Raw genomic sequence first — 144,179 nt, 5'->3', positions numbered from 1 at the left:
CATGCTAATTAATGCTAGAATCATGCTAGTAACATGCTATTTCATGCTAGAATCAGGCCAATAACATGCTAACTGATGCTAGAATCATGCTAGTAACATGTTAATTCATGCTAGAATCATACTAGTAACATGCTAAATCATGCTAGTAACATGCTAATTCATGCTAATAACATGCTAATTCATGCTTGAAACATGTTAATTCAAGCTAGAATCATGCTAATAACATGCTAATCTATCTATCTATCTATCTATCTATCTATCTATCTATCTATCTATCTATCCATCCATCCATCCATCCATCCATCCATCCATCCATCCATCCATCCATCCATCCATCCATCCATCCATCCATCCATCCATCCATCCATCCATCCATCCATCCATCCATCCATCTATCATGCTAATAACATGCTAATTCATGCTAGTGACATACTAATTAATGCAATAATCATGCTAGTTACATGCTAATTTATAATAGAATCATGCTAATAACATGCTAATTAATGCTAGAATCATGCTAGTAACATGCTATTTCATGCTAGAATCAGGCTAATAACATGCTAACTGATGCTAGAATCATGCTAGTAACATGTTAATTCATGCTAGAATCATACTAGTAACATGCTAAATCATGCTAGTAACATGCTAATTCATGCTAATAACATGCTAATTCATGCTTGAAACATGTTAATTCAAGCTAGAATCATGCTAATAACATGCTAATCTATCTATCTATCTATCTATCTATCTATCTATCTATCTATCTATCTATCTATCTATCTATCTATCTATCTAGCCATCCATCCATCCATCCATCCATCCATCCATCCATCCATCCATCCATCTATCTTTTCATACTTTTTAAAACTATTTAAACTAAATAAACTATTAGCATTAGGCTTTCTTAAAAGTTTGTCTCAACGAACTTTAATAATCTAGTTTATAAATGAACTTCTCTAAAAGAGCATGGCATATTTGGAAATGTAACATTTTGTAGTACACTATGGCACAAAGGTCATATAGAAGGAGTGGATTGCAGAATGACTGAAACGCACCCAGCAGTAGAAATTCTTCAACTGCTTTTATCTTTACAACAATGTAAAAGTTGAACCGATCAGCCCATGATGCCTTTTGTCTCCGGAAATAAAGTACAACTTGCAGCCTGCCAATGGAGGTTTTGTACAAGATGGAGGAGGCTATGAGGGAAAATCAGGCCTCGTTTAATGAGTTTAAAGGGTAATTGGTTTTAGATAATGGGACAAGTTCAAGTCAGCAATAAAACTTGGGTGTAGCACTAAAGTAAAACAACATGTATATTGGTAAAGCACACTCATGAAATGTTATACTGTATTTATTTTGCGCAATACACATTTGTGACAATTAATAATTGGCGTCATAATGGTCTTTAATATTTGTTTTCTCCGGCTGATTCTGGATCTACTGTTTCAGTGCTATCATTTCATTTAAGTATGCAAGGCTTTGCTTCATGGTGTCTGAACATATTCATATTTGACCATTTCATCAGCTAATTATCTAAGTTTCAGAGTATTCTAAGCATTTTCCCTTTGCACAGGAATCGAAGGGAAGCGGTTAATGTATAACAGTATGATAGTCCTCTTGCCGTTCAACCTCATTAGACTTCATACATATCTTGAAAATTGTTTCTTGACCAATAAGCTGGCCTTGAGCCACTCCCTGCACTCGATATAAGAGTTTGAAGGAACGTGTGTCGTCCCACCACTTTTGAGTTTCCATCCCCTCAACTCCTGGTCCTCTGACAGCTGTTTTGTCCAGAGATGCAGAGCTCGAAGAAAACTGTTAAGACTTTTAGCAGTCACTCCTCTGTTGGAGTGAGCAGCAACAGACGGACACCCCTGTCCCGTTCAGGGATGGTTTCGAGAGAAGGTTGGGGCTCCAGTCCAGTCCTTTACCCTTCGATTACAGCTGTAAAGGTCAACGAAAGTCTTCTGGCACCCCTAAACCTGGACATCGACCCGAGCATCCAGGCCATCAAGACTCAAGAGAAGGAACAGATCAAGACACTTAACAACCGCTTTGCTTCATTCATTGACAAAGTAAGTTACCTCATGTTTATATTAAAAGTTTGTGTGGTACCTTGATTTGAATGTGTGTGTGGTTTTATAAGGAAGTGATGGAATTGTGGTAACATTAATAATAGCAGGCCCAATCCTATCAGTGCCATATTTTATCAGGACCACCATTTGTCTCATGTACATGATGGAGCAATGTCCACACTGTCATAAACACACCTTTGTCATGTTTTGGGGCAATATTAGTTTACTATCAGACCGCTCCCTTGTACATGCCTTTATAGAAACACACACCTATCAGAACACACATAACTATCTTTGAACTTACATAATCTGTTTAATAAAGATATGTGCATGCTATGCTGTTTTTAAAAATCCACAACTGGACAATTGAAGTGTACTGGAAAAAAATAAATGCTGAATAATTACACACAACCTCCAAAATAAAATCATGAAATGTTCAGAATAACAACCTCTATCATTTATGGAACCTTTACATTTTTTGTGGAATATAAAGTTACATGGATATTAAGGGTTTTATATAGAACCATTGATGCCAGTAAATATAACTTTGTAGGGATCTGTGGCATCGCTGTGAAAACCTTTTGGAAACTTTAATTTCTGAAAATGATCTTTGAAGAATCCTTCATTGCAAGGTTCTTAGTGGAACCCCAAATACTCCTTCTCTGTTGCATATCAGTTAAGTATTGACCTTATTCTTCAATGTGGAAGTGCACTCGTTTTTGCAATTGTTTTAGAACCTCATGATCAGTGGCCTATGGTAAAAATAACAAGGAATAACGTCAGAAAATGGTCAAACTACTTGCTCTACAAACAAATGTTTAATATAATTTGAAAATATAAGTTTACAACATCAAGCAGCATAACAAGCGATGTTTAATGTCTAAAAATGAATGGAAGTGAATGAGACCTGAAGTCTCGACCCAAAAAGATTCAAATTGCACCCACTCGTACACAAAGAATAAGGTGAATAAAAAACAGTTAAGAATACAAGAGGTTTTTTGCAGTGAGCCAAAGCAAATATTTTGGGTACCCCAAACAATCATTCAGTCAATGTTTGATCCATTTAAACTGACCTTTTATTTATTTATTTATTTATTTTATTTCGCCAAATATATTGATTAACATTTTATGCAGATGCAATATCCTATACATACAAAATAAGTAATACACTTATCACAAAACTGTGCAGAGCTGTGGCCTTGCAGGAATTAAGTTTGAGACCTATGTTCTATGGAATCACTCTCGAAACACCCATTTGGTTCCTATATTTCTATGAGTACCCTATGTTAAATGTTATAATTAAGTTTGACACCTGCACAGGTGTCAAATCCAGTTCCTTGAGGGTCGCAGCACTGCACAGTTTAGTTCCAAGTTTAGACTTTTCTCCCCATAGACTTCCATTCATACTCATGCAAATGCGTCAGACCAGAAACACAAGCTTGTGCGACAAGTTTTGCAGTTCGCTGCGTTGGAAAGTTCAAGCATCACTTGACTGCGTGACACCAACCGAGGATCAAAAAATGACTTCTGTGGATAGAAATTTAAAATATAGACCAGTCGCTCATTTTTAAAATGTCTAATCATTTTGCTTAATCCTGCTCCTTTTCACAGCGCCGTACTACAGAATTTCACAAGCTCAAACTTTTGTGTGACCGCAGCTTCACCTCTAGGTTTCAAACAAGCCTGATGGACTTAATTAGTTTGATCAGCTGTGTTTAATTAGGGTTACATCTAAACTGTGCAGAGCTGTGGCTCTTCAGGAACTTGATTTGACACCTGTGTTCTATGGGATCACTCTCAAAACTCCCGTTTGGTCTCTTTGTTTCTAATCTTTTATTTAAGAAATGGTCTAGTTTTCCACTATTTTCTTGCCCTTTCCCAGGTACGCTATCTAGAACAACAGAACAAGATGCTGGAAACTAAGTGGAGTGTCCTGCAGGAACAGACCAGTCGACAGTCCAACATTGATATGATGTTTGAGGGCTACATTGCTGGTCTGCGTAGACAGTTGGACAGTTTAGGTAATGAGAAGCAGCGCCTGGAGTCTGGCCTGCGAGACATGAACACACTCGTTGAAGACTTTAAGAGCAAGTGAGGGCATTACACACATCTGCACACTGTCTTCATTCTGACAAATTTAAAAAACACAGTATTTTCTAAAAAAAAAAATGTACCTTTCTTCGTAGGTATGAAGATGAAATTAATAAACGAAGCGATTCTGACAACGAATTTGTGCTTCTTAAAAAGGTCTGCACTCCCTGTAAATGTGCACATACATTGTAGATGAAGTACTTTTAAAAGGTAATTATAATTATATTATTATGAACATTTTTGTACTGTGTTTGTCTCTGTTAGAATGCTGATGATTCATACCTGAGTAAAGTGGAGCTGGATTGTAAATTGGATGCCCTTTCAGAGGAGATCAACTTCCTTTGGCAGATTTACGAGGCGGTACTTTTCACCTCTTTCACATTTCAAATAAATCTATTCCCACAGTCATATTGCATACTTTCATTTATTGAGCTGATAGTAAAACAGAACAGCTTAAAACTCTTACTGTGTGCAAGAAAAGTAAATGTTCAAAAACAGTAGCAGATGAAAGTATGTCTCGAGTAATGCTTGTTCCATGTGCAGGAACTCCATGAGCTCCAGACTCAGATCAAGGACACTTCAGTTGTTGTAGAAATGGACAACAGCAGGAATCTGGACATGGAATCTATCGTGGCTGAAGTTCGTGCTCAGTATGAGGAAATCGCCAGCCGCAGCCGTGCAGAAGCAGAGAGCTGGTACCAACAAAAGGTGAATCTCTTGTTATTTCTGCTAACTGTGCTACAGTATAATAAAGGAGTTTTCCTGTGTTTTTGCATTTGTATCTGTACTTGAATCTTCATGCTTGCTACACTATGATAGTATGAAGAAATGCAGTTGACCGCAACCAAACATGGAGATGACCTGAAAAACTCCAAGGCAGAAATCTCAGAGTACAACCGAAGAATTGCACGTATTCATTCTGAGATGGAGCTCATTAAGGGACAGGTATGAACTCTATTCAGAGTCAAATGATGAAAAACAATGCAAGATATAATAACAGCTTGATTCATTTTGGTGACATTTGACCATAACAAAGCCAGGATTATTTCAGTAAATCCATATAATTATATTTGAGATCATCTCAATTAATCCCAGTTAATTTCAATTATAGGTCAGAGTGTGGGAAGGACGTAATCTTTTGTATCCTCTCATTTTAGTTCTCAAACCATGAAGCACAGATCAAAGAGGCAGAAGAACGTGGTGAACTGGCCGTGAAAGATGCCAGGCTGCGTCTGCAGGAGCTGGAAGCTGCTCTTCTGAGGGCTAAACAGGACATGGCCCGACAGGTGCGCGAGTACCAGTCACTGATGAACATCAAACTGGCTCTGGACATTGAGATCGCCACCTATAGGAAACTCCTGGAAGGGGAAGAAAGCAGGTGAGGGTTTGTTAACAACTGACAAACCTACTTTATAGGGGTCCCGTTATGTTTTTTTTTTTTTTACACATTAGCAATCTTTAGTGCATAATGTTTCTATTTAAGCTTGAAAATATGTACTAAGCACAAAACACAAGAAATATTTATTATCAGCAAGCACTGCTTCTAAATCCCTCAGTTCTTTTGCAGTACACATGAAACCAATCACATTCTTATTCGAAATCCAATTATGCTTAATATATCATCGATTATTGTGATCATGTAAGCAAAGTAAAGGGATAGTTTACTAAAAAAAAAAAAAATTACGCTGGCCCCAATAGCCTAATGATTAAGTGTACTGACATTTAGCACCATGGTGCTCATGGTGACCCAAGTTCGAGTCCCAGCTTGAGGTCCTTTGCCTCTCTCTGCTCCCAATACTTACCTGTCTGAAACCTTCACTGTTCTATCCAAATTAAAGGTGAAAAAACCCTAAAAAACAAAACATAAATCTAAATTTACTCATTATAAACTAACTGTAACTGTTGTGTAACAACTGTAACCACTGACATGCATAGTAGGAAAAACAAATACCATGGAACACATTCGTTCTGTTCCTAGTGTTGGGTTGCAGCTGGAAGGGCATCTGCTGTGTATAACATATGATGGATAAGTTGGTGGTCCATTCCACTGTGGTGACCCCTGATTAATAAAAAACTAAGTAATAAATAAAGGACTAAGTCTAAAAAAAATGAATGAATGAATGAATGAATGAATGAATCTGTTCTGCAGATTTAAAGAGAAATTTCACCCCAAAAGTAAAATTTCCTCACCGTTTACGCAAGACCCAAGTGACTCTAAGACCCAATCACATCTATATTTTATACTACTTTGCCTCCCCCTACTCCTTTCTCTTAGCCAATAAAATAGATTTTGAAGAGATAGAAATGGAAATATAACAAATGATTTCCTGGGACACCACCACTACGGTCACTAGCGTATACACTGTGGTAGTCATTTAAGAAGGCGTAAACACGCTCAACAGATTACTTGCTCGCAAGTTGTTTTGTGCTATATTTAGATAAACACTATTTGTTATTAGCTGTTCTTAAAGGTCTTAAGGGACTATTGTTAGTGAAATTGAGTAATTTTTAAAAACATTTCTATGAATATAATGATCGTAACACATTAACGCTGTTATGAATGTGATAAATCAGATGCTGAGTTATGCTTGCTCACTTTTGCAGCCATGTTAATGCTATTGCTGGTGCATTCATAGATACACTTCCCTCTACCTCTACGCCTTCAAGCAAAAAAAGAATTACGACAATTAAGTGGAAGGGCTAAAGGTGTAGAATTGGGGTTGGGCCCAGTTTTTATGATTATGTTATTTTTCTGTTGAAGACAAAACTATATTCTGAAGAATGCTGGGAAAAACGCAACAAAGGTTCTTTGGAAATTCATGCTTCAGCCTACCTTTTTGCACAACCACAAAAAGTACTTAAACATAAGTTTGACTGCAGGGTTATATGAACACCGAGTACTATGACGCCAACAAGTGTTGTTCCTTTTCACACCAATGATTTTAGTGCATAGTGGTCAGGTTTGAATCCAGTTAAGCATGCTTCCACAAAAGCGATGAAAGCAATGCACCTGTATGAATCAAGGTATAACTACGTGGCTGCATTGCACTTTTTTTCTTATGTTTGCTTTTAAAATTGTCAACTATTGGTGACATGTTGGCTCAGTGGTTCACAGAAAGAAGGTCACTGGTTTGAGTCCCGACTGGATCAGTTGGCATTTGGAGATTGCATGTTTTTCCCGTTTTCATGTGGATTTCCTCCAGGTGCTCCGGTTTCCCCCACAGTCCAAAGTAATAAGGTTTAGGTGAATTGAATAAACTTTGTTGGCTGTAGTCTATTGTATGTATGTGAATGAGTGTGTATGAATATTTCCCAGTATAGGGTTACAGCTGGAAGGGCATCTACTGTGTAAAACATATGCTGGATGAGTTGAAGCTCCATTCCGCAGTGGCCACCCCTGATGAATAAAGGAAATTAAAAAAAGAATGTAAACTATTGGTTGGTTTTAGAGAAGGGTTTACATCAGTGCTTTACTGGGTTATCTCTATGACAAGCACTGCCTTCTCATGGACGGGTACAAGAAAGATGTTTATCTGAAATGTACAACAAAAAATACCTTACGTTATGTTTTTCAGATTTGCAAAAAAACGTGTAGACCTCGCCCTCTAGTGGATTTGTCATCAGAAACATGAAACAAAACCTATTGGCCTGAAGCAGCCATTGACATCCATAATAGGAACAAACCATACTCCAAAAGTGAATGGTGGCTTTTTCCAACATTAATCAGTATTTCTTCTTTTGTTCAACAAAAAAGTCAACTGAAATAATTTTGGAACAAGTGAAGAATGAGTAAATGATGGCAGAATTTTTTGGAGTACATCCAGACAAAACAAGCGCAGTGAAGGAGAAAAAAAATATTATACTGTAATCTCAAATGCTTTTTTTGACCCAAATAATTATAAAAACATGTTCTAACCTTTTGTAGCAGATGTTTAAGTGATACAATTCAAATGCTGCTAATATATGAGCTGCACATTTCCTGCTTTTTTCTCAGTTTATGACGATCCATTTAACATTACAATCAACATAACAAATGAAAAGCTCTAGGATGTACTTTTTTAATGATTTTGCATGTATTTTACTTTAAGAGCACACAATCACAATACATTCCTTTGAATTTCTTCTGTTTTCCTCCACAGACTGTATACATCATACCAGACACACTACATCACTAAACCAGGCCGTGAGTTTATTTATGCACATCTTTATTCATATACACACATTTAAAAGTGTTTGAGATCACCACTCTCAAAAATAAAGCTACAAAAATTATCACTGTGGTGGTGCCTTTTGAAAAACATCTAAATTTGTTCCTAAAGGGTCCATATATAATTATAAAGGTATTCCAATGATAGCTTTTGCACCTTTATTAATTAATGTGCTTATATTTAAGATGCTGTACTTAAAAAGCATTTGTAACAGTTTAATTTTACTTTCTTTTAGCACTCAACTACGATCTTGAAAGCAGCTTTGTAGGAGTATCATCCCAAAATGCCACAAAGGATATTCATAACACAGGCCTGGTTAAGCAGGAGGTGGTGGTTAATAAGGGTGGCAGCTCTAGCAGCCTTACCACCGTCACCAAAAGCACAAAGACCACTGTCGTCACCAGTGAGATGGGGAAGACTCTTGTGTCCACAGGGGGAAGTGTGCAGGTGATGGATAAATCTGCAGTCAAAGAACTGGAGGATGTTTTTAACTGATGGGAGGAAAGATTAAAGTGTATTGCACAGGATCCAGGATTAGATTTTTTATAGGTTGCCTTTCTCCCACTCAACAGTGAGCATGTCCAGTTTGTTGTTAAGGTTTGACATATAAAACTGATAACAAGACATACTAAAGATGTAGTATATTTTTAAAGAATATCTGATGTTTGCTTGTTTCCTTTGATTAAATGGTTACTAAATATCTGTTAATGAGAACAGTTAAACAAAAAGGGGGACACCGTTTGAGCACTTTTCTGACTATTAAGGACTGTATTCAAATAAAGTGCGTACCACAAATCAAATTTTGATGTTTATTATTTTATATTCTATAAAAGGCATCATGCAATTGGCGAAAAAATTGAGGATGTAATATGTCACTACAAGGTTATGCATTTAAAAAAAAAATGATACAATGTAACAAAGCATCTTTTTTTTAGAGCTTTTGCATGTATTTTACTTTGAAGTTGACTGTTTAAATGGAAACTTTAAAGGGGTGGTACACTATATCATATTTTAAACTTTAATTGATATGTAATGTAGTTGTGTGAACATAAACAACATCTCTGAATGTAAGACACTTAAAGTTCAATGCAAAGGGAGACATTGGCTTTAACAGAGTCAGCTTAGCAAATCCTACAGCGAACAAAGTTTGGGGACTACAAAAAAGTACATCCAAGTTAGTGAGATCACAAACCCTTCAGGTTACACGCATTCACCACACTCATTCACCTGCTCAGGAAAGGGGCGTGGCCAGAGGTGCAGTAATGTTATAGCAAAGAAAGCTAAAATGCCATCCAAACGCTGCTATTTCCACAGAACTTGTTCTGTTTCTGTATTTGGACCTCCAAAGGACACCCTACAAAGCGAGAAGTGTTTACCAGTTTAATTTTAATTATATATAGCTAGCAATTGACAAAGGACAGTTTCCAGAATGTTTCCCAGTTCAGTGCTGGATTCGGTTAAAACTCCTCAAAGGAGCAGCTCCAACCATGATAGATAAAGCTGTGGATTGTGAGTCACACCTGTAAATATTTTTACTTGTTAAAATTGGTCTATTACATGCATAGTGTCAAGCGTTAATGGTGTGTTGAAATTCATATTTATCCGTCAAACCGATGTAAACTATCTTCAGCAGTGCTGCAGTATCTCTATGCGGCCTCTTTTAGTGCTTCTACATCTCAAATGATGAACTCAAATAAATAACTTGCAAAAGTTATGTAAATGTTTTATATTATTTACACATGCTTATAACCACAAAAATATATGAAAGGCACTTGACAAATTTTATTTTAGAGAGAAGGTGTGAGGTATAGCTGTGTCCTTTTAATTTTCTGTCTTATTCACGCTCAAACTGCTGTGGCTACTCTTCCTGACAATATTTACACAACAGAGGCACAGTGCATGATAGTAGAGTAGAGGCGAGACGCTTTTCCTGATGACATTTAGCCAATCCACGAATCACAGCACATTATGTTTGCTGACCAATCAGAACCGCTTGAGGGTCGTTTTCATGTTTGCCGAGTAGCAGTATATAATCACAGTAAGAAAATTGACAAAATCGCATAATTATTTTACAAATGAAACATGAGCACACAATGCTTTGCATCTTATAAACACAAGCAAGCCTTAATATTACACTCTCGACCACCCCTTTAAACAGTCATAATTCAGGGTAGCTTTAAAGAGATGAAAGTAATTAGAAATATGTTGATTTACTCACCCTCATGTCATCCAGGATAAGTGACTTTTTTCTTTAATATCAATGTTGAAAATGTGGGCCTTAATGAATCATTAAATGCATGTAAGTGACATTTTAAGCAGCAGTTTGCAAAAAGAATGAAAAAACAAGCAACAAATATTTACTTCATAGCTTTTGACTTTGTCAGATTCTTGAACAGTTGACTTCAAAATATTTAATTGAGTTGTCAGGAGCCACTGGTATTCACTTTATTTTGCCTGCATTGTTTTCCACTTTAAAAGTATGGGTTGTTTTAAAATATGCATTTGCACCTATTATTAAGACCAACTATCTCAAAGTAAATACATGCAACTCTAAGACCATTTCCATATATGAATACTCCAAAGTAAACAAAAAATAAACCAATACATGTTGCACAATATTAAGGTATAATCTTTGCAAATGAAGGCCAGAAATATAATATATCTGCATTTATGACAGCATCTCCTCCCCCTACAACAAACACTGCCCTATAAGGACTGCAGTAGTAAGGGAATTTAGACTCCACACCTTAGAACTGGTGTAAAACTGCTCGGACCGGATTAGGTAAGCTAATCCTTCGCAATCACTACAGCACTATGGAAATGTTTTAGAAATAACACTTCCACAAATCTTCATTCATTTTATGCATATAGTCACCTATTTAATTCATCCTTGTGCTGATAGATGATTGGGATGTAATTTAATAAACTGGTGCACTGGAATTTCTTAAGTCTTGTCACAACCTGCACAGAGCTATTATTATTGTTGACTGTCAATGACTCCAGCTGTGTAGTTATCACTACGGCAAGATGAAAAGTAGTTACGGCAGTTATTGTTTTCTGCGGTTTCTACAACAGGTAGTATGAGCTGAAAGGTGAGGTAAGAAAAAAAAAAAGTAGTAACGCTTTGTAAAGAATACCACACATAGCAAGCTTTAGTGGATGTGTGATTTTGGTGACAAATGTTGACACATGTTGGCCCCAGGTGTTTAACCCTGTTCTCCTGTACTACCACACCCTATACACACCCAGTTAACCAGTCCCCTAAGATTCATATCTTCTCTCCCCTCTTGCAACACGTACATCTTCATTCGCTCTGCGATCCACGACTGCATTCTGTTCTAGTTTCTCCTCATTTGACCTTCCACTCCTCCCTGCAATTGATTTATTGTAGTCATTTTTTGTATAATCTCCTGTCAGGGAGTTTTAAAAATCTTCTCTCTTTCATTCACTCTCTCCGTGTCACACTGTCTTTCTGCACAGGCCTCAACAGGTCCTCAGTTTATTGTGGATACTAACAGAAACTCGAGGGATTACAGGCTGGTCAAGCCTTTCCATAAGCTTTACCTCTCCATTCATTCTCAGACAAATCTTGCTCCTGAGTATGTTTTATATGGAGAATTTAATGAGCATATTACAAGATTTTAAGGTGTTGAGTTACATATATTATACAAACATTGACTGTCTATTAAGTAAATATGCTTTGCAAATGATATGTGTATATACATATGAAGAGTAAACTGCTTATTTGCAATAGCTGCAGCATACTTACCATACTATAAATGTGCCTGTATATACATTTTAGCATAAAGAACCTTAAACCAAGGGTTTTGCACATGTAGTAAAGGCAAATAAGTAATTTTTAAGTAAAGAAGATTGAAGTGAAACTTATATAATACAGAGGTAATTTTTATGGTAATTTTCAGATCTAAAAAAAAGGTTTTAACATCATATTTAGTATAGTGGTTTTGTATTGTTTGCCAGTTCAAATGTCCAAAGGTTCTCAAAAAGAGATTCTTGAGATAAGAGGTCTTGTTTTCTGTGAAACTGATCAAAATTAGTTGCGTTAATGATTAAAACAAGAACAATGGGCTGTGAATAATAAAGAATATGTTATCCAGAAGACCAGAATCGAATATATTTGCACAACTTAACACTTATTTTTTATTTTTCATCTCAAGTATAGATATTAGTTCTGCAATGCAAAAATAATGAAGAAATATACAGTACAAAATATTTTTATTTATGCCAATTCAAGAATTGAAGTCCAGTTTAAGGTCTTACATTGTTAAAGCATGTATGATATATTTTTAAAGTCAGTAATATTACACAATAGTATTTTTTGCATTCAAAACACATTCACCAAAGTGCTTGAGTTATATGCTAATATTTTCATCACATTACCAAATGAGCCTTTTCAGAGATAGCAAAAGTTAGTTCAATTTTTTTCTATGGCACTAAAGTTGCAACAGAGAACTCTGGAAAGCTAAAATTCTCAGGAGAAATGAGTCATAATTACTTGTAGACTTGTAAATGCAAACTAAATGGCATGACTGCTTCAGCAAGTGGTTTTTTTCCTTCACAATTGCTTTTGATAATTCTATCAGTTTAGTGGGACCTTATTTTCAATGGTAACTTCTGACCTGCCACAACACAACGGTTGCTAGAGTAATGTTTATTTCAACATCATTTAACACAATTCAGCAAACACATCACATTGAAAGTGCTGCAAGATGTGCAAGAAGCAACCTAATCAGTATTTCCTTGGGATATGCATGTTCACTTCTAAACCAATCACATTGCAGAATATTTCTGACTGCATATTTCCCCATTCCTTTGTCAACCCTTGAGGTCTCCCTCCCTCTCCACAACTGCAGCTTCACCTTTAATTTATAGTGTACTTATGGCTAGTTTTCCATCCTTTCAAAACACATTTTTATAGAATTAAGTCTATAATTAATTTATTCTAGATTTAATTCTAACATTTCGATAAGTACATGTGCAATTACTCTACCCGCAGTTCCATTTCTCAGTCTGAGTGCACACTACACAACATCTGACTTTATAATTGAAGACTTCAATACATGTTGCACATCACTTGTGTCTTAAAGAGCATGTACACAATGCCAAGACCAACTACAGAATAAATAACATGTATTTTGTACAAAGCAAGGCAATTATTTTATTATCCTGTTGCTTAAACTGTTGGGTCATTTTTCTTTTCTCTGCAACGAGTAATCCAAACCTGCATTCTTACTCAATACATCACTTTGGTGCATCTGTGAAACATACTACCACAAACTATAGGTCATGTATGGAAAAATAAAGCTGGGAAAACCCACTCATAGCCTTCTTTTGAAAATGATTCTCTTTTCTGTTGTTACATAATGCTATTCACTCTGTGCTGTAAGTGCTTAACAGTGTAAACGCGTGTGTGTGTGATTGTGAACTATGCTATGTTTCCAGAGCTTTCTATAGAAAGTAGTGTGTGTGTTCGAGACAGATCAAGGAGGTGTGTTTAGCAACAGGGGCCCTCGTCAGTTTTGACAGAACCTGTTGTTCAGTGTTCACAAATATCTGCCCCTTGTTGAAAGACAAAACATGCTTTTTCTTTACATAATGAATTAGCATAATGCTTACTGGCTAATTCGGGAAGTTAATTCCTTTGTTCTTGCAAATTACAAAGATTAAACAGAATTTCATACAACATTTTTCTTAGTAAAATGCTAACACTTTAGTTTAAATATTCTTACTATCAACTACTGGATTATTACCGACCCATTACTAAGATGTTAATCAAGTGGCTATTTATTATAAGTTATATGATCTTATTTTAGGGCGACACGGTGGCTTAGTGGCTAGCACTCCACAGCAAGAAGGTCACTAGTTCGAATCTGGTTTCCCCCGAAATCCAAAGACATGCGGTAGGTGAATTAAACTAAATTGCCCATATTGTATGTGTGTGAATAAGTGTGTATGGATATTTCCCAGTGGTGGGTTGCAGCTGGAAGTGCATCCGCTGTGTAAAACACTCTGGATAAGTTGGTGGTTCATTCCGCTGTGGTGATCCCTGATGGATAAAAGGACTAAGCCGAAGAAAAAATAATGAATATACTAATGATCTTATTCTACAACCCTGATCCCAACAGTAAATTAGTACTGTATAGAGCTGAAAAGTCTCAGTTGGTGGTTTGTTATTTAGTGAGAAGTGTACCTTATAAAGTGTGACCAGTAAATATTGTATATGCATTTATGGAGACCGGTGATTTTTTAAAATATGTTTCTGTGCCTTAAGTCTTAAGTCCTAAATTCTTATATCGAGAAATTATTAAATTATATCGAGAAATTATTTTAAAAGTATTTTATCTGCAAAAAAAAAAAGCTTTTAAAAACACACAAATTTGGGTTTTAAAAATCCCATTGTAAAATCTTTTTTTTTTTGTTTTTGTTTTTAATCTCCCAGCAGAGAAACTCAACATGTATGAATCAATAGGATTCTCCACACAGCCTTTGTCATGTTAAAGGGTCATGAATAACAGGTTTGCTATGCATGCATTCTTGCAGGTCCACATCAAGTACACCTTCTTACTCTCTGTCTTTTTATTTGCATAGCTGTTGGATATTTCTGACAGGTGTGTCTCATTCTTAAACTGTGAAAGTAGCTATTTCAGCTATTCTGCTTCACTTCTCACAATCAATTGCTCTTTAGGTGTAAATGTCTTCTCGATACTAGGATGAAACTCGAGAAACCAGCAAACCCAGAGCTTAAAGGCCTGGTGCAAAGACTTGGATGTAAAACAATTGCACTTCAATTTAAATTTCAATTGTTTTACGTTTGATTTTTGTTTAATTATTTGCATCAAAAATATGTATTCAGCATAAGGGGCACTTGTCAAAGTTTTGACAGAACCTGTTGTTCTGTTTTCACATAAATCTGCCAAACACCTTCTTGAAGGCAAAGCACACATTTTCTTTACGTAATGAATTTGCATAATGCTTACTGACAGCCTGGGGTCTTATTCACTTGTCCATACAAGTGACAGTTTAATAAAATGTAAATGCATTTATTTCTTAAATTTTTTTTTCAGTTGCATTTTGTCTTTTTAATGTTCATATTAATTTCTTTAATAATGCACTGAATTTATTATTTATTGCTGTACTGCAAGTCATAATGCAAAAAATGTATCTTGTCTCTACACCCATATAAATCCTAAAACAGAACTATTTTTATTCCTTTAACTGCCTGCTCTACCAAATGGTTGACCATATTTTTACTGTTATAATGGTTTACATACACAGCATTGCTGGTTTACAAAACAATAAAACAAACACAATCCTTCTCTATTGCACTACTACACTTGATTTTGGTTTTATTGTAAAAACAAAAAAACGTATATATATATATATATATATATATATATATATATATATATATATATATATATATATATATATATATATATATATATATATATTATTTATTTATTTTATTATTTTTTTTATTGGCCTTACACTTAATATTTTCAGATTTCTCAGTATATTTATTCAGATACTTTTACCGTAAACTGTTTTATCAAGCATTTGGTAGAGGTTGAAATTTTTTAAATTATGGGATGTGTTGAACTGTAGCAACATTAAGAGTCCAGAAACGCAATCCAAAATATTTTTCTTGGTGGGATAGTTAAAGGGTTATGTTCATTTAAACATAAAGCTGTTCTCAGTAATACTATTAAATGCAGTTAACCATACAATATTTAAACAAGTAATCCCAACTTCTAAGCACATTAAGTTGTTTAACTAAATAGATTCATGTAATCTTGATGTACAATAATAGATTATAATATAATGATAATAATTATAACCTTTGAGTTGTCATGTGTCAAAAGCATGTTACTGATAGAGAATGGTGATGAGGGAACAGAAGAAACAGGTGGAAGAATTAAAACTTAAGCATAATCAGACATAAGCTTAATAAATCTGAGAACTTTTTGTTCAAAATGTTTAAACATATTAATATATTATAATATATACATATTATCATTATTATTATTGGGCAGCACGGTGGTGCAGCGGATAGCACAATTGCCTCACAGCAAGAAAGTTGCTGGTTTTCAGTTGGTGTTTCTGTGAGTTTGCATGCTCTCCCTGTGTTTGCTTGAGTTTCCCCCAGGTGCTCCGGTTTCCCAAACAATCCAAAGACATGCACTATAGGAAAATTGAATAAACTAAATTGGCCGTAGTGTATGTAAGTGCAAGAGTGTGTGAGTATTTCTCAGTATTGGGTTGCAGCTGGAAGGGCTTCCGCAGCTGGATAAGTTGGTTGTTCATTCCGCTTTGGCGATTCCTGATTAATAAAAGGACTAAGCTGAAAAGAAAATGAATGAATGAACTATTATTAGTACTACATTAAATCTTGTTTGAAAATGACTTGTTATACAGTGTTGTATTGTGTGTGTGTGTGTGTGTGTGCGTGCGTGCGTGCGTGCGTGCGTGCGTGTGTGTGTGTGTGTGTTTTTAGGTATTGGTTTTTAGGGTGGCATGGTGCACAATGGGTAGCACTGTGGCCTCACAGCAAGAAGGTCGCTGGTTCTAGTCTCAGCTGGGTCAGTTGGAATTTCTGTGTGAAGTTTGCTTGTTCTCCCAGTGTTGGCGTGGATTTCCTCCGGATACTCCTGTGTCCCCCACAGTTCAAAGACATGAGCTATAGGTTAATTGAATAAACTAAATTGTCTGTAGAGTATGTGCGTGTATGTCCTGGTCCTCCAGGTAGGGGGTTGAGGGTTGGGCTAACAATCCATCTCGTAAAAGTTAGATGTTACAAAACACCAACATGGTGCGGCTTCCATATACAGTAAATGGCCCTGTGAGTGAGTAGGTATTGGGTTTTGTCTTTACTTAAATGTTTTAGACCAGCTTACTTGGTAATTTTAAAGCAATCGGTTTCCTGATATTTTTTTAGTAATGTAAACACTAATAAAAAGTTACCACAACTAATTATTTTGTGTCAACGGTACTGAAGTTTACTTTATTCAGAAGTTGTATAACTGTTATTATTAAGTTAATACTGTTGGTATTAAGCTATGCTCACTTAAAATTTATATACAACTTTACTTAAAAATTGTAAACTGGCACTCAATTTCCTCTTTTTTTTTTTTTTTAGTTAGGTCAACAACACATCTTCCAGTAAAAACTGAAGCCATGCTGAAACAAATCTGTGCTGATCTGCATTGTTTCTGGGCTACTAATCAAATGCAGGCAAATTGATGACTCCATGTTAGGCCGATTGTACTTTTTTAAATACCTATGATCTTTTCCATTCTTAAATCACGTAGGAAAGTTTAAGTTTAAAAGATAGCAATTTTAAATAAAAATTAAGGTAAGCATGTAGGCCCGCATCTGTCAAAGTGATATGAAAACATGAGAATGAGCTGAAATTACCCACTAATTCACCCACACATAAAATTCTAGTTAGTAATAGACATTCTGGTCAACACAGTTATACAGCATCATATTTAACAAACATGAATATGCCTGGAGGTGTGTAAGGTAAACCAAACATTCCTTTGAACCTACATATGTTTATGAGGTCAGTGTGTTTTCAGCAAAAGACTGCTGCTGCAAGCCTGCCAGAGCTGTGTGTGTGTTTGTGTATGTATATGTGTACATAGAGGTGTGTGTTGGCACCTGTGCAGTCTGAGTGTTCGGTAGATCAAGGTGCACAGACACTCCCAACCTAATCAATATTACTGTCATATGACTTTATTGCATTTTTGTTCCCATGGGAGAGTGTGAATGATCTTGTAAAGGATTGGTATTTGACTTGTTGATTTGCTGTATTTCCAGAAGACATTTATTCTTTTAATTTACAGCCTGTATGACCTGACATGACAATATTTTTTTCTTCTTCTTCTCCACTTCAGCCTTAAAATAACACTGTCACATTTTAAGATATTAACAATCTTGTTACAGCTTTTTTATCCAGTATTTGCAGCGGTGCATGTGATAGTGTACTTAAATTCACTGTTTTGTCAAAGCTAAAATGTGTAGGAGCTTATGTTGTTACATTTCCCTCTGTCAAATGCGGTAAATCCTACTCAAACTTGTCTATCTTTGGCACAGTGGGTCTTTGTTCTTGGCCTGTCATCTAGTCAAACTTGTGAGTTTAAAAAGGCAAGTGTAACCTGTATGGGCGTAGATGTGTGAGGAGGGAGTGTCCACTTGTCCAAACACATACCCTCTTCTTAGGAGTGATGATCTCCTTTTTTGGGAGTTAAATCTTTGATTATGTTACAGCAGTGGCATATATTTCAGTTATTGTTTATTTTGATATTTTATTCATGATATTGACGTGATATTGTTTATTTTTTTGGAAATAGACTCATATTTGTAAGTCCTCTAAACTAGTTAAACAGTTGAGTTTTACCATTTTTGAATCCATTCAGCCTATCTCCGGGAGCACTTTTAAGCTTAGCTTAGCATAGATCATTGAATTGGATTAGACCATTAGCATAAAATAATTTGTTCATTTACTCAAAAAACTATTTTTGTTGCTTTTTCAAAATACTTATTTAAAATGAGCTGAAACAACACAATTCTTGAGATTTTGTTGAGACAACTTAATTTTTTATGTTCAATCCATTCAAATTTGTGAAAACTATTAAGTTAACTTAATTAGTTTATGTTGTCCCAACATAAAACGATTGTGTAGAACCCAGCCTTTTTTTTACAGTGTCCTTCAGTTCAACACAAAAGAAGATATTTTAAAGAATGCTGCTTGCTGCCACCCATCAACTTCCATAGTAAGAAAGGAAAAAACAGCACATTTCAGCATTCTTCAAAATATCATCTTTTGAGTTGAACAGAACAATTAAACTAAAAAATCTGTAAATGATGGCAGAATTTTCATTTGAGGTGATATATCCTTTTAAATTTGTGTGAAAAAAAAAAAAAAAACAGGCATAGGATATCGTGATGTATTGAAAAAAAAACTGGACCCTGTCTACATTTATGCTTTGGATGACTAGACACATAAAAAGATAAGTTTGAGAAACGCCTAAGTTGATTTACACACCCAAGGCCTTGGATTGAACATTCACTAACCTGTCATTCTAGGTAAAAACTGTATGTCAATGTGTCATGCAGATTGGGAAAGCTGTATAAACACATGTAGAGTTAACCCACTCAAACACTTCAAATATTATTCAGTGGAGCTAAATATAAGAATTTTAAGAGAACAATGACTGCAAATGTGAACAACCTGAGATTTATATTCAAATACAAATTTTGGGTTTGACTTAGTTGACCTACTTGATGTAATTGTGTGGATAAGAAAACAATTATTTCATTTGGACTATGGATTACTGATTAATTTAAGTACTGTTTCTCTGCCAATCAGCTGTACTAGAGGGTTATCAGAATACAACATTAAAGGGATGTTAGTTCATATATAATCTAGTTGAATATACTGTTTCGTTCATCGTAAATATTAATTATATAATGCTTCTTATTACGTTTTTGAAATGTCACAAATTTATTTGCATAATATCTAGGGCTCTAAGAACCTTTTAATTATACTGGCAAAAGGTATTCCAAATATGAATTAGTAGAGATTTATATAAAAGATTTATATAAAGGTCAAGTTTTTCCAGTATTGGCCAGCCCAGTGCCCAGACATAAACATTATGGATGAGACATTACAGATGAATCCAAAGAATCTTGATGAACTCTGGGACTCCTTCAGGAATGCTTTCTTTGTCATTCCAGATGTATTAATAAGTTATTTGAGTCATTGCAGAGATGTATGGATGCAGTCCTCCAAGCTCATGGGAGTCATACACAATATTAATTGTTTTTCCACTGCACTATGACTTTATATTCAATACTCTACTTGATTTCTGTTCAGTGACAAGACTTTTGTCTAAGCAAAGTCAGACCTTACTGTCCTAATTAAATTAATGAAAACAAGGCATGATCATATTTTATTTTCACTGTTTATTAAGAAGTGCTGTCCTTTCTACATCCTTAATCCTATCTAAAGCCAACTCCTCCCTACTATTAATTAGCAGTAAATTAGTAGTTTGTTGAGCTATCAACTTAGTTAATGTTTGTAGCTTAATAAAGTGTGACCAGACGACGTCCAAAGACATGCGCTGTAGATGAACTGAATAAAGTTAATTGGCAGTAGTTTCTGTGTGTTTTCCAGTACTGGGTTGCGGCTGGAAGGACATCCGCTGTGCAAAATATATGCTAGAATAGTTGGTGGTTGACTAGACTAAAGGAAAATGAATGAATGAATGATTAAAGTGTGACCATAATATGCCTCCTTTAATGTTTTTTTCATCCGTTATTCATTTTAATATGAAATTATTCTACTACGCATAACAGTCTTCATTAGTTCAGAGTAATAAGTAAAAAGAATTTTAAAAATTCACAGTTTCTCACATTTGACAAAGGATTATTGGCAATCATATTTAGAATTCCTCTGTTAATTTTGACTGACAGATGCATTATGAACCAATTACAACCTTCAACACATCAGTTATGAATAAACTGTGTAACTAAAGACTAAAATAATGAATGGAGGGCATTGGGTACTAAAAGGAAAATGTGAATGCACAAATACAACTGCAACAGATAACAAACTGCAGATGGTTCAGTGGGACTGGCCAAGAAAAGCTAGAGTTTGTGTGTTCTGCTGTGAGGTTGCTATGGTTACAGCTGGCATGTGTACCAGGGCAGAGTGTGTGTGAATTATGACTGAATGTTGCCATAGAAATGAGAGATGACTGTATTCAGTGATTTGACATAATCCCACATAAATCCTACTAACTTTTGTGTCTCCAGAATGTCTGTAAAGTTTCAGCTTCCATCAGATTATTTATTATATCTTTGGAATTTTCTGCTCTGAACACAGCTGTTTTTGATGCCTGTGCCTTTGCTAGTTCTCCCCGCCCACCATTCCCATGTACCTGTCAGAGTGTGCCTCAATCTCGCCTGCGTCAGATGAATAAGCACAGTGACAGACATGAAGGAAGCAGATCTCATGTACAGTTTGTGAGAAATACTACAGTAAGGACTTCCCCAATGATTATCTGATGTATTTGTTATGGAGTTAAATCAAGCCTTTCTGCAACGATGAGTCACACACAATGTCGTTACAAAGTTAACACACATTCACAGTAGACACAGACACACACAGCACGCATTTAACTTTGCACTGTTTTTACATGGCAAATGTGACAGGATGGATGTTAATATCCACTGCTGTATGGATCTGTTATTTAAATGTACGAAATAAACCTGATTTAACGTCCACAAATCGGAGCTTAAGCGTCTTCTTTTATAACTGTAATAACATAAGAATGTGGTGATGAATTACACCAATTTTACCATCCTTACCTTTATTATAAACATGCACTGTTCTCTTATGAGCACCATGAAAAGTCCAAACTGAATCTTAAAACTGGCAGGTCTTTAAAACAAGTGTTTTTGCCTGTAATCACTTTTAAAATTCACTTTTAGAGCCTTGATTTCTGAGAAGTTCAACAGGAATCCCACCTCCTTAACAAAAAAGATGGTAATAGAAAAACCCACTGGCTGAAGTTACATAACAATACTGCTCTGCTACCTAATTGTTTCCATATGCTGAAAAACAACTATTCAAACAGGCTACATTCAAAATATTGCTCTGTACATAAAAAAACAGAGTATATACAGTAGTAATGTCTCTAAAGTAAACTGGATCCACAGCAGTAGATTCGCTGCAGTTTTCAGTGTTATGACCGGAGTATGTATGACGTAAATCTATGCTCATTGTGTGCTGTGAACGGGAAGTGCTTGTCATAAACGCGGTGGTTGCTAAGCACCGAAAACAATAACTGCAGCTATAGTAAATGCTACAGGAATACCCTTCCGGACTGCTGAGACAAGTCTGACTGAAGATATTTGAGCCTTTGTAAACAAATGGGCTCTGACAGCTTAATGTTAACAACCGAAAATACGTATCCAAAACCTATTTTAGAATTGAGGAGTTTTTCCATGGGAAGAACATTCTGTGGTTGTGTCACTGTTAGCTGCTAGATTATATGGGCATTAGGCTACCAGAGACTGGGAAAATCTGACTGTGCTGATCATCATACAGTTGGTTGTCCACCACACAATCAAGTCCTTAAATTAAATTTTAAGATTTATATTTGTGAATAGTTTCTTAAATAGTAAACAGATTAGTTCTTGTGTTGTCATATAAGTCATAGATTTTCTATTAAGTTTAAATAGGTTTAATAAAAGAAATGTTTAATAGTAGATACATTTCTCAAATGTAACTGTGGTTTCAAATAACATGTTTACACATAAAAATAACACAAACACAGTGCATATTTTAAAATCTTTATTATTAAATGTTAATATGTTTGAAGCATATTAAAAGCAAGTTCATACAATTTCAAAAATATTAAATAGTTTGAACCCTTTAGTAGCCTACTGTTGAGGATGTTTTCATCCACTCGAGTGATATTGAGTCTTAATTTGGCCATGACATTTTCTGCATTTCAGCTAGCAGAATATTTTTTGGTAACAATCTTAATTTGACATATTTTGAGAAAATGCTTTGAATTCATATATATATATAAAAGGATACACTCTGCAAATTTACGATCCTTTTGTCAGTGATGAAAACATCCACTGAATTAACTACGGTAAAAATGCATCCGATAAATATTTTTTTCAATTTTTTTCTATATATTTGTTAATCGACCTCAGTCTTGATCAAAACTACTAAATTGCTTGGGAAATTACAGGATATTTGACATTTATATTTGATGTTTTTTTTAAACCTTTTATCAAAGTCTTGGACATGTGAAACAACTTTGGCTTTGATGCATTGTTTTTGATAAATTACATTTTTTCTCTCCCTAATTTACTGTTGGTGGCTGTTTGTGCCCCATTGACTTTCATTATAACCACATTTTTTTATTGCAAAAACAAGACACCATATAATCATGAATGTTTTGTTTGTTAAATGTGTTATAAAATAAAGTGAAAGTGGTAAAATGATAGCATTTCTTTCTATTGATCATCAGTTGGCACCATTAACCTATTAGATAAGCCTGTGCAAAAAAGGCTTGGTTTGTGGATTTTAAATGGGGTATAACAGCAAATTAAAATGTGTGTATATGTGTCAGTGAGTGTGTGAGAGTGTGAAAGTGACCTTTACACACTTACCCTAATGTGTCTGAGAAAATCAAAATATGCATCTCAGCTCTCAGAACTACATGGAGTAAACAAAAACAAAGACTGTGTAAACATGCACCATCAAGTGTGGTTATAATGAAAGTCAATGGGGCAAAAACAGCCACCAACAGTAAATTAAGGGGAAAAAAATTTTAATCTAACAAAGCATCAAAGCCAGTGTTGTTACTAATCATTTACGTGTCCAAGACTACAATAAAAGGAAAAAAAATCCTGTCCACAATTACTTTTTATATTGAAAATAAGTCATCTTGTGTGTGCTTTTTTTCACTAAATAAGTGACATCATTTGTGAACTTGGCAATTAAAGAGTTAAAATCCTGTAATTCCCTAAACAGTTTAGTAGTTTTTAGTTTGGTTGATTATCAGATTTATTTAATTTTTTACATTTTACATTTATTGATTTTTTTTTATCTGATGCAGTTTTACAGCAGTTTAACTTTAACATAACAAAAGGGTAGTAAAATTGAACGGTGCACAAGGGTTAAAAACGTGAATATGTGTAAAAAAAATTACATATTTTAGAAGGACATTTACAAGATTTTATAGGCTTAAAAATATACATTCTACATTATTTACAAAATTTGTGAAATTCCTATTTTTTAAAAATGTTGTTTGCTTAAAATCTCAGGGGTTTTCAATAGAAACATGAGAATCCATAGAGAAAAAAATACTCAACTTCGGCCATCTAAAATGAGCTGTTTATCTCTGCTTCCAGCAGTCAACCACACCTGCTGTCAAATTTGCTTTAAGTGTTTTTAAGTGTTTATATTATTATGTTATATTACTTAATTTGAACTGTGCCTGTGTATGCTAACACTTGTCTCGTCTACCCATCATAATACGAACAAATCAGAACTTGTTTTATTGAAAGAAATAAGACCTGACTTTATGAATGAGTAATTGCTCATCATAATGTTGAACAAGTAGGTAATTGCTGTCTGTAGTAATGATATCCAAGAGTGTAGTAAATGGCCATGAGCTACTGGCAATGAACTGCTGTGTCTGCCGCATTAAAGTAAATCCTTTCATTCATAAAGTCATAATGTCCTGCCTGGAGCTGTGGTATATTCAAACACCCATAAATCTACATCCCGCTCTTCTTGCTCCTGTTCTACCGAGCGTCTATCTTGTGCATTTTTATAGGGTGAATCACATATTGGGAAAAAGTGGGTCTTGTAACATCTTTTAGTCACATTTCATTGCCTCACCATTCCAGATGTTTTAAATTCAGCGTCTTTTGAAATAGTGTATAAATGTCAGAAATGTTCACAAAAGATGGGAGAATATTCTGAAATTTTGAAGGGTATATTTCTGTTGGTTTCTAGGCTGCACCATAAAATCATAAGATGTAAAAATTTTCATATTTATTCACCATAACTAAGACAAAAACAATGCAATTGACGTCAAAATTGCATAACAACATGTATTTAATATGTTTTATAGATGAATTTTAGCAGGAAAAACATGAAGATTCCAAAATGCCAAATCATTTTTAATAAAATAAATTATAGTAAATAAATTGCATAAATTAGCAAAACCAACCTGTTTGCTATTTCTATTCTCAATCTAAGTTTGACAGCAAAATTTTTGAGATAACACATGTGCCTGAAACACATACATACTTTCTTAACTAGCAGACATTAAAGTGTTATGTTTATGGCTGTTTATATGAGCACCAGTGTTGTTAGCAGGTATTCTCTGTCGGTTCTCAACATTTCTAAAAGTTAGTTACTCTCTGACAGTGAGTAATCAGACACCCCAGATTAAGTTTTCCAAGCCAACACCCATACACTCTAAGAAGGCATGCTCAAGTGATGAGGGAGGAGAGGGAGGAGAAACGAGGCAAGTAGAGACAGAACCGCTTATCCACTTCTTCCACTCCTCGGCCTTTGAAACAAAAACACTAATCTAGGAAGGAAAAAGTAAATACTGAGTAAATGCAAAGGTGTCTTGCTCAGTACTGAACATATAATCATAATGAATTAAGTCATTAGTGTAGTTAATTTAATAACATGATTTGATTAAATGGGTTGGCAGACCCCTCATATAGACCCACCTATTTGTAAAAAATATCCTAAAACTACTAGAGCCATGTTATATATTTTGCTGACTTATGTTCTTACATTATACCAAATGTTCTGAAGAACAGGAATAGGGTAATTACATTACAAGTAACGCAAGTTACATAATATTATTACTTTTCTAAGTAACGAGTGCAGTAACACATTACTTTTTAAAAAATAAGCAATAATATGGGAGTCACTTTTTTGAAAATGTAATGTAAGCTACTTTTTAGTTTAATTAATTAGCTTTTATAAAATAAATCATGGCGACGCAGTGGCGCAGTAGGTAGTGCTGTAGCCTCACAGCAAGAAGATCGCTTGTTTGAGCCTCGGCTGGGTCAGTTGGCATTTCTGTGTGAAGTTTGCATGTTCTCCCTGCGTTCGTGTGGGTTTCCTCCAGGTGCTCTGGTTTTCCTCACAGTCCAAAGACATGTGGTACAGGTGAATTAGGTAAGCTAAATTGTCCAAAGTGTACGAGTGTGTATGGATGTTTCCCAGAGATGGGTTGCAGCTGGAAGGGCATCCGCTGTGTAAAACATGTGCTGGATAAGTTTGCGGTTTATTCCGCTGTGGTGACCCCGGATTAATAAAGGGACTTAGCGAAAAGAAAATGAATGAATGAATGAAAATAAATTGCTGAAGTAAAATGAAAGTTGTCACAATGAATCACACAGTCAATCAGAATGTGTTCATTATTTAAAATGCGTCAAAGAAAAGGAAAAGGGCATTACAGTCTCAATGGACAATGTTAACTGCAGAGCTTCTCCATTTAAAAGAGAAAGAAAAAAAAAGTTCTAACAGCGACAAAGCCTCAGCCAGTTAATAAAAAGTAACGCAAAAGTAACTCAAAAGTAACATAATGCATTACTTATGTACCATAACAAGTAAGATATATAACTAAGTTACATAACTAGTTACTTTTTTGGGGGGAGTAACTCAATATTGTAATGAATTACTTTCAAAAGTAACTTTCGCCAACACTGTTGAAGAATGTTCAAAATGAAAGAAGAAACCATTATTAATTAGTGACATGGACCATGATAATTTTTAGAACATTTTAGCTAATCTTTGAACATAATTTCTGCACGAGTCTCATAGAATGTAATAAAGATGACAACTCCCATGATTGCACACTCAGTCACAGTATCAGCAAAGCTGCAGCTTTGTTTGTTGTGAATTCACTCCCTCTAGTGGCAAACATGTGACATATAAACTGGCATACTGTAGGTGTCCCAAGTTCAAGTCCCATACTTGAATATGCACATTTAATCTCTATAATTGAGACAATATATATATATACATATATATATATATATATATATATGTTTGTAGCTGATGTTAAAATACTTTGAATACATGTATTTAATATGCTTTATAGGCTAACAATTCTCTAAAACTAGCATCTCTACAACTTTGCTTCCTGCCTGTGTACTGTCCATTCACAATGAAGGCAAAAATGATCAAAAATTCATTTTTGTAAAAAAAAAGATGCTTTGGCTTTATGTAAAATTGGGATACTCTTGTTATTAGTGGGGCATCCCCGACAAGGCCAAAAGGCATGCGGGTATAGGTGAATTAAATAAGCTAAATTGGCCATAGTGTGTGAATGGGAGAATGTATGGGTGTTTCCCAGTGTTGGGTAGCATCCCCTGCGTAAAACATATGCTGGATAATTTGGCAGTTCATTCCGCTGTGGCGACCCCTGAATAATAAAGAGACTAAGCCAAAAAGAAAATGAATGAATGAATGAATGAATGAAAGAATGAATGAATGAATGAACTGTTATACGTGACACCGGTGGCCATTAAGTGAACTGCAGTCAGAAACTTATTTCTCATGCTTGCACTTCTGAGCATGTAACATCCAAGAGACTGAATGTGATTCAGTGCCCCAGTATACTTACTTTGATTAAAAGTAAAAAAAAAAGTTACATAAAGTTATATATATATATATATATATATATATATATATATATATATATATATATATATATATATATATATATATATATATATATATATATATATATATATATATATATATATATATATGAATACTGATAGTGAACATCCAGATGCCAGATTTATGTCAAAATGTAAATATGTGCTGTTTGCTTTCCTCTTCATAATAAAATAATGCATTAAAAACCAAAACAGTAGGTAAGGCACCACTAAGTCCTTCAGAACAAAATTAGCATACGGGCTATACAAACTTTAAAAACTGTAAAAAGTGCTGTGTTCCACCCAATCGATTTGTGTTGGGACAACAAGAAGGAGTTAAGTTAACATTAGTTTTTACTAATTTAAGTGGGTGGAACATAAAACAATAAAGTTTTCTAAAAACACATCAGGAATTGTTGTTTCAGCTTCAATTAGTTTAAACAAGCAGCAATTTTTTGAGTGTAGGAAGTCTTGAAAAGTCTATAAAATTGTATGTGTTTTTTTCAATTCAAGCTGTACACACTTTGACTTAAAAAGTTCATTATACATGACAATTCTTACATACAGCACATTTTAATTCAAGCAACCTCAAACAGAAAATGTCCATCTAATTTTTATGTTGCATGAAAACTTTTAGGGTGTTTCTGGATCCACCTATTAGACTGATGGTTGTGATGAGTGTTGGAAATAAAAGGCTTGCCTGTGCACATGCATTTATAGTGCACTTTTGCAGAGGTGTTGCTCGCATTTATTTTTTTAGGTCTCATTTTCTTTAGCGTTACAGTTTGTGCATTAAATATTTGGAACAGAACATCATTGTAACCTTCAAAAGAAAAGGTATGACAATAGCAGGAATGTCTGTAGGGTTTTTTTTATTCATTGCTTCCTAAGAAGGCCAATCGTGCTGAACTGAGACGGGTGCAGTAGCTCATCACAGGAGTGGGCTTCAGTCCATCTTGCGTAATCTGGAAATCCAGACCAGACTAGTTTCGTTCATTTGAAATCTTAGAATAGAAATCAAGACATACGCTCTAAAAGATTTGAATATTGGCTTCACAGTAAAAACCTGCTGATTCTGGCCCGGTAGCTCTAAAGGTGCTTAAAAGCACACACATACCACAGCAAAGTCCCTCAGGCAATTTTCTAAAAGACACGTAAATCCTGGTGTGCAACATTTAGCAGTAGATTGTCTTAATGGTAAATTCTTGAGATTGGTTTCAAAGATTTTAAAAACCTTACTGCATTGTTTTGAATTACTTCTTGATGTCGCTACAACCTAAAAATGCTTGACGTGAAAACTAAAATAATAAGTTCTTTTCAAAGTGTTTTGAAATGGAAATATTGAATGCATCGTCTATGAATACGACAATGGAAAACAATAACAAACAAACACCCCATCCCCCATACATTATTAAAAATTAAAGTTAATGAATGTGCTGCTCAGCAGTTTTTGTTTAGTTGACTTTTGTTTTGAATGCTTTTAAAAAGCACACAGATGTTTTGTATGTTTATCTTATTAATCACCTTTAGAGATACTAGTGTGTCTGGAGTTAAATGGAGTTAGATTTAAAACAAGAATATGGCTGCTCTTTTATCAGATCAAGACCATTGGGAGCCATTAAAAACATGTCAGACGATGTCCTGTTCTTTACTGCTAATGTTTGATCTGCAAATACGATGCTCATCTGAAAATGATTCCACCCTCGTGACTGACAGGTGGCCTGTCCACATACCTCAGTCTGTTTGTGATGAATGTGAATTTTTAGATCTGAACTACTCATGTTGAAATAAAACTGCAGTGCGGGAAAGGTATTTAAGTGTGGATCCAATAGTGATCCAGAAGTTTGTAGATTTCCAAATGATAATTTTAGAGGTTTATTGTAGTTTAATCAGTTTATGATCCTAATAAAGGGTGTGTCCATTGCTGTCACCAGTTCAACTAGGAATGTCTCAGATGCTCCAGATCTTTATCTCTCTTCATCCAACATGTCACTTAATGCATAGATCAATGCTATTTTATGTGCATATCCATACATGCTTTTATGTTTTGTTAATTATAATTTTATGGAGCCAGATCGGTCTCAAAAATAATACAGTTACAACATAAATATTCAAACATGCACAGCATAACTCATTGACAAAATCCAATTGTAAACTCAAATCACAATCTATAAATACAACAAACAACTCATAAGAAAATATTAGAAATATTTTAATTAAATTAAGTGAATTTGTGTATTTTTGAATTGTGATTTCAATTAAGGATTGCAGCTGGAAGAGCATCCGCTGTGTAAAACATATGGCGGATAAGTTGGCGGTCCATTTCGCTGTGGCGACCTCTGATTAATAAAGTGTTTTGAATTTACGAATTGGATTTGTCTTTTTTTTTTTTGCATCGTGTTTCAATTTTCTAATTGGAATTGTGCGTTTTTAAAATCATTTTTTTAAATTTATGAATTGGATTTGTGTAATTTTGAATTGTGTTTTGAATTTTGAAATTGGATTTGTGTATTTTTGCATCATGTTTTCAATTTTCGAATGGGATTTGTGCATTTTTTATTATATTTTTTAGAATTTACAATTTAGATTTGTGTATTTATGAATTGTGTTTTGAATTTACAAATTGCATTTGTTTATATATGAATTGTGTTTCGAATTAATGAATTGCATTTGTGTATTTTTGAATTGCGTTTGAATTAACATATTGGATTTGTGCATTTATGAATCGTTTTTATGGAATTTACAAATTGGATTTGTGTAGTTTTAAATCGTGTTTTTATTTTTTTATTTTTTATTTTGGATTTGGTTATTTTTAATAATTTTTGGAATTTACTAACTGAAATTGGATATTTTTGAATTGTGTTTTATTAATATGAATTGTGTTGTGGATGTATGAATTATATGTTGTAAATGTAGGAATTTTGAGGGAAAAAACGCTCCATTAAGTAACATCTGCAGGTTTTAACCTAGAAATTCACATATTCGTTTCATAACATACAATTGCAATGCAAATGTGGGTGTTCAATGCATTACAGGAATGCCAAGCTGCCAAACCCTGTAATGTTACCTGGAGCAAATAGCACATTAGCACATACACATTGGAAAATTTGCATAACATACCTTAACTTCAAATCAGGTAAACTTTAAGTACATAAAACATGCATTTACTGCATAATAACAAATAAATAATGCCCCAAAACTCTTGTGCACCTTCCTTCTGACTGGCCAAACCCCTGGCCAAGCCCTGTCTGATTAGTGTAATAGTTTGCTACAGTAAAGCTTCTCCACAATGTCCCGGAGATCCAGCCCGGACATGCATTTTCTTGCCTTTCCTTCCCTTCAACTTCTGACGTCCTTTTAAGAGCTTGTGCATGAAAGCAAATTTAGAGCTTATTACTCATCTCAAACACCCATACAAAGTGATGATTGCTGTACCATAATCTCACACCTTTCACACCTGGTTTATACTATGATAGTTGTAGACGATTGCGTAATGCTATTAAATGCCCATCAGTGCTGGCTGTGACACCCAACTGCTGCCATTTCGTGTTGACTTGCACGAGAAATGAGAAATTGTCTGACTATGCAGGGTGTACTATGCGTGGGAACTTATCAGTGGTCATTAAATACTATGGTTTAAAGTTAGAGCAACTTTTACTTTCCCTTGAGTACATTTTTAGTGCAGTATTTGTACTTTTATTTCACTACTTTCCTTCAACCTGCAGTCACTACTTTATTTTTTCTTGTCTATGTGGATTAGACAAATCAGTCCTGTGATTCCTGTCCAATCAAATCGCACATAGAAGGTAAATCACATCATAATGAACTTCCTCAAGACATGGGCCATTTATAATTGCAGCAAACTGTTTGCCAGAATTAAAAGAAGATGTCAAAAATCTTTACCCGCATTAACCCAGAGACTGCTTAGATGCATGTCACTGATGAGAAGATGACGGATGTTTTCTGTATGATGACCGAAATAACCTTAAACGCACACAAGACGGCACAAGACGTCAACATGGCTATAGGTTTACGTTGTACCCCATTGCAATGGGGACGTTGTATTTTGTTTAGAAATGAAAATTAGGTTGACGTCAGAGCTCAACGTCAGGTCGATGTCAAGGTTCAACATCCAATCTAAAATCATATATCAATGTCTAATGATGTACAGCTTGATGTTGTGTGGATGTTACCCCTATGATGTCTATCAGAAGTTGGATTATGGTTGCCATACCTAATGAATAAATGTCATTATTTTACACTTGTTTAAGATGTTGGTTCGACATTGGACTTATGTCGCTTTCCAACACAACCTAAATCCACCAAATATTAACTTCCTATGACATCGTTATTGGACATCAAAATAACAATATCCTTAGATGCTGGCTAGACTTTGAATTTAGGTCACCACAACCTATATTTAACCTAATATTAACATCTTATGATGTTGTGTGCCTGCTGGGCAATAACTAAATGCACTACAGAATGTTACGTTTACACACATGTAAATTACATGTAAATGCATTAGCTTTTTAAGGCATAATACTCACTACTTACTACTCTTGAGTACTTTTAAAAAAGCTACTTTTTACTCATACTTTGAGTAACAGTTACAACAGATACTTTTACTCGCACTGGATTTTTAGGCATGTAATGGTATTTTTACTATGATTTTTCAGTACTCTTTCCACTACTGCAGCCCTCCCCATACATAATCATATGTTTACACATATGGTGGAGTTTAGAGCCATAAACTACATTAGCTTTGTTAGCCGCTAGCATTACTGTGCAGAATTGTGTGTGTGCACATTTTCCAATATCAATACAGAAGGAAACTCTGTTCCCTGTTCCCTTGTAAATCTCAACAATGCAACTGTTCAGCTCAGGGGGAAAAATGCCCTGCCAGATCCAAACGCTGGCAAAAGTGGATGGAAAAAAGCCTTTCATTAATGTAAGAGTTGCTGCGCGCCCCACCCAGATAAAAAGAGCAGAGGTTAACATGCTCTCTACGGCTGTCCAGCCAACCAGATACTGAGGCAGAAACACACCCGCTTGCAGATGGTGAGAGCTACACTGTCTTTTTCAGAGTTTCTACTGGAATGCCTGTCCTCAAGTCTCAAGCCTCTCCTTGCATTTTCTCATTCCACCTGGGGCAAAGCCCCAGGCTGGGTGTGACACCATTTATCTTACCACTTTCTCTCTGTACCTGTCTAACAGGTAGGGTGTGTGTGAGAGTGCGTATGTGTGCAAGTGTGTGTGTGAGAGCAGTCAGCTCCACCCCCTCAAGAGTGTGTATAAAATTGGTCAGCCAGCTGCTGAGAGACACGCAGAGGGACTTTGACTCTCCTTTGTGAGCAACCTCCTCCACTCACTCCTCTCTCAGAGAGCACTCTCGTACCTCCTTCTCAGCAACTCAAAGACACAGGCATCATGTCAACCAGGTCTATCACCTACTCCAGCGGTGGCTCCATCAGGAAGGGCTACACCAGCCAGTCAGCCTATGCAGTACCTGCCGGCTCTACCAGGATGAGCTCAGTGACCAGTGTCAGGAGATCTGGTGTGGGTGCCAGCCCAGGCTTCGGTGCCGGTGGCAGCTACAGCTTCAGCAGCAGCAGCATGGGTGGAGGCTATGGAAGTGGTCTTGGTGGAGGTCTTGGTGGAGGCATGGGCTTCGTTGCGGCTCCTATCACAGCTGTAACTGTCAACCAGAGCCTGTTGGCCCCCCTCAACCTGGAAATTGACCCCACAATTCAGGCTGTCCGCACTCAGGAGAAAGAGCAAATTAAGACCCTCAACAACCGCTTCGCTTCCTTCATCGACAAAGTAAGTATTCATGCATTTTGTGTCTCTTTTTTATTTTTAATTTTATGCAAATTTCTGGAATGATATTGTGGAGCACAGTGAGTGTAGAACATTCGAATGCAGAACTCATTTTATTACTAAGTGTGACCTTTGAACAAGTAACTCTTAACTCTGGATGCCTTAAGTATTACAACACACCATAATAGCTTGCAGCTGTAAAAAATGAGTGTAAGAGTGATTACCTTTTTATAACAGCATTCTGTAAGCACATCTACAAGCTGGGCTTTTTCTTAGGCCAAATTTAGTTTCATGTCAACGTAATACTAGTATATCAACAGTGAATAGCTAATCAGCTGACGTAAATTCAACAGATGTTAAACCATTTGCACTGGACCTCCCTTTCATGGCTTTAGCCTTGGAAAAAAAGTCCTCAAAAACCCATGACAAGTTATCCAAATATGGGTGGAGTTTAGGTAATAACCTAGCAACCATGTTAGTCATAGATACACAAGTACATTAGAGAGTGCTACAAGAAACTATTGTGTGTGCATAGTCCAAAGTCAAGACTTTATTACCCCACTAACATTTGTACAGGTTATGAGATTTAAATAGTCTCTCTGATGCGATTAAGGAAAAAAAAAAGCTTGTCTTTGATACACCTATATTTGGCTGCAAACAAACACTTCACAACTTTCTGAGCAAATGTGGACAGAAGACACACCCTGAAGGGCATGCAGTCTGCATACACACACACCTTTATTTTTTAGAGCCTGTAGAAGAATTTGCAGTAAGCTGTGTGTGACCAGGATGAGTCATCTGGACCATAGACGTTACCAACTTTTACTCTGCTTTATAACTTTGCTAGCAAGTTGCTGGTCAAAGACTATGCCAATAAAAATGCTGAGGCTGAATATAAGATGGAAATGGATATCTTTGTTACTTTAAGGGGTACACTCTTGCTGCAGATTTCAAGAGAAAAGGTACAACTGCCTCCAATTAAGTAGATCACTAGATAGACAGGTGCCAAGTATGGATGATTTCCAAGGTCCACACACAAAACCTGCCTTAGGGTGTGGCAGGTATGTCTAAATTCTCTGATGTTGCTCCACTGTTTTATCTGTAAAGTAATGCAGGTTTCGGGTGAGGCCATTAGTGGACATTTTTCCCAGTCTTGTAGCTTGTGTGCAGCACTGCCACACCCAGTCAGTCCACTTTCACCTTCCCCTCCCCTGTCCCTCACTCCACCCTGCAGAAAAATGCCTCCTGAAATGACTCATAGCCATTTGTATTGCTCTAAACAATGCTTCCCGAGAGCATATACAAAGAGACTAAAAGAGTCAGGGATACAAATGAGTCATACAAGCCAAACAAAGCCATCTTTATTAATTCATATTTTTTTTAAGAATGCTTCACACTTTAATCCCTAAGGTGCTTAAAAAACAAAAACCACAAATGTAATTGATTTTCCTCCCCTCAGGTGCGCTTCCTGGAACAGCAGAACAAGATGCTGGAGACCAAATGGAGTCTTCTCCAAGAACAGACAACCACACGTTCCAACATCGATGCCATGTTTGAGGCATACATCTCTAACCTGCGCAGACAGCTCGATGGACTGGGAAATGAGAAGATGAAGCTGGAGGGAGAGCTGAAGAACATGCAAGGCCTGGTTGAGGACTTCAAGAACAAGTGAGTGAAGCTGTATTCATGTAGTTGAATAATTTGACCAATAAACAACATTGACTCACTTGCTTTGTCTTATCTCTTAACAGGTACGAGGATGAGATCAACAAGCGTGCTTCCGTAGAGAATGAGTTTGTCCTTCTCAAGAAGGTAATGATTGCTTGCCTGTTTCTGTTCTGGTATCCTTTTTTGCACTTCATTTTATTAGCAATAAGGTATTAATGTCCTCTCGTTTTTTTCAGGATGTTGATGCAGCCTACATGAACAAGGTTGAGCTTGAAGCCAAGGTTGATGCTCTTCAGGATGAGATCAACTTCCTCAGGGCAGTCTATGAGGCTGTAAGTTAAACTCTGTTGTATTTTGGCACACGAAGAGTTCTGCTTCTTTGTAAGGGAGGATAATTAATTGGCTTTCATTTGCAGGAACTCCGGGAGCTCCAGTCTCAGATCAAGGACACATCAGTTGTTGTAGAAATGGACAACAGCAGAAACCTGGATATGGACTCCATCGTGGCTGAAGTTCGTGCTCAGTATGAAGACATCGCCAACCGCAGCCGTGCCGAGGCAGAGAGCTGGTACAAACAGAAGGTGGGTCAAACTCTAAAAGCTTCAACTCTTTGATCCCACCTCATCTGTCCATGCAAGTGCTTATTTGTGGCATTATTTCCAGTTTGAGGAGATGCAGAGCACCGCTGGTCAGTATGGTGATGACCTCCGCTCAACAAAGGCTGAGATTGCTGAACTCAACCGCATGATCGCCCGCCTGCAGAACGAGATCGATGCTGTCAAGGCACAGGTAGAGTGGAGCAAGTGTAAATACACAAATAGTTTGCACTATTCATGAAAGACCCTGACTTCAATCAATATTGCTGTTTAGCGTGCCAACTTGGAGGCTCAGATTGCTGAGGCTGAGGAGCGTGGAGAGCTGGCAGTGAAGGATGCCAAGCTCCGCATCAGGGAGCTGGAGGAAGCTCTCCAGAGGGCCAAGCAAGACATGGCCCGCCAGGTCCGCGAGTACCAGGAGCTCATGAACGTCAAATTGGCTCTGGACATTGAGATCGCCACCTACAGGAAACTGTTGGAAGGAGAGGAGAGCAGGTAGGAAGTCTTGAACACTTCACTTACTGTCATAAAAAACATGGTGCTGAAAACCATGACTAAGCAAATCTATTGTCTACTTTATTCAGACTGTCCAGCGGTGGAGCTCAAGCTACCATTCATGTTCAGCAGACCTCCGGAGGTGTTTCCTCTGGTAAATATTCAGATAAATCAATCTCTGTCTCGAAATCTCGTAATCTCAGCTCGTGTTAGATAAGTGTCTGATTTGTTATTATTTCTTGTTGCAGGTTATGGTGGTAGCGGCTCTGGTTTCGGCTACAGCGGTGGCTTCAGCAGTGGTGGGTCAGGATACGGTAGTGGATCAGGATTCGGTTCTGGATCAGGGTATGGTGGAGGCTCCATCAGCAAAACCAGTGTCACCACCGTCAGCAGTAAACGCTATTAAGGAGAAGCCCGTCCAAACCCCCAGCCGACACAGTTTCCAACCTTCCTTACCTGCAACTAGATCCCTTCTGAACCTTCTTACGACTCAAACCATCTATGGTGCTATATTTTAGCCAGACAGCTGTCCCCTGTTAATGAGGAGATGTGGACGATGATTTTTTAAACACGAAATAAGTTTTAGATTGTTCTGTGTGTTGATGGTAGTTACCCGTATCATGCATCTCCTGTCTGGTGGTGTCACTGCCATTTTAAATCATCAACCCAACTACACTAAAACGATACCAGGAAGAATCGTGCTCCAAGCCACTGAATAGTCTTATTTCTGCACTGATATATACAGGGAAAGTGAGACACATAGAAACCACTGTAACCTACGTAGTACTATGGTTTCACTGGATCAGGGGTGTGCTATACAAGTTCCCGAATGTCTTGTTTGAATGTTTTGTGCTGTTACAAGCTCCCTGCTGTAGTTTTGCTGACTAATCTGACTTTTGTCATTTTGCTATGGCTGTCAGAGTTGGTTTACCTATTTTCTATAAAATGTATATGGCAGTCAGCCAATAACTGATGACAATTGCTTGTGGGCTACTAATGTCCAGTTACCTCACATTCAAGGGAGATCTGTTACAGCAAAAAACAGGCACAATGGGATTTATGTGGACCATCCCTCCTTAACCTTGTGTACTTTCCGTGTTGGAAGTGGTGACTGTACTGCCTTACACATTCCCCTGTATTCAACTGGCTTCCAGAGCATATTTTACATCCCCGGTTATAAATGGAAAATGCAAGAAAACTGAAACAATGTTGAACCAGATTTATTTGGTATTGATTGACGAGACACCAACTTGAAATTTGAATACAATAAATCTGAGACCACAAGTTTTGCCTTGCTTTGTCTTTCATTGCTTTAACTTGAAATGTATTTACAAAAAAATGGTCAGCATAAAAAAATACACATGACTCTAAAATTTTAAAAGTCTAGATAGACAAAAATATTTTAATACAATTTTACAAAAAACAATTATAACACTTAAAAAGTAAATCAAATTAGATGAACTTTATGTTCACCATATATTGATACTTGGCTGTGTCATCCCTCTCATTTATAGAAATCTTTCCAACCATGTTGAACAACTTGTAAAGCACAATTTGCCTTTTTTCAAATTCTCTTACTACACTTATTTTTGAATATATTTCTCACACAATTTTACAGTGAAGCCAAAGTACCTTTTAGTAAAAGAAAAAAAGTATTTTAATAATCTGTAAACTGAACATCTGATGAAAATACATTTGAGGAATGAACTTTAAGAGTAATTAAAAATTGTATTAACTTAAAATCTTCCTCATGAGACAACTGAGGCCATACTGTAAAAAATCCTTCTTTTCACAAGGTTACTGTAATTATTTTTACAGTAAATTACATTAGTATCACTGTACAAGATTTAACTGTAAAAATTCACCGTAACGTGGTGTCTTCAGAACTTTATTGTAAAATTAATCAAATTAGCATGATTACAAATTAGCAAATTACTGTTAAAAGGGCTATATCTTTTGCATGTTAATTATAGAAGTTCATACTCTTTTTATTTCATTATACATAGACATTAATACAAATGTACTTTTATGCTAGTATTGGCACTTCTTTGATATTTAGAAATAACAGTAATTGCAGACCCAAAAACTATTTGGTTTCATTTTCAAAAATAATTTAATACACTGAAAAAAAAGATCTCTGCAAAATTTTTGCAAATAATTTATTTGTGTTGAATTTAAACCAACAAATTATATTTAATAATGTTCAACTTAATTGTTTTTTGTTTAAATTCAGCCCAAATCAATTGTTTACAACCATTTAACTTAAAATGTAGTAAATCCGAGGAATCATCTTTGACAAATTTTCTCAGTGAAGAAAATCATACATGAATGTCATTGTAAATTTTCACTTTTGGGTGCACTGCATCTTTATTTAATTTTATATGGTTGACATGGAAATATAAAATAGTTTTTAATGAATATAACTTTGTGCTTAACCAAAAATGTAATAGACTGCAACAAAAGTAACTGATTCATAAAACCAAACAATGTTACAGTGTTTTAAAACCAAACAAGGTTACAATGTTTTACTGATTTACAGTAAAATATAGTTAATTCTACAAGATAATAATGGGAAATCACAGTAATGGATTTTACTATCTACTTTAAAGTTTTACTATCTGGCTGTAATTTACTGAAACAAAATCACAATAAATTACTGTGAACTATGTCAGTGAAAGTAATGCAATTATTATACAGTAATTTACTGTGAATTTAAGGTAAATTTTTAAAAATAATAATTAGTCACACTTTATCTGTCAATAATCTGTCATTAGTTGAAGTTTTTACCAACACTAACTAGCAATAAACAGCATTTGTACAGCATATATTATTTAATTAATTGTTTCACAATTATTAATGCATTATTAAAATTCAAAGTTGTGTTTGGTAATGCAGTGTGAGTTAACAAAAACTAACAATGAACAATTATATTTCCATTAACTTTTAACACAGTAATACAATCATATACAATACTGTTATACTGGACCTGGTCCAAAATGCACTGTCCATTGCTTGTCCACGTTAAACGCTAGTATTAGATAACGTTAACTGATACAACCTTAGTGTAAAGTGTTACCATTTTACAAAAAAAAAAAAAATCTGTTCATATAATTGTAGTTTGGTCTTCCTGGTTTGTTTGAACCATGCAGGGAAAAAAATAAAAAAATTCAGTTCCTGGTTTGCTTCACTCTGCCATTTAATAGCAACACTAAAAATGCAAAACAGAAAACACTAAACTTTTAAAAATCGGTTATTTTTTTTTTATCTTGCCTTTCCCAAGCTTGCATACCTCATTTATATTTTACTTTACTTTTAAATCAAACCATGATCCTTTTCAGTGGTTGAAAAACACTAGCAGAGCAATCACTACATAGTTAGAATTATCTGAACTGAACATATCAAGTGTGTCCACACCCACATAATTATTATCTTCAAATGAATCTTTCCAGGTAAACTTTAGCAAAATACAAATCTCTTAACATTATTTTACCATTATTCAAGTATCATATTTCATGGTCAAGAGAGTAAACATATTTTTATCATAATTAATTTGTTTTGTCCTACATTTGCTGTGGTAAGTAGTCTGCATTGTTTTGTGAATTTTCAGTACTGATCTGTGCTGTCTCTGGGTCCTGGGGATGTGCTGGTACCTCTTCTTTTGCAGTTCTGCATACACAAATGTACACCAGAATTGCTGTCCCGATTAAAGTTGTGAGAACACCAGCAACAATCGGCATTGTAGCCGGTGGATTGTATACTGCAAAAGACAAATAGCGTGAACTTCAGCAATGCATTGTAATAAAATAATATATGATAAGATGCTATATACAGTATATATTAAAAATGGCCAGGATGAAATTATGGTGCACATTTAAAGTTAAATTATTAAACCGAAGAAGCTTTCAGTCTCCAGAAGCTACTGTCTATTGATTTACAAGGGTAAATGGAATGAAATTGTCTAGTCATGTGATCAGACCTTAATATATAGCCTACTACCTGATACATATAAAGTAAAACAGATACTAATATGACTTAGGTATTTACTCAAAGTACTATTCATCATTTGAGACAAATTGTGCACTAATGTGTGCTAGCTTCATTTACAAGGCTTAAAAGCAACTAAGCACTGCCCTCTGGTGTTTGACATCTTCTAGTGTTCAAAATTCTGAATTAGACACTGAAAAAAAGAGGCAACGACTTCCCAGCTAAAAGTAAATGTTCTCAGAACATTCCTTAACGTTCATTACAAGGTGAGTAAATGTAAACACGTAACGTTATAATATTTTTTGAGCATTAGTAACGTTGATAGAAAAACGGTCTTTGACATTTACTTTTGGCCTATCTGCTGTGGAAAGCAGTTGGCTTTGTTTTAAATGAATCATGTTATTGTTCTAACGTTCTAAATATCAATACAATGAGGATGGTATGTTTGAATAATCATTTAAATAACGTTCCAAGCACATAAATACAACAGAAACTGAAACAATATGAAAACATTCATTCGTTCATTTTCCTTCGGCTTAATCCTTTATCCATCAGAGGTCGCCACAGTAGAATCCAACTTATCCAGCAGATATTATACACAGCGGACACTTTTCCAGCTGCAACCCAGTGCGGGGAAACATCCATACACACACTCAAACACAACAGCCAATTTTGTTTATTCAATTCACCTATACCGCATGTCTTTGAACTGTGGGGGAAACTGGGGAGAACATGCAAACTCCACACAGAAATGCCAACAGACCCATATGGGACTTGAACCAGCGACCTTCTTGTTGTGAGGCGACAGTGCTTACCACTGAGCCAAATTATTTTGCCTTTTAAAAATACAATAAATACAGAATCAGTAGGCCTATATAGACACAAAAAAATAATTACATGATTGAAAAACAAGTTATTTTAAAAAAAAAATCTGGAAAAGAAAAGCATTGCCCAGTAACATTAGATATCTTTCCCTTAAAACTCCAAATATCCTTAAAACCGTCAACATTGTGCATAAATACTAATAGATGCTAATTTAATTTCAGGTGTATTCTAGCTCCTTTTATGCATTTAAAAAAAAACAATAGATTAACAATCATAGGTCTCAAACTCAACTCCTGGAGGGCCGCAGCTCTGCACAGTTTTGCTCCAGCCCTGATCAAACATAGCTGATCCAACTAATAACGGTGTTTGTGATTCTTTGGAACTTCTTGATTATTTGGATCAGCTGTGTTTGATAAGGTTGGAGCAAAACTGTGCAGTGCTGCGGCCCTCCAGGAATTGAGTTTGAGACTTACGATCTAGAAAATACTTAAAGTTTAGAACTTTCTAAGAACATTCAAAATTAATGTTGTATAACTTAATGGGAATGATAAATGATCATTTTTACAACCAAAAATTGTAAGAAGATGTTAAAATGTGCTGAAACAGTGATTAGAGTAATGTGTAATGCATAACAATTTATCTATTTGTAGGCACTCACTGTAAATGAAGACATTATTGCTGGGTTGAGACACTTGTTTGATTTTTGACGAATCAAGCTGGAATGCACATTCATACTCTCCTTCTACTGGGGCAGAAAGTGTGACAGACTTCAAGTATTGAGGTTGGGTGTAGATTTCCCTAAAGACTTGACCATTCTTTCTAAATATGTAGTACCCCTAAACAGGAAGGAAAGGCTGTTATTATTTTAATGTAATTACAGAACAATTAGTTTTAATGGTTTTAGGTGACTTACATAGTCTTGTGTTTTTAAAAGAGTAGAGTTGATAAAGCAGACGAGTTCCACATCTTGTTTATCTGTGACATACAGTTTGGAGACAGGACCATGCAAAAACACAGACAGTTTTGGACGGGGCATTGCATCTGGCAGAAAAGTGGACAATTCAGAGAAGACAATTATTTAAAGATAAAAATCATGAAGAAAGACTTCAGACTATTAAGACCATATTATTATTATTATTATTTGGCTTTAATATCTCAAATTCATTTTCAGAAAAAATTATTGTAAATACAAGTGAAAAATTTGCCATTAATGGCTTCTTGAGTTGAATTTTTGACTTTAAATATTTGTGAATTCTATTTGTCGCTATAGTAATATATTGTTCCATACACTACCTGACAAAAGTCTTGTCGCCTATCTGAGTTTTAGGAACAACAAATAACAACCTGACTTCTAGTTGATCATTTGGTATAAGAAGTGGCTTATATGAAAGGCAAAGTCCTCTAGATTACTCTTATTTTGCCAAAATAAAATATGATCATGCATCATTATGAATTAAGTATTTAATTAGGACAGTAAGGTCTGACTTCGCTTAGATAAAAGTCTTGTCACCTAACAGAAATAATGTACAGTATATGATATAAAGTCATAGTGCAGTGAAAAAAGATTTAATATTGTGTATGACTCTCATGAGCTTGGAGGACTGCATCCATACATCTCTGCAATGACTCAAATAACTTATTAATAAAGTCATCTGGAATGGCAAAGAAAGCGTTCTTGCAGGACTCCCTGAGTTCATCAAGATTCTTTGGATTCATTTTCAATGCCTCCTCCAGCACAAAAGTCTTGATACCTCAGGCTGATGATGTTGCCATCCATTCTGCAGTTCCCCTTCGGGGGGAACTTCAGCACTATAAGTGGATTTGATTGTAAAATCCACGCATTGGGAGGTTCGGTTCAGAAGCTACTCGTCTGAAAGAGTATTGAACGGGCCAATTAAGAATGAATTGGCAGCGCAAGCCTGCGCAGGTGAGCGGCATAAGCAATCAACTGAGTATATAAGCTCACCTGGCGCCAGCAGACGCTATCCTTTTCGCTTCAGAGACTTTCTGATCGAGTCGATGAGGGTTCCTCCTGCTGTGACCAGCGATTCTGAGCGAACGAGAGCATTCTCCCGGTCCAGAGTGTGTACACGCAGTGGCAGACGGTCGAGCTGGGTTTCTCCCTTGCCTGGCGTTCTTTGGGTCCGGTCCTCCAGAGCGGTGCGTATAAAATTGCAAACTTCACAGAAAGAGCAACACAGTCGTGCAGCACGTCCTTATCAGGACGGCGCTCCGACTGTGCGTTTCTGGATGCGGTGGTTTCCTGTCCTCGGATGATGGGCGCGGGCACTGTGTTACATGTCTGGGGGTCCAGCATGTTAATGCGCTGCTCGCGGGCAGTTCATGTCGTCATTGCGATGCCATGACTGTTGCGCAAGATCGCGGTTAGCCTTTGCAAAAGGGCGAACCACCCCAATTGTCCCCTGCTCTGCAGCGGGCACTCGGGCAGATCTGAGGGTTTCAGCGAGAGATAATCCGTCGCCCACGGGCCCGCGGACCTCCCGCTCCTCTAAGCGCTCCATCCAAGCTTCGGGCGGGGGAAGCGATCCGTCTAACAGATGGTAGCCCTTACGCCCGATGACACCGGAGACCAGATGTCCACCGCGGCATCGGAGGGTGGGCTTTCATTGTCCGATGATCCAGACCCGCTCGCCCCCTTCGGGCTGGTGAGCGCTGTCACTACGGATCCTGAAACGGACATGTTAGCCGTGCTTTCCCGGGCTGCTTCGGCCGTGGGTTGGAGATGGTTTATCCCCCAGCTCCGCGGCCGGACCGACTAGAGGGGCGTTCCCTTCTTCCCGGAGGTGCACAGTAGGCTCACGCGGTCTTGTAAAGCACTTTTTTCTGCTCGTGCTGCGTGTTCCTCCACCCTAACCACTCTTGACGGTGAAACAGCCAGGGGGTATGTGGCGATTCCTCAGGTTGAGTGCGCGATGGCGGTAAATCCGCGCGGCGCCTCTTCTTGGCGGGTTCGCCTCATCTCCCATCCAAAGCCTGTAAGTTATCTACCTCCCTCGGAGCTAGAGCTTACATAGCTGCGGGCCAGGCTGCTTCCGCCTTGCATGCGATAGCCACCTACCAGCGCTACCAAGCGCAGGCGCTGGCCGAGCTGCACGAGGGTGGGTCCAACCCAGACTTACGAGCTTCGCACCGCCGCCGACTTAGCTCTTCGGACTACTGAGTCCGCTGCATGTGCGTTGGGGAGGACGATGTCCACATTAGTGGTCCAGGAGCGCCACCCCTGGCTGATATGCGCAAAGTCGACAAAGTCCGCTTTCTTGACTTCCCCATATCCCCAGCCAGGTTCGGCGACACTGTCTGTGAATTCACCCAGGAATTCAAGGCGGTGAGAGAGCAGTTGGTGGGTGATGTCTTATCGGCGGTCCGTAGCCCGCTCCGCCCGCCGTGCCATTCATACCTGCTCCTCGCCGAAGGCGCCCGCCTACGAGAGCTGCTCCGCCCCCGCACACGCCTCAGGCGAAGCGAGCGCGTCGGGCACCTCGGAAGCAGGCAGCCCCCCTGCCCAGAACGCCGCTAAGTCCGGCAATGGACCGCGAAGCGCCCCTGGGACAGGCCATCTGGAGAAGAGGGAACTTGCTCTTTCCCCGCTGGAGGGCGGGGCCCCATTTCCAACGGCACTTTTTACTGCCATGAAAACATTATGAAAGGGCACTTTTCACTTCCCCAGATGTGACAGCCCGAAATCTGCCAGTCTGGGACGCTATGCTTTCTAGCTTGCAGATTCGGTGCGTTTCGCCAGTGGCTCACGAGCGCTGGGAGGACGGTCTCCTTTCTCCCACCCCTCGAGCCTCCCCTCCGGAGCTCGGGTTTGGAGTGAGAGCAAATATCTCACCTCCAGCTTTTCCGTGGGACCCGCGAGCTTCCCGGATCAGCACACCCACTCCGCGCTGCCCCACTGCTGGTACGTCAGCAATTGTAGCGATGAGTCCATTAGCGAGAGCTCTGCCTGCCTGGTTAGCGCGGGCCAGCTCTTCGCGGTGGCTCATACGCACAATCAGACTCGGCTATGCGATTCAGTTCGCGAAACGGCCCCCCAAGTCACGGGTGTGTATTCACCAGGGTCAACCCCCTGTCCGCCCCTGTCTTGCGAGAGGAGATTGCTGTCCTCCTGGCGAAGGATGCAATCGAGCCGCTCCCTCCAGCCGAGATGGAGAGCGGGTTTTACAGCCCACGCTTCATCGTGCCCAAAAAGAGCGGTGGGTCACGGCCAATCCTAGATCTGCGCGTTTTAAACCGCTGCCTGCACAAGCTGCCGTTCAGAATGCTCACGCAGAAGCGCATTCTCCAATGCGTTCGTCCTCTGGGTTGGTCTGCAGCATTAGACCTGATGGACGCGTATTTCCATGTCTCCACTCTTCCTCGCCACCGACAGTTTCTGCGGTTTGCGTTTGAAGGTCGAGCTTGGCAATACAAAGCCCTCCCCTTCGGGCTCTCTCTGTCTCCGCGGGTCCTCACCAAGCCCGCGGAGGGTGCCTCAGCGCCCCTTCGGCTCGCGGGCATCTGCATACTCAATTTCTTTACGACTGGCTGAATTGCCCTCTCTTTTTAATTATGCACAGAGTTGATTATGCACAGAGACAAAGTGCTCTGGCACTTCCACCTGTGGGGGTTTCAGGTCAACCGAGAAAAGAGCAAACTCGCCCCCGTGCAGAGGATCTCTTCTCTCGGGCTGGAGCTGGACTCGGTCATTATGGCAGCGCGCCTCTCCGGAGAGCGCGCTCAGCTGATGCTGTACTGTCTGAGAGAGCTCGACAGTAAAATAGTGGTCCCACTGAAACTATTTCAGAGGCTCCTGGGGCATATGGCATCCGCAGCCGCTTCATGCCGCTCGGATTATTCTATATGAGACCACTTCAGCACTGGCTTCACGATCGAGTCCCCAGACGCGCATGGCACGCGCGCGCACACCGAGTCTCTGTTACTGCGCTGTGTCGCCGCGCCCTCAGCCCTTGGAGCGACCCCTCGTTCCTACAGGCCTGGGTGTCTCTAGAACAGGCGTCCAGTCTTGTTGTCGTTTCAGCAGACGCTTCCAACACGGGCTGGGGGGCTGTGCGTTGCGAGCATGCGGCTGCGGACCTGTGGAAAGGTAACCAGTTGCATTGGCATATCGCCTGGAGCTGTTGGCTGTGTTCCTCGCTCTCCACCGTTTTTTTCCGGTGTTGGAGCGGCAACACGTGCTGGTCAGGACGGACAGTACGGCGGCGGTGGCGTATATCAGCCGTATAGGGGGTATGCGCTCTCGCCGCATGTCTCAGCTCGCCCGCCGTCTGCTCCTCTGGAGTCATCCGCGGCTGAAATCGCTGCACGCCATTCATATTCAGGCAAGCTCAACCGTGCAGCCGATGCGCTCTCACGGCAGCCTTGCGTCCTGGAGAATGGAGACTCCACCCCGAGTCTGTTCAGCTGATATGGGCGCGATTCGGGGAAGCCCAGATCGATCTGTTGCTTCCCCCGAGATCGCTCATTGCCAGTTGTTCTTTCCCTGACCGAGTGCTCTCGGCACGGATGCACTGGCTTACAGCTGGCCTCGGGGCACGCGCAATACGCGTTTCCCCCAGTGAGCCTGCTCGCGCAGTTACTGTGCATGGTCAGGGAGGACGAGGAACAGGTTGCTGGCTGCGCCCCTCTGGCTCAACCGGACCTGGATGTCAGAGCTCTCCCTCGCGATAGCCCTCCCCTGGCAGTCCCTTCGAGAGAGCACCTACTCTCTCAGGGACAGGGCACCACCTGGCACCCTCGCCGATCTTTGGAGATTTTTAGACGCGAGGAAGACTTAGGTAACCTCCGATTGCGGTGGCTAATACCGTCACTCGGGCTAGAGCCCCCTCTCCGAGCGCGCCTATGCCCTGACGTGAAGTCTATTCACTGAATGGTGTGTCTCTCGCTGAGAAGACCCCCGTAATTTGCCAGATCAGCGTTGTGCTTTCTTTACGCCGAGAGAAGTTGGAGAGCAGGCTGTCGCCCTCCACACTCAAGGTTACGTGGCTGCCATCTCCGCTCTCATAACGCGGTGGCTGGCAGCACCGTGGGAACGCATAACCTCATCATCCGGTTCCTCAGGGGCGTTAAGCGAATTAATCCACCCCGCCCCCTCTCATGCAGTATATTTCTGTCCCTGAAGACAGCTCTGCTGGTCGCGTTGATATCGATTAGAGGGTCGGGGACCCGGAGGCATTTTTCGGTCAGTGACTCATGCCTGTAATTGGGCTGGCTTCTCTCACGTCCTGAGACCCCGCCCGCGATATGTGCCCAAGGTTCCTACCACTCCGTTTTAATACGAGGTAGTGAGCCTGCAAGCGCTGCCCTCGGAGGAGGCAGACCCAGCCCTTATTTATTGTCCAGTTCGCGTTTTGCGTATTATCTGGACCGCACTCAGAGTTTAGATCATCTGAGCAGCTCTTCGTCTGTTATAGCGGTCGGCAGCAGGGAAGTGCCGTACCGAAATAAGTTCCCACTAGATTGTGGATGCCTTTCTTTCACTATCAGAGCCGAGATGAGCCGCGTCCCCCGAGAGCGCGTGCGCACTCCACTCGGAGCATCCTCTCGAGCGCGCGCACGCGGCGCCCCTCTAACAGACATCTGTAGAGCTGCGGGCTGGGTGACACCCAACACATTTGCAAGGTTTTACAATCTGCGAGTGGAGCCGGTTTCCTCAAGGGTATTAGGTAACCCTTGGTGATTGAGGAAACAATTCGGTAGGGTGTTGAAACACGCTTGCTGCGCCATTTTCCCTAACACGGAGATACGTGCGCCTTTTTATCTGTCAGTAAAGTTCCCCGTCAGGTGAGCCCTGCAGATTCCTCCGTGGCCCCCAGCACTGACTCAGCGGAGGAGTCACTTGCTGGCCCACTACGTTGTAGGTCTGCCCGCTGGTCAGCCCGCGTTTTGGGTAAAGGTGCCTGCTATGTGTGGTCCCCACTAGGCGATCCCATATGCTTATTCAGCCACGGTTAAGTCCCCCCCCCTGGGCGGACCCGTGTCTTCCCTCCCCGCTAACCACTCTTTTGCTATGCGTACTCCCCCTTTTTAGGGCTAGTCCATATGTAAATTCTGCCATCTATCCCCCCTTGGGTAACGGATGGCCTCCGCAGCGTCCTCCCTATCGGGATTGCACGCTTCCCAACGTACTGTCGTATTTTCCTAGAATTATCTAGATGCTCACGACTTCCCAAAAAATATATATAAATCCGTAAAACTTCTGTTGAAGTAGGATAAATTAGGGCCAGGGACACGTTGGAGGACCGCGCCCCCCATGATGTGGGTGCGTCACGCTTGCTTGACTATCTCCTCATCGGGGGTGTTGGTAAGGTGCAGTCATTATGGCGCTTTCAATGGGCTCCCAATGCGTGGATTTTACAATCAAATCCACTTATAGTGCTGAAGTTCCCCCCGAAGGGGAACGTTCGAGGTTACTAAAGTAACCCTTCGTTCCCCGAGGAGGGGAACGGAAGCACTATACTCCGTCGCCATAATGACTGTCCCTTAGCTGTTGAAAGTCTCTTCAGCTTAAAAAGGATAGCGTCTGCTGGCGCCAGGTGAGCTTATATACTCAGTTGATTGCTTATGCCGCTCACCTGCGCAGGCTTGCGCTGCCAATTCATTCTTAATTGGCCCGTTCAATACTCTTTCAGACGAGTAGCTTCTGAACCGAACCTCCCAATGCGTGGATTTTACAATCAAATCCACTTATAGTGCTTCCGTTCCCCTCCTCGGGGAACGAAGGGTTACTTTAGTAACCTCGAACGTTCTCTTGCACACCCCCATACTGAATGTAACCCCAAACCATGATTTTCCTTCATTAAACCTGATTTCTATGAGAATCTTCGCTCTACGTGGGTTTCAATAGGTCTTCTGCAGTATTTATGATGATCGGGACGCAGTTCAACAGATAATTCATCAGAAAAATCTGCCACTTTTCCAAATGACCAACTAGAAGTTATTATTTGTTCCTCTTACAACTAGGATTAATGACAAGACTTTTGTCAGGTTGTGTATATTAGCCAAATAGAACAAATGTGCACTTTAAATCATCTTTTTGCATATTTACATTTTCAACACTATAACTTTATATTATAATTTTGAAGACTTAATCTCAGTCTGTCTCACCTGAGCAAACGATAAAGAGAGTCCCTTGCTCTTTGCATGATTCTGTAACATTTAATGAACAATCTTTTATCTTATTTTCTTTCCCGCTGCATTTGATGTCCCCAATTGTGTTCGTGAACAGCCTTGTGCTATCTGAAAGCCTTTGCCAATTCAGCATATGCCCACATCCTAGATCCCTGCACACCACTGAAGCTGTGGTGGCAGCAGCCTGAGAAACAGCTTCAGTGTCCAATGGCTTCTGACAAACAGGCCTCCACTGGAACTTCAGATTTATATTCAGATATCCCATACAGCTCTCTCCACGCCTTTGTTCCCACAGCTGAACCGGAAGACTTTCTAATGCATCACACAAAAAATAAATCAACAAATCAATAATTGGCAAATCAATAAACAATGTCAAATTATACTCAGATTTGTCAAGATATTAAACTCTATTTACATTCAAATCAGTTGAACGGTGTAGAAATTACAACAGTTTTCATAGGTGTCTCCCAATTGTTAAGGGACCAAAAGTAATTAGACAGAATAACAATCAAACTTTCACTTTTTAGTACTTAGTTGCAAATCGGTTGCAGTCAATTATAACCTGAAGTCTGAAACGCTTAGACGTCACCAGACGCTGAGTTTCATCTCTGGTGGTGCTCTGCCAGGCCTCTACAGAAACAGTCTTCAGTTTCTGCTTGTTCCGGGGGCATTTTCTCTTTTGTTTTGTCTTCAACAAGTGAAATGCATGCTTAATCGGATTCAGGTCAGATGATTGACTTGGCCATTGCAAAACATTCCACTTCTTTTCCTTCAAAAACCCTGGTTGCTTTTACAGTATGACAACCAGTTCCATTGACAGCCATACATGCCCACGCCATGTCACTACTACTACCATGCCTCAGTGCCTAGGATCATGAGCAGTTCCTTTCCTTCTCCATACTTTTGTCTTCCTATCACTCTGGGACCAGCACTGTGAAGGCTTTTTTAGAACTCTTATCTGGCCTTCCTGTTTTTGAGGCTCACCAATGGTTTACGTCTTGTGGTGAACCCTCTATATTCAATCTGGTGAAGTCTTCTCTTGATTGTTCACCTTGACACACATACACCTACCTCCTGGAGAGTGTTCTTGATCTGGCCAACTGTTGTGAAGGGTGCTTTCTTCACCAGTGTAATAATTCTTTGGTTGTCCACCACAGTTGTTTCTGTGGTCTTCTGGGTTTTTTGGTGTTGCTGAGCTCACCAGTGTGCTTTTTCTTTTTAAGAAAGTTCAAATCAGTTGTTTTGGTCATGCCTAATGTTTTTGCTATCTCTCTGACAGGTTTGTTTTGTTTTTTCAGCCTAATGGTGGCTTGCTTGACTGATAGTGACAACTCTTTGGATCTCATCTTGAGAGTTGACAGTAACAGATTTCAAATGCAAATAGCACACTTGAAATGAACTCTGGACCTCTTATCTGCTCATTGTAATTGAGATAATGAGGGAATAACACACATCTGGTCATGGGACAGCTTAGAAGCCAATTGTCCAATTACTTTTAGACCCTGAACAAGTAGGAGGCACATATGTGCGCTTGAAATTCTGCGCTTGAAAACTGTTGAAATTCTTATAGCGTTCACCTGATTTGAATGTAAATACCCTCAAATTAAAGCTGACTGTTTGCAATTAAAGCACATCTTGTTTGTTGCATTTCAAATTGATTGTGTTGGTGTATAGAGCCAAAATGTTAGAATGGTTTCGATGTCTGTTTTCAATAAAATTATCATTTATTTTATTGTCTAAACTTTTGATAAATATTTATCAATAAAGTTTTAAATAAAATATTATCATTTACAAATATAAAGATATGAAAAAAAAATAATACAACCCTTGAAAATGCTCTGCCTCTTTGGATACACACAATGTAAATTAAGAGAAATTGCAAGTTTTAAATATTTATTCATCTTGATTTTTGCATAGCTGCATATATGTGTGTAAAATAAATAATATATTTACCTGGGATAGCTTGTTTAGTAGCCAGGGGTGAGTGTAGGACTTTTCCATTGTACACCATCTCCGTAGAGCAGGCGAACTCCACTGGGACAAACATATTCTTCTGACTTGAATAAGTACTACTGATGTCTGTGAGAAATGAAGAGCCAAGCAATGTCCAGTTGTTTGCAGGGGTGAAGGGGAGATAGCGGTAAAACTGGCTCATTGTGTAGTTTGTCAATGTGTTTGGGGTTATATTACAGGACACAGTGTAATTGCCACCCTCAAGAAAGAAATCGGGGTTCACAGTGATGTTAGGAGGAGAGAGTGCAGCTGGTGAAAGAAAGAGAAACACCCTCATAGAAATGTGATATATGGCAATATATCCAAATTACATATATGACATACAAGTAAAATTTTGGATTTCACATTTAGGAATAAAATGTCAACTATGCAACATATATTTTGAAATTTCATTTAATTTCATTTCTTTTACAACTATTGCAAATACAAATAAGTACATGAGTTCAAATATATTAGCTTTAATTTTAGGGTGTACTCAGACTAGGCACAGTTGCATTGAACTGTGCTGGGGCGCGATTGTCCATCATGCTGCATGTATTAGGAGGTTCACTGAAGGTGCAGCTGTCATGCAGTGAGGGGTTTGTGTCTGTAATAAACTATGACAGTTTGTGTGTATTGAAAAGTAAGAAGAGTAATAAATCCATATGAAACAGACACTTAAAAGTGATGTTATGTCTTCATTTTCGGGCTCAGGTGCGCTTTACATTTACGCTACAAGTGTACCACAACAAAGCCCAACCGAACTGCAGTCTGGAACACCTCTTCAACAATTTCGCAATTCGGAGCACTCACACTTGTCATACGAACCAGGAAATGTGCCCGGGAACAGTTTGGATAGCCTAGTATGAGTAAACCCTTAATGGCCATATATGAACATATTTGTAATTCAACGGTTGGCTTTTCTATTGTAGTTTGCTTTTGAAAACTCGAGAGGGAGTCAGTCGATATCAAGCTGATATTTTATGCATGATGACTAGCAAACTGGCTGCACTCATGAACGTATGTAATGCTGCGTTCACACCAGATGTGGAAAAAGCGTCAAGAGCGAGTGATTTATATATTAAGTCAAGGCAAAGACTTGAATAGACATCTTGCGGCAAATCGTTCAAGTTGGACAAGCTGAATTTCAGCAGACATTTGCGCCATGTTAACCAATCAGGACCTTTCTCTAGTAAGGCCATGATTAAGATGTAGCGCCAGTCGTTGATGTCCTGAGGGAAAAATTTCCTGCCGACACCAAGCAACAGTTATCAAACTGGGCTCAGCTTAGTCTGAAGCACTGGTTCCATCATCCAGGTATAGTTTCTGGAGGAGTTTATGAGCTCACAGAGCTGGGTGCACCTCAGAATGGATCTAATGGCTTCTGGCAAGGCTCCAAACAAATTGACACTGTTTTTCAGTCTTCCTAAAGCATATAAACACAGCTATTCTCTCAATAAAATCCATGTTAGACATTTAGCAACAAAGCTAAACACCTGGTAGACAGAAGCCCCGCCCATTAGGCGAATTCGCATCTGTTGTGAAGCAGATTTGACTGCTCAAAATGTTCCTGCTCAAAATGTTCACACGTCTATTTACACGTGAATATCGTGATTTATCCCCGCATATCGTGTCTGGTGTGAACTTAGTAAGACATTGAGGCTTCCAGAAATATCCAATAGTATCTGCATGCAGCCTTTATGATGCAAGCTGAGATTGCATTACTCAGCGATGCAATGTCAGACACAATGCACTCAATGGAATGAGTGACGTCACTGTGACGGGTAGGGTTAGGGGTGGGGTTAGGTGAGGGCATTAAAAAGCATTGGATGCAGCTCACATTAAACTGCACCAGGTCTGCATCCAGACCCCTCTCGAAATGTCCACAGCTGCCCCTTTTGGATTTACGAGAAATGGCAGGGATGAGAAACTATGCCCCAGTAACATGTTTGAGATTAATTGAGTATTTGAGTCAAAAATGTACGAGGCGCCTTCTAGTGGAACCACTTGAGTGAAAACAAAAGCTGCAAGAAGACAATTCTCAAAAAATGTAGCCCTGGGCACATATTTATAATGAGCCTGGGTTGCAAAATAAAATTACAATAAAAAATATATATATTTGTTGTATATATGACAGATTTATGTAAAATTCAATTACTTGTATGCCATAAAAAAACAAATTTCCTGAAGTAATATGTTGAGAATATGCAACATCAAACTTACATACGATGAAGTCAACAGGGTTGCTGAATTCAGAATATGGCTTCTTCAGTGAAGTCTTGGTGGATTTGTACCAGCACACTAATTTGCCTTCATATTGACTGACTGCAGGAATTGTGAAGTACATACTTCCTGAATGTATGACCTCCGACGTCAACCAGGATACTGTGCTCTCTGGCGTCTGTGAGGAGTTTTCCAGTTTGCCAATAGACACAGTCATGGGATACGGAGAATATCTGGGAATGTTACAACTAAACTGTACTGGAGTGTTTAAAGCAACCTTATTTGGATTCACACTGTATGGAAAATTCAGTGTAGGAGCTGGAACAGAAAAAATGCAGATGCTTATTTATGTCAGTAATGAAATTTACAATCAATATTCAGCAATGCCTAAGCAAAACAAAAAACATTAAGTAAAATATATCTGCTTTTTATATGATTCTCTAAGGGGAACCCATACGGTTAAGGCTAAAAAAAATTGTAAAATACTGCATAAACTACATATATCTTAATATTTGTATATTATGTAAAATTAAATTTCATTTCAACCTTACAAATTTTTTTCATATACATGTTAAAGAAAATAAGTAGGTACTGTAAATATACTTTTAAATGCTTTTGATATTTTTAAAAAGTATTTTCCCAAAAATAATGTATATAAATGGCCAAATTAAGTATCTGTATAAATATATATTTATGTAAATATATATTTTAATCGATATTATGCATTGTCTGGCTATTACTGTGTGTTACAGGGATATGCATTAGACTGACCAGAATATTTGGCTTCACAATGTTGCAAAAGAACATTTTTAGGTAATAATTTCTGGCTCAAAACATACTGTTCAAAATTTTGTGGTAAGATCATTAAAACAATTAAATGAATATTTTCATTTAACAAGTGACATTACAAACATTCATAATGTTTACAAATTAAATGTTATTTTTTTTACTTTCTTTTCATAATTGAAAAAATCTTCCAAAAAATGTTTAAAACAATCAACTGCAAAACATTCTTAAAGTGAATGACAATAAAAAGGATTCTTAATCATGATATTAGAAAGACTTTGACAGATTATGCACACTGAATATGCACTAAACATTCAGCTTCATCATTATAGAAAATAAATTACACTTTAAAATATATAAATACAAGTTAGTGAGAAAGATAGTACATAATATATGCTGACTTTAAAACATTTGCTTGTGGGTATGTACAGAAGTAAGGTATTCTTACCCTGAGACACAGTGCTTCTCACACACATTATCCAGCACACCACAGTTAACGCTACGGAGAAAGAGTAATTGCAATATACTGTGAAAAACAGCATTTCCTAAATAAAAGTACATGAAAATGAAACTGTCATTATGGAAAAAACTACATGCAGGCCATTATTTAATTCCAGGTTCTTTATAGTGGAAAAAAAATCTTTATAGTTTATTAAAATGCATATTTTTAAGAACTTTTCTCTAAAAGTCTTGAGAACCCAAAAATGGTGCTTCAGTGATCTTAAAATACTGTATGGCCCTTTTAATACAATTTGTTGCAGTTTATTTCAAATGTAATTGACTAAAATAACAATGGTTCATTGTAAATCAAAGCAAAATGAAATATATATATTTAATAAAATGTTCCTCCGTTAGACAATGTATTTCAATGAGCTAAGATTTAACTTTCAAAACATCAGGAAAACAAAATAAACCCTTACCTCTTATGTTGTTGAGAATCATCCTGACAAGACACAATAAATGAAACTGTAGCACAGTAAGAAAGTTTTACTGGTGAAATCTACAACAAGAAGAGCTGAAATACCCAACTGATGAAACACTTAAAGGGTCACGAAACACCAAAACACATTTTTTGAGCTGTTGACAGTCGTATATGTGTCCCACACTGCTAAAAACAGGAAGCTTACTGACTTAAAAAGGGGATGTATTTTTTATTATTACTCTACATTAAAAACACATTATTCCACCTTATTGTAAATAACTGCTACATTTTAAAGTATTTCAAATATTTTTTATGTTTAAATTACGGTATACTCATCATGTTTTGATTTCCTTATAATCAATGTTGAATATTTTTGCATTATACTTGTTTTATTTTTGTATTATGCCGCAGTCACACTTGTGTATTTTTAAGCTTGCAGAATTTGGCAAGCTTATACTCTAGTAACTAGAGTATAAGCTTGCCAAATTCTGTCAAATGGCATTCCGAAAAGGGGCGGGATTAAACAAGATGATTAGAGATTTTAAAAGTGAGTGATTGGTCCATTTTTAAAATTTCTGTCCAGAGAGGTCATGTTTTGATCTTCGATTGTTCTTACACAGTCAAATAAATTGATTTCGTAGGTTAGAGTTCACCAAGCTTGAACTTTGCAACGCAGCAAACTGCGAATCTTGACGCACGAATTTGTGTTTCCGCCAGTCTTACGCATTCGCGTGCATATGAATGGAAGTCTATGGGGAGAAAAGTCCAGTGTGACCGCAGCTTTAGGCTGACAAAGGCTTAAATTAATAAAAAATAGGTCTCGAGAGCTCCCCTGAATTCATTTGTTCAGCCTATTCCTTGATTATTCAGGGTTGACAACTCTACAAGCATGTGTTTATGCAATGAATACCCTGTAATAAAACTGTTAAATTCACGTATAAATTACCTGTCAAAAAGTAAAAAATCGATCCAATTGTAAGAGCATCAAATAATAACTTGACTTAATTGGAAAAACGGCAGAGAATTGATTTGTCCGATAAATCATCTGTTAAACTGCAACCCAATCATTACAAATACAGCAGAAGACCTTTTGGAACCCGCATGGACCAAAGATTCTCACAGAAATCAGTCAAATTTTGTGATGGAAAAATCATGGTTTGGGGTTACATTCAGTATGGGGCGTGTGAGAGATATGCAGAGTGGATAGCAACATCAACAGTCTGAGGGCCAATTCTTCAGCAGGATAGAATTCCTCATACTTTAGCCTCCACATCAAAGTTCATGAAATCAAAGAAGGTCAAGGTCCTCCAGGATTGGCCAGCCCAGTCACCGGACATGAACATTATTGAGCATGTCTGGGGTAAGATGAAGGAGGAGGCATTAAAGATGATTCCAAACAATCTTGATAAGCTCTGGGAGTCCTGCAAGAAAACTTTCTTTGTCTTGCAAGAACACTTTTTTTGCCATTCCAGATGACTTTATTAATAAGTAATTTGAGTCACTGCAGAGATGTATGGATGCAGTCCTCTAAGTTCATGGGAGTCATATACAATATTCATTCTTTTTCCACTGCACCATGACTTTATATTCTATACTGTACATTATTTCTGTTCAATGAAGTGACGCAATCTATCCTGGATTAATCTAGGAAAGAGGGGGATGAGTAGGGGTGGATAAGGGGATTCTTTAAGACGAAAATGACTAAGGTAAGAAACTCTGGTTATTTATGTGCATTCAGATTCGTCTGATTGGTAAATCATATGATAGCTAATGCAGGACCAGCCGTGGTCAATCATAAGCATGTGATCCTCTTGAAATTAGTTTGGAAACAAACTTCACTTAAATTTCTAACCTAATGTGACCACAATTTGTGATTTATTTATTTATTATTATTATTATTTGTAAAAACAAACGTAACCCTGCACATTCCTTTATTCTGTTATGGCCAATCAGATCTAGACCTTTGGTTTTGTAAACAATGATGCTGATCTTATCACTAAAAAGTGACTCCAGACTGTGCTTTAAAAGCCATGCCTCATGATCCCAAACTTAGCCAGAGGCGTCTGCTTGTCCTGAGCGACCTGACTAGCTCTCTAATCCCGCCCGGCTTTAGTGCTGCTCTCTGCACGTTACATAACTGTGAAAGAGCAGATTACTGAACGTTTGGCCTTGCATTTGGCCATGTGCGTCTCTCAGAGATGCTACAGGTGCAAGAAAGTGTGAGAAAAACCTATCAGGAGATCTTTGTTTACTAGAGCATAAAATATTTATTAATACATATTTACAGGATCTTACAACGAATCACACATATTTACAAGCATTATCATTTTGTTAGCTTTCACACTGCCAAAAAATTTCATTTTATTAGCAACTGAATCACAACAAATGTCTCTTTTGTGATAAAATAGTTTTGCAAACCAGGAATTTAAAGCATTAAAAGTAGCATAACTGTTGTTAATTTTGCGTTGTCTTTTTTAATTACTATTAAATTATATGTTCATGCTGGAAAGTGCAATCTAAAATATTTATAGCTGAGGATAATTCAGTTTTTATATTTTATTTAAATGTAGAACTCATTCTGTGATTGTTTGTTTACGTCGAATGATGAATAGATATATTACTTATATTTAATGTGCATTTTAGGATATCATATAGAACAAATGCTGGAAGGAATTAGCGGGATGCACATTAAATTCTAAAATTCACTCAATTCATGCTGTTATTTTGAGAAAATGTTTACAAACTACAATAGAAATAATTTACAGAAAAAAAATCCTCAATATGTAAATAAATAAAAATAAAACTGCTGCAACAGATCTTGTGACTGGATGACTGAACTAACTAGTCTACCAATCTCAAAATCACTGTCAAAAAATTTGTTTTGTTTAATTTGTACCATCTTGAATGTTTTGTGGTTTGGTGCAAACCAATTATCTTATAGGAAATTCAGCTGGCTGCTAAAACTTCCATTTTTATTAGTAATACTTGCAACAGATTCCCATGTAACAACATTGTTTACGGGATTGAAAAAGTGCTTCATTTGCTAAATGTTTGTGCAATATTCTATTTAGCAGCATAAGTTAAATTCACTACTTTGGATGGGAAATTTGCTAAACTGTCCCCTTGAACTGGCAATATTGGTAAAAAGGGATTTTGTGAGACAGGAATGCACCACTGAGGTTTCAAAATGCGCTTCCTCTTTTCAGTGTTCTTCACAGCATTGCTTCACTTGTCCTGTATTACCCCACATGCAACTACAATAAAGGATGTTTTAAAGAACACAGAAAGCCAAACTTTCCAAAAATTTAGACCTAACATATTGTTTGCAAAAACAAAACATGTAATACATTCAGTATGTAAATACTTGCAAACTTATTAAACTTAATTGCAATCATGCAGTTTCAATCACTGCATTTTTTTAATACAGTTGAGAGTTCAATAAGAGGTTCAGAACTTTGGAACACAGCAAAATACATAACTACTACACATTCCCATATAAATCCTGCATTTGCAATGCAAAGACCATACAATACATAAGACATGTCACTTTTTATAGCTTTGAATGGGGGAATGTGTAATGATCTATCATTTATGGCAGAAGAAAACCCCGGCTTCTAGTAAAGGAGACAATTCAGTTAAATTCAAGCTTATTATAGTGCTTTTTTTACAATAATTATTGTTCCAATCAACGGTCGTTATAGACTAATGATTCTCTCGGGGAGGGGCTCCGTCCAAACTTTGGTTTTTACTAACCTGCTCTGGGGTCAGCAAATGTGTTGTAATCTCAGTGAATACCTTACAAAAAAAAAAAAAAAAATATATATATATATATATATATATATATATATATATATATATATATATATATATACACACAAAAATATATCTACATAACACTTTCTACAAAACCAACTACACTTGGAAAGAAATGTTCTCTGATTTTGTAATTTGTTTGAACAACATATTCTGAAAACGTAGCCCTATATACATTTCTGGAGATTGCAAATTATGTAGCCAGAAGTATGTATGGCTGCATTTCGTCTTTAAAATGAACACTACGGGGCGGTCTGATACTGTTCCTTACCAGTTCCTTACCGCTTACCTGCATGTGGACGGCTTTCTCGCTGTTATCAGTTTGTCTAGTTAGCTCGCCAAGTACATCTATGGACTTGAGACACAGAGAAGAGCTAACCACGATGACAGGGTTCGAGTCTGGCGAATAACGTTCCAAAAAGCAGGTAAGAAAAAAACAAATGCCAAAAAATAAAGTAAACAAGTAAATAACGATGGGAATGTGGTCAAATATGAAAACTGTCGGTTGGGTTCTGGGAAGTGGGTGGATGGGTCAGTCTGTGCTTTTGAAAACACTATTGGTTGGGTTTAGGGAAGGAGGAGGATGGGTCAGTTAATCAGTCAATTATTCAGTCAGTCTGTAACAGCGGCCTCTGGTGGACTTACGCCAGAACATTAGGCGCCAATGGCACTTGCGAGAGAAATTTGAGATTTCAAAAAGCATACATTGTGACCTCTGGTGGATTCGTGAAAACAAAAACTGCAAAAAAATTGTGGCTCCTGGGACGTTTTTGGCACTCTCCAGAAATGTATATAGCGATATGTTTTCATAATGAGTTTGGATTGTGTTTGAAACAAACATAAGGGACAGTCTGTCCCGTCTGACCTCATGAATTCCTGCCTTCACCATTCAAACACAAATGCAAACACAAACAAAGCAGTCAGTGTCGATTGTGGAGCAGATTTGCCATTAAGAATAAGTTACTTCAGAAGACTAGCATGATTGGACATGTGTATCGGCATCAGCTTGGGCAACCTGAATTTGTGTGTGTGTGTGTGTGTGTGTGTGTGTGTGTGTGTGTGTGTGTGTGTGTGTGTGTGTGTGTGTGTGTGTGTGTGTGTATGATTCAAACTTTTATAAACCGAAAGTCCTTAAGAGACTGTAAGGTTCCATTTTATAAATGAAATACAATTTTAAGTGATCATTAAATTTAGACTGATTCTAATTCATCTTACATATTTACCTCCATGAGGAAATAATGAGGTCAAGAAATCTATATTATCTTACGAGTCTGTTATTAAATTTTAATGTTGATTCCAACTATAAACTGTAGGCATTTCAAAGATGGCCACTGAGTGAAATGACTTGCCTTAAAGGGACTTCGATATGAATAAAGGGAAGACATTGTAACCAAAGTGCATCACTTTCAGTCAGTGTATTTATTCTTTTTTCTTTTCTCCTTGTCTTTGCTTTTTTTCTCTTTGTCCTTCTCCTCCTTTTCCTTTTCCTTCAAGGCTTTTTTCTCTTTCTTCTTCTCTTCCTTGGCCTCCTTATACTTCCACTTTGGAGGCTCCAGGTAGCCCTTATCTTTTTTGTTCTTCTTTTCTTTCTTCGGAGTTGGCTCGGAGGATTTGGTGACTTTGATCTGTGGGATGCAGCCGGAGGGGAAAATGCTATTGCGCCTTGATGCTACGCTACGAGGAATGAATGTGCGCATACCAATGGACAGCACACTGCCCCGTCTCTCAGTATCGGGACAGCAGGTCATAGACACAAACTCGGCTGAATGGAAAGATGGAGACACAGAGGAGATGGAGCTGTTTCGGTGGCACAGTGAACTCTCCTCCAGCAGTTTCTCAGAGTGCTTTTGCATCAGCTCAGCCACAGCCAGCCGCCGTTTACCCATCTGTGGAGGGCTGCTCGGGCACAGTGGTCGTGTAGCTGTAGCTATGAGTGGGCTATGCAGACTGGTGGTCATTCGCACCATGTGATCCATGACACCGTTTTCCACTGGGTCACGTGGGAAGCTGAAACCGAACCTATTCTTCAAATGATGTGTCAACTTCTGACCTGCACTCCTGTTGGCTGTTGCTTTGCTGACCAGCACCTTGAGGTTGGGCCACTCGGGAACGTAGGTATCACAGAACTGCTCCGCTGTGGGATGGAGCGCAAGGTGGCGCAGTCGTTTCAGCGTGTCAAAGCGGCCCGTCTTCAGCGCCCAGTCACGTGCACATTTACCACGATTGGAGTCTACAGCATTTACATCAGCACCTGAGACAGAATGATTTAAGAAGTTGAAAACACCAACTCATGGCAAGGTACAGTAAAATGCATGCACAATAATGTGGACAATACAAAATGATGCACAATTGTAAAAAAAAGAGTGATTGAACATATGAATTCTGGGAAACATGGTGGGATTTAGGTCCTTCCCACATAGCAAAATAGCCCAGCTCTGGCCCACACAATCAGCTTTTGCTTGTCCCACATGCCGCAGTGACTTATGGTACATGACTGGACCAAGTCTGGCTTTCAGACAAGGGCCAAACATGGACCATATCTGGGCCAAATACTACATTTTACATCTGTCCCAAGTATTGTGTACCGCTTTAAAGACAGAGGCACCTCTGCCAAACCCAGGTCATGTTTGGCCCACATGCTGTATGCCAGTGCCAGATGAATGCCTGCAGTGCTAAATTTAAGCCAAATCTGGGCCAGAATTCTTTGCTACCTGGGTTCTGTCCTAGTTACACTGTCTTGTTGTCTTAGGTTGACAGGACTTGACAGTACAAGTGTACTGGATGTGGTCTAAGTTTAAACTTAAATAGGTCAGTTGTTGTAATTACGTTGATACAACTTTATAATTTAAACGTAATGGACATGGATTAACTTTAGTGAACTTGACTCTCTCATTCACACACACAATATGGCCAATTTTGTTTATTTAATTCACTTAAACCGCATGTTTTTTGGGAAAACGAGCACCCAGAGGAAACCCACATGAGCAACCTGCAAAGTCCACAAAGAAAGGCCTATTAGCCCAGCCAGGACTCGAACCAGCAAACTTCTTGCTATGAGGCGACAGTCCTACTGAGCCACCGTGTCATAATAAAATATATATAAACAGAATTACAAAATGCATACAAATACAATTTTAAAGCGGATTTATTTCATTAAAATGTATTCATTTTAATTTGCATATATTTGTACCAAGGTATTTGATATATATTTTGATATATATATATCTCAATGGATTCAATCCAGATAAGTTAACATAACTACAAATATTAATAATAAATATGTGATAAATAATAGGCGCAATTATTTTTTTTACAGTGTACTGCTATATTACATATGGTTTTCCCCACAATTAATTATTTTTGTTTATTTCCCCACAATTAATTACTTTGTTTTTTTTTTGTTTGTTTTTTCTTTTTTTCTTCCCTTTTATTTTAAATATTTTTTCTTGTATCGCTTAAAATTGTCCATTTTCACAGACAGACACACACGCACACACAATAACAAACAAAACATATTTAAATGTTGATTGTTGGCAGTCAGTTTGTTATGTTTGGTTGTATTTATACAGTAAACGGTTTGTATAAATTGTCAAAACCCCTATCATCTCAAGAACCAAAAACAAACAAACAAACAAACAAATAAACAAATAAACAAACAAATAAATAAATAAGTAACAGAAATCATCCACTGCAAAACTGACCTTTTACTCAGCTGATTGATTCATTAATCTTATGGGTTATACTGAGGTGAAATTGACCAATGCCAGCACACCATTCTTGATTGGCTGTGATGGTCATTTGGGGATTTGGTGACGTCTTTTCCAAGAAATGTGATGAATATAAGTAATGCAAAATTCACCAAGATATCATCATGTGTGTGTAACTACTAACCGTGCATTATAAGAGCAGCCACCACATCATTCCTGCCCTGTATGGCAGCTTTAATGAGGGCAGTGAATCCTCTGTTATCTCTGATCTCTGTGTCTGCTCCAGGGAAGTAATTCATGATGTAGTTACATATGGAGACATGACCTGTGTACAAAAAAGGTTTCAGGCTTGTTTTTCACATTGCATATTGCACAATATATTAACAAATTAGATGAATTCCCTAAAGAAATTACAAATTTTGACTCAAATTGCATATAACATGAAATTTATTCTATTTATATATAAAACATTCAATTATCCTATGTAAATTAGAATTTCAGTACTATGTCCACAGAACTCAATACTAAAGTACTAATAGCAATAAATAGCTGAAACAACTGACCAGCTTGAGCGGCGATCATAAGGGCGGTGTTGCCGTCATTGTCTTGGTGGTTAATGTTCAAATGTGGGCACCCATGCAGCTCATACACTATTTGAAGAAAGCCTTTATATGCAGCCACCATCAGTCCATTCTACATAAATAAGTCCAAGAGACACATATCATTTATATTGAAGTGCATAATGTTTCATATCAGAAAGTAACTTTTTCTTAATCATACAAACTATATGATAATAACAAAGACCAGACATAACCTGCAGGCTTTTTTTTGCTATTTCTGCTAAAAATTTTGTAAAAATTAAAAATTAAAAAAAAACCAGCGAAATGATTTTGGAATTGTAACTAAAAACTTAAAACATTTATTAACAATATTTTCTTTAAAAATTAATACTTTTCCCATGCAAATCAATCAGAATCAATTATTTGGTAAACAAAACAAGTTTATCACTTAATATATCTACTAAAAGACTTTTTGCATATTAGTCAATATTACTGTAATATCAAAATATTCATTTTTCTTTGGCTTAAAGTTCTTTATTTATCAGCGGGTCACCACTGCAGAATGAACCACTAGCTATTCTAACACGTTTTAAGTAACGGATGGCTTTCCAACGTCAACCCTTTAATGGAAAACATCCATTCACTCACATTCATACAAACTCATACACTATGGCCAATTTAGTTCATCTAATTCACTTGAAGCACATGTCTTTGAACTGCTGGGGAAATGTGAGCGTTTAGAGGAAATCCACTCAAACAATGGTAAACGTAAAAATTCCAAACAGAAATGTCAACTGACTCAGACGGCACTCGATCCAGTGCCCTTCTTGCTGTGAGGCTAACCACTGAGTCACAGTGCCGCCCATTTACACTCATTTATATAAGTAAATAAATAGACTCAGTGATAGACAAAAAATGTGAAGAAATCTGCAAGCGCAGATTCCATTTAGGCCTACTAATAACTCTGCAAAAATTATAAAATACTTATAAATTAAAATGCTGTAACACAAATTGATTGGTTTATAGTGTTAAACCCGGTATTATCTTTTTTTTTTTTTAAATACAATGTTTTCAAAATACTGCCCATTTGCACAGATGACAACAACTAAAAACACATAGTTGGCCAAATCACTTTGTAAAGAAATACTATGAGCCTGCATGCATGAAGTTTACCAGTGTCGACCATTGTTGTTTTGGTAATAAAGAACTCATGCATCTCTACATACTAAATGTAATACAAATGCACACAACCTCAGTTGTTGCTCTCAAAACATTAAAGGTTTCATAGATTACACAGGTTTGTGTTAAGGCCCATTTTAAATGTATTCCACTGTACATGTACCGTATGTTTATTGATTTTACATATTAAAGGCCATGGAAAAATCCTCCAAATGTCATTATAATAGAACAAAAAAGATTTCAAGATTTAAGATAAGTCTTTTGTGTCTCCAGAATGTGTCTGTAAAGTTTCAGCTCAAAACACCCATTAGATTATTTATTATACCTTTCAGAACATTTGAATTTTCTGCTCTGATTACTATGTAGCTGTTTTTGTTGCCTCTGCCTTTAATGCTAGTTCTCCCTACCCACCGTTCCCACGTGCCTGTCAGAGTGTGCCTCAATCTCCGCCTCAGCTGCATCAGATAAACAGCACAGTGACAGACATGAAGGAAGCAGATTTAAGAACTTTACCATTGATTGTTTGCTGTATTCATTGTGGAGTTAATTCAAGTCTTTCTGCAATGATGAGTAACACACAATGTCGTTTCAAAGTTCACACACACACACACACACACAGTGCAAATGTGACAGAATACACGTTAATATCCACTGCTGTATGGATATCCGTTATGTTAACGTACAAATAAACCTGTGGCTAATGTACTAACATGCTGCTGTGATGATAAAGACAGTAAAATCGCTGTAATTCACTACGAACATGCACTGTTTTAAATACGTTTTAAACTTGTAAAACTTATTCTTGATCACATTTGATGATGATTGATGATCACAGAGAGCTGAACAGATCTTTTAATCCCAGTTGCTTTGTGCATATCCTGTCTTGTTGATATGACTATTTATTTTACTATGAAGACACGTTAACACGTCACGTTGCGATCGACCTCAAAATAGGAGGGATTTGGACTCTTGGATATTTTGACGTCAGGATGTTAAAAAAAAAGAGACCTATAATCTTTATATCACTCCAATATGATTGTGGACAAACTATACCTGCACACAGTCCTGTCCAAACAGCTTACAAAAGATGATTTTTATCATAGGTGCCCATCACACACCCCAGTCGTGCTGTAGGTCTGTGCCATCTTACAAATAACATTACATTTGAATTTTGCATTCTACATTTTTACATAAAGAGTACATTTGAAAGTACTATGTATTATATTTATCACTTGTTTTTCCTGCTTTATGATTGGCCAGTCAGTCTTGTGCTTTCAATTACTAATCAGCAGCATCTTACCCATCCATTAATGTCAACTTCCATGACCTCATCACAGGTCACACCACGTTCCAAAATCCTCTTCAGCGCTTCTGGGTCATTCTGGACACAAGCCTCATACAGTGTGTTGGCAGTTCCCTTTTTCCCATCCTCTAGTTCATACTCAGGGAGCACGGAATCTTCAGACAGCAAACTTCCAGAGTCTGTGTCTTCATCCAAAAGTGAGATTTCATCTCCATCTGGGCATGACCCCAGGTGGGGGTCCTCAAAGCCAGAGCTCTGAACTGCTGCCATCCCTTAACAGATCAATCTTGTCTACAGCATCTTTGCTGGCATCTGAGGAAAGTGTCTCAACATGGTTGCAGCAGGTCAGAAACCCGAGGTGAAGGAATGCACTCCAAGTGTTTATGACCCCTGTTTAGAAGTAAACAGACCAACAGAAATAAACCTCAAGACTCTGATCAAGCAATTGAAGATTTAAGAAAAATACACTGGTACCAATTGAAACTATAACTGTTCAAGGACACAAACGTTTCTGATGCAAGACAATTGGGAGTTTTAATAGCTCCGGATTTGGCCTGGGAGAGCTGTGCTTTAATTGTCAGTGCTAAATCTGGCCTGATCAGGCTTAAAATACACAGAGACCTGTAAACAGGCTTACATGCTGTATACTCTAAAAACATGTTACCTCAGTGAACTGTCTTATAAATAGACACATAAATTCTTACAACAATTTACAATTGTGAATTCATTCATTATAGTTAAAAAGAATTGTACTTCTAAAACAGCAATAAATAAAAGAATTCTCATGTGCATTGAACCTAACAAAATACTAACGATCCTAGGATACTAACTGACCTCAGTAAATCTAAAAAATAAATACACCTCTTCAATAAACTAATAATATAATCAGATGCTCTCAAAAGCTACAGTCTGTCACAAAGATGTCGAATAAATACATAAATATAGAGAGTAACTCACCTATGTCCACATTTCAGAAGAAGAGTGTATCCTGGTATCAACTTTTACAGCGCTATTATCAGAAAATTCAGATCAGCTTCCAGAAAACACAGCCATCAGCATCACGTCTACCTAGTGTGTGTGTAGTATGTGATCATAGATGGGCGTATGCATGCTCTGTCAGTACACCTCAGGTCATTAGACCGACTAATGCCTTTCAGGATCAGAAAGGATCCAATGTAGACATTCGCTGCATAATCACCTTTCACATACAGACACACTCACTCTTACAATGGTCTTTGATGCTTTCTGTAAGTGTCACACTGACAATTAAACACAAACCACACAATTCAACAACCTCAGAATGCTTACTAGGATTTAAGTTTTAAAATGTTTTGTGTATTTAGTGATCTCAACAATATTTCAAATACAGTGGGTTGTGTTTGGTTGTGTTTTTGTATTGAATTTGATGTATAGCTTGTTATGCCAGAGGGATTTAAGGATTATATCATGTGTGGAGAGGTTAATTAGTCTATATTTGATTTCACGACAGCGTGACGTACTTTGCTAACAAAAAAATATCCTTACATGATCAGGTTAAATGTTTATTTTGTAGTTAACACTATTTTATGTGTCCTCTTCGGACATTTAAAATGAGGCAATGTATCTCCATAAAGCTGTCCCATAGAAATGTATTTGACTACTGGGGCACAAATAAATACTGATAATCTTTACATTACTATCATCATCATCAGTTAAACAACCTATAATAAATATGTTGCAAAGCTCAATATAAAGCACAAGGTTGTGCAGAAAATCACATAAAATGGCAAAAAAGTCTATTATCATGAATGCTTCACAAAACATTATCTAAATTAAGTATGTTAATCCTCCTGTATTACACCACCCCTTAAGGAAATGAGTGATCATTGTTATACAAGCACACAAATACACGTCTCACACACACACACTGGTCCTACTTTATATTAAGTGGCCTTAATTTACTTTACTTTGCATTAAAACAACAAGTATAATGTACATACTGTATATACTGTGTATACTGTACATAACAAGAACAATGCAATGGGCCCTGTAAAATATAAATTGGGTCAATAGTGTAATTACAAAAGTAGTTACAGACATTAATTGCAGATTTATATACATGTAGATATTTAAAAATATACAGGTGAAGACTGAAGTCCCCCCGAATTATTCGCCCCCCTGTTTATTTTTTCCCCAATTTCTGTTTAACGGAGACAAGAATAATAGTTTTAATAACTAATATCTGATAGTTTATTTATTTTATCTTTGCCATGATGAGAGAAAATAATATTTTACGAGATATTTTTCAAGATACTGGTATTCAGCTTAAAGTGATATTTAAAGGTTTAACTAGGTTAATTAGGTTAACTAGGCAGGTTAAGGTAATTAGGTAAGTTATTGTATAACAGTTGTTTGTTCTGTAGACTATCTAAAAAATCGCTTAAAGAGGCTAATAATTTTGACCTTAAAATATTTTTAAAATAATGTAAAACTGCTTTTATTCTAGCTGAAATAAAACAAATAAGACTTTCTCCAGAAGAAAAATATTATTAGACAAACTGTGAAAATGTCCTTGCTCTGCTAAACATCATTTGGAAAATATTTAAAGCAGAAAAAAAATTTAAACGGGGGCTAATAATTCTGTACAGACATAATAAGTTCATTGTACCAAATAATTAATTTAAGCGTATATGAAAAAGTGGGACCACTTGTTTAAACTGAATGAGGTGGATTATGTTATGAAGTACCTGATCAGTTATAGTAAGATCATTCTTAAGAAACAAAATTTAACAGATACAGCTGACATGCCTGAGAATTTTATCACATACTGTAAAAATAAAACTTTTTTATTTGATAATGCTGAACTTATGCGCTGAAACTCTGTTACATTTATTTTTTATGTTAATGTTATTAATGTTATTTCTAAGCTTCACATTAATGTTTTGCTCTTTTATATTTTTAGTAAGCAACTATTTACTATGGTTATTAAATAGTTTTCCCTGTGGAGGCAGGGAAAATACTGTATCTAGAATAGCCTCAAACAGGCACCTTTCGCCCCAACCCCTATAACCCACACAAGCATGTATGTTGTCTTTATATAATGTTGAAGACCTCCAATTGACTTTTTTTATCCATATTTAAATTGATTAGACTAAGCCTTAGGAAAATGCCAGATCCTTTCCCTTTGGGACTTGTGCTAAAAAAGGTTTAATTTAAATTCTTTATTTATGTCTGAAATTGGAGCCAAAAGCTAAACCTTTTTGCTTATTTCTGTCTCTCTCTCTCTCTCTCTCTCTCTCTCTCTCTCTCTCTCTCTCTCTCTCTCTCTCTCTCTCTCTCTTTTTTTCTCTCTCTCTCTCTCTCTCTCTCTCTCTAGTAAACATGGTAAAAAGTAGTAAAAAAAAAGATACAAATAAAAATTATATAAACAAAAAGAAATAAAAATAATATATCTTATTATTCAATATATCGTAGTATTTTTATTATTATTGTTATTGTTATTATTATTTTTATTATTATTATTATTATTCATTCATTCATTTTCTTGTCGGCTTAGTCCCTTTATTAATCTGGGGTAGCCACAATGGAATGAACCGCCAACTTATCCAGCAAGTTTTTACGCAGCGGATGCCCTTCCAGCCGCAACCCATCTCTGGGAAACATCCACACACACGTTCACACACACACACTCATACACTACGGACAATTTAGCCTATCCAATTCACCTGTACCACATACATGTCTTTGGACTGTGGGGGAAACCGGAGCAAACTCGCGCGAAGGCAGGAAAAGCATGCAAACTCCACACAGAAACGCCAACTGAGCCGAGGTTCGAACCAGCGACCCAGCGACCTTCTTGCTGTGAGGCAACAGCACTACCTACTGCGCCACTGCCTCGCCTTATTATTATTATTATTATTATTATTATTATTATTATTATTATTATTATTATTATTATTATTATTATTATTATCTATCAATTCAATTCAATTCAAAATTGCTTTGTTGACATGACTGTAACTTATACAAAATTGCCAAAGCTTGAAATATGTAAATATATATATATATATATATATATATATATATATATATATATATATATATATATATATATATATATATATATATATATATATATATATATATATATATATATATAATAACAATAAAATATCAAAATCAATAGAAACAAAATATAACAACTGAAACTTAAATAACAATGTAATAAACAAGAACATTTTAAATCTCACAGTGTTTAACATTTAAACACACACACACACACACACACACACACACACACAGAGAGAGAGATTAAGTCTCGCTGTAGTAGACAGTAGGGAAACGTAGCGTAATACACACATTACACACAAACATAATATACTGCATATGAGTCTCTCTCACACCCACCCCCCTCTCTCCCTCTCTCTCTAACCCAGGAAGGTCAAGATGGAGCAAGCGGGTGTTGGAGAAAAGGGAGGGAACTGGTGGCAAACAGAAGAAGAAGAGGAGATAAGAATGTGTGTCAGTGATTCAGAAAAAGCTGAGTGTGGATTAAACTGGACAGTACAGGACAGTAGAGAAGACAAAACACAACAATCAGCTATTTTCCGCCATTCATCTGGAGACAGAGAAAGATGAAGAGTTTGGCCAAACTTCAAGGCAACACAGAGCAACTTCTGATGTCTTTATCAAACACCCTCCCATCTTTGACCCTAAATAACCAGCAATGGGTGAGCAGACACACATTTGTATTGTTTTTAAATGGGAAAATGCTCACTGTAAAAAGTGAGTTAGTTAGTTCATTTTACTTATAAAAGTGAGTAAACCCATTGCTTTTAAGGTAATTAGTTCACTTAAAAAAGTGAGTAAACCTGTTAATGACGTAGTATTATTAAGTAAGTGAATTGTTGAATAATTATAAAAATTAGGTCAACTTACAGTAATTACAAGTTACCACTTGTTTACTCACTGTAAAACCCATTTACAGTGCACTGTAAAAAGTGATTACTTAAAGCGAGTAAACCAATTGCCTTAAATGCAACAAGTTGACTTTACAAAATAATGTACGTAAACCCATTGTGACTTTTTTTTAAATAAAAGTAAACTAATCACTTTTTTCCCAATACACCTTCATTATATTTGCTTCCCCCCCAGCTTTTCTGTATCATGCAAAATGCCATACAGTAAAATGAATCTATTCTTCCAGACTCCAGTGTGTCTTCTAAATTCCATACAGGCTACAATTGTAGATTTTATAGACTTAATAAAGTACCAAATACGTAATATTGTGATAATTACAGTAATTATTTTAAAACAGACATGCTAAAATTGTCTGACACTGTAAAAGGGTTTAGTTTACTTTAAAAAAGTAAGTACAATTAGCATAATTACAAAATTGAGTCAACTTAACTGTTCCAAGTTGTAATGGGTGTACTTTATTTTTGTAAAGTCAACTTGTTGCTTTTAGGGCAATTGGTTTACTCGCTTTAAGTAACTAATCACTTTTTACAGAGTGTAGACAATCTATTTTTTACAGTTCTATCCTCAATAACACTAACTACAAACTCAAACCCAAGATTCTTTGGCTATGTTTTATTTTTATTTTGCTATACTGTTAAGTGCACACACAACGTGGACTACCATTTAATCAAATCAATAAAGACTTATTAAGAGAGGCTGTTTGTGTGTTTTAGTATATAACATACACATTCCAGACAGCTGATGTGACTGATATCACTATCAGTAAATGGCTAAGAGTGATAAAAGAAAATCTGTGTACACAAAATAAATATAAACACAATGCCTACAAACTAATTGGAAGAAAGAAGAAATATGACCAGATTTGACCTCTGTTTTCTGTTTTTTTTTTTGTGATGAAGCACATCAGAATCTAGAACACGCTCTGATACATTTATCCCACATTACCCTAAAAATGATCACTGCGAATAATAAATTGCTGCACATTTTTTAAATTATATTTTATTTCAACTTATTTATTTTATTACTTTTTTCTAATAAACTTCTCATTGTATTAGATCGAAAAAAAATTTACATTTTATTTTGATAAGTTAAAACAACATAACAAACATGTGGTGCCATGGCTTGCTGATGATTTCATTTTTACAGCATGTTAATAAAATGTGCACCAGTAAAATATTTGTAATGCTATTACTGTAACAATTTACGATCATTCCAACAACACTTTAACACATTCCTCTACAACAATACGAGTCTAAACACTTGTGATTGAAAGCAGGTCTGTTTTTTTGTGCCTTAGGGGTACATACTTTCTGTAAAACCACATGAAGCATGTAAGAAACTGTACTGTACCTAGCATTTTAGTCGTTCTGCTAAATTGCTGTGTCAAGGATGTTCTGTAGTATTTCCATTAACAGAAAATGATTACTTCGTGGTTAAAACTAAAGCCTTGCCAAACTTGTGACAACAAGTCATTAGCTCAATACTACTGCTGATATTGCTCCAGGTATAGGCCAAGCTGTCAAATGTTTTCTGCAAATGTTGGAAGCAAGCAAAAGATAAGGCCTCCTGCACATGGTTAAATGGATGTGTTTCTACAGTAGATATTCATGTTCAATCAAGCTTAAAGAGTGTTGTCATAAATGTTTGTATGTTAAATGCAACTATTGGTGAAGGGAATTAATCATTTTTGATTTTCCAAGTCTATATGTTAATGTTCTTAGAAATCTCAACTTGTAAGAGTCATTTTTTTAATTCAAAATGAAAATAACTAAATAAAACATTGCTATTGCAAATGTTGTAATACAAAGAAGTGTGATGAAGCATATTTAGATTTTTCCTAATGATAATTGTAATATAAAAAAGCATGTACATATCTTAATTAAAAGTTGTATTATATTGTCATTAAATTAACATTGTATTATACAGTTGAAGTCAGAATTATTAGCCTCCCTGTTTATTTTTCCCCCAATTTATATTTAACAAATATAAGATTTTTTTCAACACATTTCTAAACAGATTAGTTTTACTAACTCATTTCTAATAACTGATTTATTTTATATTTGCCATGATGACAGTAAATAATATTTTGCTAGATATTTTTCAAGATACTTCTATACAGATTAAAGTGACATTTGAAAAAGCTTAGGCAGGTTAGGGTAATTAGGCAAGTTATTGTATAACAATGGTTTGCTCTGTAGCCAATCGAAAACAAATATAACTTAAAGGGGTTAATAATTTTGGCCTTAAAATGGTTTTAACAAATTAAAAACTGCTTTTATTCTAGCCGAAATAAAACAAATAAGACTTTCTCCAGAAGAGAAAATATTGTGAGACATACTGTGAAAATTTCCTTGCTCTGTTAAACATCATTGGGGAAATATTTGAAAAAAATAAACTTCTCACTTCAACTGTATAGCATTATTGTTTTGTCTTTGATGTTCTCAGATTTAATACGTTTTAAAATGAATTTGAGAATTACCACATTGGCACATTGGCATTTCTAACTATAGGCTTAATTTTGTTCAAGTGAAATATATTTTCTTGTTAGTTTGAAGGTTAAATGTTTTCCAGAGACTCACTCATGTCAGTCTAGTTTGAGGAGGTATGCGGTCTGATTTAGAGTTATTTGAATCATTCAGGTATGGACATGCATTTGATTGCTACTGTGGAAGTAAAGCTAGCTGCAGCTCTGCCCATTCAGAGCTGGAGGACACTACTAAATTTTATGACCTGTTTCAGATCCAGGAACAAAATGAAGGGTGTCTTTTACTGGAAGAAAAACAGGGTTGTTCAAAGAAGGGTGCAGGACCGGAAAATGAAAAACAAAGCTGGAACCAAAGACTCGAACACATACCTGAGGACAAAGGTGAGGGGTCAAACATACCCTGTCAAAATGTTAAGGAGAAGGAGCTTTTTTATCCTATTGAGGAGAAATTCTCTGTCACGCATACAGTGAAAGCACAAATATCTTACCCAAAATGAACCTTTACTCACTATTTACAAGCCTTCAGGTTGTTCCAAAGTTCATTTCAACTGTTTGGTTACCAACATTCTGTAAAATATTTCATTGTGTGATCAGTGGAAGAAAGAATCTCACACTAAATATGACAGAATTTTCCCTTTTTAGGTGAACTATCTTTAACCCTGTAGTTCACCTACAGTGCCAGACTGTATGTATATGAAAGTAGCAAAATTAATGTCAATTTAAAGTTAAAAAAAAAAAAATTGAATTGTGGATATTTTAAGAATAAGTTTTAACAATTACAAGGAGATGAGTAAAAACAAGAACAAAACGCCTCGGTCAAGATACAGTTTGTCTTCATCTGGTGAATATTTCGCTCTCTATGTACACTCCAACATTTGTGATTTAGCAATGAATGTCAAAGAAGGACTTCATTTTCAGCCAGGCAGCCCAAAGGCTTCCAGTGAATTCATCCCACACAAATTTGCCGCATTTAAAACCTGATTTCTTAAAAAAAAAAAAAAAACAATGATCTTTCACTGCCTAGCTAAGATACAATTTAAAGTGGGCATCAGACTAAACAAGAAGTACTGCAGTATATTATATTTTTTATAAAAAATAAACATTAAAACAAACATTTTATAATATAATAAATATTATATTTTATTTATATTTGAATTACATTAAAACATAGATGCTGTAAAAGGAACCTTATTAAATTGTAAATAGTCACATAAACTTTTGACCGGAAGTTCATAAGTGGCTGAAGAACACTAACGTTAGCTGTGCATAGTTCAACAGAAAAAACAACGTGTTCGGGATGTCTCCATAAGATGGCAATGTTGGGCTCATGACCCAATACTGGAGAGTATCCCATCAATTTACCTTTAAAGGAAAATTCTTTCTTGTACACGGTGGAAAATGTAGCTTCCATTAGCATTAAGTCGACATGTTTGACGCACGTTTCGGCTTCCTGATTCTCCACCTGACGTGTTTATTTAAGTTTAACGTAACTCTTTTCACTTGAATATGTTTGATTATTTTTTTCATACAGATCATGTAATAATATATGTTTAACCAAGAAATCTGAATTTTACAGCTGTAAAAAAAGTTTTTTAAAACAATTTATGGCCTTCAAACTTCAAGCTTTTAAAAAAGTTTTCTAGTAAGGGTTTCTAAAGCAAGCATTAAAATTACTCCTAAAAAATCTTTTTTTATCGACTGTAGGTTGGCTATTTCTCTAGATGTGCATAAATGAACAGCAATTAACTGGCAATCAGCTCTTTTTTTGAGAAATTTGAGAGAGAGAGAGAGAGAGAGAGAGATAAACAATGCACTGTCTAAAGAGAAATACGAGAAGCCTAAAGCATTTACCACATCCTTCTTCACATGCCCTTTCTCTCCTCTTAGCCTCCTAAAGGTTAAGAGTTCAGAATGAATATCTCTATGAATTCGAGCATGATTCAGCGATGTGGGTCTATTTGGATAACGACACAGGGATTATACAGATGTTGCGTGTGGATTCAGAGCTCAGGGATTACCTCTAAACTGAGAGTAGGAGTGTTCATATCTCTGTAAACATCGCCAGAGTGCCACTGCCATGCTGCAGGGTGGCACGGCTGTGTTTACTCGGCTGATATGAAGGGGCATCGTGGCCCACGGGTATGTGGCTGTTCACCCTTCTGTTGGAAGGTTTTGGCCAGGTGCGTGTGTTGCTTCAATCAGAAAGGTAAGACTCTCACTAGTGTGTGTTGCTCTGTCATTTTTGTACTATAGCAGGTTTAATTTTGTTCTGAAACAGCATTTTGTTTTAGTAGATTTAGCTGTTTTTGTGAGGAGTCCCCTGCATACTTGACCAAAACAAAGAGATTAATTAACAAGGTCTTAATTCATTTGAAAAAGATTGCTTGCATGTAACTGAGCTTACTAATTAATAAACATCATCCTGCTGCTGCTTCATTATGTTGCTTGAAAGCTGTAAAAAATTACGATTTATTTAATTGTTGTGTTGTCTGTATCATTTTGCTCGAGTTATACATTTAAATGTGTTATTGGTGATGCATTATTTGCTTGTGAATAGTTGCTTCATAGGCTATATTGCAGGATTATGTTTACGTCCTTTAGAAACAGCTAATCCATTATGTTTCAGATAGAAAAAAGTAAAATCCTTTCAGTTCTGGTCATCATTCTCTCTACTAAAGTCTTACTTTCCTTTTTGTCCTTCAAATAGGGCATGTTTTCACCATATTGTACAGTAAAGCTTTTAAATCAAAGGGAAAAAAACCAATCCGTTTTAAGCTGTATCATCTGCTTATAAGGCAGAATATACTCCATGTGCTGCCAGTTATTTTTGTGGAAAATTTTGTGCAAAAATAACTGCAGGACTAATAGTGGTGGAACTGGAATTTCCCTTGCTGTACATCCATCTTATTACTCTCTGTCTCTACAAGTAATTCTGTGCAAGTTTGTGGTTTTTATTTTTATTGTCCAAATAAATTACTTAGATTACGCATTGTTCAATAATGTCAGCAAAAACTGTTGGAAAAATACATGTACAGGTTCCTTGCTTGATTGTTACAACTTTTAACTTAAAAAATTATCATTCAAATATGAAACGTATAGTATTTTAATAAACAGAAGAACTTTTGTTACAATATAAGTCAACACATTTCTGGATATGTTGCTTTAAAATCTGTACTCTCTCTTTCTCTTTCTCTCTCTCTCTCTTTCTCTCTCTCTCTCTCTCTCTCTCTAGACTCGTACACGTTAACTGGGCTCAGTGATGTCTCCTTGCCTCCAGATGATCCTCCTTCAGCCTCTGTCTCCACTGATGACCTTTCTCCAATCTCTCCCAGCAACCATCAGCTTTTTTCCAGCAGACGAGCATCTGTCACATCCACCCGCTCCATCAAGGCCTTCAAGAGGTGGCTGAGCAGCCCGGTTCGAAGGCTGAGTTTGGGAGGAGGAAACAAGAGTCAGAGTTCAAAGGGAATTCAGAGCCCAGAAGGGTCAACCTACATGTTTCTTCCTCTCTCACCTGCTCAAAGCCCATTGAGCCCAATGGAGAAGTCCCAAAAACTGACCCGCTCCTACAGATCTCTGGTATGCACATAATTTACCTTGCTGTTTAGGGGTTGCAAGATTTATTTTTTTAAATTAAGAGTGCTTTTAAATGTAAAAAATGACAGTACAAATATTATTGTTACAGTTATTTTTTCAAATAAATGTAGTTCTTTTGAACTTTCTGTTCATGAAAGAATCACAAAATGTAATACTTTGCACTCAAAAAAATATTAATCATAACAACTGGTTATTAAAGTAATAGAAATCTAAATATACTCACCGGCCACTTAATTAGGTACACCTGTCCAACTGCTTGTTAACGCAAATTTCTAAACAGCCAATCACATGGCAGCAACTTAATGCATTTAGGCATGTAGACATGGTCAAGACAATCTGCTGTAGTGCAGACCGAGCATCAGAATGGGGAAGAAAGGTGATTTATGTCACTTTAAACGTGGCATTGTTGTTGCCAGATGGGCTGGTCTGAGTATTTCAGAAACTGCTGATCTACTGGAATTTTCACACACAACCATCTCTAGGGTTTACAGAGAATGTTCTGAAAAAGAGAAAATATCCAGTAATATTGATGCCAGAGGTGTGGGTAAAAATGGCCAGACTGGTTCGAGTTGATAGAAAGGCAATAGCAACAACTCGTTACAACTGAGGTATGCAGAAGAGCATCTCTGAACACACAACACGTCTAGTTTTGAGGCGGATGGGCTACATCGGTAGAAGAACACACCGGGTGTCACTCCTGTAAGCTAAGAACAGGAAACTGATGCTACAATTCATACAGGCTCACTAAATTTGAACAATAGAAGATTGGAAAAATGTTGTCTGGTCTGATGAGTCTCATTTTCTCCTGCTACATTTGGATGGTAGGGTCAGAATTTGGTGTCAACAACATGAAAGCATGGATCCATCCTGCCTTGTTTCAATGGTTCAGGCAGGTGGTGGTGGTGTAATGGTGTTGGGGATATTTTCTTGCCACACTTTGGGCCCATTAGTACCAACTTAGCATTGTGTCAACGCCACAGCCTACTTGAGTATTGTTGCTGACCGTGTCCATTCCTTTATGACCACAATGTACCCATCTTTTGATGGCTACTTCCTGCAGGATAACACACTGTGTCATAAAGCGCAAATCATCTCAGATGGGTTTTTTGAACATGACTGAGTTCACTGTACTCAAATGGCCTCCACAGACAGCAGATCTCAATCCAATAGAGTACCTTTGGGATGTGGTAGAATGAAATATTCGCATCATGGATGTGCAGCCGACAAATCAGCAGAATCTGCGTGATGCTATCATGTCAATATGGACCAAAATCTCAGAGGAATATTTCCAGTACCTTGTTGAATCTATGACACAAAGGATTAAGGCAGTTCTGAAAGTAAAAGAGTGTCTATCCTAGTACTAGTAAGGTGTACCTAATAAAGTGGCCGGTGAGTGCATATTAACAACTCATAAAGATTTATAACTACTTGAGGGTGAGTAAATAGTGAGTCAATTAAATTTTTGGGTAGAATATCCCTTCAAGTAAAAATGAAATGTAAATTGTACAAATAGAAACAAATGTATTGTTCAGATTTTTAATACATCAGATACTGACTGATACCTAAATAACGCTAACACCAAAACATAATTATTTCTAAAGGATCCTGTGACATGCAAGACTTGTGAAATGGCTGCCAAAAAGTCAGCTTTGAATCACAGGAATAAATTACATTTAAAGATGTAATAAAACTAAAAAAGTTGTTAAATAAAAATATTTGGAGTAATAATATTTCAGCTTCAACTGCGATGATATTACTGTTTTATCCTGTCAAATCTACAGTACAAGACCACAAGCCCTTGGAAAGAATTTCACACAGCATTATAGAGTGAATGTTAAAAAATAATAAATTCTCTTCCTTTGGGATACAGGACTGTGGTGAACTTTCTAGAGAAACATCTCCTGACAGTCCCTATTACCCAAGATACCTCAATGATCTCTTTCAGGTAGTAAACAAACATTGACTGCTGGATGTAATGAGCATTTTTACATACTGTTTCTGTCTGTTGATTTGTGCTTGTGACGCTAATGAGTGTGATTTCAGAGAAATCAGTCTTTTGATGTTCAAACTAGTGTCAGTCCATCTTTGACTGACAAAACACTTGTAGAACAATCGCAGAGCCTGGAGGACAATGAGCAACACAGAAGAACCGCTTTAGAAAAAAGCATGTAGGTATTTGATTGAAAACTTAAAACATTATTAATAATCCTGCTATACATCTCACAGACCTCATGCTTCACTCACAGATATGTGCTGACAGAGCTGGTAGAAACGGAGAAGCTGTATGTGGAAGATCTGGGGCTTGTTGTTGAGGTTACACATTAATATTTTCACTCACAGTAGATCTTACAAAGTATTTCGTTTAACCCTCATTCTCTGATTTTGCCTCCTCCAGGGTTATATGCTTACAATGAGAAGTTTTGGAGTGCCCGAGTATTTGGAAGGAAAGGACAAAATAGTCTTTGGGAACATTCATCAGATCTACGACTGGCATAAAGAGTAGGTTTACACTTCAGAGGATCTACAGTTGAGATCAAAATCAGAGAACAATTAGATAAACTATTTGAAATTCTTCAGAAAATATTGTGATCTGGCTAGTAGATCAGTGTTTCACAAAATAACCAATGCACTAAAAAAACAGTGGAGGCCATCAGAATAAGATAACAAGGATTTTGGCATATAGAAAACATCTCAAATTATGACTTTCCTTTACACACTTAAAAAAAAAAGTTTGTACCGTCCTATTGTTCATATGTCTTTTATGGACAACCAGCTATTTGAAGGCATTTAAATGAGTTTGAGATATTAACATTTGGGCTGACTAATGTCAGAGGGTTTCAGTCACTTTAGAATGGCTCAGCAGTGAAAACTAATAAATATTGGCTGCCAGATACAGTAAATAAGGTTTCTAAGATAATTAAAGTAATAGTTCACCCAAAAATGAAAGTTACAACATAAATTACTTATCTCCAAGCCATCCTTGGTCTATATGACTTTCTTTTGTCCGATGAACACAGTCAGAGTAGTTTAAAATTTTATCCTGGCTATTCCATGCTGTGTTCTCCAGCCTCCGCGGCCTAGACTGCAGCTCTGTACAGGACGTTTGACCAGAGGAGAAATGGTTGTGCCCAACTGAGCCTAATTTCTATCAAGGTTTTTTTCTTTCACTTTCATCAATTGGTGAAGTTTGTTCCTCGCCACTTGCTTGCTTGGATTGGGACTTGTGGAGCTGCGCATCGATGGATTTGATCTTCAGTGTTTGGACTTTCAGCAGTGAAAGTTAAACCACCCTGAACTGAACTAAACTGAACTCTGAAAACTGGACTGAGATAGTTTCAGTTTTTTATGTTAAGCTGACACAATCTACATTGTAAAAGCGCAAAATAGATAAACATGATAATTGGATTGGCCCGTTTTTTAAAGCTTTTAAGAGTACACAGATCCATTGTAAAATTAACACACACACATGTCTCATGTCTCATAAAGCAAATTTATGTGTTTTGTTCATTTTATTTGTCATGCGTCAAGTCAGAGGTCAGTTCAAGAATGTGTACTTGGCGGCCTCTAGAGGTCAGTGATTTGAGTTTATTATTTATTTAAAAAAATCATATTTTTGTGACAAATACACATAAATTTCCTCAATATGACATATGTTACCCCTCTGGCAGTGTATGTAATGGATCTATGTGCTTTTTTAAAAAGCTTTAAAAACTACTAGCAAACAATATTATACAACATGGAAGAGTCAGGATAAAATTCTAAACTAAGACTGTGTTCGTCTGAAAGTAGAAAGTCATCTACACCAATGATTTAAGGCTAGTGTAAATTATGGGGTGGTTTTCACTTATGGGTGAACTATTCCTTTACGAAATTTATCACCAGATGCAGTAAAACTCAAATAACAGAAATCTGAAAGTTTTTTGATCAGTAAGTTCTCATTTAAGCTTTTTTATACTGTTATTCTGAATATATGTCACTGGTGGAATATGCTTAAAAGCTGCTGTTTTACTTTGAGCTTACAATATAGAAATATACAATATAGGTTATCTCTATATATTGATCTCTTTAAACAGCTATTTTCTTGGAGAGTTGGAGAAATGTGTGTCTGAACCCGACCTGCTAGCACAGCTGTTTATTAAACATGTAAGCATCTTTCCTTCCTTTAATATAAAACGGCAGATTCAACTATTCATATATAATAAAAGCTTAAGTATGTCTGTGTTGCTTAGGAGAGACGGCTCAACATGTATGTTGTCTACTGTCAGAACATGCCAAAGTCAGAGCACATCGTCTCAGAGTACATCGAAACTTATTTTGAGGTAATTCATACTGAAATTTGGGTATAATTAATAAATTATGTGGCAATTTTTACTATTTTGTGGATGATGTAAAAGACTGTATTTGTTTTGTGCTGTCTCTTTATGCAGGATCTGAGGCAACAGCTGGGTCACAGACTGCAGTTAAATGACCTGCTCATCAAACCCGTTCAGAGAATCATGAAATATCAGCTGCTGCTGAAGGTGTGCGCTTGTGCTTTACATAGATACATTCAGTACTCAATCAGTGTTTGGACAGTTTCTTTGAAAATGCTAATGATTACAGAATACAAGTTACATTATTTAAAATACTAAGTGCTATGTATTGCAGCTACAGTAGTCAATACCTGAAGTAGATCACAAATAGTATATATTAATAAATATTAATCATATAATAAAAAAAGAATGAATAAATATAGATATTGTATGTAACTGTAAATAATCTGTATTGTTCAGTACAGATTTAGGTTGTGTGACCATTTCGACGAATAGTTAGAGATCGTTTACACTAAGAAATTTTTGTTTTAAAACAGCGATTTAGAACGAAAACATTCCACGTCCACACTGGCATTTCTGAATAGATTTCCGTGCACATTAAACTGCTGAAAACACACATCACGTAACCATACACACACTCTGGCATACGCTTAAAGCTGCTCAAAGACTATAGAATACACTTAAAAACCTTAAAGGTACTTTGAGCTGCTTCAGCGTATTTTTCGCATCTGAGCTCCAGGCAGTCAGTGGGAGCTATAAGCACACCTGCCCGGCTGAGAGCAGCCAAACGTTGGCCAGTCCTAAATCTGCCACTGGATCTCATCTCTCTGTAGTTGGTAAGCGCGGTCTGTATTTCATCTTGTACAGACCTATATCTAATCCACATTTTAGTCACATTATCACTGTATTTACAGCTAATTAAAAATGTAAGAATTACTGTTGATTATCTTTATAAAATGCTAACAAATGTAACATTTTAATATTGATATCTTACAGTAATACTAAACACTACCTATTGTTAAATTTTCAATACTATTCATATCTTTAATTAAGATTAAAATAATTGAATTTGAAAGCACAAGCCACCATAAAATTTTTAGCACCTCTTTTTTTATTTTGAAATCAAATAAAGATTTAAAATCATAACAAAAAATAATGTGGTAGCTATTATAGAGTTGCTGAAATCAGATCTATGACAGGAAACACTGGCAGTAACAATGCCTTAGAAGTAATTGTTAAATCCCAAATACAAATATATAGACATCCTTAAATCCAAACATTTATTTTAAATCAAAAATTAAGAAGTTATTAATGTAAATACCTTATGTCTGAATTAGTTTAAATCGATTTTGTTCAATATACTGGCAGATATTTGTTATCTTATTAATTTGATAATTAGTTTAATCAATTCTGGCGCTGCTGTGGCGCAGTAGGTAGTGCTGTCGCCTCACAGCAAGTGTATGAGTGTAAATGAGTGTGTGTGAATGCTTCCCAGAGAAAGGTTTGCGGCTGGAAGGGCTGGAAGTTGGTGGTTCATTCCGCTGTGGCGACCCTGGATTATTAAAGGGACTAAGCCGAAAAAGAAAATGAATAAATTAATCAATTCTTAAAGCTAAAAGTGATTGTGTCTTTCTATACTACTTAATGATTTTAATAAAATCAAATATAAAATGCATACATTTACATTTAGATCATATTTTGATGTAGTGTTGACTTCAAGTACATTCATTCATTCAGTTTCCTCTGGAAAATGTTTTATGTTCCAGCATATGTTTTACGCAGCGGATGCCCTTTCAGCCCAGAAACACTCATACAGACTTATTTACACACATTTAGTTTATTCAATTCACCTTTATAGCGCATGAAAACCGGAGCAACGAAACCCACTCGAGGAGAAACATGTAAACTCCACATAGAAATGCCAACTGATTTAGCCGTGACTCGAACCAGCAACCTTCCTGCTGTGATGCGACAGTGCACAGAGCCATTGTGTCGCCCCAATATTGTATGTTTGTAAGTAATACAGGTTGAGCACATCAAGTTGTGTACCATAAATAGCTTTTTGGATGGTATATCTCAGCGATCTGACAATTCAGTAATGCAAATCAAGATTCTTATCATCTCAATTATAAGTATATTGTTACAAAACATCAAAACAAGCCATTTTACATGACTCACAAATGTTTCTGCTCACTGGAATTTACAAAGATAAACATACCGCAACAAAATAATAAAATGCGATACAGTCAAAAACACTACTTACCAAGAAATTAGCAGGTACACATTATTCAGATTAACTTCACTGCATCCAATGTCTGATTGATAACATGATTCCCCTCGCACAAAATGAAAATATTCACGCCTTAAATTGACCAGCATTTGTCCCTAATTGATGCACTCCGTGACACTTTTGACCTTGGTTAGGGCTACCTTGGGCGAAGTTAATGTAAATAGCTTCTGCCAACAAGGAGGGCACTGAAACTTTTAAGCCATCACTGCATTTTCCATATTTATTTCTTCCATATATATGTCTTTCTTCACATTTTAAGAGCTGGTCTAATATCCAAAATGCTTCTAATCCAGTATAAACTGTAAACTGTAAACTGTGCTGATGTGTGTTTATTGACAGGACTTCCTGAAGTACTACACTAAAGCGGGCAGACAAACAGAAGATCTTGAGGTACAGCTTGTACTGGCATATAAAAGAGTGTAAACTCATTATCAGGTGGCGTATTGAATTATTGTTCTGTCCTCTTTTTGTGTCCTTATCACAGAGGGCCGTTGAGGTCATGTGTTTTGTTCCAAAGCGATGCAATGACATGATGAATGTTGGACGACTGCAGGGTTTTGAGGTAAGACACAAATACACTGCTCCAGATTCCAGAATAAACTCAGCATGAGTCCATTATTTCATCAATAATGATCTATTTTACCACTTGTAGTTTTTAATCAGCTTTCTTACCTATATGTGAGGCCAAAGATTGACTCAGATCATAATGATTGGTTCACAGGGTCAGCTGAGAGCACAAGGGAAACTCCTGCAACAGGACACCTTCACATTCATTGAGAACGAGAACAGCATCCTCTCACGTCCCAAAGAGAGACGAGTGTTTCTTTTCGAGCAGCTCATCATCCTCAGTGAGCCAATGGACCGCAAGAGAGGCTTTTCCCTGCCAGGATACGTCTATAAAAACAGCATCAAGGTGAGAAGCTGTAAAGGTAGAGAAATGGGTGATTGTTTGGAAAATAAATGCTGGCAAAAAAAATATTAAAATTATTAAAAATAAGCCAACACAAATTGTAAGGATTAGTTATATTAGGTTTATGTAGGTGATGTACAGTTGTAAGTACATTTTAAATTTTGAATAATAACACATTATGTCAAGTTAACTCTAAAAATAATGTTTGAAAATATTATCTTACAAACTTCCACTATGCCAAAGTCCCTTTAAGGCAAGTCAATTCACTCGGCAGCCATCTTTGCAACACTTTTCAGGCAATATGCTTAAGTGTTCTTACGATTTAAGCTTACGATTAAACTTCATATTAGGAATCACCACTGAAATTAAACATCTGTCTCTTTAGTTTCATTTCTAATCGTTCGAATTACACAAAATCTACAGAAGCTCATGTCTGGTCCAAGCCCTTCCCCTGGAGAATCGTCAGTCTATAGAGGTCAATGATTGGCTTCTGTACTACAAGGCGGGGCTTCATTCTCCATATTAGGGCTGGGTGATAAAATCGCTATTGATATTTATTGACCGAATTCAAGGCCACACTGAGCACGCGCCTTGGAAACAATGGCAATAATCTTAGGGTGTAGTTTGTCATTTCCATTGGATGCGCGCAACTTGCAGGACGTGCGTATTGGAGCGATACGCACATGTTGTGCAAGTGGCACACAAATGACGCAGGTGCATTTTCCATTTTCCAAGTGCACCTATTTCGAATGCGGCGAAAGACACCAGGCGAATGCAAGGTTAACGCATGGTCAAGGAAACGACGCATTCCATTTGTCACTTTAGGTCGGAATAACAATACACGTAGAAATAAGTGTCGTATAGCAGCAGTGAGGTGATTGTAAATAAAAAATTATGTTTCCAGAGTGGCTTTTTGGTTTCTTTTTTGTGCATCCCGGGCACCAGCTCCCAATCTGAAAAAATTTTTTATCACAAGGGGTTATATAGTCATCCAACTTCACAATATGTAATGTTGCAGTGAGTTGCAATTTGTAATGTATGATGTTGGTTCTTTTACTTGAAAGCTCAGATTTAAGTATCATAATTTGTTTTGTTTAAAGAGTTTGACGTTTACTATATCATTATTATTCACACCTTGTGTTGATCTACCTTTACCATTGCACACACTTTGTTACATTTGATTTATCAAGTCTCTTTAACACTTATGTTTATTTTATTATAAAGAGATCAGATATTTTGTTTAAATGTTTTGATTTTGACTATTTGCTTTAGTAATGTTGGTAAATTAAAATAAAGTGGTAAAAATTTTTTTTAAATCCTAATATATCTTAATGTATTGTTAAAAATATTCAAGAATTATCGATATTAAATTATATGAAACATGATATCATGAAAATTATTTTTGCAATATCGCCAGCCCTACGCCATATTAAGTGTTACACTTTTCCCCATTAAAAACGTCACGAGTGGAATTTCTTGTGTATTCTATAGTCTTTTAGTATACATATACAATGCTTCACCCTATTCACAGTGTTTACCCTTGACAAAAAAAAAACATTTGCATAAACATCTTTTTTCTGTATTATTTGTTATATCAGTCATTTTAAAAAATAAATTTTGTGTCCTTATGTTCTGGTCAACTCCGTTATCATCAGTTATAAAAAAGGCATAGCATTGTTTAAAGCACTGGTAAAAAGGTATGTGACTTGCTCCAAATTATGTCACTTCCACTGGTTAGAAACTCTGTAAGGCACTGAAGCATGTCCATTATACTACTCTCATTCATTTGTACAAAATGTTTAGGACAAAACAGAATAGTTGGATAGAAGATAAGATAGTAGATTAATTATATTTTCTTCTGTTATTGTGATAATTAAGTGAATTTCTAAAATGAAAACTGAAAGGAAAACTGCATACAAGTCTGTTTTATAATTGCCATTTGGTATCTGGTTTGAGTTTAGCATCTTGAGTTTAATTACAAAATGCTAGAAAACTCTATTATTGCCAACTCTGTTAGTGGTTTAAAATGTTTACCATTAAGTTAAATAACAATTAGCAACAGAATCAAATGTTTCATATCACATTAACAGTTTACTGAAAATTATACACTGGTTGTGGGATTCCAGTTTAAAGAAAATGAATGGAGCATTCTTGATATTTACCTGCAATTCTGGAATAAGAATGTAAAGTAGAATGGGTGTTGTTCAGGAGTTGTAGGACAACTTTGAGAACTGGTTTTGATCCACTTCTAATGCTGACTACTATGCATACAGTTAAAGTCAAAATTAATAGCCCTCCTGTTTTCTTTTTCTTTTTCTTTTTTTTTTCTTTTTCAATCATTTCCCAACTTATCTTTAACATCAAGAAATTTTCACAGTATTTTGGAAAATATTTCTTTCTTCTGGAGAAAGTCTTATTTGTTTTATTTCAGGTAAAATAAAAAACTTTTTTTAAAAACATTTTAAAGTTAATATTATTAGCCCCTTAAACAGCATTTTTTTTTTATTGTCTACAGAACAAACCATCATTATACAATGACTTGCCTAATTACTCTAACTTGCCCTAATTAGCCTTGTTAAGCCTTTAAATGTCACTTTATGCTGTATAGAAGAGTCTTGAAAAATATCTAGTAAAATATTATATACTGTCATCATGGCAAAGATGAAAGAAATCAGTTACTAGAAATGAGTTATTAAAACTATTATGGTTAGAAATCTGTTGAAAAAAATCTTCCCTCTGTTAAACAGAAATTGGGGGAAAAAAAGTGTACAGGGGGCCGAATAATTCCGGAGAGCTAATAACTCTGACTTTATCTGTATGGGTATATTTGTGTCTACAGATCAGTTGTTTATCCATTGAGGATCGCTGCCCAGAAGACCCCTGTCGGCTGGTGCTGACATCTCGTAATATAGATGGAAGTTTGCAAAAATTCATTCTCCGTGCATCCTCCTCAGAGATCAGAACGTCCTGGGCAAACGACATCATACAGATGCTAGAGACACAGCGCAACTTTTTAAACGGTATCATTATCACAGCTTCCCTGACCATTCTGTGACCTTGCCAGACATTAGACTTCCTAATGGACTCTGCCTCTGTCTCATCCATCACAGCCCTGCAGTCTCCTATCGAATTCCAGAGGAAAGAAATCAAATCCCTCAGTCTGGGAAAGAGCATGACAGCATCAGCCTCACTGAACTCTGGCCTGCGACCCTACAGCTCTGCTTCTATAGACCGTCAGACTCTGCCCTGCCTGCAGTCCTGGCATTCCTCACAACCCTCGACGCCTCCCTGAAAGGTCAGTGGCTCACGTACATTACTCATTTTAGATTAACTTGCAAGAGAACTCCTCATAAAAACATAAACATATTATCACATCATTTTTTAAGAGTTCAGATGCAAAAACTCAAAATGCCATCTAAAATTTTGTCCTGAAATGAGCATTTTCTCAGCCTCCCATGTTAATGTTCAGTTATTTCTTTTTAAAGGCAATGAAAGCAACCATAAGCATGAAGTTACTAAACCCATACAGAGGAGTCTGAGAAAAAGGCTCATTTTAGAAGAAAATTTCAGACAGTTTTTTGCATCTGAACTCTTTTTTGTTTGTTTGTTCTTATCCCAGTTTTAATGTTAGTGAATATAGAGTCAGCTTTTAGTATAAAACATGCCCAAACCATCTCCATATATGGGCTTGCACAAGACTCCCTTTACAGACTTTTGTCACAGCGTTCAACCATATTGCAGTCTCAGACACCTTCTTACCAGATTCTGTTTAAAGAGTCATGGCGAGTCATTCTCAACAAACGTTCAAACAGAGTAAATACTTTTGATTATCTATATGTATATCTGTGTTGTTATTCAAAGAAAACTTATCATGAAATATTTGGAAGAGCTTGTAATTTTTCTTCATCAAAATTTGGACGTTAAAGGATTAGTTTTAGCAAAAACGAAATTTTTGTTATTAATTACAACCCTCATATCTTTATAGTCTCTTGTGTTTATCTTCAGAACACAAATTAAGATACTTTAGATGAACTCAAGAGTTTTCTGAGCCTCTATAGACAGCGATAGTCCAGAGACATTCAAAGTCCAGAAAAGGAAACAAAACATTGTCAATACCTTCCATGTGATTTCAGTGATTGAACTGTAATCATGTGAAGCTCAAAAAAATATGTATGCTTCCACAATTCCAACAATTTTCATGTCATAGCTAACACACATATCGGGCTTTGGGCCTGCTTTAGAAAAACAAAACAAAAAAGTTTAATGAGATCTAATGAGTGTGGTCTGGAAGCGCCAGTGATGCCTTGGGCATAGAGATTTCCAGCCACTTGCAATAGAGAACATGAAAAAAAAAATTGCTAATGGCAAAGCTGTGAAAAATGTTAGAGGAAAGGCAAACTTCTGGTCAACTTTTCAAATAGGTGTGTGTTTACTGCCGGCAATATGCTTTTACTTAAAAAAAAAAAAACTTTCTTTAAAGAAATAATATGAAAAAATTAAGTAAGTTATCTTAAAACATGCAAAGTATTTTATATTTAGATTAAGGATTATTTTGTTTTTCCCATTGGCAGAGTATTTTGCTTGTTTTTAGAAAGAACTCACTTCATTTTTCCATATTATTTCTTAAAACAAGACAAATTCTTTTTTGCTTGTCTTGAAAATGCTTCTTGATTTAATAATTTTTCAATATCAGGACTAGAAACACTCCAAAAATTCATCAGCATTTTTGCAACGTGTTGTGTTGCGCTGTTGACCCTAATGGCAACACGTTGTACACACACAGTGACCCGATGAGGAAAAGAAGACATAGGTGCACATAGCCATGTTTTGTACCACACAAAAGCGTTCTTAGAACGCCATATGTTTACAGTTGAGCTACTGAAATAACAGGGAATGCTTTGACAATATTTTGGTTTCTTTTCTAAACTTTGAGCATCCCTGGACCATTGCTGACCATAGTAGGCCAGAGTGCTCCTGGATTTCATCTAAAATATTTTAACGTGTTCTCATGTTTAAGGAAAGTCTTGGACAGGTGTGTCCAAAGTCGGTCCTGGAGGGCCTGCAGAGTTTAGCTCCAACCCCAATTAGACACACCTGAACCAGCTATTCAAGCTCTTTCTAAGTATACTAGAACATGGGTGTCTAAACCCAGTCCTGGAGGGCCTGTGTTCTACAAAATTTAGTTCCAACCCCAATTTTACACACCTGGGCTAGAGACACTGGACCTCCAAGAAAGAGTTTGGATGACCCTTGTCTTGGGGCTTTAGGATGACATGAGGATGAGTAAATAATAACAGGTTTTTTCAGTTTTTGGGTGAACTTGATTCTTTAAATTCCCAAAAAACATTTAAAGAGATCCATTCGTCCTCATAAGTGTTTTTTTTTTCTTATACATTTCTTTAAAAAAACTAACATACCATTTCACTCAATGTCTGTTATTTGCAGCTTTCTGTTGGTCCTGCAGAGGCACTTTTTCATCTTCCTTCGCACTCAAGATAAAGCAAGACCATTTTACATTACCTGTGTCCAGAAAAAGACTGAATGGAGGAGGTTAAATTATTCATTTCTAATGATTTATAATGTGACTTAAAAGTTATACGATAATAAGTCATGTACTGTAAAGTTCAGGTATATGCATACATGAATTCTTGTAAAAAGAATTGTTCTTTTCTTCTTTCACTCAGATGTTTTCATTAGCAGTGTACAGTATTAGCATTTTGAAATCTGAAAAGTCAATTAAAAGGATGTTAGTTATTCCAGACTCATGTTCTGTGACAAGACAGAAGAAATGGCACAAAACGTTATCACCAAGTTCTTTATCTCATTCCATTCAACAACAAACGTTTTGTTTTTGTTTGTTTTACATTTACAAAAAGAAAGGAAAAAAATGAGAAAAACAGTTCCTCCCTTTATTCTTAAAGGCCTTTTGCATACTCCATTATGTACTTTTTTTTTTAAAAACAACCAATAGGCAGCCACATTTTTGGGGGAGGGTTGGGGGCAGAGAATTAGCAACGTACTGGTAGAGATACAAAACACCAACAGAAACCAGGAGTCATGCAGACACAGTGAGAAACCCAGAGATGAGGAGATAGATTCTTTGCAGTGAATTGAGGAGGAAGCAGGGAGGCTTTTGAGAAACACGCAGTCAATAAACCTGCACTTCTATTCCATTAAGCTCATTAGAAATGAACCATGAGAATCAACCGGCCCTACGCCAACGCTTTTGCATGCTCCCCTTTTAACCATGCTTTCACTTGAATATGCAGGGCAGATTAATGGTCTCCAAACAGCATCAATGCAGCTCTAAAATTAGTTTAGCAGGACTACATCCTTTACTTTTTCTAGCCCACAACAAGCTCAGTGACTTGCACACAGCGATAAAGCATTTTTGGGAGCGTCACGGGGCATTTGGGTACAAAACAAGTGCGCAAGAGTTAGTTTTTAATTCCTTTATACACCGTTATATTCAATGTTTACTCATTATGTAATAAACCTCTCGTTGTTTTTACACGTTCATATCCTGCATCTCTTTTAAGGCTTTTTGGACAGCCGTGCACATATTTACTCTAGTATGGCACCATTTTTTGTTTTAGACAAAAAGAAAGAATTATCACACGCCCAACAAACATTCACGCGCAGAGGTCTACTCTTTGACAAGGCCATAATGCTTTTTGAAGAATTGGTGGTGCAATGGATAATGCAGCAAACAGTCATTTGGGCCTCATGTTCATGAGCGATGGTGAAAAGTTTACTTGATGTACTTTAAAAAACTCGTTCTTTCTCTCACATACGCACATAAAACAAGCAATATGCAAACACGCATAACTAAAATACACTCAAGGATGGTTTAGACAATGAATTACATGCTTTTACTCTTACAGAAGTTGGCTGCATTCAGTCTGGATATTTTTTTATATTATTATTTTTATTTCCTATCAATTACACGGTTCAAACCAAAGATTTGGACACATTTGAATTGTTTCTTATTATCTTTTAATCTTATTTATTAATTTTTGTTGAGAATCGATAGATTAATCAGTTTGGGTCAGATTAAGACGAGACGTCAAATTTTGCTGTTTGCATCAAATTAAATTTACGAAAGTTTTTTATATACATAATTCAAACAAAAATTTTCAATAACTTTGTTAAATACGGGGGAAGTAATGTCATTTAGCATAACGGATACACTACCGTTATAAAATCTGACCTCTACGTACTAAAATGTAAAACAAAACAAGAAAAGAGACAATTTTTTTATTCATAATGACTCAAAATTTAAGATAAACCAAAAAGGGAAAGTTTAAAATGATAAAAAAGGACATAATCAATACGAGACATTTTTTCATGCTTAAAAAAACCCTTTAGTCTTTGACCTATTTACATCATACTAAAAAAATTACTATTTTTAAAAAAGTAAAATACATTAAAAAGCCCCTAAAAAAAAAAGTTTTTAAATCCCTAAAAAGTTTTTAAAATTGAGCTTCCATGCAATGTGCAACAGCTCTAAGTGAATGAAAACATCCAGCTGAGGTTTAAATCTGAAAGTGCACCATGTTTAAAGCTATTGATTCTTTAACAAAATAGGCGACTTGCATGCATATCAGCCTGTTGTTGGTGACCCCCAACACCAAAATGTGACCTTTTATAATGCAAAATAAGAGCTTTGTAAGTAAATTTGAATAAATTAAGGGACCAGGTTTGGCTAATTGTCATTTTGATTATATTCAATATTTCTTTTTTCTAAAAATATTTTTTTTTCTCTTTTCTAAATTGATCATAAAATATGGAAAACAATATTAAACAATTAGTATGTGTCCAAATTTTTGATACTAGCATATTTATTTTCACATCTGAGAGATTCTATCAACTTGTTTGTTTTGTTTTAGTAAGCTTAGTCTCAGCCATTCTGTAGAGCAAAAGCCTCTGACTGGACTCAAAACTAGCTCAAACAAAAGAAATGTCTTTATATTAAGTGCCTTTGGAATATACGCTTATGATAATGACTGCTAACTAATAAATAAAAACTAGCATCACATCGCTCTGCCATTAACTCAGGCATGCATTGCAGTACAATGAGACACAATCTTAAAAAAACCCGGCAATCAAGACAAATAAATAAAAACAAACATACAAAAAATAAATATGTTTCACCAGGACAGTGATTAAGCCTTTGGCACAGTCATTCTTAAGAACAGAAAAACACAAAAGTTCTTACTGATGTATCCCAAATCCCCCCTCTGTCTCTCGCTGAGAAATCTGTGGGAGTGTGTATGTGAGAGGGAGAATATATGGCGATGACAGTGATATGTTGGATTGTCTGTGGTTTGATGTCCAGTCTGTTCCTTTTTTTCAGTGACTCTGAGGGTCTGGTCTCTCCAATTGAAGTCCATTTGTTTTAGTGCAAACGTACAGAGAGACGACCCTCAAAACAAAATGAAACACACACATACGCATGTACACACACAATTAATGCCAGGCAGGGAGCAGATGTGACATTCAATGCGAATATCCCAAATGACGTGTCTCCCTTTATCTATATTTAAAAATTCTAAAAGATTCAACGCATTTACCTCCTCAGTCTTCTCTTTGCTCTTCAGCTTCAAAATAAACGTTCTCCTTGGTTTATAGGACTATTGGGCTCAAAAATTTAAATTCTGTCATTATTTAAAGGGGTCTTTAACAAATCATATTTTATAATAATAATTTTAAAAATTATTAGGTTACAGTAACAAACTGTAAAAAAAATCTGTAATTGTACGGTTTATTTACAGCTGGGGTGCAAAAAAAAAAAAAAAAAGTAAAATAACGGCCATTAAAATACAGACATTTACCATAAAATAACGGATATTAAATTAGACATTTACCGTAAAATAACGGATATTAAATTAGACATTTACCGTAAAATAACGGATATTAAATTACAGAAATTTACAACAAAATTTAAAATTTAAGGAAATTTCTGTAATATTACGTCCATTATTTTACTTTTTTTTTTCTCGGCACAACAGCTGTCAGAAATAAGCCATAAAATTACTGATTTCTTTTACAGTGTAGTAATAGGCTAATTTCTGTCCTGTTTCGACCTCCGCATATGTACACACTGCTTGAAAATGCGTGGCAGATTGTAATCTGAATGACTAAAAGTTTGCATGTTTAAAAATTAAATAAAGATTAGGTGCCAAAGATGAAAAGGATAGATGTGTGCCAACTAGGGCTGCACAATATATAGTTTCAGCATCCATATCACAATGTGATCATGTGATCATTCGACAATAGTCACATTGCAGGATCTGCAAAGTTTAGCTTCAGTTTATTCATTCCTCAGGAAATTTGAGTGGAAATATAGCTGACCAAGAACCAGATTGTTGAGTGTTTGTGAAGTTTCAACCTACTAGAGTGAAATAGTGCCTGTTTGCTTTGTTTTAAGGACTATGCATGATTTCAAGTGCATTTAAATAGTTTGCGTACAAGAAATTATAACAATTTAACTTTTATACAATGAAGACTGTGTACTTTTATTTGCTTACATTTAATTATTCAACTTACACAAACAAATCTGGCCTATGAAATCATCCCAATCCAAATAAGATGATGAGTTCTTTTCAAACTGAGCTATTCAAGTCATCTGGTGAAATAAATAAAATCATATTGCAATAAATATCGAAGAAAAACGAAATATTGCAATGTCAGATTTCCACTATCGTGCAGCCCTAGTGCCAACCAATGCAATGTGTGGTGCGACATTAATTTTGAATGCAATTTAGTGACAGCATTTTTGTTTCAATCTTTCTGAAAAGCCACCATTGAATTGTGTTTTGTTTGTAAAACAATCCACAATAAAAAAAAGTTTGATGAAGTTGAAATGAAGTTAAAAAGGACCTAAAGCAGTCTACAACTACAATATAAATACAGTTTATCCAATATTTCCTGATGTTGGGATGTTTTTCCACATGTTTTTCCCACAATTTATGCCATTTGTTTGTCCGACAACAGCCTAAATCAGTGGGTGGGGCTAAACAGACAGTGAAGCAAGCAGTGGTCTTCAATAGTGGAGGCGGAGTTTAACCACACTATTACATCATAGAGTGACTCATTCACAACTGATTATTTTGGTAACCTGGATTCAACGCAAGCTGTTTTAGACTAATGGGCACACTGAGTTCTGAAACTTAGAGAATATTTTTATACCTCAGTGACCTCTTAAATGTCAAAAGATCAAATGAGTTTTGACTTGTCAGTTCACCACCCCGTTTGGTTGAGTAAATAATGACAGAATTTACGTTTTTGTGCTCAACCGGACCTTTAAATGTGATGAATAAACACGGTTGGCTGAGGAGAGGAGAAAAAGATATCATTTACGGAATGGTTTGATCTGTATCTAAAGAATTCTTTTGAACAAAATAAAGCTAAAGAAAGGAGAGACAAAAATACGACATCTTCAGGTATCAAAAAAACTAATCAGCCATCACTGTGCGTCTCATCCGTCTGTCATGTCCGATCACATTAGGACTCTTTCCGTAAGAAGAGGCCTATTTGAGCTCCCCCAATGGGGCCGTATACAGTAGATGCACCTCCAGTGTCTTCACGGGCCCCTTTTAGCGACTCGGGGAGAGAGTGTTCGTTTGAGGGAGGACGTGTGAAAGGAAAGAAGGCATAGTCAGGGTGTGTTCAGTTGTGTGTTAGACACTGAAAGCGGTTTTTGAAGTACAAGAGGCCATTTTTGGTGTGCGTCGCATCGGATGAAGCTGGAGGGTAACGGAACTTTGCGTACGTTTTGTCGCTTTCCGATTGGCCCCAGGGCAGCTTGATCTTAGTGGCGTGGTTCACAATGACATCATCACACGAACCAACATGCAGAGAGCCGAGCCCATCGATGAAAAACTCTGGAGAACAAAATAGAGAAATTAGGAAGCTAGCTTTGTCCCACAGAGTCATGGTGTTTTGGTGTGTTTGTAATAGAGCTGCAAGATTCTGGAGGAATTGACCCTTCACAAGACCTGCACCCTTGCTATATTTGCTCCCACTGTTAATTCATGCACTCTCCAGGGAAATTATTAACAATTTCTGAAGAAATGACACAAGCTGACAGAAAGGTTTGCAATATGATATACTGTATTTAGGATGTGAAAGTGACTAACTTAAATTAACTATTGAAATTAGCTATTCAAAATAGGGATTGAAGTTATAGAGTTACAAGTTACATCTGTCACTGGGGCGAGAACGTTTCCAAAGGGACATTTTTGTTTCAGGTTTATATGAATTAATAACAGGTACATATTAATATCTAAAAAGTATAAATTTGTTCCTCGTAATACCATAAATAGACATAAGTGAAAACTAAAGGTACAAAAGTGTACACTACTTGCTAAAGTCTTGTTGTTAACCCCAGTAGTAAGAGCAGCAAATATTAACTTGACTTGTCGTTGGTCAGTTGGAAAAATGGCAGAAGGTAGATTTTCCTGATGATTCATCTGTTGAACTTCATCCCAATCATCACAAATAATGCAGAAGACCTACTGGAATCCGCATGGACCCAAGATTCTCACAGAAATCAGTCAAGTTTGGTGAAGGAAAAATCATGTTTTGGGGTTTTATTCAGAATGGGGGCGTGCAAGAAATCTACAGAGTGGATGGCAGCATCAACAGCCTGAGGTATCAAGACAAATCGTGCTGCCCATTACATTACAAACCACAGGAGAGGACAAATTCTTCAGCAGGATAGCGCTCCTTCTCATACTTCAGCCTCCACATCAAAGTTCCTGAAAGCAAAGAAGGTCAATGTGCTCCAGGATTGGCCCTCCCAGTGATTAGATGTGAACATTATTAAGCATGTCTGGGGTAAGATGACCATAAGAGGCATTTACGATGAATCCAAAGAGTCTGGATGAACTCTGGGAGTTCGGCAAGAACGCTTTCTTTGCCATTCCAGACGACTTTATTAATAAGTTATTTGAGTCATTGTAGAGATGTATGGATGCAGTCCTGCAAGCTCATGGGAGTCATACACAATATTAATTCTGTTTCTACTGCACCATGACTTTATATTCTATACTGTACATTACTTCTGTTAGGTGACAAGACTTTTGTCTAAGCTAAGTCAGACCTTACTGTCCTAATTAAATCATTAAAAATCAAGACATGATCATATTTTATTTTGTTAAAATAAGCGTTATATAGAGGCATTTGCCTTTCATATAAGTCACTTTTGATACCAAATGATCAACTAGAAGTCAGGTTATTATTTGTTGTTTCTAAAACTTGCATAGGAAACAAGACTTTTGTCAGGTAGTGTACCCTAAAGAACTAATGTCCACCTGTTAGTAAAAAAGTTTACCTTTTCAAAGGGTACCATCACAGTGACAGATTTTGTACAGCATGTGTACAGGTTACAGGATAAAATAAGAAAGAAAAAAATAAAGAGGGAAAGAGCAATGATTTTTATTAATAATTTTTTTTTACTATTTACAGTTGTGTGCTTGAGAGAAAATATAACTACCAATGGCATATCTCCTGAATTAAAAAGACAATGTCATAGTGTAGATGTAAGATGACAACTGGTCAACATCTGACAATACCAAAAAATATATATTTTCAGACATCTATATAATAATTTTTGTTTCACCTTCAGAGGAGGAAATACATATTTGGTAAGTAACCCTGGTTTTCTACAGCAACAAATGAAAACGTCGTCATTTTGACCTACTGTCATTTTTAAGCAGAAATATTGATGAGAAATCATTATATTTAAATGTTGGAAGAAGTATATTCAGCTAATAACTCACCCAGATGTGCAACACGGGCTAGCCGAGGGTCAAAGCCAACTTGCTGCACTTTATCTGTCCTGGCGAGAAAGAAGTTGATGACCCCGTCAGTGATCACGCAGTGAGGAAAGCCCTGAATGATGTGATGGAAGCCTCTGCGCATGTGCAGACAGTCCCCGTCCTCCTCACCGGCTTCAATGGAGATAGTCTGCCTGTAGGTGGCGGTGTAGCCTGTAGCTTCACGCACTGCTCCTCCAACCTAAACACACAAACACAGTTGAGAGAGTCCGTCAAAAATAAAATAATTATTACTACGCATAAAACATCCTCTTTCTCTCAGTCATTGTATTAATCATTATAGTTTTGATTTTATCAGAACTGTTTATCTGTATGATACAGCTCCCTCTTTTTTTCTCTCTCTCTCAAGTCAAGTCGAGCTTTATTCATTCCGCTACATGTGTGGAAATACAGAAGAACAAAATGCCCTGTTTCGCAGGACAACGGTGCATTAATAATCATAAATACAAACACAACACTCATCTGAATGGAGCACAATTTGAAATGCACAATGTTTCCAAGAGACATGGAGTGGTTAAGAAAGTGTCTATAATCTAAATGTGCAAGCTTGTGCAAGGGTCAGAGAGATGTCTTTTCTACAGGTGGTTTGTTAAGCCCACTCACCTGTATGAGACTTACTTAGAAATGCTTGGGGAGATGGGGTAGTGAATAAGATTTCAGAGGAGGCTAAATTGACTGGAGTTGAGGGCTCTAAAAGCCTGTGGGAAGAAGCTGTTGAATAGTCTAGCAGAGCAGGCTCCAATAGTTTTAAACCTTGTTCCTGGTGGCAGCAGCTGGAAGAGACTGTGGAAGGGATGAGTAGTGTTTCACAATACTGCTGGAGCACCGTGAGAGGAACATGTCCTGAACGGAGTATCTTGTTAGAAGAATGTCTTTGCTAACAAGATACCGGAAAAATGGTAGATAGAGTGTTTCCTCCTTTGTTGTTGGTGTTGTTGTTGTTATTGTTAGACCCAGTATTATTGTAATATATAATTTTAGCTATTAGCAGTAAAATAGATTAGGCATAACAAATTTGGAAGGGAAAAAAATAGAAAATAAAATAAATAAATTACATAAAAATATAATAACATTATTATTATTATTACAAATATTATTATTGTTATTATTATTATTATTACTATTATTATTATTATGTTAAATATTTGTTTGATTATTTTGTAAACAAATGACTTCTGTTTTTGTTTTTCAAACATTTTACGCCTATTAAAATTGATTGATAATAGCTAAAATCGTATAATAATTCAATAATGGGCTTGTTTTTTGAAGCTGCAGTTGTGTATTTGTCTTGTGAAAGTCTATAAAACTGCACAGCAGCCAGACATGAAAAACACTGCAGAAAACCAACTCAAATAGTGAAAGCTCTTTGCTACATTTTATCTCTTACTATTACAAATAAAAAGCGGATGTAATTGTCTCCTTGAGGGCTTGACTCCGGTAGGGTGACTGTGTGCACAGAAGATTTGTTCACTAGAAAGGCCACATAGCTGACCTCTTCCAGTGCTGTCAGCTGCCCTAGATCGGCTGCTGCCTAAAGCCCACTGTAACACAAACTCTATTTGTCCATAAATATACATTATATAATCAAAACTGCCTTAAACTGTACTAAAACCATTATTAGAAGGCATTAAAATACCCAAAACTGAACAAAATTCAAACAAGCACATTTTGTTTCTGAAAGTATTGTACATTTGGGAAATTTTACAGCTGTACAGACTCTGACAATTGTCTCATTGTTTAAAGAGAGAGTAGGAAGGTCTTAGGAAGCCTGTTTAGCTCTTGTTAATAAAGAGAATGACATAAGCAATCAACGCAGTGCTGAAATTCTACAAAAGTTCTGATTCTTTTCAGAAGAAAAGGCTAAAGAGAATTAGTCATATTCAGCAAAATGAGCAAAATAAAAACAGGCTGCTGTCAGAGGAATACTTATTTAACAAAACCCCATATACAAAGGTCAATTCCCGCAGGTCGAACATTGAAACTATGTAGCTTTAAGAAAACTGTTGTTACTCCTACTGATGAAACAAAACTCCCTTATGCACCTATATATTTATCCATTGATTTTGGCCTACAACCAAAGAACATTACATGGAAACTAAACATGGAAACTGCCATTGAAGTTTATTCAATGACCCCTGTATTAAGGAACAAGTTAAAAAGGAAATTTGTGCCTATCTGGAATCTAATGATAATGGTGAGGGTCTCACCTCCTGTTTTTATGGGATAAAGTCTTAAGAGGGAAACTTATAGCAATATCCTCATACAAGAAAAAAGAGAAATAAAATGTTAGATGACCTACATAATTAGTTAAAGAAGTCAGAAAAAAGACACAATGTGAGCTTAGCTCAAGACATACTAGATGAAATTAGTAAAACTAGGGGCAAAATTAATAAATTGGCAACACAAGAAGTGAAGAAGAATTTAATGTTCTTAAAACAGAGGTACTATGAAAGTGGATCTACTACTATGAAAATATTGGCATGGAAATTGAAGAAGAAAACAGCAAAAATACAATTCACAGAATTGAGACCAAAAAAAAAATAAGAAGAAGAAACAAACAAAATGAATTCAGTAAGTTTTTAAAGAATTCTATAAAACATATTCTAGAGTTACAGGGGAAGATATGACTCAAATTGACACTTACTTGAATTCCTTAAAATTACCCACATTAAATGAAGAACAAAATAGAAGAATGACCCTTGATATAACTGAGGAGGAAATAAAAATTGCAATTACAGTTTTTCTCAGTCGCTTCGGTGCATTTCTCACAACACTTCTGTACAACAGCTAATGCATTTCTCAAAACAATTAGTAAAAACTGCAAAACCTAGATGATAACCTGCAAAGGCGCATCACTTACTCAAAATAGAGAGCTCATTCCTCAAAAGCAAGTCGTCATGTCAATGAAAGTTTCAGTGTCATCAAAATGAAAAGTCCTGACATCATTGTTTATGAACAAGATAGCAAATTGCTTTGTCATGTTTTCATTATGACAGCTTACTCTGTACATTTGTTCCAATGCTAAAAAGTCAGATTTTGATGACACTTCCTGAAAAGGCTCAAAACAGCACTATATTCTATTTGCAAAGCCATTTGAAAACTACAGTAAAGTTAGACATCACTTCATTTGGTGAGGTATCTGAGTACAAGACACTGAATATGTATGTTTCACATTTTGCTGCATTTGCTCTTTACAATTCTAATTTATTCACAGCATTGTGCAAAAGAATAAACACACCCTTATTTACAACAAACATAAACTTCCTTCGGGTAGAGCTGTGCACAACATTGCAGAACATATTGGAAGTGAACCTTCAACACACACAGGTTTGCAAATCATTCAAGAAATTTTCAATTTTAAAGACATTTTCAGGAAAATTGTAACGGGGAGACTGACACAGAGGGATCCATTTTGCAGTATTTATTAAGTCACACTTAAACATCAACAACTCGCACGGCTGTGCGAACATACAACATACACATCAACGATGATTAGCAGATAACAGAGGCAGAGTGATTACCAGGCTTAAGTCAAAGGCAGGCAGCGTGATTCAGAGTCCGTGTAACAGGCTTTGGTCAGGGGCAGGCAGCGAGAATCAGAGTCCGTGTAACAGGCTTTAGTCAAGGGCAGGCAGAAGACAGAGCAGAGTCGTGAAACGGGCTGAAGTGGTAAACGGGAGATCAGGCAGGATAGAACGCTCAGAAATGCTGGCCGGGGCTAAACAAGACTTCGCACTGAAGTGTGTGTGTGAGCTGCTTATATATGGTACGTGGGTCATTAGTGGAATGGAGAACAGGTGTGCTGGGATCAGAGTGAAATGGATGACGTAATGGTTAGAAGTCCGGAGATGGTGACCTCTGCTGGTCAGCGAGGGGAATGACTGGGACCGAGTCGGTGACAAAAATAAAGATTAAATTTTTTAATAAAATTAGCTTGACAGATTTTAATAACTAGTTCAGCATTTTTGTATGTAATGACTCAAGAAATGAAATGAGGACTATTGGTTTTATATGGAATGGCTATTCAGCATTCACAAGTTTAGTTCATTTTGACTGACATGACATAAGCAAATGATAATGTTATAAATAGCAGAGAGTTGTATAAAAGCAATTGATGCATGTCCAAAAGGATTTGCAATTTGTTGGACGGAATGAGAAACTGGTACTAGGATGTGCACAAATGACTAAATGTTTTGATAAATGCATTAACTGTTGTGCAAATGAAAATAATGTTGTAAGAAATGCACCAAAGCCACTGAGGAAAAACTGTAATAAACTCAAACCAGGCAAATCACCTGGATCAGTTGGCTATACTATACAACAGAATGGTATAAGTAATTTAGAAATCCACTAATTTCTATCATACTTCCTACATTTAATTGGGTTCTAAAACAGGCACAAACCCCACTTAGCTGGAAAGAGGCAATAATATCAGCCATACCAAAAGAAGGCAAAGATCAGATAAAATGTGGGTCCTTCAGATAGAATATTTACCTCTATTATGTCAAAGCGAATGGAAGAATTTATGACAGGTTTTATAAGACTACGAGGAACACAAGAAAATATAAGGAGAACACTACACATAATGAATCATATACAAAAAAATAACATTGAATCAATTATCATAGGTATTGATGCTGAAAAAGCATTTGACTCGGTTGATTGGATTTTCCTCTACAAAGTATTACTCAGATTGTTTTCAATAACTCGAATCAGCGACCTTCTTGCCGTGAGGCGACAGTGCTAACCACTGAGCCACTGTGTCACCCCTAATTTTGGACTAAAATAAAATTTATTATAAAGAATTTTCAAAATTATTCCCACAGGGACCTGATGATTAGTCGGTTTCACCGCCCGCACTTAGTAAGTGCAGCATCCAGTAAGTGGTCTCCAGTTTTGATGGATGCAGCACTTGGGGAATATTAAAGGAAAGAATTCAAATCTTACAGGAGAGCTAATCATTTTGCTTTCAACTGAACTGTATGTAATATCTTTTTTGATAAACACCACTTGGCTATAATTTGTTGGAATATAACAATAATCTACTTTGCATGTCTAATTATTGTTTTTTTCTCATTGGACATAAAGGGAAAACATTACATATAAGATTATTAATCATTTTTACCATGATGCAGAGAGACTATTATTATCTCAAACAACCGATAACGAATTTAACATTTAACACCTCTGCCACTTGAGATGAACATGGAGTGAGTCTGTTTCTGTGAATGCTGATGCCATGAAAAGGCAGCAACAGTCTCAGAGGTGTACGTTTCTCACCACATGAAGGACCTGAAGAAACAGGGTGATGGAAAAGGCCCTCAGGGGGTTGTAAGCCCTTAACATGCACCTGATCCACTTAACACATGTGATTTATATTTACTATATAAGACTGGCTGCCAGTTGCTAAGTGTATTGGTTGTTTTGTCTTTATCTGATGATTAATATATTGTACGCTCTCAGAAATAAAGGTATACGAGATGTCACTGGGGTGGTACCTTTTCAAAACATTCAAATTAGTACCTAAAAGGTCCATTTAAATACCTCAAGGGTACATATTAGTACCTAAAAGGTACAAAAGTGTTCCTCTTAAATTTTTTAGGTACTATGGACCCTTTAGGTACAAATGCGTAGCTTTTGTAAATGTACCACCCCAGTGACAGCTCGCGTACCTTTATTTCTGAGAGTGTACACTGTGCTTTAGAAAACTCAAGCATTAATGAAAACTCTCACCAACCACTTTAATAGGTACATCTTGTTTGATTGGGCCCTATTTTCCTTTCACTGCTGTCTTAGTTTTTAGCATGTATTCAGTGAGGTGCTGGAAACATTCCTCAGATATTTTGCTCCATAATGACATGATAGCTTCACACAGTTGCTGTTAATTGCACAGTTGCAAATGTGAGAATAAGGCGAAAACAGTGTGTCACCATGAGGGGAAACTCCAGTCATAGTGTCCACAAAATCTTTAAACATCCATACACACTCATTCACACACATTCAATTCACCTATAGCGCATGTCTTTGGACTGTGGGGGAAACCAGAGCACCCGAAGGAAACCCACACGGACAAAGGGAGAAGATGAAAACTCCACACAGAAATGCCAACTGGCCCAGCCTGGACTCAAATCAGTGACCTTCTTGCTGTGAGCCATGTTGCTCAGTGTACATTATGCTACAAATTATATTAAAATGTTTTCTCACCAGGTCAAGAGTAGTTTTCTCCAGAACGTCCACCAGCTTCTCCAGCTTTGTGTTTGCACTGAAGATAAAGTCATCATCCACCCACAGCACATATTTGGTGGTGACCTGTGACACGGCCAGATTACGCCCAGCAAACCAGCCCTGAGACACAAGCATACACATTCAGATCCCCTCTTACAACATGAGAAAATGGTTTTACACTCAAGAAAGTCAAGAAAGGAACCTACCTTTCCAAAGGGCATGATATAGTGTTCAATATATGGGCCTGACACAGTTTTTGGGTGTTCACTGTCATCCGCTATTACTATTGTAACCGTTGGATAGTACTGTCGTATGCTGTCAATTAAATTCTGAAGCTTGTCATAGCGCAGGAAGGTTTTGGTTGCAATGGTTACAAGAGCGCTGATGTTATACTCTGAAATTAAACAAACAGAATATTTTTACATGACATACAGATAACAAATAAAACAAATAAATTATATAGAAATAATAACAACATTCCTTTGCCATGAAGAAGTGCAAATCTGATGATGCCTCAAATAAACAAACAATAAACTGAATTGCAGCAACATAAAATAACTTATTTATTTATTGTGCATATTTTAATGGATTTCTATTTTATTTTAAAGATATTTTACAATGTGATAAATTCAAAAGTCTCATTTATCATCACTTCAGTTTTTGTATGATCCTTCAATAATCAATCTAATATGCGCATTCTTATTAATATAAATACTATAAAAGCTGTTTAACAAAGCTTGTTAGTCATTACAAGGGCCAGACAGAATCTGTGGACATTTTTGCTATTTCTGCTGAAAATATTGTAAAAAATCTGCAGATTTATGAGAAATGATTTTGGGAATATCATAACTGAAAACTTAATATTTTAAAAAAATTAAAAAATACCTTTTTAACTTTTACTTAATGTTTACAATGCAAATCTAATGAGATTTGGTACTTATTTGGTGAACAAAGCAAGTCTCTCATATAATATACCTGCGAGAAGACAGAAAATATTACTGTAAACTGTACTGTAAATAAATCATATGAACATTTTATTATGACTATTATTATATATATATTTATATATATATATATATATATATATATATATAATTTATTATAATTATAATATATTATTTATTATAATATATTATATATTATATTACAATAATATTAGTGAAATTAATTAAAAAACTGAATAAATTTAAATTTACACACATTTACACAAGTAAAAACATAGACTCGATGGGCTAAAAATCTGCAGGTTTGGTCTTAGCCATCACTAACAAAATAATAATAATTTTAAAAAAAAGGTTTTGAAAAAAAAAATAATATTCATATTTATAATTATTTAAATAACGTTGTCAGTTCTGATGTTACTATAAATGATCGACAGATTTCACAACAGAAAAAAAATCCTCTGATCTTGGAGCTGTTTGACATTAAACAAATGTAAATGTTCATATAAAATATATTAGCTGATCTAAAGCAGGTCTAATTTAGCATCTTACATCATATCGGCACAGAATGTGTGTTACCAAATTAACTAAAGCTTGATTTTTCCCATGATGATAAATGCATTAACTCCACCATGTTTTGATGTCACAAAAATATTTACTTTAGTGTTATATATAAATATGATGTATTTATAACCAGCTTTTATTACTATATATTCAAAATGTTTTTGTTAGCTTGTGTCTCTTTTTAAATGCAAATGAGTTGCTGCTCCTTGCTCCCTTTTAGAAAGAGGGTGGAGTCTTTTGTCTCACTTACTCAAGCAATACAAATCAAAATATCTGTATGCATTTAAGCTTTGTTCATTTAATTTCTTTTTGTTCAGTCTCTTTAGTTCTATATATATATATATATATATATATATATATATATATATATATATATATACACTAGAGTTTTGCGCATTTTTACAGCAAAACAAGAATTGACACAAATAAACTTTTTCACCTTTATCTGCATCAGAGCCTGTGTTGTAGAGTTTGGGTGTGACTCCATGACGGATCTTGATGGTGAAAAGAGCCTGATGTCCTTCTGTGTCTAACTGCACTGAATCACAAGCACATAAAATCTGCATATGAAATAAAGATCATCCAGTCCGGTTTTTACATTAACATGTCATATACTGTACATTGGCCAGCATAAATGAGAATATACTAACAGATCTCGCTTTTAAATAAACAATTTCTATGGTGCTATACAAGAGGTTTATGGGCAAATCTGGTTTGTTGCTTTTACATTAGATTGGCCAAAACTGGAAAAAAGAACTAAGAAAATATTACAATTACGAGAGTTTACATTTTGAAGTTTTTTTGTTGTTGTTTTTGCAACACACTTTTAATTAAATACATTAAATTAACATATATATTTAATAAATATGATTACTAATAAAAATAATAAAACACTTTTGAAAGAATGCACTAATATTTGACTCATTCTAGATTTGTGGGTACATTTCAGGTATTTTACCATTCACTTTCCATAAGCTGGAATGACAATGACATACAACAAATGTATAAAAACCGTAAAACTTAATACATTATTAATGTAAAATAATGCCAAATGCGTAAAAAATACTGATTCTAGTTTGAATTATTGTTATCAATTAATCTGACACAGACTCCGTGTGCAAGGTTTGTTTAAGTGACAAATTTTTCACATATGAATACAAAAAAAAAATGCTTCAGCGACTTCAGCGTGCAAAGACCTTAACAGACTAAAAATAACATCTAAACAAAATCTTTTAATTTTTCACATGACCTTTAATCTGGGCACTGTATGTGTTTTATTTTTCCAGAAATTACCCAGAAGCTGCACACATACCTGTGTCTGCTGTGCTGGGGTGGAACAGTGTGTTCGTATATGTGATGAACTGGAGCTGTCGATTGAGACTGGACAAAACACTGCTGCTCAGAGTCATGTGCATCTCGCCGTCACCCCTGACCTTCACCCCCTCCACCTCTGCTGCCACATTAAACGTGCCCAGAGATGCTGAAAAATTGAGCTTCAGAGGAAGACCAAAACAATGAGTGTACAGGGACCTTCAAACAACACACAAGCACAGGAAATAGACATCAATTATTTATAATGCCACTCACAGTATAGACATCTCGGGGCAGCTCTTTTAAGGCCAAACCTGAAACACATTACAGTCAAGTAATGTTACTGCTCAGCCTCTATAACCAAATAAAAATCCACTCACAACTGGCCTCAGTTACAGACACAGTCCATTCAGTAATGCAATAACGTGTGCTTTCAGATCTGCTTTTGGAGCTGCGTTATTATTTGTAAATGAGTGAAAAATAAACTAAATGAGTGTTCCCCTCATCTACGAAAAAAATAATACTACTACTTTACTACTACTTCTACAAATAATGATGTACTACTTTACATTCAGAAGTGCAAAATTATCATTACTAAATGACTAAATAAATAAAGTAAAATTTATTGCCTATAAATGTTTTTTTTTCAATTGTAAAAATAAATTCATTAATTATTTTGAAGGTTAACAAGAATATAATTTTAATACTATTGACCAACTAATTATTTAATAAAAATGACAATCAATTTCATGTATATAATAATAATAATAATAATAATAATAATAATTATTATTATTATTATTATTATTATAAATGATAATTTTATTATTATTATTAATTTTGCTATTATTATTATTATTACTTATTTATAAAATTATTATTATTATTATTATTATTATTATTATTATTATTATTATTGTTGTTGTTGTTGTTATCACTTATTTATTAATAAAATTATTATTATTATGATTATTATTGTTGTTGTTGTTGTTGTTGTTGTTGTTACTTTCATTCAACAGCACCTCTAGTGTCATCACAGCTTTTCAGTTGTACAGTAAAGTTTATCCACATCTATAAAAGAAAGCGTGAAATACCTGGTATAAGGATGGTTTTAAGTGGCCGAACCTCCACACCCTGCGTTGGATATTGCAGGGGGTTGTTAGCTTCAGCTACAATCAGCAGATCAGCAGGGGTCTGCGACCTATAGTAAACACAAGGGCGTAGATTTAACATGGTCGGAGGGGACGCGTCCCCACTAATATCCACCAAATATTAAAATGTCCCCACTGATAATTTCATTCACAAAAAAAAAGAATTGCGCAGTCAATCAGTGGCGTAGATTTGCTCTTGACATTGGTGTGAACATTTTTTAGTCCATATTATTAACAGTCTATGTAAGCCTGCTATAACATTAAAGCAGGAAAAACGCTAGCATTAGGTTTACCGTTATAACAATGGACTCATTCAGTAGTAAAGTTGAATTTATGTTACTTTTCATTAAAAAATACTCCTTATATCCACTTTTTTTTTTTTTTTTGCTGCCACCTTCCTTGCGTGTCCTCCACCTCATTCACTGGGAAATGGCTCTGTTACATCTGAACGCAGCTACAGTCTGTCACATGATAGCAGTGATATGTACAGGCAATCACGATGTCCATATGTGTTTGGGGGTGTTACAATTCAACTAGAGAATGTGATTAAACCCTCTGTCCATGCCCAGGTTTATGTTGAAAGTGCAATTATTTTTACTGAATTAAATAATAGGTCGAGACATTTCAACAGTCAGTGGATATTGGTGGGAACACTTCCCCTCCATCCATGACTATTCTACGCCCCTGCAGTCAATATTAACCTAGACATGCAGAAAGAGTTAAATCAAATTCTCTCCTTGACTCGCACCTCCCCTAAACACACATGAACATTGTGATTGGCTGAGCCTTTCCCTGCTTTCATGTGAGAGGCTGTATCTGTGTTCAGATACAAGCTGCGCCAAAACTGCAAAGGGGAATTTTCTGTGCAAGAAGAAGGTGTATGAGGTGTGTGACACACACAAGTGGGGATGGCAGCAGCCAAGAAAAGTGTAGTTAATATAAACTCAAGTTCGTCACTGAAGAAACCACCATGATAATGACGTTAATGATCGCGTTTTCCCCCCATTTTAATGCACAGTCTAACGTAATAGTAGACTGATATAGTCTGTGAATAATTTGCCCTGCTTGATTCACCATTTTGATTCCCCACCGTCAAATGCAAACCTACGACCTTGATAAACACATATAAAAGTGAAATCCTAACCACTTTTACTGCTTGAAATAATAAAACATGACTTGATATAAAAAAACTTCCTAATAAAATCCTGTATCCGCTAGTTGTTAAGGTATTTTTTGAAGTAAAATTTCTAATAAAATATTACTAAATATACTAAAAAGCTAAACTAACATTTAAGAATAACTGTACAGATAAATAAAAACACTCATAAAAATACCTAAAATTATTAAAACGTTAACTGAAATTTTTGTATAAATTCAAATAAAATGAAGCACATTAACCAATACAAAAAAATGTATATCAATTACAGTAAAATGCATGCAATAGAAACACATCGATTTGTTTATCAAAACATTAACAAATCCTGTTCTATACATTATTTATGTTTGTTTAGTGTTATTTTTATTATTCATACATTTCAGTTCAAAGGTAAAATAAGATGGATTGAATAAAATACACATTATTACTGAATTAAAATGCATTTAAATAAAACAAGAACTTATTCAAACTAGTAAAACTAATCTAGTTAGTTTTTTTATTTTATAAAACAAATAAGGCATTTTCTTGTAGTTTTTCTTGACAACTAGCAATTTTCTGCTAATATTTTATTTGAAATTTGAATAAATAAAAAAATAAAAATCCATTCCTTAAAATGTTTTATAATCAGATATTCTGTTATATACAAATTATTTAAAAATATGTATGGGGCAACATTTACTGACAGCTTGTGCCAATGCAAACCCTTGTGGAGAGTTAAATAATGGTCGGACGTTTAGACCGAATAAAAACTGCACTTTAAAAAATGCTGGGTCATTTCAACCTAAATCTGGGTGTACTAAACCAACAGCAGGGTTCATTTTTAAAACTAAAGCAATAGGACCGAATTTAACCCAATGTTTGGGTTAGTCCATGTTTTACCCAATTTTAAATAAGCCACCATTTTTTAGAGTGTGGAAGGTTATTTTTAAAGCTAACAAATTCATATATTCCAAAAAAAACATGAATAAAAAAGGTTATCAGAGTACATTTTTATAAGAAAATACATTTACTTTAAAATAAATGTGGAGCTCAAGGTATAACTGTTAAGAAATGAAGCGAGTATCATCTAGAGCAGGGGTGTCAAACTCAATTCCTAGAGGGCCGAAGCCCTGCAAAGTTTAGTTCCAACCCTGCTCCAACACACTTACCTGTAGGTTTCAAACAAGCCTAAAGGACTCAATTAGTTTGATCAGATCAGATTAGGGTTGGAACTAAACCGTGCAGAGCTGCAGCCCTTTTGGAACTGAGTTTGACACCTCTCCGAGGTCGGCTTTTATTTAACACCCCAAAAAGCATGACTTCATGAGTTTTGCACCGGCTGTATTAATCTGATTAATACAGCCGATTATACACTGTATACATCTGATTATCGGCTTCGCTATTCGCCACCTATTATGTGCTAATATTATATAGGTCATTATGGAAATGAGCTGTTATGTCTGCTGTGGTCTTTAATTTACACACTGTCGATAGAAAAACACTCCAGAACTTTACACTCTTATCTGCAGGGTTATAAGATCACTCTAAATTGTCCCATTTAGTAAATCTGGCCCAATTAATGGTTGCATTTTTATTTGATAGTCCACTTTTAGGAATTGTTTTAAGTATATACTAACTAGAGTAACTATGAGTAAAGTATTAAAATTAGGCTAGGGTTAGGGGTAGTAGAATATACTGGCATGTATTTAATAGCAAAGTCACTTGTAAGTCACTTATAGCAAAGATTATAGAATACACTTGAGGTCAGGGCTCGGCACAGACACATGCTCTTTATTACAGTTTCTGCAGCTTCATTGTTATAAACCCTCTCAGTAAAACGCACCTCATTTGGAAGCTCTGGTACTCTTTGGCGCGGCGTTTCTTCATCTCATCGAGCTGCGAAGCCTGGAAGGCAGTGTGCAGGGGATGAGCTGAGACTCTGGGGAACAACAGCTGAGCGAAGGGCAGGTTGACCCCTCTGCTCTCTCCTTCACAAACACAGCCGTTACGAGCCAAAAGCCTTGTGGAGGAGAAGAAGAGTTAGCACATTACTGTACATCACATCATCAGTCTGACAAGTATCACTCGCAAATATCAGTTTACTGAGATATCATTGTCCAGATTTATGGGCAACCCAGCAATACTAGTAAACCAAGTCTTTGATAATCAACTAGTTTATTTGATGACATAAACATCAAAACATAATTCATACATCTAAAACATCTCATTTTATTTGGAATATTTAAATTACGTTGGTTGTCATATTAAATAAATGATTAAATTCTGATATAGTATCCTCTCATATTGCGACATTATGACTGTAGCACTTCTATTTCTACGGCACAAGATAAGAACACTCCATCACTCACTTTCCTCTACACAAGAGATGCCCAAAATAGGATCGCGGACCAAAGTTGGCCCATTGTAACCTTTAATAAGGCCCATCCCATCTGAGAGGAGAGTGAGTATGATGAAGAAGGTTGGGGCAAATGCCTTTGACACAGAGATCATCATTTCTAATTTGTTGTAACTTTTTTAGTTTGTTTTGTTGCTGAGCTACAAAAATAAGCAAACTAAAACGAAATGTTTCAATTAAATGTTGCAAATGAATCAGATTTTTTAAAATGTAAACACTGTCACTCTACTATGCAGAAGACATCAGCAAGCAAATTAGGGCAAAAACAAGTGTAATTTTGTTATAAATTAGATTGTTTTGTTTTTACTGTAATTAATTCTGTATAAAATGTAATACTGTAAAAATACTGTATTATTTAATATAAAACAATGTTAGTCATTCTTAAACATTATTAAATACATTAGGAAATTACACATGGTAAATTACCCCACCTATATTTGCCTTCAGTCCACTAGCCTTAGTCAAGTTTGGTTTTTGGCCCTTCTTAAGAAATAGTTTGGGCTTCCCTGCTCTACACTGTTAGACTTTGCAGCAATTTTACAGTTATTTACTGCAAAATGGCCAGTAAAATACCACACACATTCTTTACCGTTCACTGTAATATGCACTGCATTGTGGATAATTGTAAAACTTTTACAGTAACTAACTGCATATTAGGAATTTGCGCTATTACTGTTCTTACTGTAGTTGAAGACAAAAGTGGGACAGTTGATGAAAAAAATATGAATTAACATCTTGTATCACAAAATGTATTTAAAATAGATAGATGAATGAAAATTTCTTTTGTAAACCTTTTAAAATGCATATAATAACAATGAATAATTAAAATAATGTTGTACATGATCTCGTCACTTGTTTGGAATTTGCATAGAACATTTGCTGGATAAGTTGGCAGTTCATTCTGCTGTGATGACCCCTGATAAATAAAGGGACTAAGCCAAAAAGAAAAGATCCACCCTTCCTGCCACAACGCAGCCCTGAGAGTGCAACTCATGCTTGATAAAACATGCTTTTACAATTCTTTGGGGCAATAAAGGATCTTTTCTCTATTACAGCCAACCATTGTTCAGCCTTAATGTGCTAAAATCCATTGTATTACACAAGTGAATTATAATCAACTAAAACAGAGAGCAGGTTGTTGGAGTAACATACTTATGCCATTTACTCCGATAAAGGAAAAACAGTTGATGCATTAATATGACCATGTGTATTGTCAGTTAATTTAGCAGATTCATCTTAAGAAATGCATGAAACTGCACTCAATGAGCTTTTGACCTGCAGGAATATTTTTTTCATATTTTCTTTTAAAGAAAATGATTTTGTTCATCTGTTCACATTTATTAAATGTTTAAAAAGTTAATTTGTTAAATGCTTGTTAAACTTTTAATTAACTGTTTTCTTATTGTTTGTCATTTCAAATGAAATTATTACTCCAGTCATTATTGCTTTTATTACTATTGCAATTAATAATAACAATAATAATTAATATTAGAGTGATTTCTGAAGGATCATGTGACTCTGAAGGCTGGAGTGATAAAGCTGAAAATTCATCTTTAAAATCACTGGAAAAAAATTTAATTAAATTCTAAACTACTTTTGAATAGCAATTTAATACATTTCATTGTTTCACAGTCTGTGCTGTATTTTTTATTAAATAAATGCAGCCTTGATGAGCAGAAGAAGCTTATTTTAAAACATTTAAAAATCCTACTTACTCCAAACTTTTGACCGGTAGTGCACTGTATGTATCTGTGTATAATTTTAAATGAATACCTTATTCAAAAATTTCTGTGTGAACGTAACCCTTATTATTTTAAAACTGCCAAGTTTATTCTCCCAATAAAAAATATTACATATATTTAAAGGGTTTAATTCAAACTTATTATCAGAGTCTTGAAATATAGCACCTTTCAGACATTTTTGGCCACTAAACACAAAAAAATTCAATTTTGATATTTAAAAATATATATAATTAACAAAACAATAATAACACACAGAATTTAATTATGTTTTTAAACTGAACTTTGCCATCACATTGATAATTAAAATGGAAAATATATTAAACAGGAAACTGGTACAGGTGCACTTTAAAAAATTTATTGATTTTTTGTTTTGGTGATTTGAACTTTTTTACTGATTGCACTTTTTTTCGAATGATAACACATACCAACATATTACAGCAAAGACTGAGATCAGAAGTGAGAAAAAAAATCACTTAACTCAATTCACACTACTTTAACTGATGGCAACAACATAGACCATCACCAGATTACAGTATGTCAATTCTCAGACATTCCACAACTAGACAACCATTGATCCAGCATGTTCAATCAGCATACATGAGCTCCAACAAACGGCAATTCATTTAGCAGACAATTTTATCTAAAGCGACTTACAAATGATAATAAGAGAAGCATTCAAATCACCAGAGAACAGCAATAGATAGATGTTGTTATAATGTATGTTTTAAAAATATATTATCATTATAGAGTCCTCGTAACAAAGTGTTTTAAGAAAGTGTCTGCTGCATATGAAAAGAGTGTGTCTCCTACAATTGGTTTTTCATGAAACACTCAGAAACGCACAACATTTTTCCAGAAATATAGATTGATTAATTAGGTGTCTGGTGTATATGGGAGGGGGAAAAAAGTGTCTCCAAACGAAGTGTCTATTGGCGTCTGTTGGTGAACAGTAAAATGGCCTTTATTTGCAGACATTAAAGGCTTTACATGTCTCCTCAGTCTGCTCTGCTTGAACTAATGAAACATAGAAAAACATAAATCAGATATGAAGACTCACTGACCGTGCCACACTCTCCCTGACGCGGTACGGGATGGTGCTGGCGCTGGGGTCCAGTTCGGGAAGTCTCTCCTCCAACAGCCGCTCAGCTCCAGGACCTGGTCTATACCGGACATCCACGGTACTGTAGACCCGTGTGGGCCACGAGTGGAGCACTGCCAAAACCAGCACCACTGATGCTACCAGAGCTAACAGCACTGTCTTACGTAGGGAACGCATGCTACAAACTAAAACACACATAAATACAAAGCGTTAAAACATCATTCAGTGAATTTAAATTACAGTGCACTGAAACTGAAGAGGTTCTTCATGTGAAACTTCATCTAAATTAACTAATGAGTGTAACTTTTTTTTTACTTGGCAATTAATGACATTTTTGGAATATTTGCCAATCTTGTTCAATAAAAAGTCAGGAGAGAATTTTCTTAAATGCAAAAGTATTAGCAATTTATTAGATACAAATGAATAAATCGATATTGACCCCGTTTACACTGATGCGTTTTAGATCGAAAACGATCCACATCCACACTTGCCTTTCATCTAGCGTTTCTGAAAATATCTCCGTCCACACTATGTCACAGAATACACACATCAGGTGGCCACACACACACACTGGCATGCACTGTAGCGTATGCAAATGTCTGAGCTCCAGGCAGTCAGCGAGTTTTTTCAGCACACCTCCCTGGGTGAGAGCAGCGCTCGTCGCACAGTTCATGAAGGATATACCACTGGATCTCATCTCACTATAGTTATTAATGTGATTATTTAGTTCATCTTGTCTTTATCTAACGACTCATTGTTTTTTTTAACCTATTACTTGTTCTCAGGTAACGTGTTTTGGCTGAGTGCAAAGATTAGTGTTAGGTCCCGTGTGGGACCTGTTTGTTGTGGTTCTTTTTTGCAGAGTCAGCATGATAGCTGATTTGTTAATGGGTCATCTAACCTGAGACCCATTAGGTGGTGCCTATAAAGAGTCCAACACTTGACATAAGAATAGAGCTCAATTAGCCAGACTTCTCTGCCTGGTGTTTTGATTATTTTATTTTGTTTTGGATCATGAGCTCAGTTCACCACCATGCAAACGCTTTTCAATATTGACCTCCATTTATACTAACTTTGATTGCTTTAAATAAATTTGTTAATTATGCCTTATTGTTAATAAATCACTTCTGTTTTCAATTTACCTGGTCCGCATTGTCTCTCTTATGTTACAATTTTGAGCCGGTTGTAACATAATAAGTTAATATAATAATGTAACTACGTACACTGATTCTAAACATTTGACTGATTGCTTGTCTTTATTTCCTATAATGTATGAACTTAATGTACATTATACTTCTATATCATTGATTATTATTGATTATTAAAACTAATGTTCATCAAAAGAGAGGGTATGTTTAAAAATTTTCAATGAAAATGAAAGGAGCATTTATGTTATAGGCTTTGTTTTGTTAGAAATATGCATACAGTGAAGATGACGATCATATAAACATGTAGCACGATGCCTCAACATTTGTGGTATCTGTTAAGTAATATGAAAATGAAAACAGGCGGTTGTTTATATAATATTTTCAGTTTATTGTTAAGAAAGTGAAACAAACATCGTAGCCAGGGTGAAGTAAATGACGTTATAAAGTACACTGTTCCATTTAAATATTTACCTGACGTGTCCTCGGGAGTTTGTTTTCCATATCAAACTTGCGAAGTCTAATTAGGCAAGTTATTGTATAACGATGGATTGTTCTGTAGACTATTGAAAGAAAATATAGCTTAAAGGGGCTAATAATATTAACCTTAGAATGGTTTTTAATCAATTAAAAGCTGCTTCGATTCTAGCCGAAATAAAACAATTAAGACTTTCTCCAGAAGAAAACATGTTATCAGACAAACTGTAAAAAAAATTTCCTTGATCTGTTCAACAGAATTTGAGAAAAAAGAAAAAATAATTGAAAGGAGGTCTAATTATTCTGACTTCAACTGTACACATATGAACATGACACAGCTACATTTACATAATAAAAAAAAAAGTCAAACAGGTGTTATTGTAACTGTGTTTGTGAGTTGAAGTTTTTAGAAGTTAGAATCAGTGACTATGTTTATATGGACAGCAGCAATCAAATTATTTGCCTTAATCTGAATAAGACAATTATATAATAAAGGTGTTTACATGAGTTGCTTTTTGAATGTACCTTTCATGATCCTGCACATAATTCGATAAACGTCATTGCGTCACCACGCTTTCCATGTTTCCTCCAGAGTTTAATTTCAGTTGTTTCATTTATAATTTATTAACTTTAACTGCAATTTGGCACTTTCACCTTCATTCAGGAACATTTCATGCCCCCCATCCCCCCCTCCACCAACCAGCAGAGCAGAGCTGTGATAAAAAATGCTATTGGCTGTTTTTTTTTAAAAGAGGAAGAGCTCACGCTTCTTCAGCTCAAATTATACCTCAGCATCAAACAAAAATGACAATTTCAAAGCACTTCAACATGTCCCTTAACTGGAAGTGTTTATTTGAGATATTAGCACTAAATGGCCATTCTACATATTAAGTATTCAAACATAAACAATATTACACACTGTGCTATTTTTGGTGTATGCAGTGTAGACAGAATTATTGACTGTAATGAGTTTGACTGTTTTTAGATGCATTGTGCAACTTACATTAATTGTGAATAGAAGTATTTTACTAATTACTAAGATACTCACTCAGTCCAGTCAGAGCGTGAGGTGCTGTAAGTTGCCATTCCTGCTCCTAAAGGTCCATGGTACTGACTGACTCAATCCTGATGTGACTGACAGTAGCTGATGAAGCTGATGGAGGGCTTTCTCCATCTGCTGAGGTAAAAGAAAAACCTTGGTCATGTCAGCTGCACTGCATTCCTTTACAAGTGTATTACTGTACATAAAAGCAGTACAATCTGTTCATTCACTGTATTCTAAGTCTTCTAAAGGTATAACACTTCACACAGGCTAGGTTATTGGGAAATTCTCATATACTGACACAATGTTGTACCTTTTAATTTTGCACAAGAGTCAAATATAATAATTTGGATGAAACGAAACAATGCAACATCAACATGTTTTCATAGAAATTTAGTGTCATCCTATTACAGGTATAACACAAAATGATCTACTATTTTTGGCATGTTTGGCAATGAGTGTCTAATGTTGTTATGCTTGACACTAAAAATAAAATAAACAGGGTTTTGTGGTTGAGTGTTAAAGAGTAGACTTCATAAAGGTAAAGTTTATATGGAAATCTGCAAAAGCAATGACTTATTAGTTCCAGAGACACAACTCAACTCAATTTTTGTTTGTTTGTGTATTGATTTATTTTGAGTAATTAGTTTAAAAGAGTGTTATTTTAAATGACTTATTAGGTTTGTTGGTTAATTATCTTGGCTTTGCAACTGTTTAAATGTTGCGATGTTTGAACAATATCTCACAGCTATTTGTAACTTTTGTATTTAGTGGCTAATTTGTGTGTTTATAGGTGTATGTTTGTTTGTTTAGGGGTGGGCTTTGGTGCCACATCTCCTTTTAAAAATTTAACATTTATGTATGACTGGACTTGTAAGAATTCATATGAATTAGCCACTAAATTGACAAAGCGTGAAATGGGGCTAAAGCCTTTAGGGCTTTATGGGTGATCAGCTGGCCAACACCTCCAGGTTTGAGATAATTTCACCTGTGTGATCCCACTTCTGACATCAGCTGTAATGCAAATTATTTTCTTCCCATTCAATACATTTTAATATGAAGACTGAAATTTAATAAAAATCTGACAAGGTTTGTCTTTTTATTGCTCTAATTCTCTGGAAAATGATCAGTTTACACACAGAAAAAGAATCCCAAGGGTGGACTCTCAGACAATGTTACAATGTTTTAGATAAGGCTACAGCTTCTTAACTCATAAACAACCATCAGATTACACATGGCTGTAATAGACCAATGATTATAATGCATTTCATCTTTACTTTAGCAAAGCCTTAATTAATTTATCATTCATTCATTTTCTTGTTGGCTTAGCCCCTTCTGGGGTTCATTAGCCCAATCTGGGGTCGCCACAGCGGAATGAACCGCCACCTTATCCAGCACGTTTTCACGCAGCGGATGCCCTTCCAGCTGCAACCCATCACTGGGAATAATTAATTTATAATATTCATATATAATTGTCAATGAACAATATATAATCATCAATCATTAAATTTTCATCTTTATTTCTACAGCGCTTTTACAATGTAGATTGTGTCAATGCATCTTAACATAGAAGTTTTAGCGAATTGAAACAGTGTCAGTCCAGTTTTCAGAGATGAAGTTTAATTCAGTTCAGTGTGGTTTAAATTTCACTACTGAAAGTCCAAACACTGAAGAGCAAAAACATCTCCACAAGTCCCAAACCAAGCAAACCAGTGGCAATAGTGGTGAGAAACAAAACTTCACTAATTGCTGAAAGTGAAGGAAAAGAGACCAGGCTCAATATTAAACATTTCTATCAAACTCTTGAGATCAGGCTGGTCTTTGTGAAACATCACAGAAAATATTTTTAAGTGTGAGTATATTTTGCTGTTTGCAAGCTAACAAAGATGGTACTACTACAAGGTTGTTAATAATTATAAGTGATCACCTCAATGTCTTTTCAATTACCAAACTCAAAAGGCAAAATTAGTAGAAGCAAACTAGTCAAACCGGTTAACTGCAATCCCCCAAGTTATGCAATTAGGTCTACTAATAAACACAAAATAATAAATAATAAAATCAATTTTCTGTTTATCTTTTTGTATATTAAAGGGCTAGTTAAAAAAAAAAAAAACTTTAACCATTTAAAACTTAATAAAAATTACAATTCTATCAAAAATCCTTATCATCCTTAAGTTGTTCCAAACCCATATACCCACAAGAAATGTATACATGACTGGAACAACTTGAGGATGAGTAAATAACCGAAGTGTGAACTACCTAACACAATCTCACAGCATTTCGCAACTGTTTTGTTTTAGTGGTTATTTGATATGAGTTTGTACGATCTCATTTATACAATTTATTATGATTTGCTTATCCCCCAATGACGTTTGGGTTTAGGGGTGGGGCTGGGTGCCACGCCTCCTTTTAAAAATTGCACATTTTCGAACAATTGATCTCGTACAAAATAATACAAATTAGCCACTAAACTGACAAAATGTAAAATAGTTATGTTTCCTCGTGCGATCAGGCTGAAACTATCCCTTTATCATACACTGCAGTGATAAATGAAACTAGTTGATTAAATGTGCAATGTTGAGAAAACAAGCACACCTCTAAACGTTTTTAAATGTGATGTGTAATCATTCAAAGCTCACTTTCTGAATTAATACAAACATTAATAATTAGGAGAAGAATCAGTAAACCGTAAATAGGCCGGCTTTGTGTAAATAAGGTGTAATTTAATCATGTAATCTCCTAAAAGTAACTGTAATCTTATGATTAACATTTTAAAGCATAATACAATCTGGTGACAAGTACTTAATCCGATCACATAATCCATATTGCAATTATTAATTTACCAGTCAGCACTGCTAAGCTAGCACCATTGCTAAAGGCTTTTCTTTGGTAATACCACTAATTGACCCACAGCTTTCCCATCTCACTCCTGAGACTCTGGTCCATTTGTTAACCATATTGTACATTACCAGCGAGCACATTTAAGAGGAAGCAGATGTGGTTTTCTTTTTCTTTTTTCAATATTAATCTTTTAAATGTTTTTAAAATGATAAATGTGTGATTTCCAATAGCATCACTTTTTATCAATTATGTTTAAACTATTATATTTGTCATTTTCAGGATCAGTTAACTGTATTATTTATTTATTTTTGTGGTAATTCACCAGTTCCTAATGACAATGCTCAGTCTCTAAGCCACCAATGATCAGATTTGTGCATTTTTGGAAGGACAGTAGTTATATGAGAATATAAAATATAAGAAGAATGTTAAATGCTTGTAAAAATGTAAGGAATTTGCCTTCCTTGACACAATGAGAAACAAAAATGATTTAATCAAACAGCAAACAGAATTAGGCCACTGCATGATGGTGAACATTGACATGTTGCTACACTTTCTGTATGCTGAACTGTTGACAAAAAGTCAAAATTGCTAATAAAATAACAATTGTGAATAATGTTTTGTTAAAAAAATAAGATAATAAAAAAATCACAATTACAAGCATTGTCTTTGATGCTTACTAAATGTTAGCTCTTCTAGGGCTTAGGAAGCAATTCAAACTAACTACTTCAATAAAAAAAAACATTAAAAGCTATTGGTTATAATAAACATGTTGTTCAAGGGGGTTATATTAACAATATTCTCAAATATCTAATAAAAAATTTACTTATTTATCGATTTTATTAATATTTTTTTCTCTTTAAAGATGAATTTTCACCATCATCTCTTCACTCTTCAGTGTCACATGACCTTTCAGAAACCATTCTAATCAGATTTGCTGATTTTAAATTATTGTCATTCTTATGGTATTAGGTTTAATAACTTCTGCTTAACATTTTTGAAAATAGAAACTGATACATATTAAATAAAAAGATTAAAATACCAGTATATTTTAAACAAAATGTTACTTTTGTAAGTAAATGTATTACAGTTGCAAAAAAAAAAACATGGAACAGTTTAGTTCAGGTTTTTCCTGAAGGCTGATGTCACAATGAAAACTGGCATAATAACTAATGAAAAGTTCAGAAACACAGATTATATATATAAATATTTATTTATTTATTTATTTTTTGTATATATATTGTGACATACGAAACAGTCAAATGGGCTATATTCACATACCAATATATTTTAAAATGACGTTTCATATCAAAAGTTTATAAATTGTATTTCTAAATAAATAAATGCAGAATTCACTCTTAAATAGCACATATTTTACCCCTATTTCAAGATTTAAAATAAGTCTTTTGTCCAGAATGTGTCTGTAAAGTTTCAGCTCAAAACACTCATTAGATTTTTTATTATTGCTTTCAGAATATTGGATTTTCTACTCAACACACAATGTAGCTGTTTTTGTGGCCTGCGTCTGGTTCTCCCCGCCCACAGTTCCAATGTGCCTGTCAAAGTGAGCCTCAATCTCCACCTCGGCTGCATCAGATAAACAGCACAGTGACAGACATGAAGGAAGCAGATCTCACGTAACTTTGTGAGAAATACTACAATAAGAACTTTCCCAATGATTATTTGATGTATTTGTTGTGGAGTTGCAATGATGAGTCACACACATGATGAGTTACAATGTTCACACATGCACACACACAGACACAAACTGTATGCGTTTAACTTTTGGAAATGTGACAGAATACATGTAAATATCCACTGCTGTAGACATCCGTTATGTTAATGTACAAAATAAACCTTTGTGAATGTCCTGCCTTGTTGATATGATTAGATGTGTTCCTACCAGCCTGATCTCACGAGAAAACGTAAGTATTTTACGTTTTGGCAGTTTAGTGGCTAATTCGTACAAATTCGTACAAGTTCAGTCGTAAGAAAATGTACGATTTTAAAAAGGAGGCGTGGCACCTAACCCCACCCCTAAACCCAACCGTCATCGGGGAATACGCAAATCGTACTAAAATGTACGAATTAGATCGTACGAATTTGTACGAATTAGCCACTAAATTAAAAAGTTATGAATTGTCGTGAGATTGTGTTGGTTCCTACGGAAACATGTTCAACCTTCTCAATACAAGAACATAACAACCTCCCTTTACTAAAAACATATCTAATCCCTATTTTTTAAAGTTAATACAATGGTGTCATATTAAACATTAAAGTGCATCATTATCAGTTTAACAATACTGCATAACTGATCATTAATATACCCAAATGAAACCATGCATTACTTTAATACTAGTTACTTAAATACCAAGTAACATAACTTGCTGTCAATCCATTCAGTGGGTGGGGAAACCGCACTCCTACATCACGTTGCATTCGGCCTCATAATGGGAGGGATTTGGATCCTATTTTAATCGGAAAATTTTTAAAAAGAGCCTTACTGTCTTTCTATCACCTCAATATGACTGTGGACACACTATACCTGTACACAGTTCTGTCCAAACAGGTTACAAAAATATTATTTTCATCATAGGTGCAGTTTAAGGTGCCCTTTAACATAAAGTTGTAAAAATAGTTTCATTGTGTGCCACAAAAGAAACATTTTAGACTCCTCAGCGACCGTTTTTGTTTTTTAAAGAACCGCTTTAACAATTTAATAATTTAAAGAACTCTAAAGAACCTTATGTTGGATGTTGGTTCTTTTGATGTAAAATACTCATCAAGGAACCAACTTTTCCATTAAAAAAACATTTTTAAGTGTTGGTAAGCAGAAAAGAAGTCTTACTAAATCATTAATCAACTCTGAAAACTGGACTGACAGTTTCATTTTACTAGAACTTTCATGTTAAATTGATTTAAAACCATTTACATTGTAAAATCGATATAAGCACAATGGCGCAGGGGGTAGCATAATCGCCTCACAGCAAGAAGGTCGCTGATTCGAGCCCTGTTTGAGTCAGTTAACATTTCTGTGTGGAGTTTGAATGTTTGCGTGGGTTTCCTTCGGGTACTCTGGTTTCCCCCACAAGTCCAAAGATATGTGCTATAGGTGAATTGGGTAAACTAAATTGTTCATAGTGTATGTGCGTGAATGAGTGTGTGGGTTTTTTTCCAGTGATGGGCTGCAGCTGAAAGGGCATCCACTGTGTAAAACATATGCTGGATACCCCATTAATAAAGGGACTAAGTCGAAAAAAATAAATAGAATAAATAAAAATCTTAGTGAGTGCGTTTAGATTTTTTTTTTTTTTTGTGACAAAACTTCCAATAAAGCTCCAAAAAGAAAACAAAAGTTCTAATATCATAAATATTCTGGAAGCATCTAGAGACAAACAAACCAGCTAATCAAACAGGCCTAAATAGTCTATTTATTAAAAATTTGAAAGAAAAAAACAGCAGTGCGCAACTAACGCAACAAAAGGCTTATTTATCATTTGCACCTACACGTCCATCCACTGCTATAGAGATAAATCCAAGGGCAGCCCTGTTGAGTGTGCTTAATAGCCAAACGAATGCGGCTTCCCTTCTGATATACTAATGAGGTGTAGTCTAGGCTCCAGCAGGCCAGTGTGCGGTGATTCCCAGCCCGATGTAAACTATCACACACAGGCCGCGGCGCTGTCTGAGACACAATATAGTAATTTAGAGTGCATCATAACGAGCAAATTCCGCAGTTTAAAGCCCACCCTGCCGTCTGTACAGCAATACACAGAGGTACCGATAGCCCCTCGGCCTGTTGTTGCCATATGTCACATCATCCACAGCAGAATTCCGTTAGGCAATCAAGAACCGCAATCCTGTTACAAATATAGCCTATATTGGAATCTGAATCACGTCCATTGCAAACACCAGAAGCTGAGAGACGATCAATTCATTAAGCGGTGCTTATTTCAGTGCATGCACTTAATCGTGGAGCAGAAACAAACAAATGTGACTGAGAAAATGATATCGGTGCTAATCACATCAGGGCGGATGAGCGAGCGATCGCGTTCAAATAAATCTTACCTGTAATGTCGCCACCAAGAGGGATCTCCTACCCTTAAAACACCCCCGGCGGGCTTGTCATGTGAACGCAAACAGCTGATAAATGAAGAAAATCTGATGGCATGGCATCCACCTCTGAGACGGAATGGAGGAGATGGGAGAGGAGTCGGGCAACCCCCTCTGTGAATAACGATGGAGGGCTGCAGCGCGGAGAAATGCGCGCATATGAGGGAGAGACGGAGAGGAGGAGAGAATGATGCAGCTTCACACGCGCTCGCGCTCACGCCTTGGCGCTCCGAGAAGTGGCTTGGATGGATCATAAACCCCTAATGAACTAATCTGAGTTTAATTCTTAAAGAATAAAAACAAACATTCCTTGTCTTTAAAAATGTTGCGTTTTTTTTTCGTTACCCATTTTGTCACTATGCTGTTATTGAGAACAACGCAGATGTTCTGGGTCTACTTGATAAGTTACTTGTTAAAATGAAACTGATATTTTCCAATAGTCACACATTTGACCTGAAACAAGATTTAGATCTTTAAAATAAAGCTTCTTTAATAGGCTACCAGTGGTTCCCGTTTGACATCCATAAGCTTTGTGTTGCACACTCTTCAATGTGTAAAAATATAGTTAAGATGATAAAAAAAAATGTCAAACATAGTTATTTGAAGAGCAAATTACTAAAAATTATTTTAGTAAACCCTAAATGTCTTCTACAGCATCACCATGAAAACTCCATTTTAGAACTATTCTTAGTGTGTAATTTACCATGAGCATTAATAATAGATCATACCCTTTTACACACATCATTAAGCAAAGGAATGATTTTTGGGATGGAATGATCTGGTCATGTGACACATGCCATAAAAAGATCAATTTCTAAACCACTTTTTTTGTAGCTGCAGGGATGCTGTTTGTCCTGAACTGAAAGTATACGCAGGGAATCAGCCTGGAGAGAAGTTCAGTGACAGTCCTGCAGGGATCTATCAAAAAAGTACATGGCATTGACAGTCTGCACTTTAAATGAACAAACTTAATTGATCCAATCAATAAGCCTTAACAAATATGTTAATTTGAAAATAATTTAATTGTTTACAAAACCTTATGTGACAGTGGTGGCACTGGCCAACTCAGATTGAAAGCACGGTCTACCCAGTCAAATAAAGAATTATGAATTCTGCTTTAAACAAAAAGTAAGACAGATCTTCAGATCTTTATCTGACTTGTCTTTATCTGACTTGCCTGATCAAGATCTCTGCATTTGGGGGCTCACCACATTCTTCTAAAACCCTGACAAAACCCATCAGTCAGCTCAAGCCACCCATGTCTTACACTGATTGCCCTATTCAAGTCTCTCAACTCTGCTAGCTCTGTTCAAGCATTCAAGACTCAGTCGACTCATGCTAAGGTCATTGCTCTGCTTGCTCTGCCAATTTGGCCTGCTCTGCCAGGTCCACTGAAGCAACTTGGTCTGTCACTTTCACCTACATTACCTTTACTTCCATTTCCAGTCAGGCTTCTTTTAGATGTTGCTTCCTGATGTCCTTCAGCAGTCCAGCTGTGCTATTTTTTTTTTTTTTTTTTTTTTGAGATTCCTATTTCTTCAAAACAGAACTCTTCCTGGTTGATTTCTCCAGTCCTGCACAGGCTGGCTGCCCTCCTCAACTTCACTAGCTACTCTTGCATCCTTGATATTGTTTTAGATGCCACTCCTGTTCTTCCTCCTTCTATTACTGATGTCAAGTTAATGTCAAGTTAATGCTAGTCCATGCGTTCTTCTGTTGAAGTATCCTTTGTTCAATTTCCTTTGTAGGGGCATCTGGTGTATCCCATGTAAAAGTGTGGTGTCACTATTGGAAACAGATCTCTAAATAAAATTCTCAATCTATTCCACTAGAAAATCCTGATAGATCGGCTTTATATTATTATACAAAAGGCCCAGCTTACTGAGAATCAGCACACCAGATGCGAGGGCATAATGTCAAAAGCAAATCATTGTAATCAATGATGCTGTCTACAGTGGACAAAATATGCAGATACACATTCAGTTTCTGAAGTTCACACACACCCACACTTGAGCAAACATGAAAAAAATAATTTAACATAAATCAGAGAAAAATATTTGTTATTATTTTTAAGTCATAGCCAATGACATGATTGTGCAGTGGTTAGCACTGTCGCCTTACAGCAAGAAGGTCACCGGTTTAAGCCCCGGCTGGATCAGTTGGCATTTCTGTGTGGCGTTCGCATGTTCTCCCCGTGTTCACATGTGTTTCCTCCTGGTGCTCCGGTGTCCCGCACAGTCCAAAGACATGCTCCATAGGTGAATTGAATAAACTAAATTGGCCGTATTATATGCCTGTAAATGAGTGAGTATGGATGTTTTCCAGTACTGGGTTGCAGTTGGAAGGGCATCCGCTGTGTAAAACATATAAGTTAGCAGTTCATACTCCTATGGCGACCCCTGATGAATAAAGGGACCGAAGCCGAAGGAAAAAGTCATGATCAGGTTTAAAAATGACACTGATTGACACAATTGACACTGTTCTGTGAGGTTTCCTTTGGTTATTCTCAATGCCTCACTTTCATTTAGTTGTTAAATTTTCTTGCCATGATTCTAACGTCTTTAATTCACTGACGATGTATTCACAAAAAAACCTTTGTTTTTTTCAAATAAAGTTTAACATTTTAAAATTTTGCCCCAATTGTGGGCTGTATAGTATATGTAACTTATTTAACTTAGATTTCTTTACATAGCGAAAAAAAATATTATTTTCATAAGTGCTCCCTGCTGTAAAATGTAATGTACTGCCAGCAGTAAAAAAAAGAAAAAAAAACTGCACCTAGACTTTATCTCTGTATGTTTCAATTATTCCGTTTCATTATTCACTTTGAAAAAAACTGAAGAGTTCAGATGCAATATCTTCTTAATACCATCTGAATTTTGTGTAGATTCAGTAATATAACGTTTATGGCAAAGGATAGGCTACATCTTTTTATGGTCTTTAGCCTAAAGTGAAATATCTCAACATAAACAAAGGAGGATGAGAAAAATGTTTTGCATCTGGACAACTTCAACTTCAACTGCTAATGAATAACCTAAACATGCCATCTTTCGGATGAGACGTTAAAACGAGATCCTGACTCTCTGTGGTCATTAAAAATCCCAGGATGTCCTTCAAAAAAGTGTAGGGGTTAAAACCAGGTATCCTGGCCAAAACTCCCCACTGGCTTTAGTCCATCATGGCCTCCTCCCCATCATAATTGGCTTCATCATTCTGTCTCCTTTCCACCAATCAGCTGATGTTTGGTGTGCGGTTTGGACTGGAGCAATATGGCTGCCGTCGCGTCAATGGTATCTGGATGCTGCACACTGGTGGTTGATGAGGAGATTCACCCAAAAATGTGTAAAGCGATTTGAGTGTCCAAAAAAAGCGCTATATAAGCGAGGCAGTGGCGCAGTAGGTAGTGCTGTCGCCTTAAAGCAAGAAGGTCGCTGGGTCGCTGGTTTGAACCTCGGGTCAGTTGGCGTGTCTGTGTGGAGTTTGCACGTTCTCCCTGCCTTCTTGTTGGTTTCCTCCGGGTGCTCTGGTTTCCCCCACAGTCCAAAGACATGTGGTACAGGTGAATTGGGTAGGCTAAATTGTCTGTAGTGTATGAGTGTGTGGGTAAATGTCTGTGTGGATGTTTCCCAGAGATGGGTTGTGGCTGGAAGGGCATCCGCTGCGTAAAAACTTGCTGGATAAGATGGTGGTTCATTTCACTGTGGCGACCCCAGATTAATAAAGGGATAAACCGACAAGAAAATGAATGAATGTTAGTGTAATAACTTTATCATAATTAACTAATTAATCATATTTAAGTCAAGGATGTCATCTTAATATGTGGTTTGCTTATTGCTAAAATCTACATTACATTTTACTTTATCTTTATATTTCTCACTTACAGAGTGTATTTCTCACTTGTTAGATTTTGACAAAAGCACCATCTCAAACTTCAGTGTGTGTTCTCATCATTTTGACAGGCTGCGGTTCTCATGTGTTCCACAGCGGCCCCGTGAGTCTAAAACGTAACACTACATTGCTTATCATGTTCTCAGCGGGTCCAATAGAACTCATTTTCGTGGATGATGGGTGGTAATTACAACACGCTTTCCAATAAGCGCACGTTTTGAACATGACTGACGTTTTGAACATCCAATAAGGTGTCCGCTTTTAACAACGTTGTCCAATCCACGTTCCCTAGAGCGCTCTGCCATGCACCAAATAACAAATCATTTGACAACGCTTGTTTGCGATATGAGAGAACTATGGCTTCCTCCTTGATTAAGTGGTTAAGAGGATTATATGTGTTTTTCTTAACATGTCTCCTGTCTGTCTTTGCCTTTTTGAATCTAGAAGAATTAAACGAAATGAAATATGGCATACAGATTCTCCCCGATCCTGTTATCATGGGACAGGTAGGATTGTGGGATGCAGCTAGCTGGGGATGTTTGTTTGATACAAACAAACAGCTGTTAGCTTTAAGCACAGCATGGCACATTTGCCATTAACAACTACGTGTTTCGGTGTCTAATAGTCGAATATAGGATAGTAAAACAATAGCTAAATTAAAGAATGGTAAATTAGCTGTGACAGGTTATTAGCATAACGTTAGTTGGACTGTGCCTCCACAGGTATGCTACAGATTGTGCCTGATTGTAAATACAATATGACTTTAATATATATGTTGAAAATGAGCATGGTGAAGTTACATTTTTGATTGTGTTGTAAACTGTTGCACCTCTCCCTAGTTCTGCTTTTCTAATTTTGACTTTCTATTCCTGTTTTCAGATGGAAGATGTAATGTTGGTCTCTAACAAATACAAGCAGCTGTATGAGTGTCGTTTACCAGCTCAGGCAGTGCGTTTCCATCAGGACCCGGTGTCAGAGCCTGATGTGCAGGGTTACAGCGGCCCCGGGGTCCCTGAGCTCCTCAAGCCCATGCAGACGGCAGCATGTCTGATTAAGGTAGTTTCTGTCACAGTCACTCGCACACTAAATATACACAAGCTCTGAATATACTCATCCACAGGCACAGATCTAGATAGATATTAGAAGTTGTGTAGTCTGGAGTGGTGGATGAAGCACACAAATTAAAAATAATAATAAAATATGACTCCAATAAAAGTTTGAAAGTGCTTTTGATGTAGTTTAGTCTTAAAATGAACATATTATTACTAAGTACTGGCTGCTGAATGTTTATTTTACAAGAAACATTTTTTTTGATTACTAATATTCTTTTAATGTATATTACGGTGGCAGAGAGAGCTTGATGTGCTGCAGTTTAAGAAAACAAAAGGAATTACAAAAAACCGCCAGTAAATTAAGAAAAATATCTTCATCTATTTGACAGCACACATGGTGCAAATCCCCACAACGCAAACACATTAAAAATGTGCTTCATTTTCACAAAACACAAACGATTTACGAAAACCTGCTGCATTCTCTCTCAACGCAATACATCAGAACACAATGGAAATGTTTCAGGTGGACCCATGAATGTGACAGGCGCTTCTGTGCCATGCCTATTGCTCATTGAAATTGTAGGTGATTGTTGAAAGGTGAGTTCTCTTGGTTTGTTTATTGGAACATCCTGATTCCCTTGTCTTTAGTAGTTATTATCCTAAATAGCCAAAACCTAAATATCCAGGTCTCTCATGATTTAGATCCCCTTGAAACATTTCCGTTGTGTTACGAGGCTATTTGAATGCGTTGTAAGAAAATGCAGCACATTTTATTAATTTGTTTGTGTTGTGAGAATGCAATGTTTTTTTAAAAATGTGTTTCCGTTGTGAGGATTTGCGTCACATGTGCTGTCAAACGGATGAACATCTGTTCCTAATTAATTACCATTTTTTGTAATTGCATGTGCTTTCTTAAAATTGCACCATGTTAAGCTCTCTCGGCCATTATAGTATAATGTTCTATAAAAATTATTTGATAATCATAATGCAAGTGTGCAGCCAATAATAAAATACAGCATATATTCCTGCATATTAAAACAACTATACAAAAATGGTCTAAATTCCCATTTACGCCAACAACGATAACTATTGTATAATCATGAGATATAGTTTTATAAAACTTCTGAAAAAAATTAACATATTGACAGCCAAAGCTCAAGAATTCAAAGCAGAAGCTGACAAAAACTGAAGTGCGTGTTTAAAGTAAACTCCATTAACTAGAATAAATTATATTTTAATTTACAGTTGAGTCAGTCTTAAAGCATCTTCCATTCAGACTTGAGAATTGTCCACTTCAGTTAAAAATAAATGGTTCAGTGCGATTTGCAAATTGAATATAAATAAATATAACACATTTTTTAACAAATATAAGGGTGTAAAAAGTCAAATATTATGCTTTGCAGTTAAGCAAAAGATTCCCATAATAAAATACCCCAATAAAGTGCAGGTACTTAAAGAGTCTCAAAAATAAAAATTTACTCACCCTCGTGTGGTTTCAAACAAAATAAAAACATTGTTAAGAAAGTTTGCAACCAGCAACATCTGACTTTCATGGTAAGAAAACCAAATACTATGGAAATGAATGGTTCCAGCTTTTTTCTAAATATCTTATTTTGTGTTTATCAGAAGAAAGTCAAACATGATTGGAACAAGTGAAGAGTGGGTAATTGATGACAGAATTTTCTGTTTTGTGTAAAAGTTTGTAGTAATAAAGTAAAAACTGTTCTCTCTGATCATATTCTCTCAATCAAAAATGTTGTTTTGAAAAAAAAGCACATTTGGAGTGGCTATGTAGAGTATGTGTAAATTAAGACGTAATAAATGATGTACATTTATAGTCATTTTAGGTCATGTTAAAATGATAAACTACATGTCGCTGTGATCTGAAGCTTGTTCATGTTTTGTTTGCAGACCAAAGACTGGTGGACCTATGAGTTCTGCTACGGCCAGCACATCAGACAATACCACTTAGAAGGCAGGTTAAATCTTTTATCTAATGTGTCTTGGATAAATTGAGTTTTACATGGTCTAAAAAATATATATGCACTGCCTGTATAAACATGTTTTTTATTAGTAGATGGAAAGGAATTTAGAGAATTTAGGACAGAAGCCTTTCAGGAAAATGCACTGCCTATAAATATATACTATTAAATATTTCAAGATGTTTGAAATGTGTTCCCTATATGTGATCGCAGATTCGGAGATCAAGGGAGATGTACTGTTTTTGGGATATTATGATACAGAGTTTGACTGGACGAATGAAACTGCAAAGGTAAGGTCAGGTTTGTTAATCTTGATTTGCTTGTCCTAATAAAATGTCTGTAAATGTTGTCAATTCAAATTAGGAATTCTGATACTAGCAGTAAATATTTTTTATTAACCACTTTTATGTTAACAAGTCTGTAGTTATCTTCTATATATTTTGTAGTTACAAAATTAAAATCTTGTTGATCTTTTTTTTTCAGGCATCTAAGCAGCATAAGCTGAAGAGGTATCACAGTCAGTCATATGTCAATGGCTCAAAATGTGACTTAAACGGCAGTCCCAGAGAGACGGAAGTCAGAGTAAGATACTAAGTGCCATATTCCAGACTATAGAGAAAAATAATGAAGAAAGAGTATTATTGAAGTCAGTCTAATGGCTAACAATAAACAATAAGGACACTAGTTAACTGTTGTGACTAGTCTTCTTAATTCTGCTGCTGTATGCACACACACTGTAGAATACCTTCACTATACAGATGTTGAGCTCATTAGACCTCAAGTAATGCATATATATATATATATATATATATATATATATATATATATATATATATATATATATATATATATATATATATATATATATACATATATATACATACATATATACATACATACATACATACATACATACATACACACACACAATTTAAGGTTAGATAGATCCTTAAATGGATCAATCCTAGGTAGATCAAATTGAGGCTAGATAGATCTGTCCTTTACAACAAGCACATGCAATAATCTCAGATCTGATTCACAAACTTGTTTGAAGAACCAAATCAGCCAGAGACCAGTTATCATGATTAAAAGATCCAGGATCTGTCAGATTATCTTTGTTTAAGCGAGGTACAAAGAACGGACCCCAGTAGTTTACATCAGCAACATAGAATTGTATTTTAATCTAATGGCAATGATAATCTATATATGTATATTGTGTTTTTAACAGTTTGTGTGTGAGGAAGGCTCTACTGACTTCATTTCACGGGTGGATGAACCCCAGTCTTGCCGCTACGTCTTGACAGTCCACACCTCTCGCACGTGCCAGCATCCCCTTCTGCGCCCACCGTCCACTGCCAAACCACAAGGCATTGTGTGCCAACCTGCTCTCAGTGCCCAGCAGTACATGGACTACGTCAAGGCTCAAGTCTGTAAGTATGAGAGGTGATGATTTTTTTTACTTTACATCAAGGCACTGTAATTTAGGGATCGATTGGTGAAAATATCCAATGTTACAAATGATTTTGCTGTGATTCTGTTAACATGACATTAATTAGCTACACTTAATTTGCTGTTTATATGGTTGTCAAGAGTCTCCAAAGAATCCTTCACTTTACTGCATGACTGTGAGATGTTGAGGAGGATATATTTTGTGTTTAAAAGATGAGTTAATGCATTTAAAAATCAGTTAATAAATTTAAAAATTGTATTATTTTTTTATTATATCAATAATATATCAATTAAAATAATTAATCATGTTTTTGTATTTGTATACTGTTTAATTACTTTTTAACAGGTAAAATCAAACTGATCGAAATTAAAGATATTATTTATATATTTTATATTTTTGTTGTATGGTTTTTCTTCCGCCTTGATTGTGTTTATTAATTGTCTCTGTATTTTTTGTAATTTTGATTTTATTTATTTTAATTTATACAAAACAAAAAGTAAAATATATCTTAGGAAATTTACCAGAAAAAAAATGTATTATATTGTTTGAGTTGATGTTATTTCATCAAGTAACAGCATTAATTTTGTGCTAGTGGTTTTAACTAGCTATAACCCTGCTCACCCAGGAGAGATGACCTATATGCTGTCAAATGTTAATTACACTACTATTACAATAACAGGATATGGATTGCTATGGCAGCGCATTAAGCCCAGTCTATTGTGACTCCGTTCATTATTCAACAGTTGTTGCTTTCACCTTTTACACATACAGTGCTGTATACTTACTTGCATAGAAACCTTCAGAATCATAATCAGATATTTTTATTCACAATTTCTTTCCTTATCACTCATTACACTATTCATAAAAATGCCCTCGCTGCCAAGTTCTGTCCTATTAGATTAGATCTCCGGAGATGCAATCAGCCTACATTTAATTGTACTCTGTTCTCCAATTGATTCATTATTTTTAGCACCTAGACATCTGTCGTTGCCTCTCTCTCTGTCTCAGCTGACACCAAACGTAAAGTGGAGCAGATCTCAGAGGAGCTCAGAAACCTGGATGAAATTCTGTCCAAGGATGACAAGAACAAAGGTGTGCTGGATGACAGAACAGATGAGGAACCTGCAGTTAGCTCTGATGAGCCTCCAGTTTCCAAGGCCCAAAAAAAAGGTCAGCATTCAGACTGTGATTTGATTTCTTTATACTTGTATGACTGGGTTAGTTTTAAGGCCATCTACAACACCCTCAAAATCAGTCTTGAGTTTTTCAACCTCAATCCTGCAGTTATAGTTCAATGCACTGGGTGGTGCTGTGTAAAGGAAATATAAAACTGAGTTGGTGAGAAGTGATATATACAGGGGCGCTGCTGTTCAGTACAGGCCCTATGACAACTTTGTAGAATTGTACAACTTTGTACATGGTTACTAATAGTAACTCTAGGGCCCCCAAAACGGCGTGGGTCCTTGGAATGGTCCTAACTTTTCCCCCTAGCAGCGCCCGTGGTTATATGTTTTGTTTTCATGACCAGTTTTTAAGGAGACGCTGCTAATAAATAGTGTAAAAAATATTGGCATCACCACACTTTTTTTAGTTATTTGATTGTTTATATATGATTAAACAAGCAAATAAGGCATAATTTAAACAAATATGCACTGTTTTGCATAGATTTCTAACACAAAAATTAGAACATTGAAGGAAATCAGCTTCAGAATTCTTCTTCTTCTTCTTCTCTCTCTATTTTATTTTTACATTAGATTAATAGATTTTTACCAAGGGGATTTTGGATATGTCTTTCCATCAGATATTGTTTTGAACAGACAGACACATTAGAGTAATATATCTTTTTGTCAAGTGAGATTTGGGTATGTTTTTGTCATTAGATATTGCTGCAAACAGACAGAAAAAAATCGCATTGTTTTTTTTAGATTAGAGCACAGGGAGTCAATGGGCAAAAACAAAATTTTAGGCCTTTTTACTGTCCAATTTTAACTCCCTAATCAGGGAAAGAAAACTAAAGCAGCACATTCATTTACATGATCTTTTATTAATAGAAAATCTATTTACAAAAGTAACTGGGCCATTAGAAAAAATCCTTATAGTGTTTAGCCCTGTAGAAGTATAAAACTTCAATCTCAATGGTCTTAAAGTCTTACATTTGTCTTGGAAGTCTGCAAAAACCCTGACAATAGATTTTTACCAATTTTACAGATTTTTATGATTTTCTTCATCAAATATTACTGTGAACAGACAGAAAATGTCTTAAAATTCAAAAACAACGTTTTAGGCTTTATGAAGTCTTAAATTCACTAAAATATTGTGCTGTTGGTCTTAAATCATTTTAAAACAGTTAAATCTCCCCAATCAGTTCAATTACCATTACTCCATCTTAAAACATTTTTATTGCAAAGAGATGCAATTCACAATGACAGTTAGACGTTTTTACAGCAAATTCGCCTAATTAAATTACTTAATCAGGGGGAAAAACGAAAGCAACACATCCATTTACATGACCTTTTGTTAATGGAAAAACTATTTACAGAAGTAACTGGGCCATTAGAAAAAAAGTATAAAATTTCAGTCTTAATGGTCATAAAGTTTTAGCCTGCAGAGACCCAGAGAGCAATAGAATTTTACCAAGGGGATTTTAGTCCGTCTTGTCATCAGAAATTACTGTGAACAGACAGTAAAAATATTCCTCTGTGAAAAGCCTTAAAAATACATATTATAGTTAAAATCTTTATACAATGCGGCAAAAGAAGCACTTTGAAGTCTATTTTGCATGTTTTCTTTTCATTAGACTGGAAAAAAAAAACACTTTCTGAACAACCAAAATTGCTAAATTGGGGTGCATGTTAACATGTTTTTCCTGTTTCTCGACAAAGTCTAAGAATATTAAAATATGATTGACGCATGTGGCTGCAAAACCTCTTTGGGTCACCAATGTATATGTTTATCATATTAGTTTTTGACCTACTAACTACAAAATGAATTAAAATGGCAATCTCTGACATTGTATTACAGTATTTATTTTCACATCTTTTTATAAAACATTCAGGTGTGTCGTCTTGTGCATGTATAGTTTGTAGCTTTTTTGTTTATTATTTCAGTCTTGCTTTTACATTCTTGTTCTCTTCTTTAAGCTGTCTCTTTAGCAGCTTCCATGCAGCCTTCAAACAAATATCTGTGTATGTGTGATATAACAGAGGGTGAAGTTGCTGAGAAGTCGACGAGTGAAGAGCCAGAGGACAAAGACTTCTGGGAAGGAGTTACCAAACCAGCACACACAAAGCCAAGCACACCTGACACAGAGGTACAAACTGTCTGGAAATGAACATAATGTGAACCAGACATCTTCATAGTGAGATTTGGTCATTTACTTCATTTTACAACTCTCTTACAGACCCCTCAGGAGCCACAGGACAACCAATTACATGAAAATGATTGTAAGACAATTATTTTAATTAAACATAAAGTAACTATGTTGCATAAGAAGTTTTTTTTTCTTGAATCAAAAATGTAGCATCAGTTTTATTTAGTTTATTAATGAGTACCATACACAACCAGAATTACAGTATCTATGAAGCTAAAATTGGTCTTGATTTAAGGGTGATAAATTTATAGATGTTATGTAACAAGTAAAGCTGTGCTGTACAATCAAAACTTTATTTTTAACAATTTGTAAAATTTCTGCCATGAAACTATGCGCAAGCAGGCTGATTGGTTACCTAATCTGCCCCTGCGTCATGAGTTGAAATGCTCTGCGTCATTTTACGCTGTCAAGCTGCTGCATGTTTTTGGAGACCCTCTTCCACCCCAGCTCCACCTGTGTTTGGATCTGCTATGGCACAGGTGTCAAACTCAGTTCCAAAAGGGCCGCAGCTCTGCACAATTTAGTTCCAACCCTAATTAAACACACCTGATCAAACTAATTGAGTCCTTCAGGCTTGTTTGAAACCTGCAGGTAAGTGTGTTGGAGCAGGGTTGGAACTAAACTGTGCAGGGCTTCGGCCCTCCAGGAATCGAGTTTGACACCCCTGTGCTATGGAGTTTTTATGCATAATATGTTTGCAGCAGCCGCATGTTATTTTCTCAGACGACATGTATGTGCATATGCTGGCTGTAGCAGGTCTCAGTACTTGCTCTGCCATAATTATCAAAGCAGCAGCAGTGTAGCAGATCTTTACTGCCAGGACCAAAAACATCAGCATTGCCATATACATAATTAATCCCATACTAAATCCAGAGAGTTTTTATGACAAATTTATTCAGGGGCTAAATGATTTTGCTATTTTGGCAACTATTATTGTAGATATTTTGCTTTACTTTATGCATGATTTAATCAAAAAACATATCTAATTACTTTTTAATTTATTTGTTTAATTATTTGTTTTGTATTAAATCTAAGTATAAACATTAAATCAATAATAAAGAAATAATAGTATTGTTTGTAAAGTATTTCATAATGTTTAAGCAGTAAAATGATATAATTTTTCTCTCATTTGGCTTGGTGAGTGTTTAGGCCCTAAATATCTCGCATATTATATTTAATATAAAAGTCCAAATCAGTGATCTCATAAGTGAACTGTCTAAAAAGACTAGATGTTGTGTCCTTAAATCACTTTCTTTGTCCTCATTTCCTTTTTCTGTTCAGTATTTGGAGAGGAAAAGTTTAACTTTAAAATCATCACAGACCCCGCAGACCTCATGAAGTTTGTACAACACCTCAGAGAGAGCAACGAAAAGGTTTGTATTTTTAACAAAGTCTAACTTATCAGCCAAATTTTCCTCTAGCCATTTCCAAATCTTGCCAGTTGCCATTGCATGATGTTTTTAAAAATTTTCAGCTACAACCTATTTTAAAAGGGCTCCCATTTTACCCCTTTTACAAGATGTAAGAAGTCATTGGTGTCTCCAGAATATGTCTGTAAAGTTTCAGCTCAAAATACCCAACATGTTCTGTTTTAAACATGCTCTGTTTTAAACATGCTCTGTTTTAAAAAAAATTAAAACTTGTTAAACTCATTCTTGAGATACAACTGATCACAGAGAGCTGAATGTATCTTTTAATCCCAGTTTCTTTGCAAATCCTATTCTGTGGACATGTGTAGATCCACATAACTACAAAGACATGTTAATATGCTCCTGTCAGTCAATACGGTGGGCAGGGAAAACCGCACTCCTGCTCCTCAAAATCACTGGGATTTGTATCCTGTTTTGTAATATGACTGTGGACACACTATTTCTGTACCTACACACAGTTCTGTCTAAACAGTTTCCAAAAGTCGATTTTGCGTCCAAGGTGTCCTTTCAAGACACTGTCAAGTAAAGAGTCACTACCCATTAAAAACATGTGTTGTTCAAACTTTAATTTCTGTTTTGTATGTTCAGAACAGGAAAGCTGAGCTGGAAAAAGAAAACCAGCAAGCATCTCAGAAGAGGAAGGAGAAGGAGGAAAAAATAGAGGAGAAAACAGCAGAGGTGGAGGTGGAAGTTGAGGATGTAGATGAAGATGAAACATTGCTTCAGGAGTTTGAGGATGAGATGCAAGATCTATCCGTTCCCTCGTCCAAGATAGAAGAAATAAAAGAAGAGATGCAGAAAGAGTTTGACAACATCATAGAGGAAGTACGAGTTGATACTCTTAACACCTTTGTATGTATTATGCCTTCAGTTAAATATTTGTCAGTGAACATTGTCTTATTGTGTTTTAATCTTCTAGGCTCAGCAGGAGTTAGAAAATGAAGGCCTTAAGGGTGAGTTTGATCGTTCTCAGGCTACGCAAACTCTAGAAAATACACTAGGGAAACTTCTGGACCGTCTTGAAGACAAGACTGAACATAAGAGTCAAGCAGAAACAGAACAAAATGCAGAAATGGATAAAAGCACACATTCACCGCATAAAACAGAGGGAGGCTCTTCTTCTGGCAACCCAAATCTGGTTCCCAAAACACCAGGTAAATATAGAGACCTCAGAGGGGAAACAGGTGCATGAGCGAACAGATGGTAGAATGGATGGCTCATTAAAATGTCTCTAACTTTCATCTGTGCACCCCAAGCATTCATAGAATCTGCTTATGAGCTTATTATACTATACATATATAGTATAATGTCTGTGTGTGCATGGCTTGTATTTTTGCATTATACAGTGGCTCAAAAAAGTAGTCATCAACAAACAACTGATGCTAGACCATTTCAATTAATGGCAAATAATTTTTTCTAACTGATTTCAAAGAGAAATTATTAAGTATTAATTATGCCTGTCATGATATCTGCTTTTCTGTTGTACGATTTACACTATCTGACAAAAGTCGTGTTGCCTATCCAAGTTTTAGGAACAACAAATAACAACTTGACTTCTAGTTGATTGTTTAGTATCAGAAGTGGCTTATATGAAAGGCAAAGGCCTCTAAATTACGCTTATTTTACCAAAATATGATCATGACTTGATTTTTAATTATTTAATTAGGACAGTAAGGTCTGACTTTGCTTAGACAAAAGTCTTGTCACTTAACAGAAATAATGTACAGTATAGAATAAAGTCATGGTGCAGTGAAAAAAGAATTAAAATAGTGTATGACTGCCATGAGCTTGCAGGACTGCACTGACACAAGTCATTTGGAATGGTAAAGAAAGCGTTCCTGCAGGACTCCCGGGTCATCAAGATTCTTTGGATCCATCTTCAATGCCTCCTTCATCATCTTACCCCAGACATGCTCAATGTTCATGTCTGGTGACTGGGCTGGCCAATCCTGGAGCATCTTGACCTTCTTTGCTTTCAGGAACTTTGATGTGGAGGCTGAAGTATGAGGAGCGCTATCCTGCTGAAGAATTTGCCCTCTCCTCTAGTTTTCAATAAAATTGGCAGCACAAATGTCTTGATACCTCAGGCTGTTGATGTTGCCATCCACTTTGCAGATCTCTTGCACGCCCAATACTGAATTTAACCCCAAACCATGATTTTTCCTTCGCCAAACTTGTCTGATTTCTATGAAAATATTGGGTCCATGCAGGTTCCAATAGGTCTTCTGCAGTATTTGTGATGATAGAGATGCAGTTCAACAGAAAAATCTATCCTCTGCTACTTTTCCAAATGATAAACTAGAAGTCAAGTTTATATTTGTTGCTCTTACAACTGGAAAGGATGACAAGGTGCTGTAGGGCAAAATATATTGCGAAACTATATTGTAATTTTAAGATCATTTTATGCCACTCATTATATAATCCCAGAATGACAGTATAATATTATTGCAATGCAAGTACACTCTTCCAAAGAAAACATCATATTTTATTTTTAGGAATATTTTATTTAATTACAGACATTTTAATAATGAGGCATTGCGATCAGAATGGAATGTGAAAACGTGTTTCCTAAACAATTAAATAATAGTAAATGTTAACAAAATGTGCAATGCAAAAAGTAACAGAGGCTGTGATATCTGCTACCAGATTTCTTTTCATTTGTCAGACACCAAATAATTTATAGTTAATACTATAGTGTTTTTAACTATACTGACACTGAAACCTTCAATACAGATCGAGAGGTTGGGCAAACAGCTAAAATGTTGCTAGTTTTTATGTATGAGCCATATATATTGCATCACCAAAAATTATTGACGTCAAGTCTATGTATTGATTATAGTGACGAGCCAAGTATTAATAATTTTTTTTATTGTAATTTTTTATGATACACTGCTATTTGAAGGTTTGGGATTGGCTTGATTTAGGGTTTTGAAAGGATATCTTGCTTATCAAGGCTTTGTTTATTTAATTAAAATACAATAAAAAACAGAACAGTCTGTTTTAGTATGTATTTAATTAAATATAATTTATTTCTGGAGTTTGAATTGAATTGCCACATGACAAATGAGAAATTGGTTACTCAAGAAACAATTATTATTATTATTATTATCAGTTTCAAAAATAGTTGTGCTGCTTTAAAGGCATAGTTCTACCAAAAAATGTTTAGTAGTTGGCTACCAGTTTCCAGCATTCTTCAAAATGTCTTCCTTTGTGCATTTCAGAAAAAAAATTATACATTTTTAAACCACTTGAGAAAAAGTAAATGATGACAGATATTTTCATTTTACTTAACTGCCTCTTTAAAACAAAATCTTTTGTAATATTTTTTAAAGTATTTTGATTCATTCCTACTGACCTCTATGGAAGCCCGTTCTGGCCACTGAATAAAGAATGAGTTCAATGAAAAAAAATATATAAAGTAATAATTCTGAGTTAAGTCAAAATTCTGAGTTATTAAGTCAGAATTGCGAGTTTTTAAGTCAGAATTCAGAGTTATTAAGTCAGAATTCAGAGTTAAGTCAGAAAGGTGAGTTATAAAGTCAGAATTGCGAGTTATAAAGTCAGAATAGCGAGTTAAGTCAGGATTGTGAGTTGTTAAGTCAGAATTCAGAGTTATTGAGTCAGAATTGTGAGTTTTTAAGTCAGAATAAACAATAAAAAGTTGGATATAGGCTTTATGTTTTGATTATGAGCTAATGTGCATGCATCTTTAACACTGCATTTATGGTCAGTTGGCATAACAGGAAACGCAATTATAATTCGCAATTCTGACTTAAATACTCAGGATTGTGACTATAACTCAGAATTCTGACTATAATTCGGAGTTGCGACTTTATAACTCAGAATTGCGACTTTATAACTCAGAATTGCGACTTTATAACTCAGAATTCTGACTTTATAATTTTTTTTTATTATTAGTATTTTTTTTTTATTCAGTGGCAGGAATGGGCTTCCATAGACCTCAACCTATTCAATAGTAGTGTATTTTTGTTTACTTATTTTCAATGATCAGCAGTCAAAATACTTTTTAGATGCCACTGTATAAACGATGTTCATGATGAAATCACTGTCACCGCTGTTTTTAATTCTACACATTGCCATACTGCTGTGCAACTCTGTCTTTTGATGTAATACAAAGTGGGCAGGGGGATTTTATTTTGCGATGTACTCGCGGTAACCCTACCCTTCCCTCTGTCTCACATCACCCAAGCGGACAGCAGCGGCGGCGGCGAGCAGGTAAAAGTCAGGGTGACTAAGTATAAGGTGGGCGGAGGTGTGGCTGCAGGAGCGGTTACCGGGGGCAACGATGATGGTGATGATGATGAGGGGGGTGTGAAGGTGCAGGAACTGGGCGAGGGCGACCCCCAGTGGCAGCAGATTCATGAAGTGGTCAAAGAGCAGCTAGAGAGAGCCGGCATCAAGGCCGAAGGTAGGCCAGAACACACACACACAAATCTAAAGTATGCTTATTTCCCTGTGTGTGTGTGTCTTTGTGAGTGGAGCAAAAACTTTTATCTTTCATTCTCAAAACCTTAAACTATTCTTTTTAATCTGGGATTTGGGATGAGTAACTTGTTTTTTTAATGACATCTTTTTGTTTTTCTTCACTTTGACTCTTCTGTTATTCAAGATCAGGGTACTTTTCAATTTAAAAGGGCCTTTGTCCCAAAAATTAATATTATATCTCCATTTTTTTCATCCTTGAAAGGTTCCAAGAGTTTCTTTCTTTCTGTTGAGCACAAATGAAGATATTCTGGCTTCGGTGGCAACCAGTTTTGTACATTTTTTCAGAGTATCTTCTTTTATATTCAACAGTAAGTAACTGGTGATTTAAATACCCATGTTTTTTGATGAAGTATACTTTTTAAGCGATCTTCTCAAATACCGGTGCGGTGACTTTGTTCCCTTGATGCTGGCTTTCAAAAGAGGTCTTAAGAATAGCTTTGAAAGAAAACATCATAGGATTAGCACACAATCATTTTGTCAGTAGGAACCCGGGTGGCTGTGCTACCAGTTTAACTGGTTTTGGATTGGACTTGATGTTCATGCTGACAGAATGTGAAGATTTAGGAGCTTGACTGCACTTCATTTGTCTTTCCTTCAGCTCTTCATTGCATGCATCATTTCTGTGACTGCTTCCTTTCATTCTTTCTTTTAACTGTGTGTATGGGAATGAAAATAATAATTGTTTCTTTATTTAGTATGACTGTGTTTGTGAAAGTACAGTTGTCTAAATAAATGTATGCAAATGAAAAAAAGGATTTAGGATTTCTGACATGTTTTTCAGGAAAGATCGAGGTGAAGATTTTAACCCGTAAAACAGCCGAAGAAGCAGGAGACCAGTGGCTCTCTGAGGAGGATACGAAATCATTTAGAGAGCTTCTCATCAACCTTCTGGTATGAATTTAAACAGAGATAAACAAGCCATCACCTGTAGGATGCAAAAGGATCTTATTGGGCCTTGAGGCTAAAGCAAACCCAAGGGTCCCCTTTATGTAATAATATGATGATGTAATATTTTTTTCTTTATTATTTAATTTATTTTTATATTATTATTATTATTATTGTTGTTGTTGTTGTTGTTGTTAAAAATGTGTTCATTATTTCTTTTTCTTGTTGTTGCTATTAGTATATTATTAATGTTGAAAAAATAAGTGTTATAGTAATAATAATATAATGTAATAATATTTTTCCTTATTAATTGGATTTTTAAATATTATTATTATTATTATATTATTATATTATTATTATTATTATAAATTCATTATTTTATATTATTATTAATAGTATGTAGAAACAATAATAAATGTTGTAGTTGTAATAATATTTTTTATCAATTTATTTTATTTTATGTTGTTGTTGTTGTTATACATTTTATTTTATAAATTTTGTTATAAACTATTATTATTAATGTAGAAATAAGTGTTGTAGTAGAAGTAATAATAATAATAATAATATAATGTTTATTTTTCTTTGTTTATTTAATTTGTTTTATATTATTATGGTAAATTTGTTTATTATTTTATTTTGTTGTTGTTGTTGCTATTAGTATATTATTTATGTAAAAATAATAAATATTGTTGTAATAATAATATAAACTTTTTTTTCCTTATTAATTGATTTATTTTTATATTATTGTTATAAATTTGTTGATTTATTTCTTGTTGTTATCAATTTAAAAACAATAATAAGTGTAGTAGTAATAGTAATAATATAATGTAGTAATATTTTTCCTTATTAATTAGATTTGTATTGAATTTATAATAGTAATTATCTTATTATTATTTAATGTAATAATATTAAGTTTAATATTAATATACATATACTGTAGTAATAATAATAAATGTAATTTGCATGGAGTCTAAATTGCATAATGCTTAAAAAAATACTGCTTTATTTAGTCAGCATAAACAGCCACTAATATCTACTTGCACTTGCAGTATTTAAATAGAGGCAGATGCTATTTACACTGTGTACAAATATGTGCTACTATATTTATTTTATGCAAATAGCCTCTGCCTAAATAAATTGGTGTTCTCTTTCTTTGTAGACAGGAGGAACAGAGGAGGTGTACAAAGAGCAGAAAAGACAGCAAGAGTTGGAAAACAATTACAAATTTGTCTGGGGAGAAAAGCAGGATGAGAGTCAGTCCACAGGAAACAGTGATTCTGACGAAGCAGACTTTTGAGCCTTTTCCTCATCTCTCAAGCACTGTTATTTTGAAGAAGGCCAGCCAGCATTCTCTGAACTATAAGCCTGGTAATCACTTTACAGTGTGCGTCGCAACCAAACTGCCCTCTCAGACCATTCGAGTTCATGTTTAAAAACTTTTGAGGGCTTCAATCCACTGCCGGGAATTTTTTCTGTATGAGCGTCTGTGAGTTGTTTGTAGCTTGTCAGAATATTATGTGGTCGCTTCTTTGAACAAATATACAAATGCACTTCACCTTTGAGTTGTGTTGTGCTTCATGTCAGTGTGTGACAAAGCCCTTCCTTCCTCCTCTTTCACCTCCAGACAAACATCAGTTAGTCTGCAGGCAATCTCTATGCCAACATTTTCTCATCAGTGGACAAACAGTGATGTTCTTTTGGATTGCCTTTCAATGGCAGGGAAATATGGATACATGCAGAGCTGTTTTTAGGGATTGAGTGTGGTGATGGTCAGAATCCCTTCACCTTAAATCAAATTTTTTTTTTGTCTTGCATGTCATGCAAAACAACCTAACAAACCCAGAGCCTCTGACCTATAAGCAAATAATTCAATGTATGGTTGCTGTTTAGTCATAGATTAACATTTCGCCAAAAATAAAGAACATCTAATTACCAGAATTAAAATAGAAGTGCTCAGGGGTAGCTTAAATAATGTGTCTGTGCTCTTTGGATGAGGGATTCATCATAATAAAGCAGCAAAAATCAGTCCAAGGCGCTCAAAAAATTTGGAAACAATTTTAAAAAGCATTTATTGACATGGCTATTCCTTAAAACTGTGGCTACACATGAAAATAACTGTCTTCATCAGGCTAACTGTTTTTAAGGAATAGCCATGTTAATAAAGGATTTTTAATATTTTTCCACATTTTTGGAGTGCCTTAGACTGATTTTTAACATTTGAGTACCCTTTACACACAAGCGTCTTGTATATGAAGATGTTTTGAAAATTGATGGTAACGAAAAACATATGGGCCCCTATTGCGAAGCTGATACAGAGTTGGAGCAAATAGAGTGTGAGTAAATAATGACAGCATTTCATTCTTGGGTGAACTGTC

General features: G+C 36.0%; 7 protein-coding genes across 13 annotated transcripts; 4 read left to right on the top strand and 3 right to left on the bottom strand.

Moving 5' to 3' along the window:
* The first annotated feature begins 1,642 nt into the window (after positions 1 to 1,642).
* On the top strand, positions 1,643 to 9,174 carry zgc:158846. The gene is given in 9 exon segments (NM_001083023.1): positions 1,643 to 2,075; positions 3,958 to 4,166; positions 4,262 to 4,322; positions 4,431 to 4,526; positions 4,710 to 4,874; positions 4,986 to 5,111; positions 5,324 to 5,544; positions 8,306 to 8,349; positions 8,610 to 9,174. Coding segments are annotated over 9 exon segments (1,461 nt in total). The 5' UTR covers positions 1,643 to 1,796; the 3' UTR covers positions 8,870 to 9,174.
* Positions 9,175 to 32,944: 23,770 nt separating this feature from the next.
* krt4 (keratin 4) lies at positions 32,945 to 37,485 on the top strand. Its single transcript, NM_131509.2, has 9 exons — positions 32,945 to 33,445; positions 34,902 to 35,110; positions 35,194 to 35,254; positions 35,347 to 35,442; positions 35,527 to 35,691; positions 35,774 to 35,899; positions 35,981 to 36,201; positions 36,291 to 36,355; positions 36,450 to 37,485. The coding sequence occupies exons 1-9, from the start codon at positions 33,053 to 33,055 to the stop codon at positions 36,605 to 36,607; spliced, it is 1,494 nt and encodes a 497-aa protein (NP_571584.2). The 5' UTR covers positions 32,945 to 33,052; the 3' UTR covers positions 36,608 to 37,485.
* Positions 37,406 to 55,291, bottom strand: si:dkey-195m11.11. 3 transcript variants are annotated; one of them, XM_087257668.1, is made up of 8 exons: positions 55,083 to 55,291; positions 54,611 to 54,661; positions 53,377 to 53,694; positions 51,115 to 51,423; positions 49,138 to 49,473; positions 41,924 to 42,051; positions 41,669 to 41,846; positions 37,406 to 39,958 (listed from the first exon to the last, which is right to left on the bottom strand). In XM_087257668.1, exons 1-8 carry the CDS (start codon positions 55,102 to 55,104, stop codon positions 39,762 to 39,764), a joined length of 1,539 nt encoding a protein of 512 aa, XP_087113794.1. In that variant the 5' UTR covers positions 55,105 to 55,291; the 3' UTR covers positions 37,406 to 39,761. The 3 variants fall into 3 exon arrangements, with proteins under 3 accessions (XP_087113794.1, XP_087113795.1, XP_087113796.1); XM_087257669.1 differs by having other exon boundaries at positions 37,406 to 39,867; positions 55,083 to 55,269; XM_087257670.1 differs by having other exon boundaries at positions 41,924 to 41,985; positions 55,083 to 55,269.
* A 4,716-nt stretch (positions 55,292 to 60,007) lies between these two features.
* On the bottom strand, positions 60,008 to 66,725 carry ankrd33ab (ankyrin repeat domain 33Ab). The gene is made up of 5 exons (XM_087257663.1): positions 66,604 to 66,725; positions 65,644 to 66,036; positions 63,168 to 63,297; positions 62,789 to 62,929; positions 60,008 to 61,148 (listed from the first exon to the last, which is right to left on the bottom strand). The coding sequence occupies exons 2-5, from the start codon at positions 65,914 to 65,916 to the stop codon at positions 60,304 to 60,306; spliced, it is 1,389 nt and encodes a 462-aa protein (XP_087113789.1). The 5' UTR covers positions 65,917 to 66,036; positions 66,604 to 66,725; the 3' UTR covers positions 60,008 to 60,303.
* Positions 66,726 to 70,146: 3,421 nt separating this feature from the next.
* arhgef25b (Rho guanine nucleotide exchange factor 25b) lies at positions 70,147 to 91,622 on the top strand. Of its 3 annotated transcripts, XM_087257658.1 has the most exons (16): positions 70,147 to 70,355; positions 73,345 to 73,471; positions 76,323 to 76,669; positions 78,558 to 78,632; positions 78,731 to 78,855; positions 78,934 to 79,000; positions 79,083 to 79,186; positions 80,761 to 80,830; positions 80,917 to 81,006; positions 81,115 to 81,207; positions 83,630 to 83,680; positions 83,775 to 83,852; positions 84,012 to 84,203; positions 87,040 to 87,220; positions 87,311 to 87,495; positions 89,646 to 91,622. In XM_087257658.1, exons 1-15 carry the CDS (start codon positions 70,260 to 70,262, stop codon positions 87,490 to 87,492), a joined length of 1,878 nt encoding a protein of 625 aa, XP_087113784.1. In that variant the 5' UTR covers positions 70,147 to 70,259; the 3' UTR covers positions 87,493 to 87,495; positions 89,646 to 91,622. The 3 variants fall into 3 exon arrangements, with proteins under 3 accessions (XP_087113784.1, XP_087113786.1, XP_087113785.1); XM_087257660.1 differs by lacking the exon at positions 73,345 to 73,471; XM_087257659.1 differs by lacking the exons at positions 70,147 to 70,355; positions 73,345 to 73,471 and adding an exon at positions 74,903 to 75,296.
* b4galnt1b (beta-1,4-N-acetyl-galactosaminyltransferase 1b) lies at positions 90,000 to 123,402 on the bottom strand. Of its 2 annotated transcripts, none has more exons than XM_087257661.1 (12): positions 123,197 to 123,402; positions 116,297 to 116,425; positions 113,589 to 113,811; positions 110,213 to 110,389; positions 107,178 to 107,284; positions 106,360 to 106,397; positions 106,085 to 106,265; positions 105,212 to 105,310; positions 103,474 to 103,661; positions 103,247 to 103,387; positions 96,986 to 97,223; positions 90,000 to 95,086 (listed from the first exon to the last, which is right to left on the bottom strand). In XM_087257661.1, exons 3-12 carry the CDS (start codon positions 113,801 to 113,803, stop codon positions 94,872 to 94,874), a joined length of 1,599 nt encoding a protein of 532 aa, XP_087113787.1. In that variant the 5' UTR covers positions 113,804 to 113,811; positions 116,297 to 116,425; positions 123,197 to 123,402; the 3' UTR covers positions 90,000 to 94,871. The 2 variants fall into 2 exon arrangements, with proteins under 2 accessions (XP_087113787.1, XP_087113788.1); XM_087257662.1 differs by having other exon boundaries at positions 91,934 to 95,086; positions 116,297 to 116,422.
* A 4,053-nt stretch (positions 123,403 to 127,455) lies between these two features.
* On the top strand, positions 127,456 to 143,359 carry os9 (OS9 endoplasmic reticulum lectin). Of its 2 annotated transcripts, NM_001075108.1 has the most exon segments (15): positions 127,516 to 127,635; positions 128,009 to 128,185; positions 130,093 to 130,156; positions 130,377 to 130,453; positions 130,647 to 130,745; positions 131,392 to 131,593; positions 132,622 to 132,783; positions 134,817 to 134,923; positions 135,014 to 135,056; positions 136,265 to 136,356; positions 137,002 to 137,238; positions 137,333 to 137,567; positions 140,624 to 140,842; positions 141,701 to 141,810; positions 142,964 to 143,359. In NM_001075108.1, coding segments are annotated over 15 exon segments (2,010 nt in total). In that variant the 5' UTR covers positions 127,516 to 127,587; the 3' UTR covers positions 143,102 to 143,359.
* Positions 143,360 to 144,179: the final 820 nt, after the last annotated feature.

The sequence above is a fragment of the Danio rerio genome, chromosome 6 (genome assembly GCF_052040795.2).
Source record: "Danio rerio strain M-AB ecotype USA chromosome 6, GRCz13ab, whole genome shotgun sequence".
Taxonomy (NCBI): Eukaryota; Metazoa; Chordata; class Actinopteri; order Cypriniformes; family Danionidae; genus Danio; species Danio rerio.
Note: the sequence above shows the minus strand (reverse complement) of the source record. Positions and strands in the feature narration are given on the sequence as shown.

Excerpts from the sequence above, each read along its gene's own strand:
- krt4 (NM_131509.2), top strand. The coding sequence starts at position 33,053 with ATGTCAACCAGGTCTATCACCTACTCCAGCGGTGGCTCCATCAGGAAG. Across the intron at positions 33,446-34,901 it reads TCGCTTCCTTCATCGACAAA|GTGCGCTTCCTGGAACAGCA; the intron begins GTAAGTATTCAT and ends TCCTCCCCTCAG. Across the intron at positions 36,356-36,449 it reads CTCCGGAGGTGTTTCCTCTG|GTTATGGTGGTAGCGGCTCT; the intron begins GTAAATATTCAG and ends TTCTTGTTGCAG.
- si:dkey-195m11.11 (XM_087257668.1), bottom strand. The coding sequence starts at position 55,104 with ATGATTCTCAACAACATAAGAG. Across the intron at positions 42,052-49,137 it reads TCTCTTTATCGTTTGCTCAG|ATGCAATGCCCCGTCCAAAA; the intron begins GTGAGACAGACT and ends CTTTTCTGCCAG. Across the intron at positions 41,847-41,923 it reads TTTTAAAAACACAAGACTAT|GGGTACTACATATTTAGAAA; the intron begins GTAAGTCACCTA and ends CTTCCTGTTTAG.
- ankrd33ab (XM_087257663.1), bottom strand. The coding sequence starts at position 65,916 with ATGGCAGCAGTTCAGAGCTCTGGCTTTGAGGACCCCCACCTGGGGTCA. Across the intron at positions 63,298-65,643 it reads AAGTTGACATTAATGGATGG|AATGGACTGATGGTGGCTGC; the intron begins GTAAGATGCTGC and ends TTATTTATGTAG. Across the intron at positions 61,149-62,788 it reads GGCTGCTCTTATAATGCACG|GTGCTGATGTAAATGCTGTA; the intron begins GTTAGTAGTTAC and ends ATTCTGTCTCAG.
- arhgef25b (XM_087257658.1), top strand. The coding sequence starts at position 70,260 with ATGAAGAGTTTGGCCAAACTTCAAGGCAACACAGAGCAACTTCTGATG. Across the intron at positions 79,187-80,760 it reads ATCTACGACTGGCATAAAGA|CTATTTTCTTGGAGAGTTGG; the intron begins GTAGGTTTACAC and ends CTCTTTAAACAG. Across the intron at positions 87,221-87,310 it reads ACAGCGCAACTTTTTAAACG|CCCTGCAGTCTCCTATCGAA; the intron begins GTATCATTATCA and ends CATCCATCACAG.
- b4galnt1b (XM_087257661.1), bottom strand. The coding sequence starts at position 113,803 with ATGCGTTCCCTACGTAAGACAGTGCTGTTAGCTCTGGTAGCATCAGTG. Across the intron at positions 110,390-113,588 it reads GTCAGGGAGAGTGTGGCACG|GCTTTTGGCTCGTAACGGCT; the intron begins GTCAGTGAGTCT and ends CTCCTCCACAAG. Across the intron at positions 105,311-106,084 it reads CCCCAGCACAGCAGACACAG|TGCAGTTAGACACAGAAGGA; the intron begins GTATGTGTGCAG and ends CTTGTGATTCAG.
- os9 (XM_087255611.1), top strand. The coding sequence starts at position 127,486 with ATGGCTTCCTCCTTGATTAAGTGGTTAAGAGGATTATATGTGTTTTTC. Across the intron at positions 128,186-130,092 it reads CGGCAGCATGTCTGATTAAG|ACCAAAGACTGGTGGACCTA; the intron begins GTAGTTTCTGTC and ends TTTTGTTTGCAG. Across the intron at positions 132,784-134,816 it reads TTCCAAGGCCCAAAAAAAAG|AGGGTGAAGTTGCTGAGAAG; the intron begins GTCAGCATTCAG and ends GTGATATAACAG.